The sequence below is a fragment of the Camellia sinensis genome, chromosome 6 (genome assembly GCF_055761805.1).
Source record: "Camellia sinensis isolate YWXY chromosome 6, ASM5576180v1, whole genome shotgun sequence".
In the NCBI taxonomy this organism is placed as follows: Eukaryota; Viridiplantae; Streptophyta; class Magnoliopsida; order Ericales; family Theaceae; genus Camellia; species Camellia sinensis.
The window spans coordinates 170,337,806-170,455,094 of record NC_138966.1 but is presented as its reverse complement, the minus strand read 5'-3'; the positions used below and the strand labels follow the sequence as shown (position 1 = coordinate 170,455,094).

Here is a 117,289-nt window from a genome sequence, read left to right as displayed (position 1 = left end):
TTCACCGAACATTTAAATAAATAAAAAACTAAATTAATAAAAATTAATTTATAAATCTTTGTGTTCATGGGCCTATATGAACCAAGTTTGATTGTATTTAAGTTAGGCTCGATTATTAAATTGAGCCTAGAAGTTTGGCTTAAGCACAGGTGTGGGATGTTGGGTTGGGCTGGATTGGGGTTTAAATAGTCACAAAAATACAAAATAGGTTTTTTAGTCTTAGGCTAAAATAATCAAAAAGTCAAAAAGTCAACACACGTCCCAAATGAAACCTAAGCTTATGTATTTAGTGAATGAACCGAACTGAAGCAAGCTTTAAAGGAGCCGGGCTTGCTACTGATGAGTAACTTTGTTCGTTGCAATCCTAGCCACATTCACGAGACCCCATGCATATAGCAGGATGGCCCAGGAGAATACCTTCTGCCATACAGGGTGCTTGAATTTCCACACCCCCAGAAAGTACATGTTCCCAAACTAATGATCCAAGTTGAAGCAATTGAGTAAAATTTCTGATAATTATTATTCCTTTTTTCCATTTATCACAAGATCCAATTGAAACCTTATAGCTCTTGAGGTCTCTGTCTGTCTTCTTTTTTGACATTCAAATCCATGTTATGGTGACTTGTATTAAATGTGCTAACAGTACACATGTTTGTACCAACCCTAACCCACTGAAAGCCATCAATGCCACAACCAAATGGTTGAACATTGAAGGTGGATTGAGAGTGACAACTCCAATTGGGTTCATGTTCAACACATACACACACAATACATGCAATATATTTGGTAATAATGAAAATGTACTCTGAATCTTATTCTGAAAATAAGTGTGGTGTAGATTTAAAATTAGTGGGATGTGAATCACACTTACAATGCTTATAGACCATTGACTCATTTTTCTTGATAATTTTTTGATTACTTTTTTTGAGTTTATAATATTGGTGATATATTTGTTGAGCTATACATGTGGTTATAGGGAAATGGGCATTGAAATGACCCTCACATTGTCTGAAATTGGAGAGGAATGCCTCACATGCATTAAGGGTCCCATTTTCCTCACATGCCATGTGAAAATTGTGGCTATGAAGTTGGCTGTGTCTTTGGTTAGCCATTTGGTGCTTTTATTTTTGAAAAAATGAACTTCATTAATTGATTCAGAACGTCAATTTCTTGATAGTTTCTAATGATATTTTCAAAGTTAAAAGAAAGGAGGAATTACGCAATTTTGTGGATAAAATAATTTATGGATAATTATACGAATCTATTCAGTTTGACAAACATGAGGTCATCTTGTGCGGTTTTTGAAAGGAAAATGATTCATTCCTACAAAAATTTCCCTCAAAAACACTTCTTTGATTCGTAAGAGTTTAGCGTTACAGAGTAAGTGAATAGGTTAGGGATGTAGCATGACTTTTTGAAATTATCCGCTACTTTTTTTTTTTAAAACAATATGCGCAAGTTTCCCCTTGTTATTTATCTGTTACAGGTGTTGATAGAAGAAATTCATAATTTCAGATGCCATTAAATACATCCCAAAAAAAAAAAAACATTTTGCTAGACTGATCCCTATGCTAGCTTTGGTTCTTAACGAACAAATCCTATAGATTGTATTTGGATATGGGATTTGATGATGAATTTGCAGAGGAAGATGAAATGGAAAGGAAAAAGATAAATTAATTTTTTGTCACATTCACTTTTCTTCTTTTCTTTTTTCTTTTTTCTTTTTTTTTGTCACAAATTTTCGATCCAAAATTGCCATAAAGGAAAGGTTTTAGAGAGAAGATTTTAAGGTGTATATAGAAACACATGCGGTTGATTTTACCATTTTAAGGGGTGACTCTATTTATACATCACCTTTCTTTTCAAGGTACACCATTAATTAATTTATTTTTTTATTACAATTTTAACCTTAGGTGAAATGACTATAATGGACAAGGTATGATACACACCATTTATATAATTACTATAAAGGACCGGACAAACTACTCTTGTTCGAAAGAAATGGATTGGACAAACTACTCTTGTTCGACAGAAATGAACCGGACAAACTATTCTTGTTCGAAAGTCAAGTGTCGAACTCTATATTGTTCGACAGAAATTGACCGAACATATGTTTGGGGAAATGTTTTAAAAATCGGACCGGTGAGTGAACCAGAAAAATGATCGGGTGGACGGGTCATCGGTTCAACCGTCGGGTTGAACCGGAATCGAACCGTGACATCATAAATATATTTAAATTATATTCAAATAAAAATATAAGTAATAAAATTATAAATTAAAAATTTTAATAATCTTAAATATTTTTCTTAATACTTTTTTTATTAAAAAATATAAAAATATATTTAAAAATATTATTCATTTTAATTTTGGAAGAAGAAATCAAATATTCAATATTTCCTCCATATGATTTTAATTCAAATAATTTGATTGAAAGAAGAGCAAAAAATTTGGAGGGATATCAAAATTTTAAGTTTCCCTCCAATAAATTTGATTAAATCCCACATAGATTTCTTGAATTTTTTTGGAAGAATTTTTTTCTTATAAATAGATAGAAGCTTTCACAATAATTTCAAGCTCTCAATGGGATTTCTCACAAGAGAAGACCCTTAAAAGAGAGTTTCCAATTAAATTTTTATTATATTATATATATATATATATATATATATATATATATATATAAAATAAGAAAGAAAGAAAGAAAGAATAAAAAAAATACAAAAAATTCATTTTTAAAACCCGGTGAACCGGAACCGGTTCGGCGGTTCAACCGCCGATTTTTCCTGTTCTCTCAAAATAGGCCGGTTTTCTACTACGATCGGTTTAGTGGGTGTACCCGGACCGGAACCTTGACCGGTCAGCGGTTCAACCGGTTGAACCTGTCGGTCCGATCCGATTTTTAAAACCATGGTTTGGGGTTCGAAATTCCAGTGTCGAACAGTTCGGAAACTCAATCATGCGCATACAAACTTCATGGCAATGAAAAAAACTACCTAAGACCCTAAAATCTGAGCCAAATGAGAACTCGCCTACTGTATCTCCAATGTGAGTTGTTTCCAACTGTGTTGAGCACCAACGATGACGTCTTTGATGAGGAAAAAAGTGTATTCAGCAAATGGGTCTTCACCGTTTGACCAGATAATGGAGGGAGAGATGGAATATCATGGGTGGGTAAGGTGTGTGAGTGAGGGTAGAGATGGAAGATTGTGGATAGATTTTGGGTGGGGTGTGTGAGTGAGTGAGTGAGTGAGGGTAAAGGTAGAAGGTTGTAGTGTGTATTGAGCAAAATATTAATTTATTAAATTATTATAGGTGTGCCTTGAGTAATGGTTTGCCTTGGAATAAAATGTGGTGTGTGAATAGAGACACTCCATTTTAAGGTTTTCAAATGTCAAAAATACCCTTTCAATAAGTGCAAAGACAAAATTACGAAATTACTCTTCCCTATACCCACAACCACCCAACCAAACACTTTGGTAGCGTTTGGTTTATTTTTTAAAATTCAATTCTATTTTTAAATTATGGTTTGGATAAAACATGTTAACTAAACATATTTTTAAAGTACAATTCAAAATTATTTTCAAAATTCTTCTCTTCTCTTTTTTTATTTTATTACTCCTTCCGTCTCAAAATAATAGTTCATTTTGTAAAATCTAATTTTTCTTGGTACTACAATTATTGCACTTTAAAAATATTAATTTTTCAAAATTATCCTTTGATTGTACATGTTTTTGGAAATATCAATTGTCATAATTATACTTTTTGTGTTGTTAATGAATTTTAAAGAAGGACAAAATAGGAAATTCATATTATTTTAGTCCTTGATTTTTGAAAATGGACTAATATTTTGGAACAATGAAAAATAGAATAAGAGCATCCACAATGGATGTATTATTGTATTTGTTAGTGTTAGCTGCCAATTTTTGGCCAGCTAAAAATAATGTATTGTGCTGTAATGGAATTGCTAAGGGGTGTATTAGTGTCAGTTGTTAATTTGTTTGCTAACAGTAGCGAGCCTACTAGCCAGTGCGCACGCCCGCGCGCGCGCAAGAGAGAAAGAGAGAGAGAGGGAGAGAGGAGGAGGACACTGGTCGTCTGATCGAACGTCCGGACCCTTGCTGTTCTACATTGGTTTGAAAGAGAGAGACGGAGCTCTAAATCTTGTTTGTGAGAGAGACGATCGCTGCAGTGTCAATTTGAGAAAGAAATACTAAGTGCGGAATCTCGTTTGAAAGAGACGAAACATGGTGAAACATGCTCGTTTTTAGCCTCTGAATGCATTTGTGAATACAGAGCTCTGTTTCTCAACATAGCTTGTGAATTGGGTTGTGAGAAATTGTTAAAACATGGTCATATATATATATATATATATATATATATATATATTCTTAACTGAGAAGAAGAGCTGTAGGTTTGAAAGCTATTTATTTATTTTATTTATTATATATATATACACTTAACACACATCTTAACACGCACCTTAACACATTCATTACACCATCACTCACTCTCTAAAATTAACAAACTCTTAACATATCTTAACACACATTTGTAGGCCTCACTTTTATCATTTTTTGTCATATAACACACTTTAAAAAATAATTTTAGCCATCCCATTGTGGATGCTCTAAAGGACTAATATTTTGGAACGGATAGAGTATTATTAATCGAATAAAGCTTGGGACCCCAGTGGGGGTGCTGGGGTCCTTTGTGATTGGTTGAAAAAACTGTTTTTTTTTTTTTTTTTTCCTTTGTTTTTGGCCATTGGCAGCCTCCCATGTGGCACTAGGGTGCTGGGGGTGCCAAAATGCTGGGGTCTCTAGCATTTCCGTTATTAATCGATCAATCAATCACTTTTTCTCTCTTATCTCTCCTCTCATATTCTCTCACATTCTATACATCAATTAATAAAAATAAATAAAAAAATTACAAATCATCTCAAAATTATTTTCAAAACTCATAACTAAATAAATTTTCTCTTTTTAAATCATAATTTAAAAAGGGAATTGACCCATAAATCCTAAAAGATGGGATTGTAATATAATCAGTCCCATATTTAATTTTGTACACCCAAAGGTCTCATTATTTGGAGCTGGACAATTTTGCCCATGGACTTACTATTTTGGATTTGGTGATATTATGTTTGAATGATGTGGGTGTATGTAACGTTTGGAAAAAGCTTACTATAGTTTTTTTATGATGTGGGTGTATGTAACGTTTGGAAAAACATTTATGATGTGGGTGTATGTAACATTTATGATGTGAGTGTATGTAATGTTTGGGAAAAGCTTACTATAGCTTTTTTATGACGTGGGTGCATATAACGTTTGGAAAAACATTTATAATGTGGGTGTATGTAATGTTTGGAAAAAGCTTATTATAGCTTTTTTATGATATGGGTGTATGTAACGTTTAGGAAAACATTTATGATATGGGTGTATGTAACGTTTAAAAAAAGTTTACTATAATTTTTTTATGATATGGGTGTATGTAATGTTTGGGAAAAGTACATTTATGATGTGGGTGTATGTAACGTTTGGAAAAAGCTTATTATAGCTTTTTTATGATGTGGGTGTATGTAACATTTGAAAAAAGTACATTTATGATGTGGATGTATGTAACGTTTGGGAAAAGCTTACTATAGTTTTTTCTGGGTTTAGTAGCGTATGTAGGGGTGCCCACGTTATTTATGACCCACACGTTTCAACCACAAAAAAAAAAGGTACATTAGTCAGAAAAACCATTCCATAATTACATAATGGGATCCTTTGGATCACATTACAAAAAAAAATAGGACTTGGACGTGTATTAATTTTAAAATGGGACTTGTAGACTACAACTCTCCAAAATGAAAGTTTTCAATAATTTTCCCATTTAAAAATTCAAAATTCAAAACTCAAAATACAATTTCATACTCAAATCATAATTTTAAAACTAAACCAAACGGCCCTTTCTTTTTCTTCGAACCATCCCTCCATCCCCAAACTCACTGTCATGTGCAACAAGTCACAACAACCAACCCCCATAAACAGGGTCACCTTCCAATTAAATTTGTGTAGTCCAAACAACACACAATCTCTAGACTCCATATCTCATTTCCTCTGCGGTCCCAAAATCCTCACCTGATTTGGGTACAAATACAACTTTCAACAATAATTTTCTACTTCATTTTCTTGCTATGTTGTTCTCTATGTGACTTTCTTATTTCTATCAGTACGTAATATGGTACCTCTGTTCCAAGGGATGGTACCCTTAAATTTTTTTCTTCTTCTTTCTATTCATTGTAGTGGAAGGACATGTATACCCCTCCTTTTATGCTTACCAGGATCTTCCATAGAAATAACATTCGACCTATCCCTACAGAGTAAATCTTCAATAATCGCAGTTACTTTACAAATCACGTTTATCAATTAAGACCAAACGCAATGCCATGAGTAGTTGAACTTAAAATGTCTGGTTGACGATTCATCCCCAACCCATTTTATCATTATGGTATGAAATGTGAAAATTAGTATCCTATGCTACTTCCAGATCTCACTCATCATTTTTGGAATTGGAAGATTGTAAAAGTTGAGACAATTCTCTAACTGGGAAAGTTTTCAAGCCATTTGCCCCTTTTGCATCATTTGGGTAGGCCCAAGGAAAACTAACACCCATCATTTGAGTAAATTTTTTATTTTTGGTTTTTGGTTTTGCACATGAGATAATAATTACAAAAGCGAAAGTAAAAAAATAAAACTGAGGGAGCATTTAGTAATAGATTCATAACATTTAGCCACATTGCACAACCAAGAGGACAAGTTTGCTTCCATTGACAATGACAAAGCCAAAAATAAAGGGGATTAAAAGTAAAAAAGGACCACACTGCTATGCATCATTCTGTATATATAACCAAAGTTTTTCATAACTCGAGTTTGACATTCACAATATATATCTTGTATATGACTCAACAAAGCTGAAAAGCACAAGAAGAAAAACAACTCTCAGAACCATCATTCAGTTCCTATAATAGATAACCCAAAACCCAACACAATATGATTATGTAGGACTAAAAGACTGATAGGGGCAGATGAGAAGACAAAAGAAGGTGGTTAGAAGGAGTTTGAGAGACTGACAAAACAAGGTAAAGGAAGAAAGAAAGAAGCCGACAACGCTTCCGCACCTGCTCCTAGAATGGCAATTGTTTCTTTCAATTGAAGCAGGCCGAGGTTGCGCAACAATGGCGAAAGGACAATGTGGAATGAGGGTAATTTTGCATGATAAATGATGACTCGTGTAAAAATGTACACTTGCCAAAATTAAGAAAACACATGGGACCTGGGAGAAACAATGGTGGAATATAGATAGATATATGGAGCAGAGCTGTGTAATAGTAAAATTGGAAGCCTAACCATAATTTTTTTTTCAATAAAAAGATTAAATTAAAAATAGACTCTTTTCCTTCTTTCGATATAATTTGACTGAGTGCTAGCACTGGTGGCCTCTGCGGCAGCCAAGAACACCGGCACCAGAAGTAATGGAGCCAACCATGGAGGAAGACTTGGCTCCAAGGCTTGAAGCTCTAGCATAGCTGGCTGAGGCACCGGCCCCGGATGGAGTGAAATAGGCCCCATTAAGCAACAAGTCACCCTCCGATCTCCAATTCCAACCCTTCCATTGACTTGCAGCAGTGTCCACCCTTTTTGTCACCTGCCCAAACCAACGAATCATCAACAATTAGAACAATCCAATATGTCAACTTCAATGGAAAGTGAATTTTTCACATTCATCCATGAGAGGTGAAAACAAATGGGGAACAAGAAAGACACAGCAAGTGAGGACTTAGGATGTTTGCTGAACAATACCTCCTTTGCAAATGGATTGGTTGGAGCAAGGTATCGGTTACCCTGGCTGTTGATAGTGGGTTCAGCACTTCCACCAATGGCATACATTTCCCAGTGGGTGTAGTCATTGTTCACCACATGAAAATACCCATGCCTACACCTGAATTTTTCCATAAACCATTTTCACCTCAGATGCAATGAAGACAAATCCAAAATAAAAGACCAAATTCTTCTATCTGTCAGCAAAACCTCACTTGAAAAGCTGAAATTTAGTCCCTGATTTTGCCATTGCTTTCATAAACTTACAGATTGTGAAAACGTAGTTCCATCACCTAATTTTTATGCCTGGATAAATTTGTATTTAAACAATGCCATAGAAAATGAAAAGTACAATTAATATATTACCTTGGCATTCTCTGGATAAGACCCTCTCCAAAGTGGTTGTAGGCAATAGTGACTTGCATCTGCTTGTCTCTTACATAGGAATCACTATGACCCAACAGCATAACCTTTTTTTATTACACAAAAAACAGATATTAGTGTTTCCAAGAAAAACAAAGAACCAAGTTAAACCAGAATTAAAGAGGGATTTTGCAGTGAACCCACCTCATTGTGGTGGGTGAAGTAGTTGTTGGAAATGGTAATGGCGGTTGAACCCATGACAGCATCAACAAGGCCATCAGCACAGTTAGAGAGTGAATTGTGATCAACCCATATATGGCTTGACCCAAAAATGGAGACAGCATCGCCATCAGCTATTGTCCTCCAACCAAAATGGCTCGGTGAGCTCCTCACCATGGCATTCCCTGTGGGCTTGCAGTCATGGATATGAAGACCATGAATTATGACATTGGTAATGAACTGGATTGTAATGCAAGCTCCATTGGCAATGTGGACATTGGCTCCACGGCCATCAATTGTCTTGAAGCTGTTCATGATGAGCTCTTGCTTCAGTTGTATCACCATGTCGCGCTTGAACACAATCCAGAGAGGTTCTTCTTGAATGACAGCGTGGCGCAAAGTGCCAGGTCGGGGGTTTACAGGGTCATCATCACCTGGGTCAGTGACAACATAGAAGCGGCCATCGCGACCCCCAATGGCATTCCGGCCAAAACCAATGCCACAGTCAGCAAGGCGCTTGCGGTTCTGCTGCCAGTTAGGGTCGCAACGCCAGCAGTCATCAATAGGATTGCCAGTTCCACATGAGAAATATCCCAAATTTCTCCTCTCGGTGCTGTTCTTAATGCTCCTGCTCAATCAAAAGGATTGTCAATAGAGTTTAACATCATTGTCACTTGCAGCTATTTTATGTCATAATACAAGCATACACTGGTTCACAATATGATAATTTTTGAGTGTCATAAAGTCCAAAATATATAGAATTGAATTGAACTATTCTTCCTATTTGTTTTCCTAGAACAAGTTGGGAAATTTTGTGGTGTGCATTCCTAAAAGACGAATGATGCAAAAATAAAGCTATAGTTCAACGTGACAATATAGTTTGGTTATGATGTGATTTGAAATTGTATCAAAATAGCAAAAATTACCAAGTCATAATCAAACCCTAATTCGTAAATATTAAAGATGCACATACTGACCCTAGCAAGTTATACATGGATAAGAATGAAAGACTATTTGCCATGGTGTGTCGGTGGAAGTAATTTTTCTCCCTCCCTCTGTCCTCTTAAATACCTGTCGCTTTCATTGTAAAATGTCAAAAACCCTGTTCTAGTGATCTGTGTGTGGATGGCACAACGGAATTGTGTGTTTTGTCATTTTGGAAGGGTAATTTGGTCATTTTCATGTTGGATTTTAGTTTTGGGATAGAGACAGGCAGAAGCAAGGTTGGGTTGGAGGTACTTTTTGCTACTTTAGCAACCACATGGGAGGAGCTGTCACTTGAAAAAGATAGGAAAGGTAAGCACACAACACCAAATACTTTAATTAGCATTGAATATGATCATATAATATCTTAGATTGCTCATACAAATCATACTGTTTAGGCAAGTCTGGTACTTTTTGTTACATGTGCACATGCATTAGACCTACATAAATACAGTAAAATGTAGACTTTACAGTTGCAATGTAAAATGCAAAGACCTATATGATAAACAAAGGCAATTTAGAATTGGACAACCCTGTTACTGCAAGCGCTGAATTACCAATCAGTTGAGATAGTTCAATTGATTAAAACCTTTGTAGTTTATTGAAAGGACAAAGATTCAAATCTTTATTTTTGACAAGCTTTCTCCACCTCAAAATACAACTTTTGATATGCTAAAAAAATCTATTGAATTATATCCCTATTCCCCAATTGGCAAGTGTCAAAACTTGTATATATGCCGTCAACCTAACATTAAACAATATGAATAGTTTTTTTTGGTCAAAAATCTTTGTACTTAATTAAAAAGTCAATGATATATAAACATCAACTTAATATTAAACACCAAAAATAATATATTTCGGCAAGAAACTTTATACTTTATTAAAAAATTAATGATTCAACCCTCCATTCATTCATTCGAATGTTTTTCCATCACATGACTATTTGTTGATCTTTATTTTAGAATAGATTTTCATTATATTTGTTTTTTATATCTTATTAAAAAATTTAAAAAAATAAAAACTACAAATATGGGTTAATAGGTTTTAAGACAGTGTCGGTTTGGTAGGGTCAAATATTCAAATATAGTAAGTCTTCGTTTGAGATATAGATTGGCTTTTTAACTTTTAAGCTTTTTAACTACTTTAGGGGTTGTTTGGGATAATGATCTAAATAAATGTAATTTTTGACTTTTTATGAAATATGAGTTGGGTATGGATTGGGTTTGAAGTGATGTGATAGAGAGGTGATGTGACTTAAATAAGATGATATGACTTAAATAGGATAGTAACTTTTTGACTTTTTGATTTTTTTTAGGTTATGACAAACAAGGCCTAAGTCTGGATTTTTTTAGGTTATGACAAACAAGGCCTAAGTCTGGAGCTAAAAAATCTCGTTTAAGATGGGCTTTTTGATTCTTTTTATTTTTATGAGAGAAAAATGAAATGATTATGCTTCGAATGTGACATTATTGTTTTATTAACTTTTTAGTCTATTTTGTCATTTTGTGACTAAAATAGCTAAAAAAAAATTATCCCAAACATAGCCTAAGACTTTGTTTGGAAAGAATTTTTTTAACTTAATTTTTTGATTTTTTGATTATTTTAATCTGACAAAAAAGTTCAATTTAGAATAAATTTTTAATTTTTTTTATAATTTTATGAAAAAAAAATAATTATAATTATAATTTAAATATAATATTATATCTTATTAACTTTTAATCTATTTTATTTGTAGTACACTAAACCATCTTATCAAACGAAGGATAAGCGAAAAGTACCAGACTAAAATCTACCATAACCATCAAAACTCCACCATTATCAATGTATACCATAGCTTTACAGTAATGTGTTCTGTAATCTAATTAACATAGATTAATTTGAGAGAGAGAGAGAGAGAGAGAGAGAGAGAGTGACCCACATCTCAACCATAGAGGCAACCTCCTCTGGGTTGTCCACTGCATGCTCATTCAAAGCTCCAACCTCTTCCAACCTAAAACAACAGGAACCCATTAAATTCACCACAACCAAAAATCAACCAGAACTGAACAAAAATCAATTGAACCCAGAATCAATAAACAGACTCTGACCATCAGAGCCGTTGATCAACCGACAACGCTAGTACGCTACACAATATTTGTACAATCAAGACCACTTTCTGCTGATTCCACAGTGTGAACCCATTATGGGTAAACACAAAAGAAACCTTCGCAGCAGGGTCATTACAGTAATTTACACCACATGAACCGACAATTATCCAATAAAGCTGCGAGTAGAGGAAATAAAGGTGGACTGGACACGAAGTACGCTGCAATGGCTACTGTGTAGAGAGAGAGAGAGAGATAGTACAGTGCTCAAGGTCTAGGGCACGCCAATCGTGCACCGTTAAAACCGTAGAAAGTGATTGGAGAGAGAGAAAATGGAAAAAGCAAATACGAAACCAACCGAAAACTGCTAATTCTAGAGAGAGAAAATTCTAGAGAGAGGGGGGCGGCGAATCGAATCGTCGGTGGGAAATTTCGCCAAATTGTACTCGCAGAGTGAATGACAGAACTAACCTCCTGTAAATTGTTTTGTTTATGAACAGTGGTCGAGTTATTAAGTTGCTTTTGCATGGTAATTATGGAAATTAAGAAGGAATAAACAAGATAACAGATTATACGGTGCTGATCGAAAGGAACATGGGATCTTAACGGCTGAGATTGTTCGGGGGGTTTTGGATGGTATGGTAACAACAGATCTAACAGTGGAAGATTCGTGGAGACACAGAAATGGACGGCTGTGAATTAAAGAAAATGTAAGGAAGCAATAACGTTAGAGAACAAGCTAAGGTGGTACAGAGTCTAGTGAGAGAGTAGCGGTGGTGGTACTGACCTTGTCGCCGCTATTGATGAGTCGTTCGAGCTCTGCAACTTCTCTGTTTCAACATTCCTGTAAATAGAATCAACAAATGTGTAGGTTTAAGGTCAATTCAACACCATTAAAATCTCCTTTTTCTCTCTCTACAATGCTCTAATTTCGTAGGGTTGGAGAAACAGAGTGGTCCTGAGTCTCAGAAAAACGAAAATGTACAGCGAACACTCAAAGCGGACTTTTAATGGAAGCGCCGATAAAAGTAAATGCAGAAAAGCGAATCTGTAATTCAAAATCGATTTCGCTCCAAAATCACCACAAATGCAGAGAGAATTCAAATTCAGAACCAAAATGTCACAAAAAATAATGAATTTCTAACTCAAAAAATCCCCGAAAACAGAGAGAGAAGGGGGTTTGATACTAAGAATTGTGTACATACACGGAGGCGGAGACGTCGTCGTTTGGTACTCTCGCCATAGCTCCGACGAAGAGCGCAAGAAGAAGCAACGAGCACAGAGAAACCCACTTGGTGGAGACCGCCATTGCCATTCCCATTCCCTCTCTCTCTCTCTAGGTTCTGTCTCTATGTCTCTCTCCTCAGTTTGTTTCTTTAAGTGGAGCTGAAAGAAAGAGGAAGAAGAAAAGCAGAGAATGACGAAGCTCCCTCGTAAACCCTTTATAGACGAATTAAAAAAGAGAACGTTAAGCGGGCCGTTAACTATAGACAAACGGTATGACCATGGTTAGGTTACAATTAACGAAAAAACATTTGACCCTGGTTAGGTTAACATTAGCTAAACCTTTTCACTAAAGTTAACCACCTCACTAACTGCCACTAACTGGTCTCACATTCTCTCTCTCTCTCTCTCTCTCTCTCTCTCTCTACGTTGCGACGTTGGGGTTGTATCACGTGCAAGGTTTTAGTATTGCCCCTATAAGTGTAAGAAATTACGGTAATGACACGCAACTAACTTTTAACCGAGGAAGGTTCATTAATTACTGGTGTGTACGACCAGAAGCGGAGGGAAGAGAGAGAGAGAGAGAGAGAGAGAGGAGGAGTACGGAAATTCCGAAGGAAACGAATTGTGGGTGGTGGGGATAAAAATATTCAAATGGGATTTGTAGATTCCGTGTAAAATGTTTTCCGGGGTCCCCGAAATTATCGGCGGTGCTTATTGAGGATTAGTGCCAACCAAACGGATTTTGAAACCCCAAAAAAAAAAATAAATAAATAAATAACATAGCATAGTTAAAATCTGCGTTCTACACGGCCAAATAATAAAATGTGATAAATAATATTAAATATATTAAAAATTAATTAAATATTATAATATTAATTTAGATAATTATTTAAATAATATATTTGAGTGATTACATTATTGGTGGTGTTTGTTTTGAAACGATTAAGCCATGTGATTAGATTAATAATTTATTTAGACTAATAGTCCATTGTTTGATTCAAAATTTTTACTTCAAACTATTAGTCTCAAATGTATTGCACTATTGTATCTCATGGGGGTAGGACACAAATGAGAGGATTTGAGATTAGGTAATGAAATGATCATTTTAACCCTCTACTATTTAAATATGTATTATATGTAGTAAAATTCAATAAAATTTAAATGTCTCAATTTAAAACTAAAATAATTTTATTTAATTTTTATTGATATTTTATTTATTTAATTTTTTAAAATAATTTTTTATAGATATTTTATTGATGTTTTATTTTAATTTTTTTTTATATTTTATATAATTTCATTACTTAAATTTTAATAGATGTGTTATTTAATTTCATTATTTAATTATTATTATTTTTTTAAGTAAATTTATTTAAAATTTTAATTAAAAAAATAACATATATTTTTATTGATATTTAATTTATTTAATTTTTAAAAAATAAATTATTTAATTGTGTAAAAAATAAAATAAAATAAAATTTTATTTAATCTAGCTAAAAATAATTAAAATATTAAATATATGTTTAATATTGCTATTACTTAATAAATAATTGAAAATGATATAATAGTCATTTGAGCCTTTATTATTCTCCATAATATTCCAAACAAATATAGAATTCATATCATATTTAACCAAATAGTCATTTCCTGATATCTAATCTCATAACTAAACAAATATGGAATACATATTCTATTCAATCAAATAGTCTCAGGACTATGAATCCTAGGATTACAATCCGATGAATTTCAATCCCCCTATCCAATCCGTCCAAACAAACAAATATGCAGGACTAATTAATTTTTTTTGAAATACACTCAATCAAATAAACACAATTGAAAAGGAAGTGTAAGAGTGGAATTCTATAAATATAAGATAAAGATTAAAAAAATAAAAATAAATAAAAATTAAGTTTAAATTTGAAGATGAATATAGAAAGAGAAATTAGATAAATTTTTGAAAAAAAAATAAACTCAACTGAAAATCAAGAGCAAGAGTGGATTCTGTAAATATAAGACAAAGATAAATAATAAAAAAAAAATCAAATTTAAATTTGAGGATGAATACAAGAATATAGAAAGAGAAAATTAAATAAATTCTAAAAAATTGAAGTAGAGAGAAATTCAATAAATATCAAATGAAAATTGAAAAAAAAAAAATAAGTTGAAATTTAAAAATTCAAAAATAAAATAAGATAAACTTGAAAAAAATATATAATATAACTATAATAATAGAATAACAGAAGACATTAATAGTTTAAAATTAGATAAGAGTGAAATGTCAACTTTTTAAAATTTATATTTAAAAAAAAAATAAAAAAAATTCAAAAATAAAAACTGAGGTGTAGTAAGTTAAAAATTAGATAAGAGTTAAATGGCAACTATAATTTTTTAAAATTTAAATTTTGCGTAGTTAAAAAATAAGCATTTATGATATCTTATTATACAAATTTTAATTTTATTTTGTGTCTACTATTAATAATTTTTAAATTTTTTTTTATTCTAAAGCTACTTAATTAAAAAAAAATCAAGGAATCACCTTTTTATTTCTTAATTTTGTTTTGTGTCAATAATCTATAAATTTCAACAATTTTTGTATTTTGAAGCAACTAAATAAATAAAAAAAATAGTATCACTTATCTTTTTAAAATTTTAGCTAGTTTCATTTTAATTTTGTTTGTGTCAATAACCTATAAATTTAGCAATTTTTGTATTCTAAAGGTACTAAATAAAAATAAAAAAACATCACTTTTCTTTTTAAAATCTTAGTTACTTTTATTTTTACTTTGTGTTAATAACTGGTAAAGTGGCATTGGTAGTGCTATGCATGAATATAAATAAATAATCAAAAATTAGATTTAAAATTAAATAATAATAATGATATAAAATTTATCAAAAATATGTAGTAAAAATGATTTATAATCAATTAAATTTTATTCATTTTTATCAAAGTTACACATAAATAACTTGTATATTATTTATGCCAACGTGACCTTCATCTAATCATTATATTGGTCTATGTCCAACTTATGAATCATTTGACCTATTTATTTATTAAATTGGTAAATAAATATCTATAAGTATTTTTTATTTTTTAAATAAGAAATATGAACATATTTTATGCATATCTATTAAAAAAATTTGAGCTTAGGTAAAAAATTATATATTTACTGTACGGGGAGGAAATAATTCTCCTCGTATAATCCTGTTGACCAAGTCCACGCTCCTCCGTACGACGTCGCTTTGTCACCTGAAAACACAAACGTGAGCTAGCCGGCGGGTGTGTGCCGGAAACCTCTCCGATGCCTAAGTCAGAAAACTTGACAAATAGACAAAGCTCTAAGTTCTCAGAAAGATTGTGTTCAATTACCTCCTCCAAGGTGGTGCTTGTAGGCTTTTATAAGTTTTCCGTGGCACAATCCTAGTAGGACTTGTACTTCTCCATACAGAGTCCTCCTAGGATTCATTCTCCTAAGGATAATGCTTATCCTTTTACACCCTCCCCCACTGCTTAAACCAAGTGGAATGGTTTTCTCCATGGCCGAATTACTATTTGACCGAAGTAACCTTGGCTATGCCGAGCCACAAAGTGGGCCATACTAACAGTAGTTTGGTTCTTCTTCATGCTACACCATATCTCGGTTCTCTCATACACGAACCGTGGTATGCTTGGACCGATCTACTGAGTAGCTACATTCCGACCGACCTACCCTGAATTCATCATGACCGGACTACCTTTCTTGGGACCGTACTAACTCAAGTTGTCCAAACCGAAGCAGCTTTATGATTCCTTAGCCGAAGTAACTTAATCTCTTTTGACCGTAGTAAGCCAACATCTCCTCAGAACCGGAGTAAATCTATCGTTCTTGAACCGGAGTAATTTTAATAGCTTGGGCCGGAGTAACTTTTATCTCTCCTGGGCCGGAATAACTTTTATCTCTCCTGGGCCGGAATAACCTTGCGGCCTTTTTACCAAGTCCTTCACGTTTTGGGCCTCAATGCCCAACTCGCAGCTCGGCCCAATTTTTCCCAAAAATTACCCTCTCATTTACGTTAAACACTATGAAATAAATAGTTACATATATTTATATATTAAAAAATTATCTAAGATAAAGCCGTCATAAATTATATATCATATTTTAATTTTAATCTTAGTAAAAATATTTGATAATAATAAATTTAAACATTATGTATAAATTATATAATAATTTACAGATTCATGATCAGTATGAGTTAGTTTGGGGGTTCTAATATTAGATTAAACATTCAATGGGCCAATGTTTGTGCCCCGTTTTGATGATTCGAACGTTCACATTTTAAGATTCGTCGGGTATATCCCTGCAAAAAAATCAAGTCGATCAGATAACAAAAATCACAGGTTTGGACCAATTTTGTATGAACCGTTCATTTTCTCACCATCTATTTTTTTCATACTATAGACATTCCATTTTTGACCGACCTTAAGACTCAGACGTTATCGATTGAGCACTCGGTGATAGTACATGTTGTGCTCGTTTCGAGTTTCGGAGTTTTGGCTAAGAGCTTTGCCTCCGGGTCTCCGAACTCTTTGTGTTTTGGCTCGGTTTGTAGACCGAACCTTGTTTTCTCTTCCCGGAGGGAGGGAGAGGTCTTGTAGACCATCTCTTTGTGGTCATAGACCACTTTTTCCCGTTTGGAGATCAGTTTTCGGTTTTCAAAGCCTTCGGGCGTGCGCCTTGTCTCGAGACCGCTTAACGTTCTCCATTTGGCGTGGTTTTTGAACCACACCTTGTTTCCTCTATCTAGAAGGGCACTGTGGTCCGGGAGACCACTTTTGTGGTCGTATACTACTTTGGTGCTCAACAGCTGGGTTTCAAGGCTCCCAGCTGTGTGCTTTGCCTCCCGAACTCTCGTTTTGCATCTGTATTGGTTTATTTTTGGTACAAACCTTGTTTTCCTTGCTTGGAAAGTGGTACGAGGGTGGGAGACCAGTTTTTCCCTTTGGATACCACTTTCCTTCCCGCCAACCGATTTTCTTGGTCTTTGGGCCACATTTTCTGGTCTCCCACCCCATCATTGGCTTACTTTCAGTGTGGAGACCACCAATTCTCCCTGCCGACCACTTTTTTTTCCCGGGAGACCACTTGAAATGGTCGGCCGACCACTGCAAGTAACAGACCGACCACTTTAAGTGGTCGGCAGCTCTCCCTCTGTTTTGGCAAACTGTGTGGATGCCAGCTGTGTCAGTTGGAGGGCACAGACTGTGTCCCCCATACACGTGTATGGAGGGATGACATCCAAGTTTTAGCTTCTCCAAGAAGCTTGAACCTTTGTTTTTCTATAAGAGAGGCTCTCCCTCTCCATGGCAGAGGTTTTAAAAAAATTTCCTAAGGCATAAGCATATATCTCTCTATATCTCTATATTTGGTACCTAAAGAGTGTGTTATTCTTCACTTTTGCACCACAACCCTTAACCATACACCTCCATCATTGAACTGAGATTCTTGGAGGACATTTTTGGAGGTTAAAAAAGTTGATTCTTGGCTGAGAAATCTGCTAGTTTTGCAGTGCTTCAAGGGTAATCTCTTTTCTCCCTTTTAAGCTTTATTTTGGTTGCTCTCTTGGTCTCATTTGCATGCTTATTTAGGCCTTTCTTTCAACTGGAAAAAGTTTTGTATTTGAGTGTTTTTATGTTTGTTTAAGGCCTCTCGGGTGTTAAGGGTCTTCTACTCTCTTGTATGCTTTGTTTGGCCTTGTTTTGTGCCATGGTTTAAGGCCTTTGAGCTAGTCCTTACTTGGCCTTCTATCCACTAAAATCCAGTGGATTTTCAGTAGTAGGCATCTGGTTTTGAGGCTTCAAATCAGAGGGGGGTGATCCCCTCTCTTCTTGTTTTATTTGCTTGCATTTTTGGCCTATCAAAGGAGCATGTATCTTCATACTTTCAAGGCTTGGTTTAGGCACTTTTTCATGGCTTTTAGGGCCTGCCTTAGCTCTGTCTATGGCTGGTTTGGTCACCTTGTGTTTGCTTTTTGTATGTGTAGTGTATTCCCATTTGTGGCTCATCAAAGTAGCATGTCTTTCTAGCATGTATTGGCTCCATTTCAGTAGATTTTTTGCCATCATTTGACATGTCGTGACTCTGATTTTAGCTGGTTTGGTAATCTCTCACATGCTCCATATGCTTGTAGTGTAAATCTTGTTTACTAGCTTTGTATGCATGATGTTTTGGCTCATTATCCTAGCATATTTTGGTTATGCTCTAGCATGATTTTGTTCTTATTTTGGGCTATCTTATCTCTGTTTTGAGGCTTCTTGGTTGGATAAGGCTTGTCATGCATGCTTGTAGTGTAATAGCCTTGACTAGCTTTGAGTTTTAAGGTCTCTTGCATGCTTAACTTGAGGTATTTGCATGTTTTAGCATCATTGAGAATGATATTTCAGAGCAAATAGGGCTGTTATACTTCCATATTTTCCGTTCTTTAAGTGCTCTTGAGGGTTGTGCTTTTGTGCCCTGTTTGTGAGCCATTGCATGAGCCTCATTTTCGTGCCTTTCAAGCCATCATCCCAACTCATTTTTGCTACTGTTTTGGCCTGCATAGGGTCTGTTTGGGGTTAGTTTGGCCATTTGAGCATTATCTTGCATGCCTCTAGTATAATACACTTCACTAGCTTTGACACTTAAGCCTTTCAACATGTATTACATGGGTTGTTGGCATCATTCTAAGTCTTTTTACATGCCATTTCAGTGCTGGAACATATGCCATTGTACCACATGTTTCATCCTTTCAATACTTTTGGAGAGTTGTGTTTTGAGCCTTAAGCTTGGGCCGATATAGATGCATGTTTGTATAGCATTTTGAGTTTCTATCTTAGCATGTATGGCCACTGATTTGGACATGGCTGAGGCCTATCCATTTTGGTTTAAGTCCATTGTGCATTGTGTATGCCATGTAGTTTATAGCATTGTGTATACTAGCATGTTAGTTGCATGTTTTCATGCTTGTCCCTTGCATTGTGTTCATATGCTTGTTTCATTGCATCGAATGTTTACATGCTTGAGCCGCATTGTGTATGCCATGCCATGTTGTTTGTTGCATTGTGTTTGGAATAGGAGTTAGTCCAAACACGAGAAATGATGGACGTTCATACTCGAAGTGATGAAACGTGCCTCAATTCTCGGTCGCCGACACTCTTGACTATACATGATGGAGTTTTAGGCTTTATGTGTTCATGTGTGCATTCATTTCATATTGAGTTGTGCAATTTGGCTCCTTGGCCATAATGTATCGAGATGCGTGATTGGTGGCCCGAGGGTCGAGAACCACATCCCTATGAGCTTATGTAATGAGAGGGAGTGTGGTTGTGTATACATGTGTTGCAAATACTTTGCCATGCCCCTTTCTTGCTCTCTATTGTAGCAAACTGAAGTCTGGCAGCAGAAACTGGTCGGCCGACCAGATAAAGTGGTTGGCCGACCACTCTTTCTGGTTTTCAGCACAAAAAGTGGTCTGCAGGTGGCCTCCAATGCCAACAACTGGTCGGCAGCCCTCCTACAGATTCCCATGATGGAGTTTCAACCTTCTGGAGCTTTTTTTGCAGTGTTCTGAGACCAGTTGCAAACAGAGGCAAATCGGGGCATCGCGATTGATTTTTGCACGAGGTGACCGGGCACGCATCCTTCGTCATCCAAGGCAGAGTTGAGGCAGCCTATTTCATATAGTTTACATGCTTATTCAATTGCTAACTTAGTTAATTTGTTAATTAGTTAGAGCTGTGTAATAATTAGTTGTAGCTTGTTATTCATTCTGTTGTGTAATACCTAATTTAACTAGATTAGCTCAGATTAGCTAGTTGGTTTTGTATTATTCATTCGGATTCTCCGTCGAGAGGGCACAACTGTTGTAAATAAGTGTGCGTATGTGTGATGCATGTCTTCCAACCCCCATTTCTTCCTCCCTTTTATTTACCAGCTTATAATGGTTAGTTTTAAGGGATGTTTCAATTAGCATCCTGATACTCGCATATTTGCATCAATTCATCTGTCTTGCATGCACTGGGCTCGGCGCATCAGACTAATTGCATTGTATTTCAATTCATGTTTGAATACATGTATCAAATTACATTTCACATGACATTTTAGAATAGCCGAGCCTATCTTAGTTGCATTTTGTATGTGATGCATTAGGCATTCTTGACATAGCTAGGATCATGCATTGATTTCTAACATAGCTTTTGTTTTGGCTCAGAGTACTCGGCAAGTGTTTTTGCTTTAGCATCCTTGCATGTGTGTGAGTGACTGCCATGATAGCATGCTTGCCATGAAGCTAACTGCTTATGTAATATAACTGCCTAAATGCGTGTGGGTGAAGGTTAGATTACTTGAATTGAAACAATTCATTGATTTCGAGTTTTAAGCCCACTTGAGAGTGGCAAATCACCATGTTTTCTAAGCCCACTTGAGGGTGGCAAAATTCGCATTTTAGCCTACTTGCGAGTAGTAAACCGCTTTAAAAAACAAACATGAGATGTTTTGTTCCAACTTAGGCAATCCAATCTATACTTGTATGTTGTGCGCATCACATAGTAATTCTAGGTTAATAACCGGAATAAGAGCACATGTGTTTTCAACAACAAGATATCATGTTAGTAAAGGCCGATCTTTGATCGGGCGAGCGGGGGTGCTCATTGCATGACTTTTCCCTTTCGTACCCAAGTTCCCAAGCTGAGGCAACTTTGGTGATGACGGACACGTGGCCTTAGGCACGAGTCAGGATTTCCTAAATTTCCCAAAAATAAAATATTTAGGTGGCGACTCTGTATCTGGCAAAACAGTCCATGTTTGGCACTTCTTTTTAAAAATCAATTTTTTAAAACGATTTGCCTAATTTGGATTCTTTGGTGATTTATCAATCTCGCATTGCACTTTGTAAGATCAGATTAAGAACCGTAACATTGAGTCCGAACTGTAGTAGCTATGAATCACGATTCGCACCCTCGTGCGCAGAGCGGAGTTCCGAGCGATCTTACACATACAAAACTAATACAAACACATGGTTTCCATTATTTGATCGACTTTATTTTTTACAGAGATGATATATTCGACGAATACTAAACTATGAATAATTTAAATTATCAAAATGGGGCCCAAAAGTATGCCCACAAGGCCCAACAGCATCTCTCCAGTCTAATAGAAGATTGGAGAGAGCTCATGTCATGTTAAAAAATCAAGCAATAATGTTTAAAATTTAAAGTAAAGAATTAACTATTTTCCATATGTGTATGTGTATATGTATATGTATAAATGTATCAAAATCATGCATTAATGCAATCTTAGGGAAGCAATTTTGAAAAAAAAATTGATATGGTAAACATAAATTAGAGAAATAATTTGAAATGGTAATTATGGTAGCATAATTTAAGGGTTTAATATAAGACTCCATGAATTTAATTATGAATTAATTAAAATGTAACCCACAATGACACTTAGTATTTTTATTATTAAAAAAAAAAATTGAGTTGAGAATTTGAATCTTAAAAGAAACCCTATTAACGTAACCCTATTCATGTTTACTGTGTATGAAAATAATGAGATTTGATATATACGTTAAGTAGTAATGGCCATGGTGAAAAAAAAATTAAAAAAAAAACTTGTTACAAAATTTTAATTATATAAATTATTTTACGATGAAATATTTTTAAGTGTGTGATTTATAATTTTTTTTAATTAGAAAACTCTTTTTTTGACTGTGTGATTTATTAATTAGTTTTTCTTAATTGGAAAACTCCTTCCTTATTTGATGGTATGGAAGGAATGATTTTAGGAATAAAAAATACATTCTTTGTTTAAAAAAGAAAGCGTTAGTGTGTGGTTTATTAATTATTTTTTTAAATTGAAAAATCAATAAATTTGGATTGAGCATTTAGAGTTCTCTTAGCCCTTCTCACTAAAAATCCCTTTTACTTACACGTGTGCTCTAAGTTTCTCATTAACTTTTAAAAAAAAAAAAAAAAAAAACAAACAAACAAACAAACAAACAAACAAAAAGAAGGTTATTACAAGTAGATTAAGTGATGTCTTAAGAAGTTGATAAAAATTAATTTTTTAGCTTTTTGTATTAAAAAAAGCTGACTTTTTTATGTAAAAAAATTAAAATGTCAAAAAGTTAAATTTTTTAGAAAGTTTCAAAAATACCCCCTAAATATGTGTTAATTTTATAATTATAGAATGGATAAGGTTGAAAATGAAAATATTTACCTAGTCTATGTTAGATGGCTGGCTACCATTCCACGTAAAGTTTTAAATTAGTTTTACGTTATGTTTGTTTGGGTAAAAAAATAATAATAATAATTTTTTTGAAAAAATATTATTCTATGTTTGACAGTAATGGTGGTGGAACGAAAATGAAGATGGAGGTAGAGATGGTGGCATGGTGATGGTAGTGGTAGTGGTCATAGTGATGGTCGTAGTGGAGTGGAGGTGAGAGTGGTAGTGGCAGTGTGTGGCAACATTGGTAAAATTTCAGTTCAAAAAATATTTTTTGTCTTTTAAAAGTGAATTTTTTTTTTTCTACCCATATAGATTTTTTTTTCTGTTAACCATGAAAAATATTTTTTGTTAATTTTCGTTTTCTATTATACCAAACATCAGAAATACAAAAAATATTTTTAAAAATATTTTTCGCCCAAACAAACGAAACGTTAGGGAGAAATATAACTTAACCATTTATATTATTAGGCCAAGTTTGGCATGTCCAGAAAAAGTTAAAAAGCCAAAAAATTACTCAAAAAGTTAAAAAGTTAACACTATTCACCAAAAGTCAACAATTACAGCTGCACAACTCTCAATCTTAATTTTCTCTTACAAATCAATTTTTACAATTTTTTATTACACATTTTTCCATAAAAAGTTAAAAAGTTAACCCAAACATCTATATTTTCATCCTCAATTTTTTAGTCTAAAAAGGTAAAAAGTGCATTTATTTAGGACACCCTAAATAATCCCTTAGTATTGTTGATGTGTTAAAATAACATGAAGTTACCAAAGAAATTTTCTTGCATTATTGATATTGGCCAATTAATTTATTATCCCTTTGTATCAACAAAAAAATATGTACCAGGCTTAAATCTTATAAACTAAAAAGGGAAATCATTTTTACAGAAAATATTTTCATTGAAACAAGTGGAACTTTAATATATAATATAATAAAAAGAATGTAAACTTTGAGTTCCAAGTAAGAAATAATAATAATAATAATAATAATAATAAATAATAATTAAATAGTTATGGGTTCACTTAGGTGTCCTTTAAGTTAAGGGTGAATTATAGTAATGGTCTGTATAGTTTAGGATTTGTATCATTTTAATTCTTTATCTTTTAATTGTGATACATTTGACCCTTAATTTTAAATTTTGTTTTAATAAGGACAATTAAAAATACTATTGCTCAATTTCAAGGACAAAGTTATCAATTTGATAAAATATAAATTAATTTGACAAAAATAAATAACAAAAAAAATATTTTTAAATTTTTAAAAATTATTTATACCCACCAAAAATAAAATTGATAAATCTTTTACATATTTATTTATTTATTTTTACCAAATTAATTTTTAGTATATATTTGGATAATGATCATGTAATGAGTGGTTATTTTTATTTTAGTTAAATTAATTTTTATTTTTTCAAAAGTCAAATATGGTGACACCTTTGATATCATTATTACACCAATCCATTAAGTTAAAAAATTCAAAATTAAAAAAATTTCATATATTAAACATATTGATTACACATTAAAAACCTAATAACCATCAATTATATGATAACTATCAAAAAATATCTATTAACAACAAATACAACCATCTATTATATGATAACCATGGAAAAGCATCAACAAAAACAATCACCTATTACATGATCATCATTAAAACACATACTAAAAATTAATTTGATAAAAAAAAAATGTGTAAAAGATTTATCAATTTTACATAATTTTATCTTTGGTGGGTAGAAATAATTTTTAAAAATTTTAAAATATGCTTTTGACATTCATTTTTGTTAAATTAGTTTATATTTTATCAAATTAATGGTTTTGCCCTTGAAATTAAGTAATGGTATCTTCAATTGTCCTTATTTGAAATAAGATTCAAAATTCATGGTCAAATGTATCATAATTGAAAATTAGAGACTAAAATGGCACGAATCCCAAATTACAGACGATTAGTGTAATTTGCCCTTAAGTTAATAATCTATGAATGTGAAAAAGAAATTCTCTAAGTGAGAGAAAAAATCTCAATTAATATATGGAGAATAAAACCTGTACGTAGATAGGAAGATTCAAGCTACTGATCTCTTAAATTCAAACCATTGACGTACTAACTTAATACATGTGTTTTGATCAATTAAGCTAAGCCTCACTGATTGTTGTGAATATATAACAATTTAGATTCCTAATTCTTATGAGTATTCAATGTGCCAATGCTTATTTAAGTTATATACAATTGGACTATTTCTTCATTTAAATGCAACACTGCAAATCCTAATATAGCAATTTAGCAAATTGAAGATTGAGATAAAGATCAAAAAGGCTTTTACAAATTGAACACCAATAAAGGAAAAGGGCCAAACGACTTGGTACAATCATTAGTCCCCAAATCAGAGGCACAGTTGAGTCAAAAGATCTTTTGGTAACTGCATCACTCATAATCTTTTTTACTTCTTTTTTTTAAATCTTATTCTTCTTCTTCTTTTTTTTCTTTTTTTTTTTTTTTGGTTTTTTTGGTTTTGGGTCCAAAGTCTCTTGACCGTAACAAAATGCATATATTAAGTGGTTAGAATGAATAAAGGTGAAACCCTATGCAGTAAAAAAGACAAGGCTGCCTGCCTCTTGTATTTTTTAATTTCTTCATGCAGTATAATACCATATTACGTAGGCTTTCTTTGACTGGTAAGGCTCCGTTTGTTTATTTTTCATTATTTGGGTGGTTAAAAAATAAATAAAATATTTTAGTTAAAAGACACACTACGCCAAAACAAGGCATTAACGGCGGTTTTTTTAACGGCGGTAACGAAAACCGTCGTTAAAGGTACTATTAACGGCGGTAACGAAAACCGTCGTTAAAGGTATCATTAACGGCGGTTTTGTTACCGCCGTTAAAAAAACCGCCGTTAATGCCCACTTTTAACGGCGGTAACAAAACCGCCGCTAATGCCCAATCATTACCGCCGTTAATGATGGCGGTCTTTGCCGACGAAACTCCGGCGAGCTCCGGCGAAACCATCTACAATAAAGTAAAAGTAATGTTTAAATATTTATTTAGGGAATATATTTCATGAAGAGTGGTTATGGTAGAGTGGTTAGTGTGGGTGGATGAGAGGTTGAGGGTTCAAGACTTGGGGAGTGCAAGAAGAAAGAATTACTTTTTGAAAAAAATGAACCTATTTACGGCGGTAAAAAACCGCCGTTTTTGGTCGACTTTTAACGACGGTAATTTACCTTTTTACGACGGTTGTACTTTTTCCGACATGCGCATAAACGGCGGTAACAAAACCGCCGTTAATATCGCCGTTAAAGGCTTTAACGGCGGTTTTACAGCCTTTAACGGCGGTAAAAAACCGCCGCTAAAGCCCAATTTTGGCGTAATGACAACATATTAATTGCGTTCTAAAGATCCGTAAGTTATTTTTTTTTTCTATGTTGATCAATGCTTCATCGCCTTCAATTGTTATCTTATTAAATTCTTTACATTTTTAATTTTTTTTTTTTATAATTTGTTCATTATTAATTTTTTTGCTGCTGAAAATATTTTGTTAACCAAACACAGGAAAATTAAGAAAAAATTGTTCTCGTACAAAATTATTTTATATGTATAAAATATTTTATATCAAAACAAAATGAAGCATTAGTTTAAAAAAGTAATTTATTGACTAAAACTAAGCATATAAAAAAATTAACACTAAAAAAAAAATATATATATATATATATATATATAAACAATTGCATTGGCATTACAATTGCATATTTGTATCCAATCCAATAAACAAGTTCGAATAACCAATCCAATAAACAAGTTCGAATAAATATATATATATATATATATATTTAAATGTGGGGCAATTATTTCATGTCATACAAGAGTGTTTTTTTGTCATAAGGTGTTTGGTGTATAGACCTTTCAAAGCATTTGTTTGTTTTTAGTCTATTGCAATGACTTCAAAAGATGTGAATCAATCTATAATAATTGTTTCTTTTGTCCTTCTTTCATTTTATAATTTTTTTGAGAATTTCTTGTCTTAAGAACTTTCATTTCTTATGGTAAAAATGGGTGTTTTCTTGTTTATCTTTACAGGTTTAATTAGAGTTTTTGCAAGGACTATTCAAAGAGGACTAGAAAAGTAAGGAGAGGACAATATTTGAGGGTATTTTCATTTAGGGGCAGACTTCTTTTAAGTTCGGAATTTGATTGCGCGTGTTATTGGGCTTTGTGGGCTCACAACGGAACCCACTTCGATAATCTGAGCCGTTTAATATGTAGAACTCGTCAGGTAATTTATCTTTGCAAAAAATTAAGTTGATCGGATATCGATAGGTGCTTGATTTGTTCAAATTTGTATCAATAGTAAGTAGGATTTTAAAAATAAATTGTTAATACAAATATGATCTGATCAAGTGGTTATTAATATCCGATAAACATGATTTTTTATAAAGATCATCAAGACGGATCCAAAATTGACTGAATTAGACCGTCTAATTAGAATAACTAACTGAAGAGACTCCACTCCCTTTCATCAAACTGCTCCTTTCTTTAACAGAGTTCATCTTATTAATTGACTAGAGACCCATGTAAATTATCTCATTTTAAGTGAGTTAGATGTATTTTTGTCAACAGACACGAGAGGTCCTCCTAATTGACCTATAATTTTATGTTAATATTTCTGAGGTTAAAGATTAAAATCTATACTCAGAATTGTTTAGCGTGTCCTAAATAAGTGTACTTTTTGTCTTTTTGGATTAAAAAATTGAGAAAAAAAATATGGATGTTTAGATTAACTTTTTGACTTTTTATGAAAAAATGTGTATTAAAAAATTGTATAAATTAGTGTGTAGGGAAAAATTATGATTGAAAGTTGTGCAGCCATAATTTTTCACTTTTGGTAAATAGTGATAACTTTTTAACTTTTTGAATAACTTTTTGACTTTTTAATTTTTTTCCAACTTGCCAAACTTGACATCAATAAGTAAACAAATCTATGCAATTTATTTTCATTTGTCAGACACCACTTGAAACTAAAAAAATTGTATTAACCACATTTCTTTTCTTTTCTTATTTTTTTGTGCTAACACTATTTTTTTTAATATGTAACAATTTTTTATTTTTTGGAGAGGGTTTTGACTTTTGGTGTAATTATTAATTTTCTTTACTTGGAGCCCTGCAATATTGCCCCTTTTGGGAACACGATTATGTCCCCATGGAACAACCCAAGTGGCTCCCATCATAACATGATTCCACGCCTCTAACTATGCAATTACCTCTTTCCAATTTTACCCCTCCTCTCTCTTCTCACCTATCACAAAAAGGTTCACAAAACAAAAGCATCATCAATCCATCATATTTATTACATAGATGTTTATTTTTATATATGTACTCATTGAATCAAGACCCTTGATTGCGTGGACCAATCTAGCATGATGTTAGTTATGATCTAAGAAATTACACTTAATTGTTGACTTTGCAACACAAATTTTTATAACTGCATCGATAAGGTTGGGCTGCATCAATAAGCATGGGCATTTGATGAATCATTTGATCCAACGCTCTACATTCACCAGTGATTGCGACGGACATGCATTTTGGATTATGATGTGGTTTTATTTTAAGGAGAAATTTAATAGTTAGCTATTTTGTTCTGAATCTCTATTTCTTAATAGGATTAGGAGAGAATAGGACTATGTTTAGAATCAACAATTAAATACCGAATCTCATAAAATAAATAACAATTGTAAAAAGTAACGTACATTGTACTCTCATGTTAGAAAAGAATGGGGTTGACTACCATTATCGTATGCCCGATTATTTTCTTCATAAAATTTTATTTTACCTCCTCATTATAACTAACTAATCCAAGTTTTTATCTTTTATCCAGCAACCAAACGTATATTTTGTCCATAATATACTCGTTATCTTGAAAGGATAGAGAAATTGCAAACAAAATGTCTCGTTTGGGAACAAGTTTTTTTAATAACTTTTTAACTTTTTGGCTAAAATGTGATATAAAAAAAAACTAGTATGTTTGGGATGACTTTTTGACTTTTTACGAAAAGATGTGCAAAAAGTAAAAAGAAAATGGAATCTTTGACTTTTTTGTATGGCTTGTTGGCTTTTTAATTTTTTTAGTAACTTTTCGACTAAAAAAAACACTTGCCAAATGAGGCGTTAGCCTTCCCTCTCTTCTACTTTTAACTAGTGTCATATTTGATTAACTTCCTTCATTGATCATTAGTAAGATTTTAGGTGGGGACTAAAAAAGATTATCAAGATTTAACCATTTTCATATCTTGACCCACAAGCAAGAAGAGAGAGATGTTTGGAAGATTGGTTTTGCTTTAATGCACTTTTTACTCAATTACATCTTCACAAATAGAAAAGGAAAAGCTAGCTTGATTTGTAGGCCATGTTTGTCACCAGAATTTGGGTGGGTATTTAAAGCTCAATTGTTTTTATTCTGTTTTTTAATCTCATTCGGGTATTAATCCTATTAGTGATCGGGTTAGTCCATAGCTTGAATTAGGCTAAAGAATAATGTTATTTTACAATTATTAGAATTTGAACTTTTTATTTTACACTTAAAAAATTATTAACAAATTAATATTTTACGAATTATTTTGGTCATATAGTTTTGCATCTAAAATATAAGTGAGGGTCAAGAATTTCAATGTTATTATCCAGAATTTTTATTTTTGAACAAAAATAAATTTTGAAAATTAAAAAAAATAGAAACATAATTTTTAAAAGTAATTTGCCAAAAAAATTATCATATGATTCCCCATTTTTAGCTATTATATTATTTTAAAAAATATTATGAGTCATTGAAATTGCATTATGTGATAATACAATTGCTCGTGATCAAAGAAATCACAATTAAGCGTAATGAACACCATATTAAAACATAACCAAACACAAGATATTTTAGTAATGAACACCATATTAAAAGTCTTCAATGGTTAGATAGGTAAATAGTATTAAAATGTTTTATTTTAGTAATGTTGCTTCAATGATATAATACAAGATATTTTTAATTTTTCTCACAAAAAATATCAAATCAAAATACTGTATATGGGTCTCAAGAGAAAAGATGTAAATAAAAAAAAATTACCTATAGATAAACCTTATGCTATATTTGGCAGAAGATTTATCTATAAGTGATATACCAATTGGCCCGAACACTTAATTATTCAAACAAAAAAATCATATAAATTACCATTAAAATAGCAAATTTGGAATTTCAAATATATATACAATAACAAGTCATATAATTCACTATTAAAAGATCTAATAAAATGTAGTCAGTTTTAATTTAACAATTTATTGGTCTGACTATCACAATCGCTCATAAGAAAATATGAAAATAACCCTTCTAAAAAATAGTTTTGTTCAACCAACTCTTGAACTATAGAAGTCAACATTTTGACATCGCACACTGTTTTGATACATAAGGGCTAGTTCGGTAATTACACTTTATTTGGAATATTTTTTAATTTATGTAAAAAAAGTAAAGAAGTAATATGGTATAAATAAAAACAATTTTTTTACTATTTTACGGTTTGTTTGGCAAGGAATCGACACGCCATAGGAACTAGATGTATTTCAAACTAGGCATCATTGTTAGCATCTAATCCTGACAAGAACAAAAAGTTCAAACAAATAGAATTTTTATATGGATAAATTACAAATACATCATTTGAAATTTACTTAAAATACGAATTGTTTCCAGTGATTTAGAAAATTATAAATATCTCACTGTCAAAATTTTTTATTTAACAGAATTAATTAAAAAGGCGAAATTTTTAACTGTTTACCTATATAATAATAAAATTATCTGAATTATTAATTGAAATAAAATTTTAATATTATTAAAAATCGTTAATTAATTTTATGATTTATTAATAAAATGATCTATTTGTTATGAAATTAGAAACCTTAGGAGAGGTAATGTAATTTCTAGAACCACAGGAATAATTTGTAATTTAAGTAAACCTTAGGAGGTGTGTTTGTAATTTACCCTTTTTTATATATACAAAAATTCATTTAAAAACGCAAAAAGCAAATTTTTTCTAACTTTCAGATAAATAATTTTTTAAAAATATTTATATAAGTTATTTATGCTTAATAAGTTATAAGCAAATATCATACCAAACAATTTAACATAAACATTCAAAATAAAAATTAAAAAAAAAAGATAAAAAAGTTTAAATAAATGGTATAAAACAGTGTCATTATATTACAAAATGCTATTTTGGTTCTGTTACTGATTCAATTTGTTAGCCAGTGATTCTAAATTTTATTAGCTTGTGTTCTAAAAGGGTATCAATAAGGCTAAGGCATGTGTCAATCTTAATTGTGTTGTTTAGTATATGCTTTCACTGTCAAGAAAGTGTTGCCAAAATTGCTGCAAAGCAAATTTGATGGCTGGATATATTAATACACATATACACCGAAGGTTGAAGGCACCTCATTTTGAACAACCAAAACTTCCTAAAAAGCTTTAATTAATGTAAAGTTCAAGCTACTTGGGTATTGTAGGCTGGCCTATGGAGAGAGAGTAAAAGTGTAGCTTCAAAAAGGGTCTGCACTAAACCGCCAAGAATTTTTTGTTTTTTAAAATAGTTGGTGTCTCAAATACACTCTTCACCGCCAGGGGTGGAGCTATGTTTATGATAGTGGTGTTAGTGGACGGTATTAGTGTATTTGGTTTAAGTTTTTTAAATTAAATTTTTTATAAATTGAATTTTTTAGTTTTTGTGTTTTTTTATTTTTAGTAAATATTTTTAAAATTTTAAATATTTTTTTTTTACTTTTTTAGATACACCTTACTTAGATATATCTAAAAAATAAAAAATTTGTAAAAAATATTTTTAAAAATTAATAAATACATAAAAATACAAAAAATGTACTAAATTCTCGTATTTTTTTATATTTTTGGTATTTAGTGAATTTTTAAACAGTTATTTTCAATTTTTTTTTTTACTTTTTAGGTATATGTATGTTAGGTATGTTTAAAAATTAAAAAAATTGCTCAAAATATTAAAAAAATTCAGTAAAAACAAAAAAATACGAAAAATAAAAAAGTAAAATTTTCTTAAAAGTATTTTTGAAAAATGATAACCAAACATAGTTATTGAGTTTCAAAAAAAATTTAGAGCACATGTAATTCCACAATGAGCCAGTGGGTCTAAAAAAAAAAAAAAAGTCATTCTGAAAATTTTACATATTAACCCTACTCTGGGCCAAAAAAATAAAAAATAAAAACTCACACTCAGTGTACATATACAAACAAAATCAGACTTTATTTAGAAAGTTTAGCACTCTACAAACAAACCCACCATTTTTTTATTCTTCTTGGTCTTAATCCCGATTCCAACGTCGATAATTATTTGGAACAACAATCACAATTCCTAGTCCTTTGGTCTTTGAATGTGGCACCACTGAGGTCATATTTCTTTTACTCAAGACATTTTTTCTGTGTATGATTCAATTGTGTTGATGAGTTTTTGTCAACATTTGGGATTTGATAAGAACAAAGACTGGGTTTTTGTGTGTGTTGTTTTCTGACCACACTGTCAAACAGGTACTCAGCTGGAGAACACTGGCAGAATAGATTGCGCCTGAACGATCTGCCACAGAAAGATGAGACTCCGACGGTGGTTCTTCCATCCAAGGGCACTCTGACGATCAAATCAATACCCAATTATCTTTCAAAGATAGCAAATAGTGCTTAACTCAGTTAGAATACGAAAAGCATACCTTAGACCCATGAGAGTGCCTTACTTTTATAGTCAGCACTAACTTGATCCCTGTAGAAGCCTAGCTTCTCTTGGACCCTGGCCCAATGCTCATCCTAGACTCTCCAATATATAAAGATAAACTCCCTAAGAGCTTTATCTTTATCCAGGCTGAGGTCTTCCCCCATTCTAGAACTCTTATAGCTTATCCGTTCATCTCGGATCCCGGTATCTTCGCAGGTAACCTCGGTCTAGCTGAGATCACCTCGGCACCAAGACCAGGATACGGGGCACCTCGGCTGGCATTTCAGTGCCACATTGGCCATGTGTTGTCATTTACAAAAATATGCCCCCACAACTGCCCCTTAAGTTCTATTATCTCAGCATCTTGAGGTGATGGAACCTATATCCTTTGTCAACATAGCACGTCGGCTAGAACCTGCTCCACCACTTATTACTGGGGTCATCACACGTCGGCTCCATATGACCAAGACTTCAGTGTATTTTGTCAATACCTTAGAACCAAGAACCAAGTTTGTCAAGTTCCTTAACTGAGATTGTTCCCCTAGCCAAGGTCTTTGTTTCATTAAATCAAGAACTCCAAGAGTTCCATATGCGCATGAGCTGTCACGCACGGTTTCTCAACCGTTTTCGCCACGCGTCTTTTCCTTATTGATCCGTACCTGACACGTGCCATCAAGTCGCATCGTTTCTGCGTGCGCCGCCTGACAGACATGTTGTCCTAGGTACACTAATTGTGATTTTGCCGCCTTTTCGTGTTTTTGATCAAAACATCCATCTCTCTCTGTCTTTTCATCTTTGCATCATCATTTTCACTCAAGTTTTCTCTCTCTAACACTTCTCTCCCAAATCCTCCATTTCTGTTTTCTCGAAGCTTTTTGCAACTGCTTTCATTTTTCCCCTCCGGCGAGGCATTCAACGTTCTACTACTCATACCACCATCGTTCAACTTCGGTGTACCTTACACCGGCGTCACTCCCCTTGGTAAGTCACTGCTTTCCCCTTTATCAATTTGTGATTTACTTAAAACTCCACTACATTGTTTGCTGCCATTACGAACCTGTTCATGTTCTTGAATATGTTACTTGTGCGTTGAATTCCATCGTTCATGTATTGAGCGCGTTTGTTTCATGATTTTGCTTCTGCTCAATCTTTTTCTGAGTATACATATACACACACCGTTCATACACTTGTTTATTTTGCCACTGTTCTTGGCCTTGCACTCCTACACACACTTCGTTATAGTGTTCTTTGAATTCTTGCTTGTCTTCTTGAGTCTGAATCATTATTGTTTTCTATTTTCTTGCTGCATTTGCCAGATTCTTGCCTTCAACTCCTGTTTTAGCAACTCTAGGATTGGGATTGACATAGAACTCCAATTCTTTAGGAAAAATTAAAACAAATTCCCCTTAGATCTTCAAAAACTCTTGCCCCAACACCTGCGTAGGTTTTAGCCAAGGTCCTTTAAACCTTCACAAACCACTTCCTTCTGAAATCCAACACCTTCCCCCTTTAGCCAACGTTATGAATATGTTCAAGTGGAGGGTAGACACCCCTACTAAGTTAGAATATTTCAGGCAGGAGTTTTCCATCCCTGCCGATGTCCACCTTAGGCTGGCCAGGGAGGAGGACTCCATCATGCCTGACGGAGACTCTATGCCCTTCCCCGTTATGGCCTTCATAGAGTGTGGTCTTAGGTTCCCTCTTAACATCCTTTTCCGCTAGGTCATTCACTTTTACAAACTTAACCTAATGCAACTAGCTATTAACTCTTACAGAGTTATCAACGGTATCATTGCTTTAGCTAGCGGAGAAAACGCTAAGATAACCCTAGCTGATATCCAATACTATTATACAATGTATGGCCTAAAGTCAGAAAAGGGGCTACATCTATTACCTTAAGCCGAGGTCCACAGAATACAAACTCATCGCCGACCTCCCAGACTCCAACAAGGGTGCTGGAGACGATTATTTCATTGTCTCGGGCAACTGGGAGTTCCCACCAGATGATGACCTTCACCTTTACCCCTTAAGCTGAACAGTGTTCAGAGAGGAAAATGGTAAGAGCCAAGTATCACTTTACTTGCTTTCAAGTCTTTATTATTTTGATACTTTTGTATATTCTAATATCTGTTTTTTTTACTTGCAATCCTTCCTTAGTCACCAAAGACTTTCACAAGACATTCTTCCCAGTAAAGACTTCAAAAGGCTGCTGGACTTGCCTGTTAATCAGCGTAAGGCTTCTCTACTGTTGAACTATATCCCAACTTACAAATCCATCCTTCCCGACGTCCCTAAGAAGAGCAAGTCCCCATCTTCTGCAACAACTCCCCCAACTACTTCATTGCCAAGGCCCGATCAGGCCTCAACATCTGACCCAACAGAGCAGCCATCCACTTCTACTCCACAACTGATTCCACCTTCCCAGCGCCAACACCGACGTCGAGCTCCACTGCTCGCACCTACAGGCAGAACTCGTAGCCGAAGACGCTGAAGTACTGAGGCGTCAGCTTATGATCCAGCCAACCCACCGATTGCATTTCCAGCGATCCACTTCGGCACTAAAGTCGCTGTTGCCATTGCTGCCGACGAGATGGGGCAAAAAAAGGCCGTTGCTGAAGACCTTTTAGCAGACATTCCCAATGTTGTCACAGTCCAATCTTCACATTCACAGTCCCAGCCCAAACCGAATCCAAAAAGGCTGAAGAAGGCCTAAGCAAAGCCAACGGTGACTCAGATCGATTCTGAGGATGCCTTGCCGATTTCAAAAATGGCCGAGGCAAAAAAAAGTTTCTCTGCTGCCGAGAAGAGGCCCGCCGAGACTGACCCCTCCAAATCCATTAAGTCAAAGAAGCCGAGGTCAGACTCAGCAGCCACCTCAGGTTCTCTTAAATCTGATGACCCCTAGGCTCCCTTCATCATGATTGAGGATAAGCCAGTCAGAGCCGGTGATAGCGCATTTGATATTGTGGTCGGTGTTGCCCGCTGCACTACGCTGTTCCTTCCCAATGACCTCAACCGTATGGCCGAGGTCAGCGAATATGAAAATTTTGCTTTGATGGTGCAACATTCTGTACTAGTAAATCCCTAACACTTGGTACTCTTCATTCTTTGTCTTTAAACTTAAAGTTTACTAACTTTCTTTATTTCGTTTTTTCTAGGCAATCCAGCACGCCCATTCCTTCGCGATGCAAGCCGAGGAAATGAAGAAAGAGTTAGTCCATAAGACCAAGGAAGCTACTGGCTTGCTTAAATCGTTAAATAGCGCCGAGGTCAAAATGAGAGTGCTGATAGATCAGGCCAAGGCAGCCAAGCAAGCTCAAGATGAGGCCATAGAAAGGATCGGGGTGCAAAGGTTATCGCTAAGGTCCTCAAGGCCGAGAAAAAATAGGCCGAAGCAAAAACAACCGAAGCCCAAGTCGAGCTTCGAGATGCATTGGCCACAAAAGCCCCCGAGATCAAAGTGGCAGTTGAGAAGTCTTATGCCGAGGGAGCAGTCGACGTTCGCGAGGAATACAAAAAACAAGTCAGACAAGCATGCAACAAGGGTTACACCCTTGGTTGGATGGCTGCTCTGAAGGAGTTAGCTGTCCCCGAGGACTCTCATCTCAAAGATAAAGGCCGACTTGTGCTGTCATTCCCTCCCGCTTCAAGCCAATCTGAGGCTAAGGCTGGGGGGAAAGAAGAAGAAGAAGAAGGAGAGAAAGTCGAGGACGAAGAGGCCGAGGTGGCAGCTGATGCTGAAGTTCCTGCTCCCCAACTCTGAATGAGCAAGTCCGAGACTTGACTCAAGATGAGAAGGGCGAGGTCTCAAAAGGTGCCTCTTCCAAGAAGACTATATCCGAGGTGCCTATCGCCGAGAAGAGCCTCGATCAGACTTTACAAGAGATCGACGCTGAGCTCGAGGCTGGGAAGGCTGCCGAGAAGACTTTGCAGTTGTCTTTTGGGGCCGAGACACAGTCTACCACCGACGCCGAGTAGTCTTGCTAGGAGCTTTTATTTTCTATGCATTGTAATTTTTGCTTCTTGAACGATGTATAGCTTTTATTTGATCGATGTTCCTCTTTACTCTTTATAATTGAACAAGTAATCTCCTATGTCAGGCCGAAGTGCCTTTTTGTATCTGAACAACTTCCTTATTTGAATGCAAGTCTTTACATTTTCTTCCAAGTGTTTGAATGTATGCCTTCTTTTCCTCTATGTGTCATTCCATACGTAGAATATTTTTGCACATTTTCAAAAGTGCACCTTATCTGTGCAATCTCCTCGGGTAAAAATACCTCGAACATAACTTCCAACTTGTTTATCTCAGCCTTGTCTTAACACTTAAAAAATATTGTAAAAATATTTTCACAAGTGTTTATCTAAAACTTGCCACTTTACTTACTGTCTTCTATTAAGACTTCAGTCTCCAATGCTTTCCAAGCTTGGCAACTAGGTAATCTTGGCAAGTAAGTAGATACTTCTTTCAATATTACCTCGGCTTGACTTTAACTTGTAACTTTTCCTGAAAATTTCAACAAGTGTTGTCCCAAGCATCGTTCTCCAGCTCTCTGCCTCCTAATGTGAACTTAAGTTTCACTTAGGTTCTCATTAAGCATGTGGCTATGACCTTGTTGCCGAAGTTATGTTCAAACAGAGACTAGCCGAGGTTCTCAACCTTGGTTCCTCTGTTAATCTTACTCAAATGTACTTAGTTTCAATCTGTATTTGACTCTGTCGATTTGGCAAGTCCAGGTTAATTCAACTTAGTTCAACTCCATTATATGCAAGTGTTATTCAACTCTGCCACATAATGAGTCTAAGTTCCTCGTCATATCATCGCCAACTTAGTTCAACTCTATTATATGCAAGTATAATTCAATTATGTCATATAATAAGTTTAAGTTATTCATCATGTTTCACTTAGAAACATCGCCAACTTAGTTCAACTTTGTTATATGCAAGTATAATTCAACTCTGTCATATAATAAGTCTAAGTTACTCATCATGTTTCACTTAGAAACATCGCTAAGTGACTGGTCAGTCGTACTACACAAGTTTGAAATTAAAAATCGAGCTAAAATTTTATTATTACTTCGGCTAATAACAAAAAATTTTAAAACAAAAAATCTAATGATAGAAAAACTTCAGGTTGCAAGTGTTCCAGGGTCTTGGCAACTCTTTGCCTTCGCTGTCTTTAAGCCTGTATGCTTTATTGCCGGCGACCGAGATGATTCTACAAGGTCCCTTCCAATTTGGACCAAGTTTTCCCTCTCTGGGATCCTTCTTGTTGCCAACGACCTTTCTCAGGACGAGGTCCTTGACTTGAGACTCTCGAGGGTTGACCTTCGTATTGTAAGACCTAGTAAGCTGTTGTTGGTATGCCCCCAGCTGAATTGATGTTTTCTCCATTCTTTGTTCTATTAGATCCAGATCTCGGGCCAAGAATGCCTCACTGGTCCTATTTTCTACTCCTTGGGTTTTGGTCCCTAGGATGCTGACCTCTAGTGGAATAACTACTTCTGTGCCATAAGCCATGGCGAATGGGGACTCCCCAGTTGATCTTTTCGGCGTAATCCGATATGCCCAGAGTACATTGCGCAACTCATCCACCCGTTTTCCTTTTACTGGTTCCAGCCTCTTCTTAATCCCATCCAAGATAACCTTATTGGATGTTTCTGCTTGACCATTACTCTGAGCGAAGCTTGGAGTAGAGTAATAATTCTTGATTTTGTACTTTACACAAAAGCTTTTGATCAGCTTGCTGTCAAATTGTGTTCCATTGTCTGCTATTATTGCCCTTGGGATCCCAAACCTAGTGATGATGTTCTTCTATATGAAGTTTTTTACATCAATGTCCCGAATCTTTGCAAGGGGTTCAGTTTCTACTCACTTGGTAAAGTAATCTGTTGCCACCAGCATGAACTTCCTTTGTCCAGTCACTTGAGGTAGTTGTCTAACAAAATCCATGCCCCGTTGGGCAAATGGCCAAGGGCTGGATACTGGATTTAAATCTGCTGCCGGTTGATGTATCAAAGGTACAAACCTCTGACACTTCTCACACTTTTTGACATAAGCTTCAACATCTTTTTGCATGTAAGGCCACCAGTACTCCTGAGTAATGGCCCTATGAGCCAGTGACCTGCCCCCTGCGTGGCTTCCGCATACTCCTTCGTGTATTTCGTACAGGAAGTCTTCAACTAGTGAAGGATGTACACACCTCAAAACGGGACTAGTAAAAGATCTTTTGTAGAGATGTCCTTCTGCAATTAGACTGAATCTTGATGACTTCAGTATGATCTTGTGTGCTTCTTTATGATCATCTGGCAGTTTCCAATCTTTAAAGAATACTATTATCGCATCCATCCAACTTGGTCCTATCTCCACACACATTGCCTCATACTCTATGTTTAGTGGTTCTATACTTGGACCAGACAAATAGTCAACCATTATTGTGCTTGCCTCTCCTGATTTCATTGCACTAGCCAGGTTGGCCAAAGCATCAGCATGACTGTTGTCATCTCGGCTAACTTGCTGTAGTCGGCAATTCTAGAATAAGGCTACTAGTCTGCCCACCTCCTTTACATAGGCCATCATCATTCCATCTCGGGCTACGTATTCGCCTGTTGCCTGGTTGACGATAAGCTGGGAGTTACAAAAGACCATCACCTCGTTAGCTTCCATTGTTACTGCCAACTTTAATCCTGCGATCAGTGTTTCATACTCTACTTCGTTGTTTGAGACCTTAAACCCCAAACGAATGGATTGTTCTAGCATCCGCCCATCTGGGGATACTAGCACTACTCCTACCCTCGCTCCTTGTCGGTTTGAACTCCCATCAATAAACAAGCGAAAGGAGTCGCCGATGTAAATACTGCAGGGCCTGAGTTTTTTTTCTTTCCTCTGTTCTGCTATCCCCAGCATTGGTTTCTCCTTGTTCACTTGGACATCGTATACCCTGACTCAACGGAGCTCGATGTGTAATGGCGCCTGGTGTGAACTCGGCCACGAAATTGGCCAAAACTTAGCCTTTGATTGCTGTTCTGGGTCTGAATTCTAAGTCATATTGGCCCAATATCACTGCCTATCTGGCTATCCTGCCTGTCAGATCTCCTTACTGCTACAGGGACTTCAAAGGATGCTCAGTTAATACCACAATCTTGTGGGCTTGAAAGTAATGATTCAGTTTCTTGGAAGCCATTACTAAGGCCAATGTCAGTTTTTCCAAGGGTAAGTATCTGGTCTCTGCATCTGCTAGGGTTTTACTCACATAGTAAACTGTCTTTTGTTCTCTATTTTCTTCTCTGATCACTACTGCACTCAATGTATGCTTTGAAACCTCTCCAGGTACTGGATTTAAAAGAACTGGAGCTATGGTCAAGTATTTTTTCAAGTTGGCCAAGGCGACTTCGTACTCTTTTGTCCATAAGAAGTCTGTGGCTTTTTTTACCAAACTAAATAAAGGTTTGCATTTTTCAGAACTTCTGTTTATGAACCTATTCAGGGTTGCAGCCCTTCCAATCAACATCTATACTTGTTTTGCCGATGTTGGGCTCTTCAATTCCAAGATGGCCTTGATCTAATCTGGGCTTGCCTCGATGCCCTTTCTGGTAACTAAGTATCCCAAGAACTTTCCTGACCTAACTCTAAATGAGCACTTTGACGCATTGAGTCGGAGCCGAAATGTCTTTAGGATATCAAAGATTGTCTCCAGGTCGGCCAAATGATCTTTAGGTTCCTTGGTCTTCACGACCATCTCATCAATGTATACCTTCACTGTTTTGCCTATTAGATGTCTGAACATTTTAGTCACCAATCTCTAGTAAGTTGCTTTTGTATTTTTCAACCTGAAAGGCATCACTCTGTAGCAATACAGCCCTTTTGGAGTGATAAATACAGTTTTCTTCTCATCTGGGGAGTACATGGCTATCTGATGGTACCCCCTGTAAGCGTCCAAAAAGTTCATCATTCCATGTCCTGAGGTGGCATCTATTAATTGGTCAATTTTGGGGAGTAGGAAATTGTCTTTGGGACAAGCCTTGTTCAAGCTGGTGAAGTCCACACAGACCCTCTACTTTCCATTCTTTTTCTTCACAACAACCGTGTTTGATAACCATATTGGGTAGTTTACCTCTCGAACGACTCTGGCCTCCAGAAGTTTATCCATTTCCTCTTCTACTGCCTCAACATGCATCAACGTAGGCCTCCTTGCTCGCTGGATGACAGGTTTGGCCGACCTGTCCACATTCAGTCTATGGCAAGTGACCTCGGGGTCAATGCCAGGTATCTCGTACGGTGTCCAGGCAAACACCTCAAGTTTTGCTCTCAAGAACGCCTCTAATTCCTTTTCCCCTTCATCAGCTAAGCCTGAGCCGAGAAGAAAGAAGTGCTCTTCATCCCCTTGCTAGACTATGATCTTCTTCAAGGCTTCCTCACTTTTCTCGGCTGGTTCTTTGCCGACGTCCTCAAGGACCTCCATGTCCTCATCCTTAATCTCTACTGTTTCTGCTTCTCGTATGTTGCAGGTGGATTTCATTGCTGCCATGGAGCAATTCTTTGCCTGTACCTGATCTGACCTCCTCAATTCCATATTCTGTTGAGAACCGCAACAGCTGGTGCAATGTTGAGGGAACAGCTCCCGTTGCATGCAACCATGGCCTTCCCAGGATAACATTGTAACGGGAGGGGGTGTCAATTATTGTGAACTCTGTTTTTACCTTCTTAGTGCCGGCCTACACCTGTAAACTTATTGCTCCCAGGGGCCACGTCAGCATTCCGTTGAACCCAACCATTGAACCATTGGATTGTTCCAAATCATCTTCGTGAAGGTCAAGCTCCTTGTAACACCTGACATACATGATGTCACAAGAGTTACCCTGGTCGATTATAATGCGCTTTACCTGGCACTCTCAAATCTGGAGGGATATTACCAAGGCATCGTTGTGTGGATGTTGCACCATCTCTAGGTCTTCTTCAGTAAAGGACACAATTGGTCCTTGGCACTCGTCTGCCCTAGGTCTCTTCTGCCGGACCTAATACATATGTTGTAAGTGTTTTACCTTCTGAGTTTCCCTATGTATCTCGTTCTCATTGACCTTCGAATGAATCACATTGATCACTCGAGATCCGCCTGCTTGCGGCTGTGGTGCTATAAGAGGTGGTGTTGCCGGTGCCTGAGGTAGTCTCGCTTGCTCTTCCCTTGTCCTGGCCTCATCTACCAGGTCCCTTAAATGACCTTGTCTTACCAGGTCTTCCAGATGTGCCTTTAGGGCTCTGCACCCTTGAGTCAGATGCCCATCCTCATTGTGGTAGGCACAGCGCTTATACAGACTTCTTCCTATAAATTCACCGAGAATCTTCTCTGGTGCTCTATAATAGGGCAGATTCTAGATTCTTTCTAAGACTTTGTAAACCGAAATTCGGAATACGGTAGTGACTGTCTGTGCAGCCCTCAGTCCTGTCTCTTGCTTGTTGTATCCAGTATTACCTCGGCCTCGCTTCGGCGAGCCGTTTTTCTTCTCTTGTTTTGACGCCTTTGTCCCTGGCGTGTCTTCCTCTACTCTCACATACTTCTCGATCCTAGCCATTAGTTCCTCCATACTTTTTGACAATGTCTTTACCAGTGATTTTCGAAGCAGACAATCATCGTTTAGGCCGTTTTTAAAAGACACGACCGCTACCTCTTGGTTGTATCCTGGTATTTGATTGAACACCTCATAATACCTTTTGGCATAGGCCCTAAGGCTTTCATCCTCGCCAATTCTCAGAGCCATTAGGGAGACCACCCTCAACAACTGTAGTTTGTTTGTCATAAACCTGGCCACAAACATCTCAGTCAGGCCTTCCCAACTCTTCATAGTTCCTTTCGACAACTTGTGAAACCAGTCTGATGTGATTTCCCCAAAGGATGAGGGAAACACCTTGTAAAGCAACGGCTTGTTCCCGGTGTACAGTGCCATTGAGTTCAGGTACAAGCCAACGTGAAAGATAGGGTCAGACTTTCCGTCGTATATCTCGAATCTCGGCATGTGGAACCTTTTTGAGGCCTCAAATTTGTCCAATTCTATCAAAAACGGTGTTCTCGGCTTGATCGGGGGGGTTACCTCGGCATCTTACCGTTTCCTCTGGAGGTAATCTCTTAAATCCTCCTTGGTCCGTCCAGGAGCTCGGCTGTCAACGGATTTCAGCCTTTTTGGTGCACTACTCCCAGTGTCGTTATGAGTCCTCTTGGACCTCCCTCCATTAGTCGTGTCGAAACAGAGCTCCTTCTCTTGAACATGGCGATGTTCTTTGGTGTTAGCTTCTTTGGTACGATGTGTCTTCCAAGACTCTCCCTTTATTGACTCTCCTCGCTTGACCTTCTGTGAAGGCCGGTGAGAGTGTTCCTTGGTCCTGGTGTGCTGGGAGACTGTAGGAACTGTTTTCTGCCCTCCTTTCCGGGCATCGTTCTTGGCTGCTGGAATTGGCGTGTCCTGTAACAGAAACGGTGGCTGCATGATGTTGTTCTGCATCATGAAATTGACGACCGATTACAGGTCCGCCTATTTGTTCGCCATTTCCTTCATCTCTCCGTCCCTCCGCAAGCATCTATCTTTCTACACCTGAAGGTCGTTCTCATTATAATACCTGCCTCAGTCTGCCTTTTTTGGTACGTCTCTCTTCTGGCCGACGTCTTCCTTCCTAGGATTCTTATTCCGAGGTTCTTCGTTGCAGTTATCTACCTCTACGTTAGGGTCAACGCGTTTAACACTCCCAGTAAGGATGTCATCCCCAATCTTCTCTTTTTGTCCGTCATTGGCCATCTATTCTCCTTTTTTTCCCATAGACGGCTCCAAATTGTGTGTGCTATTTTCTGACCACATTGCCAAACAGGTACTCAGTTGGAGAACACTGACAGAATAGATTGCGTCCGAATGACCTGTCACAGAAAGATGAGACTTCGGTGTTGGTTTTTTCACCTGGGGGCACTTCGACGATCAAGTCAATACTCAATTATTTCTCAAAGATAGCAAGTAGTGCTTAGCTCACTTAGTCAGAACACGAAAAGAGTACCTTAGACCCATGAGGATGCCTTATTTTTATAGTCAACACTAACCTGATCCCTGTAGAAGCCTAGCTTCTCTTTGACTCTGGCCCAATGCTCATCCTGGACTCTCTAATAGATAAAGATAAATTCCCTAAGAGTTTTATCCTTATCCATGCTGAGATTCTTTCTCATTCTAGCACTCTTATAGCTCATCCGTTTAGCTCAGATTCCGATATCTTCGCAGGTAACCTCGGCGCCAAGACTAGGACACGTGGCACCTCGGCTGGCACTTCGATACCACCTTAGCCATGTGTTGTCATTCACAAAAATATGCCCCCACAGTTTTTTTTTTTTTTTTTTTTTTTGGGCGAGGATTTATAAGTTTTGAGATTTTGAAATTTATAATTTTGTGATGTTCCTTTGTGCTGTGAAAAATGCATTTTACACTATTTTAAATTGACATTATTTTGAATTATTTTTGTCAATGTAATTGAGAATATATAAAATTTACAAAGTTCATATAATTGCTAATGTTGGTTGGTTGTGTGAAATTAAAAATATGATATAATGACATTGTTGATACTTTACTAAATGATTAGGATTCCTAACTATGTCACTGTTCACCGCATAGTATAATGAGAATTTTAAAATAACAATTATTCTTATTATATTAAGCGAAGGCTTGACTCGGTGCGAATTGTCACGATTTTTTTCTATTTTCAAATTACCACTTATAATTATCTTTATATACTAATAAAAGCAGTTATGATCAAACTAATAGAGAGAGAGAGATTAAAGTACTGCTTCATAATGCACACGTTTTAAGGGAAATTAGAATCCATTGGACTTGAGTTTTGGGACTGTGAATCCTCCGGACTATTTGGTTAGATTAGATATGTATCCTGTATTTGTTTTTTCATGGGATTAGATGTCTGGAAATGACTATTTTTAGTGAATCCAACGTTTGGTTGGACGGACTGAATACGATAAATGAACAAAAGACTATTTTACCATTTTTCAATTGTTTACTAAGTAATAGCAATATTAAACATATCTTTAATATTTTAATTATTTTTAGTTAGATTAAATAAAAATTTATTTTATTTTATTTTTTACACAATTAAATAAATTTATTTTTTAAAAAAAAATAAAATAAAATATCAATAAAAATATATATTATTTTTTTAATTAAAATTTTAAATAAATTTGTTTTTAAAAATAATAATAATCAAACAATGAAATTAAATAAAACATCTATTAAATTTAAATAATGAAATTAAATAAAATATAAACAAAATTTTAGAATAAAACATCAATAAAATATCTATAAAAAATTATTTTAAAAAATTAAATAAATAAAACATCAATAAAAAGTTAAATAAAATTATTTTATTTTTAAATTGAGACATTTAAATTTTATTGAATTTTATTAAATATAATACATAATTAAATAGTAGAGGGTCAAAATGGTCATTTTGACCGTCTAATTCCAACAGTGGATAGTTCTCCAAAAACTATCCCATACCCCCCAGGACACAATAGTCTCCCATATGGGGGATAAGGAGTCCGGTGGACAAAAAAAAATCAAACGGCGGATAAAGAGCACTATTTGGATTACAATTCAAATAGTGGATAGTCCCCCTAATCCGGCGAATCAAACACGCCCGTAATGTACTACTGTACTTACTTTCTAATATATATATGGGTAATGTTAGAGATATAAAATTTTCTACTAAATAAATGATTAAATGTCTCACAAAAGTGTTGAGTCTGCAATTTTATAGACTCCACACTTATATGTGACATTTAATTATTTATTTGGTAAAAAATTTAAGGACTATAACATTTTCCAATGTATATACATGTTGACACCACTATTGATCTGTAGCATTTTTTTAGGAAATTGATTAAAAGTTGTTTTTTTTTTTTTGTCTTTTTTTAATTTTTTTTAAAAGAAAAAAAAATAGAGAGGTAATGTAATTCAAAAAAAGTCAAAAAAGTAGCTTTTAACCAGGTTATCAAAATAAGAACAGCTCCATCTCAATTTGGTATACCATTGGATTGTCAAAAAATATACAGAAATAACTAGGAAGACAATTCAAGTAGAATTGCACAAGTAACCTAAATTTTCAAAATTATAGATCATAGTTCATAAGAAGAAATTAGACCATCTTCTATCACACTCTATTATTATTTTTTTTCAAGTTTTTTCTCTACTATAAGATCAAAACTGTAATAATAGAAAGAGAGCTTGAGACAGAAGAATAGAAAGATAGTAAATAAAAAATAAAAAGTGAGACCGAAGATTTTTAACCCACAAAGGGATATTAGTATTGGTATTTCCTACATCAAAGAGAATAGAGGAGTAATAATCAATTTTTCTTCTTCTTTTTTTTTTTTTTTTTTTTTGGTGTTGAAATTAAAAGAAGTGGTTCAGCAGTAATAGACTCCATGTCCCCTACCATGCAGATGGTGCACATGGAATTTAATTTGAACCGGCCAATTGATGCACCACTATAGACCAAATACGTGAATAAAACAATAATAATTCTATACCCCTAAATCCACTTTGACACGTAAGTTTGGATTAGATCTAATCTCATTAACTTGCACTACATAGATAGAGAGAGAAAGGCCAGTCTTGCAATGGTTTGGGCTGCTACTATATGAACATTGAGACCAAGCATGTGTTCACCATGTGCAATGTGGAACCATGGGGCTATCACCCATCAACATCATTCTTATATACATACATACAAATATATATATATATATATATATATATATAACTTACTATATACGTTATACTAAAAGTCGTAACATACATAATATGTGTACATAACGTATCAGATTAAGTAACTGAATCAATTACATAAATTAAAAAAGTTGAGTTTGACAATTACGTAATAGGTTTTTTTAATTTTATATGATGTACTTTAATCATTGGAAGGGAAATAAGAAAAAGTTGATGTACTATAGGTTTTTTTCTTAAACAAATAACTAGCAATTTGGAACTCAATCTGAACTTGCTTAAGAAATACTGAATAATGTGTGCACGTACATGCAGTGCCACTATTTGTTTATTTAAATTATGCATTCAATACATAAAGCCTAAATGTACAGCTCCCTCTCTCTCTCGGGTACAAAAGGTGTGTATGTAGGTTGTTTTGTATCATTGTTTATTTGGTTTTTTTATTTATTTAAACATTTGACACTAACTGGTTCCTAAATTCGGTCAAGCATCTTCTTTTCTAGGTTATTGTAATTTATTCCCAATCATAATATGTAAAAATTTTAAAATATGAAAATTTTAGAACATGAGCTATAATTAATAATGAATTAGAATAGAACGACATAAACATTTACGCTAAACTTGTTTTGGAAGAAAATATTTTTATTTTTATATTTTTTATAAAAAGATGAAAAATATTTTCCAAACTATAGTCTTACCAATACTATTATAAACTCACCACTACCACTACCACTACCACCATCACCAACTCCTGTACCATGCTTAAACCATCACTGAGCGTTTTCTTTTTTAATCAAAACAAACGAAACATTAAAAACAGAAGATTTCATGTGCTTGAAGTCTTCGCCATCTTAATTGGCATGGTGGGGAGTAAAATAATTTTTTTTAACAAAAAAAGGAAGATAACAACTAGGATAATCTACACGAAAATAGAAAACAACTTGGGATAAAACATAGGACTTTCTCATAAACATATTAATTAGTATTGAATGATATAGTTATTAGTTATACACGTGTTAGTTCTTTGAAAAATTGTCAGTTGTAATAGATAATCAAGTTACTTAAAGGATCAACGGTCTAATTAACATGAACCCCTAGTCACAAGGCTTATCAGCTTAAGATGCAAAATATTAGACGAAAAATTTTATTGGGCAAATTACAATTAATTTTGGATTTTAAACTGTATTTTAATATGCTTTTTATTGAAATATAAGCATGTTTTAAGAATATTAAAGCAAAACTATTATTGGGCAAATCACAACTTTCACCAGCTAAATTTCACTCAAATTTTATTTTTATTTCTCATATTTCAAATGTGTAAAATTTTAAACGATGTAGTACTATTAGAAGGATACATTTAAACGTGAATTGAAATATGAATATTTAATTATTGTAATTAGAAAATGATGCAGCAAAGTAAAATTTAAGTGAAAAGTATATGGTGAATAATATATTATCAAAAAAATTCACGTATAGAAAAAAAGAGTTAAAGAGACATAAATCACAATTATATATACACACATATACACATATGGTATGGATTACCAATGGATAAATGTACTGTATAGCGGGTCTAGAAGTGGTCCAAATCCGACCAGCTTTACCCAAGTGGGTCCGACCCAAAAAATTAGGGTCAAGTAGCAATCCTGTGAGGTAGGACCCACTATGCACCTATCACGGGCAACACGAATGAGCATTTCACATGGCCAATCACCGCTCATCAAGGAGAGGACCCTTCTTTTGGTTGGCTGACCTAATTCTCCTCCATTTTTATTTCACATACAATTATTTATTCATTTTTTATTATTATTGGTGTGACTGTATAACCACCTTATTTATTTTCTTTATTTTTTTATGAGTAATGTTGTATAAATATATACGAATTTTATAATTTTACTCACAAGTATAAGAGGAAGTTGCTTTTATCATGATATTAATTATTAGGGCATGATTAAAAAATAATTATTGTAGGTAGCTATTGGGACTATATACTAAATGACCAACCGATTGTCCTTCCAGACAATCTTTTCCTTACTTTAGACTTACAGTAAATTTACATTAACTGGTCGATCGGCTGGATATCCTCTTAGTTGTCCTCCCAGCCGAGCAGTGATTTCATGAAAAATGATAATTTTCCGTTAAAATGCTCGATGTGAGATGAATTACTCGAATTTAATTATAAAAAAAAAAAACAGAGTAAACATTGGAGATGCTTTAAGATACTCATCAACAAATTTTATGTATAAAATACAAATAGAGGAATACAAAATTTTTATTTTTGGATATATACAAAAAGAATATATATTTAGCAGCTGCATGTGATTGTACGGCCAGGTCAAGCCTAACGGAACAATCTGTAGAACAGGGAGCTCCTTTCTTCTTATCCACAATATATATATATATATATATATATATATGTATATAGATATAGAGAGAGAGAAAGAGATGGGGCATACATGTGTATATATATGTAGAGAGAGAGTGAGAAAGGGAGAGAGGGGGCCATGCCATGTGTATGCCCTTCCACAACAAATTTTTCTGTTAAATGGGTATCAAAGAATGAGAGAAGGGAATTTAATAACTAGAGAAGGCAAAAATGGTCCAATTTTGTGTGATTCACAAGCAAGGTTCCACACATTTAAGTTAAAAAAAAAAGACCCCACTTATTAATCTATTTGGAAGAAGGCATCTAGTTAGAGGTTGTGAAGGCATGTTAACCTTACTCGTCTCTAATTATGACCCAATTTAGCAGTTAGGTTGTTTGTGTCTTCACATATACTCCAAATTTATAAAACTTAATTGCAACTTTATGTTATTTTGTTCATATAAAAATGGTAATTCGAACATTTAGGTGTGATTAGGTGCAAATGTGTGTGTTATATTTTTCAATTCAAGGGTTTGGAGTTTTTTTATTTAAATTTTTTTTTTTTTGTTATTATATCTCCGTATATTCTCAATCATAAAATCATATAAGAATCACCAAGCATTGAAATATTGAAATATAATTGTATAACTGAAAGTGCATTATAAGGGGATTTAGAAGTTAGAAACTCGTATTCTATACAAATATTTTTTGAACTAGCTATGAATAATATACCGATCAACCTACAAAACTCGCATGTAAGTTCCACCACTTGGCATTGGCTCTATTAACCGGCTTGATTAAATCAACTCATAGGGGCTGCTTATGATTTTTCTTTTATTTTGAGAATCTATAAATATCATAGTGTTGGGCACATCTCGTCATATAGCAAAAATAATTTAATTGTGTTGACAAAAATTAATTATTATTAAAAAGTTAAGGAATTAATGCTTTTAATTTATATTTTTTTATTATCAATTTTCAATTTAAAGAAAAAAATTACAGCAAACAATCCTAAAATTGTGCTTAGTAAATTTATGGGCGAATTACACTACAAGTCTTTATAGTTTAGAACTTGTGTCATTTTGATCCCTATCTTTTCAATTTTGACACATTTGATCTTGAATTTTAAATCATATTTTCAATAAGGATAATTGAATATATTATTACTTAATTTCAAGAACAAAATCGTCAATTTGATAAAATTTAAACTAATTTGACAAAAACAAATGTCAAAAAAATATTTTTAAAATTTTAAAAATTATTTGTATCCACCAAAGATAAAATTATGTAAAATTGACAAATCTTTTACACATTTATTTATTTATTTTATCAAATTAATTTTTATTATATGTTTGGATGATGATCATGTAATGGGTGGTTGTTTTTATTTTCATTAAATTAATTCCTATTTTTTCAAAAGTCAAATATAGTGATAACTTTAATATCATGATTAAACCAATCCATTAAATCACAAAAATCTAAAACTAAAAACATTTAATATATTAAGCCTTTGTTTGGGAACTTGGTTTGGGGCTAAAATAGCCACAAAAAACAAAATAGGCTATTTTAGCCACAAAAAACAAAACATCAAATCCAACCCATAATCATTACAATCCTCTCTCACAAAAAAAGCCAAAAAAGTCAAAAAGCCAAAAAGCCCTTTCCAAACCAGGCTAAAATAGCCCAGGCTAAAATAGTCAAAAAGCCAAAAAGCCAAAAAGCCAACCCACTTCCCAAACGGATCCTAAATATATCAATTACACATTAAAAGTTTAACAACCACCAAATAAATTATCATCGTCCAAACAAACAATAAAAATTAATATAGTAAAATCAATAAATAAATGTGTAAAAAATTTATCAAGTTTACATAATTTTATTTTTTGGTGGGTAGAAATAATTTTTAAAAATTTTAAAATATTTTTTTGATATTTATTTTTATCAAATTAGTTTATATTTTATTAAATTGACAACTTGGCCCTTGAAATTGAGCAATGGTATCTTCAATTGTCTTTATTTGGAACAAGATTCAAAATTCAAGGTCAAATGTGTCACAAGAATTAAAATGACACGAGTTCCAAATTATAGAGACTGTTAATATAATTCATTCTAAATTTAATCCTACATTTGTTAATGTACGTAATCTTAGTATTCTCTTTCACGTCAAAGTGTAATAAATTTTGGTAACATTAATAAAGCATGTGTTTTAAGGCTGTTTAAGAAGACAAGTTTGATTTTAAGACATTTTAGGAACTAACTTGACTGCATAACTCGCAAACATTAAGGCCTAATTTGGGAATAAATTATTTTAATAATTTTTTGACTTTTTATAAAATATGTGAAGAAAAATAAAGAGAAATGACATAACAACTTATAATAACTTTTTAATTTTTTTAAATAAAATTGAAAGTTACCAAACGATACTTAATTATCATTATATATATCACCCATTGTTTTCATGACAATGAATTAACACAACAACTGCTCTATAACAACCCAATTTTAAACTGATTTTATTGCACATGCATTGTTACCTCCAAAAAAAGGGGGGACAGAGAAAGAGATTTGCAATGTTTTGTTTTATTTTGGATATAATTCAAATCTTTAATGCATTATTATGTGTTGCATACAAAGTTACGCTCAAGAAATAGACAATATAACGTAATTAATGAAAAAAGGTGAGTGCAACGGTCATCCTAAAGTCATTTTCCTATTATATCCAAATCAGGGAAAGGAACTTTTGAATGACTTCTAGCAAAAACAATCAAAAAATTCAAGTAAAACAAAATGTAATTTGAATACAAACAAAATTTATTATTACAAGTTGATTGTAGTAGTATTGTTGCATGTTGGCCTAAGGCTAAATTTTAATAGCAACTCTTTTTTATATTTAAATATTTATTATATAATATAATTTTTTAAGTAAAATATTGTTTTTGTCTTCAACAAAATTATGATTCTGATTTCTAACTGCTAGCCTAAATAAAACTTAGCAAATCAACAAAGGAACAATTAAGGGTTGTTTTGGGAAGATGGTAAAAAGTGATTTTTTGGCTTTTAACTAAACTTTTGACTTTTTTAGACAAATGATTTGGGAAGTTGGTAAAAAGTGACTTTTAACTTTTTTGATTAATATTTGTTTATGATATCAAATCATAATAAAATAACCAAACTACTCCCATTTATTTAAAATATTTATAATTTCACCTATGTAACACATTTTGACCCATGAGGGGTAAAATTGTAATTTCACCGTTGGCTAAAAACCAACTTCCCAAATGAAAAAAAAGCCAAAAAAGCCAACTTTTAGCTTTTGCTACTAACCAAAAAAAGTGACTAAAAACTATGTTGTCAAAATAAGCCTAAATATAATTCAACACAATTAAAAATATGGTCCACAAATTGATTAAAAAATGAATAGATAGGGATGAGATGGGCTTTTTTGGTGTAAATTTGTTGTAACGTCACCTTTTTCTAACTTTTTCTTTTGGGTGATATTGTGACGACATTTGTGTATTATCTGATGTAATAGCTTATATGATACTAATTACATTATTGGATGAGTAAAATTTATAAGATGATATAATTAGTTAATGTCATATAAACATCACATTAAACGAGATTTAAATATAGAATCCAAATATCATGGTCACAGTGTCCATTTTTTTGGGCCTTGAGAAAAACAAAAACAAAAACCAAAAAATAAAAATCAAACACACATCCCCCGAGTGAGATAATTATATATAATAATATAACATTAATCTTAACTTGATCTTAATAAATCAATTTGTCAAACTCTCTTCATTCTATACTATTCTATCTACATCCAACCAAACAAATAAATCCTACGAAATTGGTGAGAAAACCAAGCCGTGAAATCCGACACAAATTGTATGATTGCAACAACGCGTTCTTGAATATATATGAATCCTCTTCATCTTCTTCACTTTGCAGCTGTAACTCCAATCCAATGTTAGAATCAACTTTTTGATTGGACTTTTTGCGAACATTTCAACTTTAACGAGTTTTTGTCAAAAAAACCATTGTAAAGACACCACCAAGAAATGTTCTTCTCTCACCCATCATTATTTGCCCATGCTTTATTAATCATTTGCTTAATTAATTCCTTCACCTTTTCATGTTCTTAACTTGTCTGCCAGCTGCCTCTATAGTATATATATATATATATTTGAAAAAATCTATTATTTACGTTATTTTGTGATAAAAATTATCAATTTATAAAATAAACCAGTAAAGTGAAATTTTCTAATCATTATAGTTAAATTATATATAAATGATGTAGTGTAAATGTTTCTAACCATTTTTTTGTGACAAATATTATGACACGTTATGAAATATTATAATTTTTTATCTATGTATTTATAATTATACATTAAATTTTTTTAATAATTTTTTAATTGAAAATAGTGTAACAGTTTTGAATAATTTCATAAACAATAGTTATTGAATAAGGTAGTTATTCTTAAAAAATAAAAATAATGGCGACCACATAAAATAAAATGTAAACTTTACAAATTTTAATAAATGTGTTTTCTTTCAAAAGTGGGAATTAGGGGCCATAGGGGTCTACAACACTACCACGTGACCGCATGTGCACTACAATAATCTAACGGAGGAATAAAATCATATACGCTATAGGTGCCTTTGATTGTTTTATGCTAAAATGCGCGGTTGATTCCTGCTTTTAGACTTCGATCATTCTCATTCACTAACTTGCTTCCACGTGGTCCAATCCATCTAATGAGTTCTAGATGTTGATATCGTAAACACTGGATCCCACTGCAATCAAAATGCGTTTGCTTCCATATTAGTTTTTCAGCATAATAAAACACATAAATGCCCTTCATTATATGCATTTTTAATTACGTTGTTTTCGTTTTTAGTTATAATATTATTTTGAATTTTATAACTATATCTTATTTGTATTTGGTTAGAATTTTTTTTTATATTTTAAATTATAACTTAGAAAATATAAAATTACTATCGTATGCCCGTACCTGAAGGCACGGTGTAAATAATGTTAACATTAGAATACAATTGTAATCCTAACATTATTTAAATTTATTTTTTAATTTGATAAATTCACAAATTTATTATAAAATTCACTACAAAAAAAAGTGTTTTTTGCGACGGCAAAACGCCGTCGCAAATGGTCCGTGCGCCGTCTCTAATACTTTTTGCGACGGTAATTTGGCTTTTTGCGACGGTAAGTGGGGGTCGCGATAAAGGGGGTTGCAAAAGGGCTTTAGCGACGGCAAGTGTCGTCGCCATTGTTTTTTGCGACGGGAGACTGCTTTTTTTGCGACGGCAATGTTCTGTCGCCAATAATGGAAGAAAATCTGAGTTTTTGCGACGGCACAGTATTTCCGTCGCTAAAAAAGGTTTTTTGAGACGGCAAGAATGTCGTCGCTAAAAGTATCGTATCTGATACTATTGCCGACGGCAGCCTGAGCCGTCGCTAAAGGTTTTATTTTCAATTACATTGCGTAGCTTTTGCGACAGTATGGCTGCCGTCGCAAAAGCCTCGTAAAATTTTTTTGCGACGGGTTGTTATGCCGTCTCAAAAAAAAAAAAAACCTGTTGGTTTATTTTAAAAAAATTAAAATAAAAACCTGCTGTTAAAAAAAATAACCTGTATTAAATGAAAAATAACTATAAAAAAATCCAAAAATTACATAATAATATAAATACATACATAAACAAAAGTTGACAAATAATGAAAATTCATAATGTTGTTACATTCATAACAATACAGAAATAAAAATTCATAACAATAAAAATTATGCCACTACATAATGTCGCATACTACATACATAATGTTGTTCACAAATTTAAATAACATAAATCAAAATCAAAACCAAAAGTTATTGTCTTGATTCTTTCGTGGGTTACAAAAACAAAAGTTGGTCATAATCTTTATACGCCCGCATTCCACAAGAAGCAAACTGCTACTCAGGAAATATCTGAAAAAAACAAGATAAAAATAATTAATAACCATATAATGGTGTTAATATTTTAATTACAGAAAAATATAAAAAAAAAATTAACTACTATATAATTAGAAAGATAGTTTAGTAAATAATTTTGACTAGACCGAAATCCGACTATAACTCCCAAACCGGGAACCCGATTCGAGCCCCGTTTTCTCCCACAAGTCTCTCGTGCCTAGGCGGTCGTGTGTGCCAAGTTTCGTGTTAAACCGACGCCGTTTGGTGATTTTGGAGCATTAACGCCTCGAATTCAAGTTTCTTAAGGAACTAGTTTGCCTAAAGTGAAATCCGGCTCTAACTTCCAAACCGGGAACCCAATTCGAGCCCCGTCTTCTCCCACAGGTCTCTCGTGCCTAGGCGGTCGCGTGTGCCAAGTTTCGTGCTAAACCGACATTGTTTGGTGATTTTGGAGCATTAACGCCTCGAATTCAAGTTTCTTAAGGAAGTAGTTTACTTAAAGTGAAATCCGGCTCTAACTCCCAAACCGGGAACCCGATTCGAGCCCCGTCTTCTCCCACAAGTCTCTCGTGCCTAGGCGGTCGCGTGTGCCAAGTTTCGTGCTAAACCGACGCCGTTTGGTATTTTGGGGCGTTAATACCTCGAATTCAAGTTTCTTAAGGAAGTAGTTTACCTAAAGTGAAATCCGGCTCTAACTCCCAAACCGGGAACCCGATTCGAGCCCCGTCTTCTCCCACAAGTCTCTCGTGCTTAGGCGGTCGCGTGTGCCAAGTTTCGTGCTAAACCGACGTCGTTTGGTGATTTTGGAGCATTAACGCCTCGAATTCAAGTTTCTTAAGGAACTAGTTTGCCTAAAGTGAAATCCGGCTCTAACTCCCAAACCGGGAACCCGATTCGAGCCTCGTCTTCTCCCACAAGTCTCTCGTGCCTAGGCGGTCGCGTGTGCCAAGTTTCGCGCTCAACCAACGCCGTTTGGTGATTTTGGGGCATTAACACCTCGAATTCAAGTTTCTTAAGGAAGTAGTTTACCTAAAGTGAAATCTGGCTCTAACTCCCAAACCGGGAACTCGATTCGAGCCCCGCCTTCTCCCACAGGTCTCTCGTGCCTAGGCGGTCGCGTGTGCCAAGTTTCGTGCTAAACCAACGTCGTTTGGTGATTTTTGAGCATTAACGCCTCGAATTCAAGTTTCTTAAGGAACTAGTTTGCCTAAAGTGAAATCCGGCTCTAACTCCCAAACCGGGAACCCGATTCAAGCCCCGTCTTCTCCCACAAGTCTCTCGTACCTAAGCGGTCGCGTGTGCCAAGTTTCGTGCTAAACCGACGTCGTTTGGTGATTTTGGAGCATTAACGCCTCAAATTCAAGTTTCTTAAGGAACTAGTTGCCAAATGGTTAGGCAAAAAGGTGATGAAGATTAGCATTGCTTTCACAAGGTTGACAAGTTGCCAAATGGTTGGCAAAAAAGGTACTAAAAACAAAATGATGAAAAAGTTGGGATAAAAAGTATGTAGTTTTTAACCTCAAAGAATTAAAAAAGTGAACACCGCAATCCACACAGTTACATAACTCGTCACTGTCACACTTAACATCTATCTTTACCCAAAACCAAGGCTATTACGGCCCTTAAAACACCTTAAGTGCACATTTTGGTTCATACTTAAACCATAACCCGTGCTTTTTAAAGGTGACCCACCAACTGTATAGGATATAATTAGGGTAAAAAATGAGTGGATTCAAGTCAAATAATAAATTATTCAAGTTTTGTTTGATAACTTAATTAACTTAAAATTATGTGTAAGTTTATCTTGTTTACATAACTAGTTGATCACAAACAGGTTTTTAACGAGTTAAGCTCGAGTAGTTTGATTTTTTATAGTGCATATAATTTTTTGATCTGACTAGTAAGTCGTTTAAGCTAGGTTTAAAAACTTAATGAGTTTAAAATTGTGTCCAAGCTTTTGTTTATATAACGAACCGAAAAATTAAGTTTGAATAGATTGGTTCGTTTAATAACTCTAGATATCATTATAAGTAAGTTTAAGAACTCACAAATTTTTCACAAAAAAAAAAAAATTCATAATGCAAAGTTGACAAATGAATGGATTACTGACAACATTGCATAATGAAAATTCTTAGATTATGTTTTAATTTAAGATTTGAGGATGGATTTTTGAAAGGAGGGGGAGGGGGAGGGGGAAGAAATGAATGAAACATAAGTTAAATTTTTGTCACTTTTCTAATTATTATTATTTTTTTGTTGTGAATTTCTTCCAATCTTAAATTAAAAAATAATCTTGTAAAGAAAATTTCTCAATACGCGACAATGTAATTATTAGTTTCTTTTGTTTGCAGTAGAAACATTTTCTCACCGAACCGAGTTGGATTGAGCTCCCACTCCCACGGCTATCTCCCTTGGTGGTTGACAATTAAACCCTTATTGTAATTTGATGGTTTCTGGGCTTCTGTTGCCTGCTTAAACAATTAGGCAGATTTTGGTTTGGTATAGTAACATTGGAGATCTAAATTAGTTTTGGTAGCTGTCATGTTGGTAAAGAATCAAAACCCTAAGTTCTGAGATTGTGATTTGTGATTATGTCTAATTCCAATTACAAGCATATGGATGGCAACACAACAACAATACTCAACAAGCTAAGAGTAATTTTAATCAATTCACACAAGGAAAAAAATCGATTTAGATCTAAGCTTAGCAATCAATAATCTGGACATAAATGATTTTAACGTGAAAAGCAATTCCTAGATGGAATACTTCAATTGTGATTATCAAAAAACTATGAGCCAAGAGGCTAAAGCAAACATACATTCATCTATATATATATATATATACAAAGAGAGAGAGAAAGAGAGAGAGAGAGAGAGAGAGAGAGCATACGCAGAGAGAGCCGTTGTCGTCGCCGGACTAACCAGAGCCGTTGTCGTCGCCGCCGCACCGTCGCACCACCGCACCACCGCTACAGAGAGCTGTTCGCCTTCGTAGGTCGTTTGAGGAATTTGGGGGAAAAAAAATGCTTCGAAGAATTAGGGATTTGGCTAAAATCATCGAGCAGCAAGATGAAAGGGAAGGGCGGGGGTAATTTTTTTTTTTTTTACTTTTTGCGACGGTTCATTTTACACCGTCGCCAATGGTTTCTAATTACATCATAAAACGGCGCCGTTTTAATAAGCCCCTTTTTGCGACGGAAGTTTGCCGTCGCAAATGGCCACTGTTTGCGACAGCAAACATATGCCGTCTCAAAACTAATATTTTTTGCGACGGTAAAAAACGCCGTCGCAAATAATTCGGCATTTACTAACTATCCGCGTGGTTTTATTACCGACGGGACAAACGCCGTCGCTAACGCCTTTATTTGCGACGGTATAAGTTGCCGTCGCAAAAAACCATTTTTTGCGACGGGAGGCGCGCCGTCGCTATTGCTTTCGTGTTGTTTGACCCCTTTTCTTGTAGTGATTTTGTAATTCTTACAAGACTCCTCATGAAACACACAATATTCAACAACAATTGTCATTTGGTAACGCTTCCATTTCCTATCCTCTTTTCTGTTTTTTTGTTTTATATTTCAAATTCACGACATTTAATTGTTTAGTAACACAACCAGTTAGAGTATTAAGATGGTAAATAGTATAACAATCTACCTGTTGTCCCCTATGAAGTTAGTGAAGACCACATCGTCTTCGGTGAACCCCAAAATACCCTTGAGTTTGCCATCAGATTCCTTCTTGAAATTAACCAAGAGAGAATAAAAGACCTCATCACATGCTAATCAAGAGTTAGCAACCAAAGAAATTTCATACAACTATGCAAATCTCAATTTGCCAATCTAATATACTGCATAATGAGGTGAATTTGAAGGAAATCTGAATACTTACTTGATAGCATCTTTGACTTGCTGGTATGTAACTACCTTCTCAAGCCTCACAGTGAGGTCCACAACTGAAACATCCATAGTTGGAACTCGGAAGGCCACAAGACCACGAAACATATACTATTAGGAGTAAACTACAAACAAAATACAAAGTTCCCATCCAAGACAATGTCAAGGAATCAAACTGTATCAAATCAAATCAAATACAGACAACAATTTTACATCTATCAACATTATCGTTGCATAATTCAATAACTACCTTGGCAGCTCCAGTGCTACTGGGAATAATGTTAAAGGAAGCAGCTCTTCCACCTCTCCAGTCTTTGCTTGATGGCCCATCAACAGTCTTTTGAGTGGCTGCAAAACAATTCAACAGAAAACACATAAAGATCAACATCACAATTCATAATTCAGAGCAGAAACATAACCAATTAACCATGAAAACAACCAAACAGCCACCACTAACCGGTAATGGAGTGAAACACCATAACTGGGCCACATTAGAGCCAATGGAGACCAAAGTTATCATCCCAGTAATATGTAACCATGAAAACAACCAACAGCCACCACTAACCGGTAATGGAGTGAAACACCATAACTGGGCCACATTAGAGCCAATGGAGACCAAAGTTATCATCCCAGTAATATGTTCATACCTTAAGGCATCAAGTCCTCGTCCACAATCAAAATAACACAACGCATGCATTCAACCCAAAGGCACAACAAATCACTAAAAATAAAGGGGGATGTGCAGAAAGGCTAAATAAAATTACCCGTCTCTAAAACAATTAAGCCTTTAAATGAATTGGTCCCAAATAACTTCACATGGTATCATAGCAGACAACATTTAGTTTTAATTAATTAAATGTTATGATATACTACATTGATTAAATGTTTAATAATATCTCAATACCTAACATTTAATTTATAACACATGGGTCAAACTATAACGAATAATATTAATGGGTTAAAGCAAAATAACTTCATTACACAGATAATATCTCAGGCCATGGGACTCCATTATTGGCCTAAAGGACAATATCTCAACATATAATCTCTCATGTGTTTGGAAGTAGCTAGGGAGAGAGATAACTTCAATTAGATACTTAGTTATGATATACCATTATTCTGCCCGTTATCATAATTGAGACTCCATTATTCTGATATACCCATTACCGGACCAATAATATCATAGCTACTTAGTTGAGATATACCCATCCAGATAACGGGCAGAATATACTTTTTGATATATCAGAATATTATTTGTACAATATTACTTTGCATTATATCCAAATGCATCAACGTTATGTAGTATACTTTGTATCTCAATCAGTTATTCTCGATGCCATGGGTTATGATTTGCTTAGTCTCAATTATGGGTATAACCATCCATTATTACTTTGCATTATTCTGATAATTGAGTCTCAATTATCCAATAATGGGTACATCTATACTTAGTTACAATTATACTTTTTTTCAACATAATATATCCTACTCCAATATTCTAATATACCCATATTCTGATATACCCATTATTCTGATAATTGAGTCTCAATTATGGGTATAACCATCCATTATTACTTTGCATTATTCTGATAATGAAGTCTCAATTATCCAATAATGGGTATATCTATACTTAGTTACTTAGTTACAATTATACTTTTTTTCAACATAAGACTGTATATATTGGATATACCTTATTCTGATATACCCAATATATATAGTCTCTGCCCTACAATTATTACTTTGCATTATTCTGATAATTGAGTCTCAATTATCCATAATCAACATTGATTGATTGAAATTATATCAGAATATTCCACAGGAAAAGAGGCCAGAGAAGAATTTTTTAAAAAAACCCTAAAACTTTGGAAGAGAGATGAATATATATGCCTCCAGAACAAAGCCATCAAGAAATAGATCATCAGATGAAAATAAAAAAGGGAATTTTACCTTGCGATCAGAAAATACTGAAGAAGAAGAGGCCTGGAGAGCAGAGATATAAAAGAACATTTAATCAATTCAGTTTACAATTGAAAGCAATTGAAATCAGAAAATCAGAAAATACCAGAGTGATGCAAGAGAAAAGAAATCGGAGGAAATTGTGGGGCAAAAAAAGGCAAAAGGGATGTAAGGGAAAGGAAAGAGGAGCGTCGGTAGATACTAAAGGAGCGAGAAGGGAAGCAATACTGAAATCGAAACAATATTGAAGGCAAAAACGTTATGAAGAGGAGAATCAGAGAACTTACCTTGTGATGAAGAGAAGCGTCGATAGCAGAACTTGGCACACTGGAACAGAGAAGGGAGAGGGATAAAGATAGAAGGGATGGGAGACGTAGGCAAGCGGGAAGGTGAGAAGAGAGAGATAAAGATAAAATAGAGGAGAGACGTGGGGAAGTAGGAAGCTCACTCTTTGGGCGGGAATAAGTGTAGATATACATTGATATATATTGAAGGGGTAATCTCAGCTATCTATGTAAATAGACAAATGAATCATAACCATTGAAATGTCTTAATAAGACAATTGTTTGTAATATATTTTCAAAAACCTTCTTGCTTTATTATATAGATATTATTTTCTTTTATAATTATAGAGAAATTACAATAAAATTCCAGGATTTTACGTGTTTTTCAAATTAAACTCCATAGTTTTAATTTTGACAAAGTAAACCTTTTCTTCCATCTTTTAATGTGAACCCTCTGTCTATATCCGTTTGATTGAACTAATGGAATCGGGACAAAATTTTCAGATTCAAGCACACATATTCAAACACTTGTATCTTCCTCGTCGTAATTCCGTTTCACCTCATTTTTGTGTCGTTGGATTCACCTTATTGCCTAGTTTTCATTCCATCCCTCATACGCCTTGTTCTACCTTTTTTTGTGTGCCATTGGAACTCCGAAAGTTGGAAAAAAAAATATTTTTTTTTCTCTCTTAGGAAAATTTTCAAATTTAAACACACATATTCAAGCACTGGTATCTCTTTCGTCGTAACTCCGTTTTGCCTCATTTTTGCGTCTTTAGATTCACCTCATGCCCTAGTTTCGTTCCACCCCTCATAAGCCTCTTTCCACCCCTCATAAGCTTTATTCCACCTCTTTTTGCATACTATTGAAGCTCCGAAAGTTGGCCAAAAATAAGATTTTTCTTTCTTTAGGCAAAATTTTTATATTCAAACCCACATATTAAAGCACTTGTATCTCCCTCATCATAATTTCGTTTTGCCTCATTTTTGCTTTGTTGGATTCACCTCATGGCCTAATTTTCATTTCACCCATCATGCGCCTTATTCCACCTCTTTTTGTATGCCGTCAAAGCTCCAAAATTTGGCAAAATATAATTTTTTTTTCCCTCCTCTGTTTTCTATCTCCATGCTTCTTCCTTCCTACTTTCTTTCCACAATTATTCCCTTTTTTCCTTTTCCTTCATGGCCCTTCCATCGAGCTCGTGGGGCCCATTGAACCTCCGACAGTGGTGGTATCGTCGAGTATGAATGTATATGACTTACAAGAACGGAAAGACACATAAGAGTAGGGGAAGAGCCATGAAGGAAGAGGAAAAGAGAGAATAATTTTGGAAAGGAATGAGAAAGAAAGAAATATGGAGATATAAGATGGACAAAGAAAGAAAGGACAAAAAAAAAATCTTATTTTTGGCCAACTTCCGGAGCTCCGACAGTATGCAAAAAAAGATGGAACAAGGCTTATGAGAGGTGGACCAAAAACTAGGCTATGAGGTGAATCCAAAGACACAAAAATGAGGCAAAGCAGAGTTATGATGAAGGAGATACAAGTTTTTGAACATGTGTGTTTAAATCTGAAAATTTTCTTAAAAGAGAATTTTTTTTTTTTTCCAACTTTCGGAGTTCCAACGGCACACAAAAAAATGTGAAACAAGGCATATGAGGGATGGAATGAAAACTAGGCAATGAGGTGAATCCAACGACGTGAAAATGAGGCGAAACGGAATTACGACGAGAGAGATACAAGTATTTGAACATGTGTACTTGAATTTGAGAATTTCGCCCAAATTCCGTTAGTTCAATCAAACGGATATAGACGGAGGAGGGTTCACATTGAAACACGGAAGAAACTCCAGCGTTTAATTTGAAAAACATGTGAAATCCTGGGATTTTCTTTTTGTAATTTCCCCTATAATCATAAAGTACATATGATACACACTTTTTAAAAGGGGATACACCATAATCTTTCTCTAAGCTTATATATAAAAATTATATTCACCTCACTAAAAATTGTAAACTTCATTATTTTGCATTAGTTGAAATTAAAAGTGAACTAATTTAAAAACTAAACTGCTGCACTCAAAACAAATAACAAAAAATAGTTCGGTTCTGATTTAATGCTATGTTATATATAAATTATCTATTTCAACAAACATTAATTTTACGCATACAAGCATTTCAAAAAAATTGTCATCATACTTAAAATTTTAGAATATTATTCAAATTAATTTTTATAAACTGTGTAAAGACAAAATAAAATTTTCATAAGGGGGTGAAGACGAGCAAACCTAATTCGACATGGCTTGTGCTTTTCTAACGTTGGGATCTCAACATAAGAGAAGTTGAAGGATTTGTGGAGCTTACCATAGGTTATGTTTCGATAATCCGATCCATTCACTTTTTAAGATTCATTGAGTAGAATATTCATATAAAAAATTAAGATGATCGGATATCAGTAATTATATGTTTGAATTAAGTTTATATTACAATTATCGTCTATTTTTTAAAAACAAATATGATTTAAATATATAACTACCGATATCCACTTATCTTATTTTTTTCATAAACATTCTATTCAACAAGTCAAAAAAAGTGAACGGTTCAAATTATTGGAATCGATTCCAAAATAGGTCTACCAAGTTCAAATGTTCTCTAAAGTTGAGATGACAACTTGAAAGAACCCAAACCCATTCGATATTGGGCCTATATCTCAAACTTACTCACTTAACTTGATACGTATAAACTATTATAGTGTAAGATTTAGGATTCAACTACTATCCAAAGGAGTTTGATACCCATTTGTGGTGATGTGTAATTCTTTCCCATTATGTGGATTGCATGTAGTTATTACTGATTGTTAGGCTTGTGTTTGGTAATTGTTAACTTTCTAATTATTAGTAGTCTATTTAGTTTATTTTTGTGTTTATAATTATTTTCTTATCAATTAAAACAAATTATAATATTCACGTAACATTGCTGTGAAAACAGCTTCTAAGCGGCATTTTTTTATTGATTTTTTTTAAATACAAAAATTCATGATTTTCAATCTTATTTTGTCCAAAAAAATAATTAAATGAAAATATTATATATAAAAAATTCATTAAGGCTTCGTTTGATTAGAAAAGTAAAAATGATAGAGAGAAGTAAAAGAGAAGAAAAGGAAAATGAAATATATTTTCTTGTATGAATTTGATTAGGATGAGAATTTGGCAAGAAAATAGTAATTTTAATTATAACTAACTATTTTTATAACATATTTTAATTTTCTTTTGTATTTTCCTGTATTTTTTTGCAAGAAACTATAAACTTAGTAACAATGTTATTATGAGTTATATAAGAAAATTAACTTTTCGACCAATTTATGCTAAACACACTCGAAAAAAGAAAAAAAAAATTTATTTCTTTTGCTTTTTACTATTTTCATCGTAATCACACTGAACCTAAAGATGAAAGAAGCCGCTTATTTCTTGATACCGGCTACAAAATTTTCCTTTGAGTTGTTTTTTCTAAAAAAATAAGAAAAATTTAATTTTCTCTGGGCTGGGCTGAGCTGGGCTGTGCAAGGATGTAGGCCTTGGCAATGGCCGCACACTGTGGATCTAGTGACCACAAATCCTGTTGGGCTGGACCAACAAAATTTTCTGGACCCTTTATCCTCTGTCCATCCGTTTCTATGAAAGTCATTTTAAATAGAGTAGTACTATAAAACCTTGCAAGCATTACTCCACTCACAAAATTTGAGGGTCTTGTAGCTTTTTTTTGGTAGATGATCTTTGTTTTTTTCTTTGTTTTTTTTTTTTCCCCCCAAGCTTAGTCATGATGAAATGAAATTTCATTTTGTGATATTAAAAAAATGCATTAAGTGATAATTTCATTTTGAACTAATATGTAACCTGAAAATTAAAAACGTAGTGTTATTTCAATCCAAAAGTTATACTCACTTTTCAAATATAGTTGTGACGGCCTATCATAATATTTAAGACAGTTCTCTTATTAATTATCAGTCAATCATCTCTTTTGTATATTACTAAGTTAATAAAATTTAATGTAGAAAATTAACTTTAAGAAAATGATATACAAATTCATATTTTAGACTTGTTTATAATTAGATGATAATTGAGACATAGTATATGAGAGTGATTGATTGATTAATTATTAGATATGAAAATTTAATTTAGTTTTTAAGTTAAAATAATATTATTCAATAACTTTTTATATCATTTTCCAAACTGAAAAAGATATTCGAGATATTGTATAGGGAGAATATGGACAGGGTGGAAAGCATAGTAAAAGGAGGGTAGTGGATTTTGACGAGTCATTTCTTGGACTTAAAAGTCACCAAAATTAGACCACAACTCAATCTATGGACTCTGACTTTACAAGGATGATCCACTGTCGGAAGAAAAAGTTGGCCAATCCTTTTTCAAGATTTTGGAGTGCCCAAACTGAGGGAAATTATTCAATACTCTCACAGCATTAAGTGTTCAAACTGCAAATTAATCGCCAATTAATTAATCTCATGTTGTTCCTTCATCTCGAATATAAATTGTGGATCCTTGTGTTTCTCCACTAATTAAAACTTTATTGAGTACTATGTATCCATACTCTGAAAATACTGAATAATCACCCCAAACTGACGAGCGACGTGGTTAAGCAAATTGTTCTATCCGGTGCGTGACGTTGTGCCACCCATAGGAACAAAAGAAGAGCTTTGAAACATAATGGGTGTGTGTCATCTCTATAAGACCACCAAAAATATTAAAAATCTCAAAAAATTTATCAAATATTTTACATAAGTATAAGATTTATATTATGTGGGTCTCATGTCTCGTTTGGGAACATGTTAATTTAATAACTTTTTAGTTATTTAACTAAAATATGAGCTAAAAAAAACTAGTATGTTTAGGATGACTTTTTAACTTTTTACAAAAAAATGTGCAAAAAGTAGAGAGAAAAAAGAATTTTTGAATTTTTGGTATGAGTTGTTGGCTTTTTGATTTTTTTAGTAACTTTCTAATTTTTTGACTAAACCGATCGCTTCCCAAACGAGGCCTCATATCCGTATGAGATTTGATAAAAATATTGAAATCTCTAACATTATTCATAAGACCACATTACATAATTTCCATGCCACCATCTATTTTAAGTCTTTTTACATTATAAACGAAAAAATTATACAATGAAGTATATAAAATTTAAACTCAAGATTTTAAATTTCATTAAAAAGATTTTTATCATTTAAGTAACACATATATTATAATGTATTTGTTTTATTTTTTTTATTTTTACTTATTTAAATTACTCATATATCACATGTGTCATTTACAAATCTCTATAAAATGGGGATGTCAATAGATATGCATACAACTATACTTCTCAACACACTACACATTCTCTATAAATGTATTTAGAAATGCAAACCAGAGTGACTGTAGCAAAGTGGATTTGGGATTCAAGTGTCAATCTTGTAAAATAAAATGTGGACCAATTAGATGTGAAAAATGTATTGAGAAGAGAAAAAATAGATACACACTTATTTATAATATTTTTAAAATTTTAAAAGCGTAAATGGATGTGTACCTAGCAAAGTTACCATACGCCTAAGGTTAGTTTTGTCCTAGTTGTAAATGGATCTAGTTTGGAAGAAACTTATATAGGTAAAGGGAATTTCCCAGCGTAGTTATTAGGGGTGGATATAGGATTAATCGACCTGCACAAGCCGTCCGCTTCTACTCTACCCATACGTTTTTAGGCAATTTCGAGGGCTGCTAGGGTCAATTGCAAGTCTAAGTTTGGCATAATTTGCGGGTCATGAATAGGTTGCGGTTTTGCATTATCCACCCGCAAATTGCCCGCACTCTATGATTTATTTATTTTTTTTAAATCTCTACCGTTGGATGTTATTCATTACCCTAGATTAAATCTTTTTTCTTGTAAACCTAAGTAGCAAAACTAGAGTTTTGCAAACTTTTCTTTTTCTTTTTTGTTTTATTTTATTTCTTTTGAGTTTTGATTAAAGTTTATGAATAAGTTATTTTAGTACTTGTTATTATTATTATTATCGCATTTTGAATGAATGTAAAATTAATATAAAACTAGTTTTTAGTAAGTTTAGCAATTTGAATGGCTTTTAATTGTGTTGCATTGACATATTGAAGATTTTATGACTTTGGAAGAATAGGTTTTTAATACTTTAGTTGAAGCCATTAATTATATATTGATGTTTTGAACTATTAAGTTTGCATATTTTGGCCTATTAAAATTAATTAAATAATAGTAAACAAGTCAAAAAAAAAAAAAAAAGAGCCCAAAGACATAAGCCCAACAAGAAAATCACATAAAAAAACAAAAGTTTAACCCGCTCAACCGATCCGTACCCACTTGCAAAAATGAAAACCTACAATTAGGGCTTATGCGGGTCCATTTTCTTCAAAACCGAATCTCTGCGGGTCAGGTCATACCCACTTGCACTCGACTAAAATCAGCATGCGATCAGCCCTATTAGTTATAGATATAATAAGAATAATGTTACATGTATTACAAATCTAACTAAAAATATGTGTCAATATCATTAGATATTTATGTATTATTATTTTTTTAATAACCAATCATATTTAACCACTTGTATTTTTAGTAAAAATATTAATATTTATAGAATTATTAATATATTAAGTCTCACAAATTCGACATAATTACACCAACTTCTCATTTATTACGGTGTATAAACACGAGATAACAAAAATAAACATACATATCAATATATAAAAAAGATCACATTATCACTTTTCTATTCACTTGAGTACCTAATATTTGATGAAAAGAAAGCAAAACTGTATTAAATTAAAACCTTAATAAAGGTTTGTAATTATATTACGTTTGTAGAATTCAACATATATTTTTAAAATTTTAAAAGAGGCAAGTGTAATTTATTATATAAAAATCATAATCAAAAGTTATATTTGTTATAAAAAAAATTTCAAGAAAAATGAAATATAAATAAATAAATATATGGAAAAATTCTATTTTCACACACCTAGTTAGCTTAGAGTACACACTAAATAAAATATTAATTTAATGATAATTATATCTTAAATAAAAATGATCGTAATAAACATCTAACAACCTTCATAATATTATATAAAAAATTTCTCTGTATACATCTTTTAAGAACAAAAAAATCTTAATATACACCTTTTTGAGTTAAAAATAAATAAATTCTAGTTTTTTCATTATTGTCACATTGTTTATTACACACTTTATACTCCTCTATTACTTGCAAAACATTAATTTAGCTTTTTATTTTAAGGTTGAGCAACAACTGAATGGAGTTTTCCTCAATTTCTTTGGCTTTAATGGAACTACTAGTGTGTAGAGAATAAAGGCTTTGGCGGATTCAGATGGATGATTAGAGAGAACCACAGTTGAGAGGCTCATCTCCATGAATTGAAATTCATCTTCCTCAATTGGAAGAAACAAAGCCTATTGGCTCGTTGGAAGAAAGCAAAAGTGGATGGAAATTCATCTTCCTCAATTGGATTCGGGTGGTGTGTTTTGTTTTTTTGTTTTGTTTTGTTTTTTTTTTTTTTTTTGTGGCTATTTCTGTTCTTGCTCATGCAGATCAGCAATTCGAAGAAAGCAAAAGTGTGTGGAAAGGAGAGTAAAGTGGTGTATGTACAATGATTATAAGTGAATGATATAATTGTAACTTTAAGTATGTAGATTAAGAAAATTAATTAATAATCAAATTAATAGATGTGTGTATTGAGAAAAGATGTACACCGAGCTAATTATGTGTGTGGAAATAGAATTTCTCAAATATATGGGCTTCTTTTTGGGTAAACTATCAATATGTACTAATAGTTGGATTTAATTCTCATCCAGTCCTATTAAAAATAAAGTTAATTACCAAAAAGTCTTGTCTACATATTTGGTGGTAGCTTAGGTCCTGTCAAAAAGTTTTTGAACCAATAAGTCCTATTTATAGCTAAAAAGACGTTTTTCCCTTTAATCCAAAAACTGAGAATGTTCTCAATTTTAAAACTAAGAATATTCTCAATTTTCAAATAGAGAATGATTTCAGTATATAATTATCAAAATTAAAAATTTTCTGTTTGGCTTCTAAGAAAAGTATGGGATTGAAAAGAAAAATAATTCTATTCTAAGAAATTTATAATTATCAATTTTGAGAATTTTCTCAATTTTTTTATGATTAAAATTGAGGATATTAGAAACTGAGAAGGTTCTCAATTTTAAAATATAGAAGAGCCATCGAATTGCTTCTCTGACGAAGAAAACCTCCGGAATTCAGGCAATAAGATTTCAGAACTTAGACCTAATTGAACCAAGTGCTTACACGCAGCCATTAACTTCAGAAACTGAAAATTTTTGAGAAATTTAAGCTTGATGCTCCAGCTCTTACCACTGTGCCGCCGTAAACGGAGGCCGTAACCCCACCACCACTGTCACCACGGACGATGACGCACCACTCATTCCTCGGTTGTGCTACTAGATCTGGTCACTCCGACTAGATCTGATCAGCGACGTTGAGTTGGGGCTGAGAGCTAAGGTAGACCAGTGCCGACGATGATGACTCTGATTTTTCCAATTGTGACGACATCCTCGAAAAGCCGACAACGATTTCTACTAAATCTGAATCATCCGGCGACCTAATCACGATGATTCGAGCGATGGCATTTTGGAAGACGACGGCGTCATTGGGGACGGTGGCGACGAACTCAAGAAAAGAGAGAGAGAGAAGATTGATTGAAGTGAGGTTTGGATGTGTGTGGCTCTAAATTGAGCTTTCTTTGGAGAAATGGCCGATGGATTTGGTGGAGAGGGAAGGGGGTTTGGATGGGTAAATTGGTCTATTAAAAATTAATGGGACTTGAAGGAGTAAATAATTTTATTTAGGACCTAATGGAATATAAGTTCACAAAATGAGACTTGTATGTAAATATTCCTTAAAAATAAGTCCTACTAAAATTATCGCTAAAAATAATTTTTTGTATATATGCTAAAAATTGACAATTAGTGATTTTTTTTGCTATGATTTTTATAAATTGTCGCTAAAACTTACAATTAGTGACGTTTTTCTGTGATGAAATTTTTAAACTGTCGCTGGAAGTTAAAAATTAATGAGAATTTTTTGTGAAGATTTTTTTAAAACTGTTATTAAAACTTATAGTTAGTGATATTTTTTGTGATAATTTTCAAACTATCACTGAAAATTAATAATTAACGTTTATTAACAGTGTTTAATGAAAATGCTTTTAATTATTATGACTCATTGAACAATAAGCCTACCGATCTGGATTTACAAGTAATTTTTTTTTTTTTTTAGATAATAATAAATATGTGGGCTTGGTTTAGCATTCAACTCATAAATCCGACATTTCCCAGTTTATGCTGACCAAAGATGGAGCATATTCTAGAATCTTAAATTGTCAATTAGCTCAACTCAACCTCAATGTAACTGAAACGCCACTCTCCCAGTACCTACCATTAGGTCCCTCCCCATTTTTTTTAAAATTACAAACAAACACCTCCCCATAAATCTGAATCTGAAGAAGAACTAGTCACATATCCACCAACACTGATCAAGTCATGTTTCATCAAAACCATTTTCATCCAGAACAAGAACAAACATAAATTCCATGGAGTTCTGCAAAATGGGTATAGCTTCAATTGTTTTCTTCATCTTCTTAGACATGGTTGTCATTGCACAAACCATACCCACCACTTTACAAGGCCCATTTACGCCTGTGACTCACAGTATGGATCCATCATTGCGTCTCGGCAGTGATGACTTGCCTATGGATAATCCTAGGCTGAAGAGGAATGTGACTGCAATGTTTCCAGAGCAGATTGCTCTTGCTTTATCTTCGTCGTCTTCAATGTGGGTTTCTTGGGTTACTGGTACCGGTCTTAACTGTGTTTTTTTTTTTTTTTTTTTTGTTCAATTGACTGAATGGTGTGTTTGTTGAATTGGTTTTGTTTTGATTGGTTTGGTTTTCAGGGGATTCTCAGATTGGTCTTAATGTGACTGCCCTTGATCCATCAACTGTTGCTAGTGAGGTGTGGTATGGGAAAGAAACTGGGGATTATTCGATGAAGAGGAAGGGGGTTTCTACGGTTTACAGTCAATTGTATCCATATGAGGGTCTTTGGAATTACACCTCTGGCATCATTCATCATGTGAAAATTGATGGTAAAGAAGTAACACAACTCTTTTAATTGTTGCCTTTTTGATGCTTAATGTACTCAATTCAAACATAGCAGTTAAGAAAAGATATAAAGATAAAAACATCAAACAAAAAATTATCCCTTTACTTGATCCGATATAAAGGCACAGTGATAGGGAGTATTAGGACTGGTGATTTAGGCAATAATCATTTGGTTAATCATGGTAGTCCTTTAGTATGAACCTGCTCTGGCAATGCCCCAATTCTGCCATATGGCTGTTCAATATGAATTTTGGTGTTAATGAACACTGCATACTCCATACAGGAGTTAAAACAGATGACCCTTACATGGAAATAAGGATTGGTGTTGTTGATTAGAAAACTTAAGCTTCTGTACAACTAATTTCCAAAATAATCCATGTTTTTCAACAAGAAAATGGAGTGTGGATGTGAGTTATATAATAGTTCCTTCCCATTCTTAGCACTGAATTTCAGAATTGGATCAATTGTTGTGTATTCTTCACCTATTTATGCTAATCTAGTTAGGTCTTCCAATGTTTGAATGTATTCATATATTTATACTCAAGATAAATGTTTGAAACTAGTTCAAATCACTATACTATTTGCGAGATGGTATCATGCTGCAACTGTCATTGATGGAGAGTCCTCCGAGTGGTTTATAAGATTTTTATTTTTATTTTTTTATTTTCTTTTTTCTGATTTTGAGTACTTTGGGCTGATTCTTCCAAACTAACATTGAGGAGCTCTGGGTGTTATTGTAGGTCTTGAACCTGAGACAAAGTATTATTACAAGTGTGGTGATAGTTCTCTTCCAGCTATGAGCGATGAGCAAGTCTTTGAAACCTTACCATTGCCTGGACCCAATCGCTATCCTCGTCGAATTGCAGTTATTGGAGATTTGGGTCTCACAAGCAATTCAACAACGACCATTGATCATCTCATAGAAAATGATCCTTCAATAGTGTTAATGGTTGGTGACTTAACATATGCAAACCAATACCAGACAACTGGTGGTAAAGGAGCTTCGTGCTTTTCATGTGCATTCCCAAATGCGCCCATTAGAGAGACATATCAACCCCGTTGGGATGCGTGGGGAAGGTATCAAATTCTTTTGCTATAGTTACAGTTATATATGCCGCTTCTCTTATTTTTTTTCGTTGTGGTGAACTCTAACAGAAGATGTATAGTATGAATCATATTCCTAGTTCCAGTAAGTTTTTGTTCCTTGGCAATTTAATTATCAGAAATATCAAATTTAGGTTTGCAATGCAGTAGTGTTGATGAGGTCTTTTCATGATTTTGTCAATTTGTCTTTGTTCCTGAATGGATTGTTTATAGCCTTAACTTATCAAATTTGAATCTGAAACACTCCATTAAGCCTCTCTACAAATTGCATCCCAAATTTTGATATATGCTTCCTGCTATTCAGAGGGAAAGTAACCAGATAATTATTTATCCAAAAAAAAAAAGAAAAAAGTAACCAGATAATCATTTAATTTTTTTGGTGATAACATAGTTAGCAGTGATGAAAGTAGAATGTGTCCTCAACAAAGTTTTTGTTTATGCCCTTTGATTATCCTATTATATAGCCCTTGCAAGGTATTTAGGCCCCGTTTGATTCCAGAATAACAACATATGATTAGATTGTTAATCCTATCAAATTCATATTCCTGCTTTTGGATCACACAAATGGCATCTGGCTTATTAATACGTAGGACTCTTAATCCTACAAAATTGCAGTATATTGAATACCAAAGGAGGGTAGGTATTACCAATCCTACACATAATTATCTCATGAGATTATTAATCCCGTGAGATTGTTAATCACATCACTAATACTCCAACTAATCAAACAGGGCCTTAAGTCTCTAAAAGTCTTAATTGCTCACCAGTGAAAGAAGCTTAAATTACTTTTTGATAGGTTAGCCAACTATATTTGGCAATGCAAACAAGAAAGCAAGGAGTATGTTGAAAATGGAAGCTATCCTATGTGGATATGTACTTAGCCATCTATTACTTGATTTATGCATAAAAATGAAGCTAATTCTGGTTAGTTCAAACTGAGACTCTTAAAGTAATGGATGCATGATCTGTACAAAATATTAGAACTTTGGATCCAAATATACATTAAATTGGTTGAATCCACCCTAGTTCTTTTACTGACATAATTGAATTGCAAGTATAGGTTCATGGAACCCCTCACCTCAAGAGTTCCTATGATGGTTATAGAAGGCAACCATGAGATTGAGACTCAAGCTGCTGGAATTTCTTTCCAATCATATCTGACAAGATTTGCTGTTCCTTCAAATGAGTCTGGCTCTAACAGTAATTTCTACTACTCTTTTGATGCTGGAGGAGCACATTTCATCATGTTGGGAGCATATGTGGACTATAACAGTACCGGTGAAATATATTATCCTTTTGACTCATATATCAATGTGCATTTAAATTCATTTCTCTCTTTTATTCTTTATGCAATACCTTAATGCATATTTTATCTTATAGTACAAGTATTTTTGCAAATTGAACTTTGATTAGTCTTAGTGCTCATCAAGTTCTTTTTACAGGCACTCAGTATGCTTGGCTAAAGGAAGACCTAAGCAAAATTGACCGCAGTGTAACCCCTTGGCTGGTCGCTGCATGGCATTCTCCTTGGTATAACAGCTATTCGTCACACTATCAGGAATTTGAATGCATGAGGCAGCAAATGGAAGCACTTCTGTATCAATATGGGGTTGATATTGTCCTCTCTGGTCATGTAAGTTGGAACATATTTAGTACACAACAGTTTTTTCATGCAGATAACAGAATGTTTTATTTTGTGTCGTTTACTAAAATCAAGTTTTTGTTTATCTAGGATTATTGGGCATAACAATCGACTAGGGGTTGTTTGGGATGATCTAAATAAGTACACTTTTTGACTTTATATGAAATATGGGTTGGGTTTGGATTGGGTTTGAAGTGATGTGTTAGAGAAGTGATGTGACTTAAATAGGATATTGATTTTTTGACTTTTTCAAACATGCCAAACCAATGCTAACTCATGTCTATCAAATGTTTTCCAGTTTTTTGGGTTTTCCCTTGTGTTTCTTAATGCAGAAACTCCTACTACACTTCTTTCTATACAAATTTATGTCACAAAGTAACGTTACAATGAGACAGGTCTATATGAGCTTTTTGACAAAAGTAGCAGTAATGGAAATAAACATTACACAAATGCATATGCTCCTGAGTATTGACAGACAGATGACACATGCAAATTATTTACCTGTGACATGGTGATGAATTGCCATATATCTATTGCTGGATAGCTTGATATGCATTGTTAGGCCCATTCCCTAAGAGCTTAAGATTTTGGTAAAACTGGTGACTTAACATGGTATTAGAGTGGACAAGTACATGAAAGTCTCACCTGAGAAGCAGTTTGTTGACAATTTATTTTTTGTTTCAGAACACAAATAACTGTGTGAGTGTACATATATACGTAATCAACATCTTGACTAGGATGCTGATTATAGAATTCCTGCTTTTTAATATTTCACCGAAGTGTTCCAAGATGTATACACTCACATCCAAAATGCCATAAAGCAGGTGGAGATTGAACATGAAATAACCCTTCATGATCCTGTGAAAACAATATTCACATAATATATACTATACTAATATTATTCTTATTCTCACAGGTCCATTTCCCAAGCTCTTTTCTTTCTTTATTAAACAAAGTGATATATTATCTTCATTCCAGGTGCATGCTTATGAGCGGATGAATAGAGTCTACAATTATATGCTTGATCCATGCGGTCCTGTTTACATAACAGTTGGTGATGGTGGAAACATAGAGAAAGTCGATGTTGATCATGCAGATGATCCTGGGAAATGTCCTTCAGCTGGAGATAACATGCCAGAATTTGGAGGGGTATGCCATTTGAATTTCTCGTCTGGCCCTGCAAAAGGGAACTTTTGCTGGGACAAACAACCTGAGTGGAGCGCATATAGGGAGAGCAGTTTTGGACATGGAATACTTGAGGTAAGATAGCTATTAACACCATTTACTTAATTATTGGGCATTGTGGTAACTTGTAAGCATTCAAGCATTGCAAAAAATACTTGAAAAATGAGTTTATTTGTTTGTCTTTGCATTATCAACTAATCTTCTTCACCTCATAACGGTATCATTTCCCCCAACTAGTTTCTGCTGGCCTTTTATTGTTTTGGATAGAGAAATGGAAACGGTTCTTACTTGTATCATACACATTTAATAAAAATAATGGAAACAACAAAAAGAATTTGGAAATACATAAAAATGGTGGGAAATGTAAACTAAAACCTATAGATATGTATAAAGATTAATTGAATGTCTTTGAGGTTTATATATCACACAAAGGAATAAGTAAAGAATCCAAAATTTAGTATCATTGTGAACCAGAAGTCATTTATTAATCTCAGGTGAAACAATGCTAAGTTTATGCGATTTTAAAGATAATTTCCCATCAAATTAAGTCAAAAAATTTACCAAAATAATGGTTACCACAGTAATGGACTATGAAATAAGGACCTTTCCTTGACTACTATGAAGAAAAAAATCATTGATCAAACTTATACAAAGGCTTGAGCTGTTTGTACATCACATATACTTGCTAGTTTGAGCTGCAGAAAGGATTTGTCTCAGGATAATAAACTTTAGAGCATTAGGCTCACTCCAATATTGCCTCCATTGTAGGCTTGAAGCAGCAGTACAAGCATGTACAGGAATTGGTATATATATTTTCTTGTATTTGCATTTGTGCTAGCACAAGAATGTGATTTGTTCATGGGTGAATCTTGGCACCAAGGTGCACATCACATTTATGGATACTGAAATCCAAATGGTTACTCAAAATATTATTATATCTTCTTATTAGTGATTTGTTGCATGCTTTTTGTCTAATTTTAGTACTCAATTCCAGATAACACAAGCTCTTATAGCAACGTTTCTATTATGGCCTTTTCATGAGTTTATCCCTATAACTTGATTTTCATTGGATGGACTCATTTATTATTTCATTTTCAAATGCAGGTTGTGAACTCTACATATGCATTATGGACTTGGCACAGGAATCAAGATATCTATAAAGAAAACAGTAGCGGGGATCAAATATACATTGTGCGGCAGCCTCAATCGTGCTCTGTACCCTCAAAGGTAATTTCCAGTTGCATATTTCACCACAAAATGCTCAAATTTCTTCTGTTTCAATATTGTCTAATCATTGTTGTTATAATGTGATTATGTGATCATTAGGATCCATTGTTAGCACTGCTGTATGATGAACTTCATTTGCTTAGATTAAATGAAGCGTTTGATTAATATTAGTGCAATGATTTTGTATGTCCAAATATTTACTTGCCAAAATGAAAAACAGTTCACCAGTATTTATGTTTTGTGTGTAGTGTTGGGAAGGTTTATGTTTTTCATAGTAATTGTTTCTGGCTCATAATTTGGATATGCTTAAAACAATAACATGCACAGCAAGAAAACTGGAGCAGCCCATTTGTTGGTTATGTGTTGAGAAGCCATCCATCCCTATAGGTTGATGAATGATATATTTGGATATTATCTATCTATCTATACTATTATATAGGGAAGGCTTGAGATGGTGTTGATGCCCTTCTAGCCTATTTAAAATACAAAATTATACAGAGAGGAGGTTGGGACTTGAAACCAAGACCTTCGGTGTGGTAGACAAGACCCTTACCACTAGAGCAACCACACACGCTTGCAAACCAAAATAAAAAACAGCACATCACCACTAGTTATTTATTATGTATTTTATATGCTTACATACCTTTTGAAACTTTTTTTTTTTTTTTTAATTTTTGGTTTTTCAGAAACATGAAATCATTTCCTTGATGCTTTTTTATGACAAACACAAGATTTTTATTTTTATTTTGGGTGTGTGCACGTCTTGCGAGGGTGTTCTTTCAATATTTGCAGTAACAAAATTTCAGATTGTGGGATTTATAGTTGTGTTACCATTGTGGTGCAGAATAGTGAGATCACTTCATCACCACCAATGGATTCTGCTGCTCCATCACCGCCAGCAATGGATGCTGTTGCTGGATTCGGAGTTCATCTGTCTGGTGCCTTCATCACCTATTTCTTGTTCCTCATCTTTATGCCGCTTCATTGGTTGTGATTCTTGTGAATAGAGATATTACTCTGATTTTCCTTTTTTATCTGCAATGGTCATATTGTGGTGTGGTGTGGTGTGAATGTGAATGTTGTGTACATTAGTTACTCAAGTTGATTTTTTAATAGTATACAAACCATTGCCGCATGATTAGAGTTGTTCCTTACTGTGGGGCTCCATTGACCCAAGTTAATTTGTTCATATGTCTAGTGATATTTAGTAACGTTTAATGAAATTGATTTTTTTTGTATAATTCATCTTTCCTGCTGGGTCTACAAAATGAACAGTTCGGATCATTGTTCCACAACTTACATTACATTTGAATTGCATTTGATCCGATCTTGACACGTCTGTAATTACACTTAACTATTTATTATTTGTTCTCTCTGTATTTAAGACACATCAAACTTTTCATCAAATTTTTCTAAAATTATTTTAAAATCTTGTTTCTCAAACAAAATTTAAAGGCTAAAAGCGACCGGCTTACTCGCCAATACTCAGAGAGGGCCGGGCCAGCCGTGTGGTTTATGTAAGGTCAAAATGCTTTTCTTCTTTTATATGACTTTCCCTAATTTTTTGTTTGATAGTCTATGTTTGGGAACCAATGAACCTTTTCTTCTCCGAAGCATTGTGCGAAGGAGACAACGTTGTAAGACTGCTAAATATGATATGATGATGACTTGCTTCCCTAGTTTTTGTCTCTTTTAAGATCCAACTGGATCCTTCCAACAAAGCAATGTACAAATAGAAATGTTATTTTATTATTGTATTTATTTTATTTTTTATCTGTATTTATATAATATCAAAAAAAAAAAAAAAAAAAACTACATAAGAAGTGAAAAGTTTAGTGAAATAATTTAGTGATATATATTAACTCTCTTGTAATAAATACTTGATAATCATAAAATACAAATATAAATGCATCCATTTCATAGTTTTTGGATAATTAATTTTTCAAAACTTATTTAAGTTATTTATATCTCATAACTATAAGCAAACATTATATGGAGCATTCTAACACATATCAAAATAAATCAAAAAAAGAATTATTATTTTCAGATAAATATTGTGAAAAAATTATTAATCGCACTTACATATAATGTTATGAAATGAAGTCATATTTTCAAATTTTAACATTTTTAATAGTTTTACCCTTGATTGCAAATAACATATGCGACAATGCTACGTAGCTCAAATTTTGTGGCTCAAAAGTGGCTCAAATGGCCAAAACGACGTCGTTTTGAGTACAAAATAACATAAAAATGGCCAAAACGACGTCGTTTTGGCCATTTGAGCCACTTTTGAGCCACACAATTTGAGCTACGAGACATTTTCCTAACACATGTATATATTATTACATTTATTGTAGATTTAACCTTTTCTCTTAATTTTTTTTCTTCTTTTAATTATTATTTATTCTTGTAGAGATTTACGCAACAATTCTCTGGTTTGTTGGTTTATATGTTCTTGTATATGTCCGTATGTGGTTGTTGTTTTTATCGTTTTCTTGATGAAGAAAGTTTGGGACATCATAATGCTTTCCGAAGATAGCAACCGCATGAAAAAGATTCTAGTTGTATAGAAGGTACCAAATATATAATGTATAAAACTGACACATATTTGCATTTGTAGATGTAAATATTTTTTGTGTCACATTTGTGCATTAAGTGTTTGTAATATTCTGTGCACGTAACACAGCTGCAGCCGCATATATTTACCGTTTTCGTGTTCCACGCTATATATATTTGGTTGTTTGTAATGATATATGTAGGGATTGTTTGGTACAACTAATTGTAAGATAAAAATTGATAATCAGAAAGTAGAAATTAAAAGTATTTATCTCTTAGCTTTCAAATAATAAACTTTTTTTAAGGGTGCTTTTTCAGTAAATCCATTATCTAAGAGTGTTATTCCATAAGACCCATAGTGTTTTATAATATTCCATTAGGTCCATTTCATACTAAAAGACCAAAAAAACCCTCAAACAAACACACGCCTATCTCTCCTTGAATCTAATAACCGTCTCTCTTTCTCTCTCTTCTTGCGCAGGAAATCACGCACAGCATCTTTACCATTCCAGAAATCCAAAGCCGTATTCCATATCGTCTCAACGCCCAGAAGATTGTCTTTGTTCCATTGTCGCAACGTCTCACCATCTTCTTCGTCGTCCCTACGCCGTCGATCACCGAAATCGTGGAATCACCATTGTTGAACATCCGTAAGGTCTATCTTCGTCAAAATCGCCTTCGACGACTATTTGTGACAACGCTACCGTCGAAATGGGCAAAAAACGTAAGCAATCTACTCATTCGTGTATTTAAACCCTAAATCTCTTTTTCAACAAACAACATTGTGAACTTTCACAAATATCTCCTGTTTGTATTCATACAATATGTAGGAGTCCATATTGTTTATACCCTAACCTTTAATCTGAACCTCTCAATCGTAATCCCTAATTATATTGATTTTTTCAATCAAAAATATTACAGTTGCCATTTTGTTGTATTCCCAACTATGAACATTCAAATGGTTTGGAAAGATGTTGGCCAAACCAAATTGTTTCTATTGTTATTGTTGTTGAAAGCTGTGAACATTCACATGGATTGAAAATATTTGGATAATCAAATTATTTCAGATATTATTGTTGTTGTTGTTCAAAGCTGTGAACATTCACATGGATTGAAAATGTTTGGCTAATCATTATTTTGTAACATTGTAGATTTTTTCCCCCCTTTTGTGAATGTTTGCCTTGTTGGTATTGTTGATTATTAATGGTGATCCAATAAGTTGAACTTTCAATTCTTGATTATTTTACATGAAAGTGGCATGAAATACAATCCCCGCAAATATTGACATTATCCTTCCTCCCCTCTATCAAATTGTTGTTATTAACCGTAATGAACATTCACATTTAAAATTCCTTGTGTTAGATATTGTTGTGATATAAAATTATGTTGTGAATATTCATTACATGTGTAAATTAATTAGACACTTTGTGAATATTAACCACTGTCTTTAGAGGAAATATATCACTTTTGTTATCCCATGTTTCAAATTGTATTTCAATTTTGAGGTTGTTTTATAAGATTAGCATTGCATGATTGTAGTAAGAATGTGCATTGCCATACAAATTAGGATTGTAAATGTTCACAACATTCTCTTATATGTTTGTGTTAACATCCACATGTTCTTGAATGTTGTTCATGGTTGTATAAACATACATTGATTTTTACACAATCACACAATATACACATTGTGTTTGTGCTGACACAGTCAACATACACATTCATGTACAGATGTGGATATTCACATCCATACACAAATTGTGGTCATTCACACCCATGCACACAATTGTGAACGTTCACATCAGTGGCAATACTGTGAATGTTCACATCTGTTCCACTATGCTAATCACACGAGCCTTGACTTAATTTTTTTAAAATGCTCCATTTTGCAGATCTTGCACAGAAGAAAAGCTCAAAGAGAAAAAGAGATGAGTATCATATCAAGGAAGAAAGCCCACAAGCAAATACTAGCAGCAGTGTTGACATGCGGCGTGTCAACTTTAGATCTAACATGACTGGACTGGTGAAATTAATGAAAAGCACCAAATTCACACAAGCATATCTTGGCTGCCTGCAACAAACACCTTTTTGGCATCTATTAGATGCATTGAGAAACAATGAGATCGACCTTGACTGTCACGACCCAAACCCGGCCCTATGGGTTTAGCACCGTAACCGGCCAGTAATCCGAGATTACCGAAGGCCTGCTTAACAGTAATACAGTAAAACAGAGTACAGGGCCTGGCGGAAGCCAATACAGTAATTAAACAATGTCCAATGAGCTGTGACAGTCAGTATGCCAAAAAGATTTTTCATGCATTCATACATAAACAGTACAGAACAGTATGTACAATATTGATATCCATTCAAACTAGGGACTCAACCCTATATAACAGTACAGAAACATTCCGTCTGTACAAAACAGTACGGTCTATACAAAATTTACAGTCACACAGTACGGGGACCTAATCCCTTGATAGCAGTACGATAAACAGTCAGTCTATACAGTACAGTAATCCAAACAGTATGGAGACAGACGGGGGAAAACAAACAAAACACCCCCAAGCCATAGCATGGCAACTCGGAACCTCGCAGTGAGGCACAAAGGCTGGCTTGACAAAACTGGAGTTACCCTGACGCTCCTAGCTCCGATCTGGTGCCTGTACACCTACATATATATATGAGCAGTGAGCTAAAGCCCAGTGAATAACATAATGCGTAAAGGGGTTTAGAATGAATGTCCTTACAGTAATGAAAACAGTTCAATTCAATCAGTATTTCAGTTGTTCAGTACAGTAAACAGTCATATGTGGTACATCCATTAGTATAACAGTAACAGTAGGTCTTAAAAGACCGAACAGTAATGATGGCCATCAGTCAGTAAACAGTAGTGGTTCCACGAGGGAACCGACAGAGAATTCTGTCGCAGTAACAGTAACAGTAAACAGTAAGTACTAAGGATGCCACAGTACAGTTCAGAAATAAAGGACATACATTCATTCAGTAATACCAGTTCAGTAAACAGTTCAGTTCAGTATTCAAAAGATATCAGTTGAACATATCTTTACACAATTGTTACTCACAGAGTTCTGGGCTACAGTATGCTAGAGCGTGTCTCCCCAGTTGCCAACCCTACACAGTTCACAGGTTGAACACACACTAAGCTACACAGTTGGGAAATAGCATAACTTAATCCCTAATTCCTCGGTGTGTTCTACATCTATATCCTCAACAAGATGCCTCAAATTAGGCCTAAGAATGCCTAGAATGGGATGAGGATGCACAGATGTACATTTAAAAGCATGTTCAGGATTTTCAGAAAAACAGAGTCCCGCTCGAGCTCAGGTTTCCCCGCTCGAGCGTACAGGCAAACAAAGGTACACGCTCGAGCGCAAACTTTCCCGCTCGAGCGTACTGTAAAAGTACTGGATGGGTGAAATCTCCGCTCGACGCCCGCTCGAGCTTGAGACATGACTCCGCTCGAGCGCCCAATACTCCGCTCGAGCGGACTGCAAAACAGTGCAGAGAGATGCTGGTTGCTCGGATTCCACGCTCGAGCGTAAATTTCCCCGCTCGAGCGGAAGTGCGAAATCTGGAAAACCCAGATTGCACCTCCAAGCTCAAACTCAAGTTTAAATGCATCAAAACCGATCCTCTTGGGCTCATTTTCTGGAAAACTCTTATAAACACATGGAGTAACATGATTCAAAGCTCAATTCGAGAAATCAAAGCCCAAGGGTGTTTAATTCAAACCCAATTTCAAACCAATTTCAAATCATTTTCCAAGAACATTCTTCAAACATGACATGCATGATCTTAAATCATTTTCAAAGCTTTAATGCTGTTTCAAGAGAGCTCAAGCCTTCAAAAACAAGATGAACTCATGGAGTATGACCAAAAGATGGACATGCATGTGTGGTATGATGAACCACAACCTCAAAACTTCAATATATGTACATGCATGCAACACTTAAGCTTCAATTCACCATTAATGACCCAAATCATGACTTAGCTCTACAATCTAACATGGACCATGCAACAATCAACTCAAAACATGGACAAGAAGACAATGGAGCTACCTTTAGTCTTGTAGTTCAAGAAGGGAGCTCAAATATGCAAATACACTTCAATTCCAAGCAAGATCAAGCAAATCTCTCAAGAACAACTCAACTCTCTCTCACTCTCTAGCTTGGGTCGGTTGAGGCAAGAAGAGGAGAAGAAATGTTTAGTTTGATCACATACGTGGAGTGTAAAAGGCTCAAGTGTGTGTATATGAGATAGTGGCAAAATGGTAAATATGGCAAACTCTTTAATTGGCTTATTTTAATCTAATTTAATCATACCCAATCAATTTTCAGATAATTATACTATAAAATCACCTTAATTCTAAGGATCATAGAACACTAATCGGTTTCGGATTCGGCCGTCGGTAAGGCCTTCAATTAGCAGTTTAAACATATAAACATGAACAGATAATCAGACAATTAAACAGATAGAATGCAATTAACTAACATATACTCAGTCAATTCAGTTTCAATTTCAGTCAGTTATCAGTTCCATTTCGCAGTAATCAATGATTAACGGTAATCATTCAGTCATTAATCAGTAAACAGTATGAGGGTTGTTACAGTCTCCCCTCCTTATAAAGAGTTTAGTCCTCTAAACTCGAGTTACCTTCATTCTGGAAGAAAACAGGATTCAGTGGAAACAGTTCAGGATATCGTTTGGCCATGTCATCTTCCCTTTCCCAAGTGGCATACACACCACCATGGTTCTGCCAGTCAACTTTCACTAGCGGGATCTCTTTGTTCCTCAGTTTCTTGATCCGTCTGTTAACAATCTGTATAGGCCGTTCCTCGTAAGTGTAGTCATCACTCAACACTACACGAGTAGGCTCTATTACATGGAAAGGATCCCGAAGGTAGTCTCTCAACATAGAGATGTGGAAGATGTTATGCATATGCTCCATTTCAGGAGGGAGCGCAACTTGATACGCCACCGGATTGATTTTCTCAATGATCTCATATGGTCCGACGTATCTCGGTGCTAACTTGCCTTTGACTCCAAAACGAGTCTGGCCTTTCATCGGTGTCACTTTCACAAAAACGTGATCACCCACTTCATACTCTCTGTCCCGTCTTCTGACATCTGCATAACTTTTCTGTCTACTCTGTGCAGTTTTCAGTCTTTGCTGTATCAGTTTCACTTTTTCAGTTGTTTTATACACAATCTCGGGCCCAAGCAACGGCCCATCTCCAACTTCTGCCCAGCAAATCGGAGATCTACATTTTCTGCCATACAATGCCTCGAAAGGCGCCATACCAATACTCTAATGGTAGCTATTGTTGTAGGCGAATTCAGCCAATGGTAAATGACTTTCCCAGTCTCCCTGAAAATCAAGGACACACATTCTCAGTAAATCCTCCAGAGTTTGGATGGTCCTTTCTGATTGGCCATCTGTCTGAGGATGATAGGCACTACTCAGCCTCAATTCAGTACCCAATGCAGTCTGTAGGCTTTGCCAAAACCTCGATGTAAACTTCGAATCCCTGTCAGAAACAATAGACACAGGCACTCCATGCAGTCTAACAATTTCATCAATATAGATAACAGCCAATTTGTCCGCATTATAAATCGTCTTGACAGGTAAGAAGTGAGCAGATTTAGTCAGTCTATCAACAATAACCCAAATTGAATCCATACCTTTTCTGGAGCGAGGTAACCCAACGATAAAATCCATCGTGATATGCTCCCATTTCCACTCTGGTATGGGTAGGGGTTGCAATAGTCCGGCAGGTCGTTGATGTTCAGCTTTGACCTGTTGGCAATGAAGACATTTGGATACAAAATCAGCAATTTCTTTCTTCATTCCCGGCCACCAGAAATTCTGTTTCAGATCTTGGTACATTTTCGTATTCCCCGGGTGGATAGACAATTTCGAATTGTGGCCTTCTTGCAGAACTCTTCTTTTCAGTTCAGTATCATTTGGTACACACAGTCTTTCATGAAATTTCAGTACATTGTTCTCAAATTTGAATCCCGGTCTCGGTTTAGATTCTCTTCTTTCGATGATCTTCTTCAAGAAGTCATCCAGTTGCTGTTTCTCTTTAATCTCTTCAATCAGTGCCGGTTGAGCAGAAATAGCAGCTAAGGTTCCACCTTGTTCTCGTAAAACAATTTCAATTTCAGATTTTTCAAGGTCACAAAGCAACTCTTTCTGTCCGGTAAGCAAACAGGCTAAGTTTCCAATCGATTTCCGGCTCAATGCATCGGCAACGGTATTGGCTTTTCCCGGATGGTACAAAATTTGTAGGTCATAGTCTTTAATCAGTTCTAGCCATCTTCGCTGTCTCATATTCAGTTCTTTCTGTGTGAAGAAATACTTTAAACTCTTGTGGTCGGTGTATACTTCACATGTCACCCCGTACAGATAGTGACGCCAGATTTTCAGTGCAAACACCACTGCAGCAAGTTCCAGGTCATGGGTCGGGTAGTTCTTTTCATGTGGTCTCAGTTGTCGGGAAGCATAAGCAATAACTCTCCCATTCTGCATTAAAACACACCCTAGACCCTTATGAGAAGCATCACTAAATACAGTATAACCATCCGTACCTGAAGGTAAGGTAAGAACTGGTGCAGTCACTAATCGAGTTTTCAACTCCTGGAAGGCAGATTCCCTTTGGTCAGTCCAGTCAAATGATGTCCCCTTTTGTGTTAACTGTGTCAGTGGTAGGGCAATTTTGGAGAAATCTTTGACAAATCTTCTGTAATATCCAGCCAATCCCAAAAAGCTTCGGACTTCAGTCACATTTGTTGGTCTAGGCCAGTTCACTACAGCTTCAATTTTCTGCGGATCAACAGAAATTCCATCTTTGCTAACAACATGCCCCAAAAACATAACATGGTCAAGCCAAAATTCACATTTAGACAGTTTAGCATACAGTTTCTGTTCTCTTAAGGTTTGCAGGGCAAGTCTCAGATGATGTTCATGTTGTTCTACACTTTTGGAGTAAATCAATATGTCATCGATAAATACAACGATAAAGTCATCAAGGTATGGTTTAAAAATTCTGTTCATAAGGTCCATAAAGGCAGCAGGGGCATTCGTGACTCCAAAAGGCATAACCAAAAATTCGTAGTGTCCATACCTTGTTCTAAAAGCAGTTTTATCAATGTCTTCCGGTTTAACCTTCAACTGATGGTATCCGGATCTGAGATCAATCTTGGAAAATACTTTAGCACCCTGTAACTGATCAAACAGGTCATCAATACGCGGTAATGGGTATTTGTTCTTTACAGTTACCTTATTCAGTTCACGGTAGTCAATGCACAGTCTCAGTGAGCCATCTTTCTTCTTTACAAACAAAACTGGTGCACCCCATGGTGAGGTACTGGGTCTGATGAACTTTTTATCTAACAGTTCTTGCAGTTGCACTTTCAACTCCTTCAGTTCAGTTGGAGCCATTCGGTAAGGAGCTTTCGAAACTGGCTGTGTTCCGGGAATCACATCCACGGTGAATTTAATCTCCCTGTCAATCAAATCCCCTGGCAAATTCTCTGGAAAAACATCTGGAAATTCTCTGACTATAGGAATACAATTCACATCAGTTTTAATACTATCATCAGTAGACACAGTCAGTACAGAACACAGATATCCTTTACAGCCCTTTCTAATCAGTTTAACAGCCTTCACAGATGAAATCAAATACGGAGGAGGTACTACTCCACTCCCATTAAACACAAATTCAGGCAAACCAGGTGGACGGAAAACAACTTGCTTGGTCACACAGTCAATAGTGGCATGATATTTTTGTAACCAATCCATCCCCAATATTACGTCAAAATGATCAATGTTCAATGGCAGTAAATCAATAAACAGATGCATATCCCCAACAATGATTTCACATGCAGGGTACATATAAGCACATGTCATGGACCCTCCTACGGGTGATGATACGGCTAGCAGATAGTTCATAGGTTCTAAGGGTCTATTCAATTTCCGTGAGAAAGCATGCGATACATAAGAATGTGTAGACCCCGAATCAATCAGTACATATGCATTTTGAGTACAGATAGAGAGAATACCTGACACAACGGTCTCGGTATTCTGCACATCTCCCGGTACTAGTGCGAACACTCGGCCTTGCCTCACAGGCTCTTTCCCGGCAGCTTTAGGGTTAGGCTTTGGTGGAGCATTTGAAGCTGCGCCGCTGGCTGCAGCTTTGCTATTGCCTTGAGGAGCAGAAGGGCAATCTTTAACCATGTGGCCCACCTTGCCACACCTGTAACAGGCTCCAGATAATTTGTGACAAACCCCTTTGTGCTTGTTGCCACATACAGAGCAGGGTGGAATGAACCCACTCCCTTGACTGGGGCTAGTTGTTGTCCCCGTATTCTGTTTCTTGTTGGCTGGGTTGTGCTTGCCTTTCTTGAATTTGAAACCCTGCCTTTTTCCATGCCATTCAGTTGTTGGTGTTTCAGATTGTTTCACCGCTGCAATGTTCGACTCGGCCATCAATGCCCGATCGAGAACACCCACAAAAGTCGGTAACTTCAAAACATTTATCCGGTCAAGTATTGCCACATTAAGGCCACCTTCAAATTTTCTGGCCTTCTTATACTCAGTATCTACCATATGCGGTGCATAACGGGAAAGTTCAGTAAATTTGGTTTCATATTCTGCAACGGACATTGTGCCCTGCTTCAACTGTTCAAATTCAGTCACTTTCCTATCCCTAACACACTGAGGGAAATACTTTTCAAAGAAGGACTCCTTGAACTGAGCCCATGTCATAACAGTATTTGAGTCACGGATCAACATCCACCACCTTCTAGCTTCTTCTTGTAGGGTGAAGGTAGCTAGCAATACCTTATTCGCTTCCGAGCACGGAAACACTTCAAATAATTTCTCTGTTTCCAGAACCCAAGCTTCAGCTTTTAACGGTTCAAGGCCTCCCTGAAAGGATGGCGGTTTCATCTTGCTGAATTTATGGGTGAGAGCAATAATATCCCCATCATTCACATTCACATTAGGTTCCGGCTGAACCGGAGGAGGAGGAGGTGGGGGCGGTTGGTTCTGTTGTTGTTCAAGTCTAGCAGCTATCAGTTCGATCATTCTTTCCATTCTTTCCATTCTTGCCTCAGTAGATGAGGACTCAGGTTCATTTGCATTGTCCATTTCACTATAAGCAGTTATAATAGTTTTAAACATAAGCAGTCATTTGTTTACCAGTTTAACACATTAGCAGATCTTCAATCATAACATAACCACACACTTTTCAAGTTCATGAGATGCCCTAATAACTTTTCTAGGACACCCTATAGCTCATTTGGACACGTGTGTGCGGTATAACTCGTGATAAGTATCGCTCTGATACCACTCTGTCACGACCCAAACCCGGCCCTATGGGTTTAGCACCGTAACCGGCCAGTAATCCGAGATTACCGAAGGCCTGCTTAACAGTAATACAGTAAAACAGAGTACAGGGCCTGGCGGAAGCCAATACAGTAATTAAACAATGTCCAATGAGCTGTGACAGTCAGTATGCCAAAAAGATTTTTCATGCATTCATACATAAACAGTACAGAACAGTATGTACAATATTGACATCCATTCAAACTAGGGACTCAACCCTACATAACAGTACAGAAACATTCCGTCTGTACAAAACAGTACGGTCTATACAAAATTTACAGTCACACAGTACGGGGACCTAATCCCTTGATAACAGTACGATAAACAGTCAATCTATACAGTACAGTAATCCAAACAGTATGGAGACAGACGGGGGAAAACAAACAAAACACCCCCAAGCCATAGCATGGCAACTCGGAACCTCGCAGTGAGGCACAAAGGCTGGCTTGACAAAACTGGAGTTACCCTGACGCTCCTAGCTCCGATCTGGTGCCTGTACACCTACATATATATATGAGCAGTGAGCTAAAGCCCAGTGAATAACATAATGCGTAAAGGGGTTTAGAATGAATGTCCTTACAGTAATGAAAACAGTTCAATTCAATCAGTATTTCAGTTGTTCAGTACAGTAAACAGTCATATGTGGTACATCCATTAGTATAACAGTAACAGTAGGTCTTAAAAGACCGAACAGTAATGATGGCCATCAGTCAGTAAACAGTAGTGGTTCCACGAGGGAACCGACAGAGAATTCTGTCGCAGTAACAGTAACAGTAAACAGTAAGTACTAAGGATGCCACAGTACAGTTCAGAAATAAAGGACATACATTCATTCAGTAATACCAGTTCAGTAAACAGTTCAGTTCAGTATTCAAAAGATATCAGTTGAACATATCTTTACACAATTGTTACTCACAGAGTTCTGGGCTACAGTATGCTAGAGCGTGTCTCCCCAGTTGCCAACCCTACACAGTTCACAGGTTGAACACACACTAAGCTACACAGTTGGGAAATAGCATAACTTAATCCCTAATTCCTCGGTGTGTTCTACATCTATATCCTCAACAAGATGCCTCAAATTAGGCCTAAGAATGCCTAGAATGGGATGAGGATGCACAGATGTACATTTAAAAGCATGTTCAGGATTTTCAGAAAAACAGAGTCCCGCTCGAGCTCAGGTTTCCCCGCTCGAGCGTACAGGCAAACAAAGGTACACGCTCGAGCGCAAACTTTCCCGCTCGAGCGTACTGTAAAAGTACTGGATGGGTGAAATCTCCGCTCGACGCCCGCTCGAGCTTGAGACATGACTCCGCTCGAGCGCCCAATACTCCGCTCGAGCGGACTGCAAAACAGTTGTGACACCCCTGTTCCGTAGTATGTTAATTAGTCCTTAACATGATGTGATTACGTATTTTGATATGATTTTGTGTTCCACTATGTGAAAATATGTGGTTTGAAATTTTATCTGTTCATCGTAGGAATATCTGTTTGAGTAGTCTGTTTTGGAAATTTAATTGAGGGCCTTATCGGCCACGGAACCCGAAATTGATTACGCCATTGTGGTTGGCATAATTTTTAGGGCCTACGGTGAAATTTAATTGAAATTTGATTCTGGTCAATTTAAACTGATTAAATTGAGAAATTAAGTACCCCATTATTTTATATTAAAATATTTGTTAGTGGGGCTTGTTGTATATTTGTATTGCACTCTCCTTTAGCTCTCTTAAAACTCAAAATCTGAGTTAGACAATTGAGAGTGAGAGAGAGGCCGGCCATGGAGAGAAAAAGGGAGAGATTTGTGTAATTTGGGCTCAAGACTTGGGAATTTGAAGATCTAGCTCAAGATTTGGCTAGGGCTTGAGTGTTGAAGCTCTTAGGTAAGTGATTTCATGAAATCTTACTTGTAATTTGTAAGTTCAAGGGTTGTTTGTGATCAAGAACATGTAATGAGTTGATTTTTGTTGAGATTGAAGTCTTAGAACTCATGCATGTAAGAAATTACTTTGAATTTGCATGTTTGAGCTTGAAACACATGATTCATGTGGAGTTTTGGGTAAAGCTCATATTGTAGTCACCATTTGTACCATCTAAGTTGAGAATGATGAGCATCTCCCACATGCATGTACAAATCATGGGAGTATAAGTCTTGAATGTTGAATTTGAGCATGTTGATGATGGGTTTGAGACAATTTGGGACATGCATGTAGATAATTCATGTAATTGAGCTTCCTAATGTTGTAATCTGCATTAGTAGCATGTTAGCATGTGTAAATGTGTAATTTGAACCATTGCATGCAAGAAATGTAGATGGAAAACTGATTTGGAGCTCAAGAACACGATCTGGGAAACCCAGATTTTTGAGGTCCGCTCGAGCGGGGTAATGGCCGCTCGAGCGGGAAAATCGTGCTCCCAGCATTTTTGCAGAGTTGGATGCCCGCTCGAGCGGGACATTTCACGCTCGAGCGTGGATTTTTGTAGACGGACCTTCAGCTCGAGCGCATCTTTTGTGCAACCAGTACCTTGCAGGCCTTAAGGGTCCGCTCGAGCGGAGAATCTTACGCTCGAGCGGGGACCCTGTTTCCTGGAATTTTGTTCATGCATTTTGTGATTCGTTTTCCGTTCTCTTTCACTTGTAAGCACTCCTAGGCATGTGTTAAGCATTGTAAATGAGTTAATGAGATAAGAACAAAGCCTAAAGAGGAATATGTGAATTAAAGAACGGATTGAACTGTTAGTGACCCTTATGTATTCATGAAATGTGTAGGGTCAAGCTCCAGGGCGCATCCACAAGCCGATCACTGTGAGTAATATCAATATTTGAAAACTTGTCAATGTCCAATTGTTATTCCCCTATAAATATTATGAGTTGTCAATTGGAATTGTGGACAAAAGTTTGACATGAATGAATGGGCCAAAGGCCGTTTGACATGAATGAATGGGCCAAAGGCCGTTTGACATGAATGAATGGGCCAAAGGCCGTTTGACATGAATGAATGGGCCAAAGGCCGTTTGACATGAATGAATGGGCCAAAGGCCGTTTGACATGAATGAAAATGAATGGGCCAAAGGCCGTTTGACATGAATGAATGGGCCAAAGGCCGTTTGACATGAATGAATGGGCCAAAGGCCGTTTGACATGAACGAATGGGCCGAAGGCCGTTTTGCCATGAATGGAAACCCGGATGGGCCAAAGGCCAGAATGTTTGGAACTACAGTTACTTGACTTGCATTTCGTATAGTTATATATATATTTTGCTGTTAAACAGAAGTATGAATTGGGCCCAAGGCCGTTTGGAGCATGTTGATCTACATATTGTTATGTAACTGTTATATTTGATATTATTCACTGGGCTATCGCTCACGCTCATTCATGTATTTGTAGGTGAGCCAAGGGAAGTCCAAACCCAGCCCCAGTGAAGTCTGCTAGGAACAACAGGAGTTTTGGGAGAGTCAGCCTTGTGCCTCGCGCATGAGACCATCCTTGCCCTTTTACTATGTACCTATGTTTTGTCTTGTTGGCAAGGACCCAGTGCATGTCTGTACATAGTCTGTTATAGGTTGACTCGTTTTGGACGATCCTGTCTGTAATGAATTTTGTGAAGCTGTACTTTTGATGTGAGTTATTAACGTATCTGAGTATGGTTTGTTTGATGTGCATATAAGCACGGCTCTATGGACAAAGTTTTTAATTTTGCTTCCGTTTGGCCCCCATTAACTCTGTTAAAATACGTTTAGAACAGTTTGAGGCCGTAGGTAATCTCATGATTACTGGCCGGTTACGTCCTTAACCCACGGGGGCGGGTTCGGGTCGTGACAACAGTGCAGAGAGATGCTGGTTGCTCGGATTCCACGCTCGAGCGTAAATTTCCCCGCTCGAGCGGAAGTGCGAAATCTGGAAAACCCAGATTGCACCTCCAAGCTCAAACTCAAGTTTAAATGCATCAAAACCGATCCTCTTGGGCTCATTTTCTGGAAAACTCTTATAAACACATGGAGTAACATGATTCAAAGCTCAATTCGAGAAATCAAAGCCCAAGGGTGTTTAATTCAAACCCAATTTCAAACCAATTTCAAATCATTTTCCAAGAACATTCTTCAAACATGACATGCATGATCTTAAATCATTTTCAAAGCTTTAATGCTGTTTCAAGAGAGCTCAAGCCTTCAAAAACAAGATGAACTCATGGAGTATGACCAAAAGATGGACATGCATGTGAGGTATGATGAACCACAACCTCAAAACTTCAATATATGTACATGCATGCAACACTTAAGCTTCAATTCACCATTAATGACCCAAATCATGACTTAGCTCTACAATCTAACATGGACCATGCAACAATCAACTCAAAACATGGACAAGAAGACAATGGAGCTACCTTTAGTCTTGTAGTTCAAGAAGGGAGCTCAAATATGCAAATACACTTCAATTCCAAGCAAGATCAAGCAAATCTCTCAAGAACAACTCAACTCTCTCTCACTCTCTAGCTTGGGTCGGTTGAGGCAAGAAGAGGAGAAGAAATGTTTAGTTTGATCACATACGTGGAGTGTAAAAGGCTCAAGTGTGTGTATATGAGATAGTGGCAAAATGGTAAATATGGCAAACTCTTTAATTGGCTTATTTTAATCTAATTTAATCATACCCAATCAATTTTCAGATAATTATACTATAAAATCACCTTAATTCTAAGGATCATAGAACACTAATCGGTTTCGGATTCGGCCGTCGGTAAGGCCTTCAATTAGCAGTTTAAACATATAAACATGAACAGATAATCAGACAATTAAACAGATAGAATGCAATTAACTAACATATACTCAGTCAATTCAGTTTCAATTTCAGTCAGTTATCAGTTCCATTTCGCAGTAATCAATGATTAACGGTAATCATTCAGTCATTAATCAGTAAACAGTATGAGGGTTGTTACATTGACAAATGCATGAAGTACAATGATGTTGTTGTGCATGTCCTATAAATGTACAAAGCTTCAAAAGATGCCTTCTACATTGAGGAGAAGAAGATGAACATACACGACAACGACATCAAACTGATTTTTGGTGTGGACTGTGGCACCAAGCCAATGGACATATCATATGGTGCGAAACCAAAGACTGACATTATAAACAAAAGGTGCAAAAATGTCAGCCGGTTGACTTCAAAATGGATACGCACCTTTTTGACCGAGGCATTGAAAGGCAAAGAGAAAGATGACAACGAAGAAGTCGCCCGACTAGTCTGCATGTATGCTTGCCAAAAACTTTTTTCTTGACAAGCGGTGAGACAATAGGATGGGGCTGCTACGCACATATGGTCCTATTGGAAAGCATGCAAGAATATGATTGGGCCAAGCAAATTAGAACAACGTTGACATCCTTTATTTTCCAAAACGACAAAAAGCCGGCAAAAGTCACCGGCTGTGTCATGTTATTGATGGTAAGTACTCATGTTCTCAAATAATAACATTCACATGTCTTTCAGTGCTGTTCACTAAGCCAACTGTGAATATTCACATTAGTGTATCATGAGTGAATATGAACATTCACATCCACATCAATGGAACAGATATGAACATTCACATCTGTGGAAAATAATTGCATATGGACATTCACATCAGTGCCACTACTATTAATGTTCACATATGTTCATTACTATGCAAATGCTAAATAACATACGTCATTGTTGTTTTGTTGAAGTATTGGTTGTGTGAGCACACAACCCTCCTACAACCTCAGAAGCTCAATGCCATTCCTCGCTGTATCAAGTGGGATCTGACTACTTTACAAAAGAAGATGAAAACCACCTCTTTGGCTGATATTGGTTTTAATGAGGTATGGCCTTCAACTATTGATCAAAACATTTACATTATGACACCACCCAAATATATACGTTAAGTAACATAACTTTTTCATTTCAGGTTAATGCTGGCGAACTCTTTGCAACCCCAATAGAATTACAAAAGTTCAGGCGTACAACATTGAAGGTGGAGCCTGAAATTTATGAACCAGCCACCACATCTCCCAACCTCTCTAACATCAAGGAAGAACAACACAATGGCAGCAACTCCCAATTTTTTAGGGATGGAGTTGAGCTAAATGACAGTAATGAGGACATTGACATTCCGTTTAGCAGCCCACATGATAAGAGAGCTATTGTCATAGCAAACACAAGCCAACCTGATATCATTGATATGCTTGTCAAAAAAAATCGAAAGGCTTGGGGCATCATAAGGTAATAGGAAGCAAAGTATAAACACCTCCAATTCTCATGGGAGTTAAGGGCAAGAGTCATAGCTGATCTTGAATATAAATTGTTCAACCAGTCAAGCCCACCCAACATGAATACCGAAATAAAAAAGTGCATAGAGTAGAAGGATGAAGAAATTAAGCACTTAACGCAGCTGGTCATTGACTTAGAATGCGAGAAAACAATTCTGCAGGACCTTTATGATGACCAGTCAGTCCACATTGTCACACAGGCTGAGGCGCAGAAGCAACTCCCTGGCCCAATGCAACACAATCTCAGCCCACCTTCTAAGGTGAAGCGTATAAAGGAGGAAGATCGAAAAGAGAATCGCTTGCCTGACTTCCAGTACCCAGACTTACTTGGCCAAAAACAGCCCCATACAGTCGAAATGGTTGAAGATATGGACAAACACCCACTAGCGAAGCACCCAAAAAAATTAACCTTGACCAACAAGTTCAAAGTCTGGAGCAAGATGTCCAAACAAGACAAGCAAAAGGTCCAGGCTTTACAAAAGAGTGGAGGCAATGAGTAAGTGACTGTACAAACACCTAATGTTAACATTCACATTCCGTAATTGTCAATATTCACCACTGTGCTTATTTATTTGATTCGTTCAAAACTGTGCAATGTTAATATTCACATTGGTTTGTTTAAAATGCACAGGCTGCTTGTGTGGAAACGAGACTCGAAGTCTACACATATGTATTTTGATGACATTGTGAACCTTATCAATGAGGAATCGATACACATCAATGTATGCCATTACGAAGATGATTCACTCTTCATGCATATACACACAGAGACACACACACACCCACAGCCACAGACACACATTGTTCACCCACCACAAATAATATAATACGACCCTATGTTTGTGCAGCTCATAGATGCATATGCCGAACTATTGCATGAACAACAAGAGGTGGTCAACCCAACTTCAGATGAAGCGCCATTCATCTTCACGAGCATGTGTTTGGTAAAATCTATCATTCTATTTTTGCTAATGTGAATTTGAAACTTCATAGTTCATTAATTATTTGTCCAATGTGTACAGAAAGTGATACGAGAGTACCATTCTCGCAAAAGAAGTAAACACATTGATGCACATGTGGAAAACTACCAGGGAGAGAGATACCTACTATTCCCATTGCACCATGACTTCCATTGGACGATAGTTGTGTATGATGCTAAAGACAATTTGTGGAGGCATTACAACTCATTGCGCCCAAGGACAGGCATACATGACCCGCATATTGACCAAGCACAGGAAGTTGTAAGTGGCTTTTTTTGTACACAAATATGACTTGTTGTCATGTGTTAAATTCCAAAAATGAATGTACATACACATATGTTCGTTGGTGCCTAATGTGAAATTCCCTACACAGAGGAAGTACATCGAGAACATTGTGCGCGTTATTGGCGAGTCATCACAGCTATGCACTAAGTTAGCAGGCCAATATCTGTCATAACTAATCATATCAGTTGATGTCTATCCTTGGCAGGGCGACGACTCGTAAGTCTCACTACATTTTTTACAAATCCTCCATAACCATTATGCAAACATACATGTCAACTACTAATCAAAACTATTTTACATTTACAGAGTGGACTGCGGACCTGCAGTATGTTACATCATGCGGGCGCACATATATCATGAAGAAATTGTTGGCAGCCTCACTAGTTCTGAATGGTGTTGACTACGAGACTTGTTAATACATAGTTTTTTAAATCATAAGAAATCAGAGCGTCATTAAAACCTATAGGTGGAGGGGTGTCCACCTACAAACTAACCAACACTCGATATCAATGTTAATATCGAGTGCTTTGACATTTTAACACAACAACTGATTGTAAATCAGTGATACAACATCTATTAATGGAAAAAAGTCACTTGTGAATTTTGATCTACCTTTGGTGTTGTTATGTTTTACAGATGTGAATGTTCACAGTTGCACCACTGATATGAATGTTCATATTCACTTATGATATTCATACTGCTGTGTTGTGATGAGTATAATTTATGCGATTGTTTGAACCCGATTGTTCTATAATACACATATTTTGGACAGGAATGTACACATTGTCTACATGACATCATTACGGATCACATACACGTGTGAATATTCACATTTGTTCTTATTCATAACAGTTGTAAATGTTATTCTTCTCTGTCAAATGTGAACATTCACTTATGATATTCATATGCACTAATGTTTTACAGATGTGGATGTTCACAATTGTACCACTGATGTGAATGTTCATATTCACTTATGATATTCATACTGCTGTGTTGTGATGAGCCTAATTTATGCGATTGTTTGAACCCGATTGTTCTATAGTACACATATTTTCTGTAGGAATGTCTATATGACATCATTACGGATAACATACACATGTGTGAATATTCATATTTGTTCTTATTCATAACAGTTGTGAATGTTATTCTTCTCTGCCAAATGTGAATATTCACTTATGATATTTATATGCACTAATGTTTTACAGATGTGAATGTTCATATTCACTTATGATATTCATACTGTTGTGTTGTGATGAGCATAATTTATGCGATTTTTTGAACCCGATTGTTCTATAATACACATATTTGTGTAGGAATGTACACATTGTCTACATGACATCATTACGGATAACATACACATGTGTGAATATTCACATTTGTTCTTATTCATAACAATTGTGAATGTTCACACAATGTCAATCTCTATGCATGTGAAAGTTCACATCACAGTTTATATTCATGTCAACATTGACAACAATAATGTAAAAAAGTTAAACCCATGTGCGAGTTTTCACATAATATGATTCTTTTACGCAAGTGTGAATGTCCACATCATGTATGCATCATTAAAACTTTAACAAAATATCAGTTTGGTACCCAAAAAGAAAAAGAAAAAGAAAAAACACAAATCAAATACTAAGGTGCCGTTTGGTAACACTTACGTTTTCAGTTTTCTGTTTATATTTATAAAAATTTAAAAAACTCAAATAAAAACTTGTTTGGTAAATTTTTGATTTGTAAATCAGTTGTCTCAATTTATAAATTTGGCCAAAAAATGTAAACTCAAAAAAGGTGTTTCCGTTTTGAGTTTTCAGTTTTTTTTTTACCACCCAACACAAATCATCACCTGCCACCATTTTTCACCACTGTCTTTCGCCACCACCACCCACCACATACCCCCCACCACCACCACTCACCAGCCACCTGCCACCACCAGCCACCAGCCACCAGCCACCACCCGCCACCACCCACCTGCCACACACTCGCCACCATCACCACCACCACTACCACCCACCCCTCGTTACCACCCACCTGGCATCCACCCGCCACCATCACCCGCCACCTACGTACCACCACCACTCACTACCCACCTGCCACCACCATCCACCACCCGCCACCACCAGCCACCCGCCACCACCAGCCACCCACTCATCAACACCACCACCACCACCACCCACCACCCGCTACCACCCATCACCAGCCATAGTCACCCACCCACCCACCCACCACCATCACCACCCACCCACCTACCACCACCACCTACCACCCGCCACCACCACCACCACCACCCACTCGCTACCACCCACCACCTGCCACCGTCACCCACCTACCCACCATCACCACCCGCCACCCACCACCCGTCACCACTGCCACCACTCACTCGCTACCATACACCACCCGCCATCGTCACCCACTCACCCACCACCACCACCCTCCACCTACCCGCCACCACCCGCCATCCACCCGCCGCCGCCACCACCACCACCACCTACCCGCCACCACCCGCTACCCACTACCCACCGTCACCACTTTCCACCACCGTCTTCCGCCGCCACTTGTCATTTCTCACTCTTTTTTATATTTTTAAATTTTTTTAAACATTTTGTCAATTACCAAACGCGTTTGTAGTTTATGTTTTTCTAAAAATAAACAAAAAATAAACAAAAACCAGTTTATAAAATTTTTGTAAATATAAACTGAAAACGTAAACGTTACCAAACAGACCCTAAGTTTGTCAAACCATTATTATGCTTGCCAACACAATGTAATCTTATTGCAACACAATGTTTGCCAACACAACACAATCTTATTTCAAAAATCAATACAAGAATCCCATGTAAAATACAATGTTGAAATGAAAAATGTACATCCTATATCGGCTCCTTGCATGATTTCCGATTATGACTTCCCAACTTATCACATCTCCCACACCTTATTTGCTTCAGTTTCTCACCCTTTGATGGGATTCTATTCTTTTTCGGCCTTCCGGGTGGTCTTTTCACAGTTGGTGGGTATATAGTGAAGTCTATGGGATCAAAAGACGGCTTTTTCACCGATGGTATAGGGAAAATGGCACTCGAATATGCTGCACAATATGTCTCTACATGAAAGTAATGTTCCACACAATCATTGAGATTGTAGCGGCCCTTCTGAATAGCAATCACAGCATGGTCACATGGGAATCCGTTAATTTGCCATTTGAAGCAAGAACATGTACGCCTTGCAATATCAACTGTAACAGATGGTATCAAATGAACTTCAAACACATCCTCATTGGCTTTGCTAACTTGCCAAGACCTGCTGTCGTTGAACGAATCCATAAGTATTGTTTCAAATGTAGGACAAATAAGCTCATTCCATTTGTTCGCTTGGTCACGCCGTGCAGACATTTACCGCATCAACTGAGTACGAATTGTGTCCACCATTTGAGTGATAGGAAGATTGCGTGCTTTTTTAATCCAATTATTAAATGACTCCACCGCATTAGATGTCATCTCCTCATAACGCATGCCCCTGCACAACATCACAAACATTGTACAATATGGAATTTAATTTCTTCAAAACTGAATATGAAATTTCACATTGCCACAAAACATAACTGAAAATTCATATCGCTACCATTCTAAACTTGACAAATGGAATACATTAGGAAACTACTATTACCTGAAGTATGAATTTGCCCAGTGCTCAGGTGCCAAGTTCTTGAAAAAATTATGTACTCGTTGCTTACCTTCCTCTTTTAATTTCGCAAGCTTTTTATGGGACCCTACCACAGTTGGCTAGTAAGCACAGTCACCCAAACTACTAACTAGGTGATCCCTAAAACCATTATCAATTCCTTTCATCCAGTCTCTTAAATTGCTCTTCAAATGTTGCAAGTAATAATCGTGGTGAGCTGATTAAGGCCGAAATGTACATCATTGAGGCCGTTAATTAGAATCTCTTAACTTCACTTGTTGGTCAAACTGTGTATTTTATGTGTGTTGAATGTCAATCAGGTTGTACATCGTCGGAGCATAAAATGAGCAAAAAGACAGAATTTGGGCAGAGTTGACTTTCCCGCACGTGCGTTGACTTTTTCCGCACGTGCGTTGACTTTTTCTGGGAAAGTCAAACCGACGTTTTAAACCTGTTTGGACGAGATTGGAAGCATAAAAAGGCAAGTAAAAGGCTGGATTAGGGTTCTGAAATTGTTTTGACCTAAAGAGGGAGGCTAGGGTTTGCAAAAGAGGAACAAACAAGAAGCTTCAAAGATGTCTTCCATGGTTGTTCCTTCTCTCTCTACCTCCTTCCACTCCTCCATGAGTGGCTAGTCTTCTTTTCTAGGGTTTTGATAAAACCCTAACCATGTAATTATGTAGTTTTCTTTTTTGATTTTATATTATGTAAAGGTTTGAACCATTGTATGGTGTTTTAGAAATTCTTTATATATAATTTTCATTATCTTTTCAAATATTTGACTTTCTGTGATTGTTGAATATTATCCATACATGAGTTTTCTATTCCTTCACATTCAAGGTATGGGACGAACCATGCTACGAGGAACGAGTCGTATCACCACCCTAGTTTAGAGTGAACGATTCGTATTACTTGAGATGGTTCGTGCTCGTACATTGAATGTGATGATCTTCTTGTTAAATGCTTTGAGCTTGTAGTTGTGAAGCATTAATTCGTTCAAACCATAGCATAATTAATTTCAATTGGAAACCCTAATTATGTGGTTAGTGGTGAATTCTCTACCCTAGGATTTTTCCCCAATTTAGTAAACCTAAATTCAATTGTTCTTGATAATTTAATTCATTAGTTTAATTTATTCGTTATTAGATTAGGTTATAAACAACCAATCTTTTTATCAAAATTAATTTAGGAATTTGACAATTAAATTAGTTTAATTTCACAATAGTCCCTGTGGATCAATACCTGGACTTGCCATTATTCTGATGGAATTTGGTATAGTTTAGTATTTAATTTTGGTGTGTTCAACGACCCATCAAATTTTGGCGCCGTTGCCGGGGACTTCTGGCGAAATTAGTTAATTTAAAGTTACATTCTTATTTTAATTTTTAGTTTAGGATTTTATGCTTTTGGTGTTGCTAAGTGTGCAGAGCGTTTGAAATTGGAGCTATCACTGAAGTGCAAGCGGAGCGCAGCCGAGCTTCAAAAAAAAAAAAAAAAAACCACAGCGCTAAAGTGAGTAAACAGAAGCAAACACTCACAAGCAAAGCACCAAAGTGCTAAAACGAAAGTCAAAGCTCAAACAGAGGTTAGAGACAACGTCTACACGTCAAGCATCCGTAAGACGAGTAAAGCGTTTTCGTTAAACCGCTGTGAGTATTTCTTCCTTTGGTATTTTGCTTTCATACTTAGTGCACAAAGTCGGAACTTGTTGTGTGTGTTTGGGTAGTGTATGCACGGGCGTCGTTCTTGTCGCCCTGAATTGTGGAGTTTGGACCTTGAACTAGAAAGGACCCTTAGGAGACTTAGGACCTCTGCCCGTATTCCTAGGCTTGAATATTCATACATTGAGCCATTAGAGATGGCAGATCCTAATATCCCGAATGAGCCTAACCGGACACTTAAGGATTATTTTACACCCACTGCATATACATCACCATCATGCATCCAATTGCCCAACACCACTGCTGCTCATTATGAGATTAAGTCCAGCACCATACAAATGCTCCCATCATTCCATGGACTAACTCATGATGACCCTTATAAGCATTTGAATGAATTTCTGGAAATTTGCTCGACAGTAAGGATCCAGAATTTCACAAATGAGGCCTTAATGTTGCGATTGTTTCCATTCTCGTTAAAGGATAAAGCCAAACACTGGCTAAATTCTTTACCTGCTAATTCAATCACAACTTGGGACCAATTACAGCAACGGTTCTTGGAGAAGTATTTTCCCATAGGTAAAACCAACCAACTTAGGCGAGCCATCACAAACTTTGCTCAAATGGATGATGAGCAATTCCATGAGACTTGGGAAAAACTTCGAGACCTTCTCCAACAGTGTCCCCACCACCAAGTGCCTAATTGGCAACTTGTTCAAACATTTTATTATGGCTTAACTGAGCCACACCGCCAAATGGTGGATTCGTCCTGTGGTGGGACATTTATGTCTAAAAATGATGCCGAGGCATGGCAATTGTTTGAGAACCTAAGTGATAATTCCCTTCACCATGCCTCCGCAGCCCGGCAAGTCCGGCAACCCATAGTTGGAGCCCTGAAAAGAGGGGGCATTTATGAGGTCGGGCAAAACCTAGAGTTAGCCCAACAAGTAGAGGCATTGTCCCACAAGATGGACCAATTATTAGCTACGGGACATGCTCCTACCCAACATGATCAGCCTCAATTTCACAAGGAATGTGTTATTTGTGCGAGCCCTGCTCATGACTTGAGTGAGTGCCCTTCGGCATCACAATTTTCGGAGTTAGTCCAAGAGCATGTGAATGCGGCTCAAGGATTCTCCAACTCGGGTGATAACCCATACTCCAACACATATAATCCGGGATGGAGAAATCACCCTAATTTCTCATAGAGGCCCCCTTCACAAGGCACTTCTTATAATCCTCCACCACCAAGGCAGAATTTCAATAATTTTGCCAACCAATCATCTTACCAACCACCGCAATCGTATAGACCCCCATAACCATACCGTCAACCACAACCCCCGCCTGTTCCTCAGGGCAACTCTGCCTTTGAGACTCAGGTGTTGGAAGTTCTTTCAGAACTTAAGAGGTTAGCACCGATAGTTCACTCCCACACTCACTCTATTGCCAAGATAGAGACCCAATTGGGTCAAATGGCTAACAACATGAATCGGAGAGAAGAGGGAAAATTACCAAGTCAAACTGTGGCCAACCCTAAGGGACAATACGGGGCAGAGTGTTCGGGTGGGAATGGTAAGCAACATGAGCAAGTGTAGGCGGTGGTTGCTCTAAGAAGTGGTAGGGAGTTAGAGCCTCAATCAGTTGCGTCTGATGTAACTAGAGTTAGGAAGGGTGACCACGATGGTTCACCAAGTGAGAGCAAGGGTGAGGGGGAAACACTTAAGAGGGATGAGTTAGTCCCTAGCACTCCATATGTGCCTAAGGCACCCTTTCCCCAGTGCCTTGATACACCGTCCCCTTTTAATAAGAAGGCGGCATCTATGGAGGCAATGATGGAGGTCTTTAAACAGGTAAAAATTAACCTTCCCCTGTTGGAGGCGATTAAGCAAGTATCATCATATGCCAAATTTCTGAAGGACCTTTGTACGCAAAAGCGTAAATCTAGGACACATGTGTCCCAAAAGGTCCTACTCACGGAGCAAGTAAGCTCCATCTTGTTGAATGACACACCTCCTAAGCTTAAGGACCCAGGTGGCCCAACCATTGCATGCATTATAGGGGACCACTTCATTGATAGGGCCTTATTGGATTTAGGGGCTAGTGTTAATTTGTTGTCGTACTCTGTGTACGAGGAATTTGGGCTTGGCGAGTTGAAGCCCACTACTGTTACTCTTCAGTTGGCCGACCGGTCCCTCAAAGTGCCACGTGGCATGATTGAGGATGTGCTAGTTAAGGTTGATAGGTTCTACTTCCCTGTTGACTTTTTGGTATTAGATATGGAACCGGTAGCCAGTTCGAGGAAACAAATCTCGGTGATTTTGGGTCGACCTTTCTTGGCTACGGCCAATGCATGCATTAATTGTCGGACTGGGGTTATGGAAGTTTCATTTGGTAACATGCAAGTGAAACTTAATGTTTTCCAAGCATCACAACAACCTCATGAGAGAGAGAAGTGCTTATTAGTGGATGTTGTGGATGAGATTGTTGAGGAGGCTTTGCCCTCCATTCTTGTAGAGGACCCTTTGGAGGCTTGTCTAGCTCATTTTGGGTTTGAAAATTTTGATATAGATGGGTCAATTGAGGAGGTGAATGTCTTGCTTAATTCTTCTTCTACACCGGATTTTCCTCCATGGAAAGCCCGGTTTGAGTCACTTTCTCCTCTGTCGAGAGAGCCTGCCACACCTTCTTTGGTCACACCACCTACACTTGAGTTGAAGCCACTTCCGGCCACACTCAAGTATGCATTTTTAGGGCCCCAAGATACTTTACCGGTCATCATTGCATCTGACTTGACTGCAGCACAGGAGAGTCAGTTAATGAGTGTTCTCGTGGCACATCGGAGTGCTATAGGGTGGTCAGTGGCTGATTTGAAAGGGATAGATCCCTCCATGTGCATGCATTATATACACCTAGAGGAGGACACCAAACCTTCTCGCGAAATGCAACGGAGACTGAATCCTAACATGAAAGAGGTGGTGAAGAAGGAGGTTTTGAAATTGTTAGATGCGGGTATCATATACCCCATCTCAGATAGCAAGTGGGTGAGTCCCACGCAAGTAGTGCCCAAGAAATCGGGCATCACTGTTGTTGAGAATGAAGGAGGAGAGTTAGTCCCCACACGGACCACTACCGGGTGGCGAGTGTGCATTGATTATAGGAGACTAAATTCCTCGACTAGGAAGGACCATTTTCCCTTACCTTTCATTGACCAAATCCTAGAGCGGTTAGCGGGGCAGGGTTTCTATTGTTTTCTTGATGGCTATTCGGGGTATAATCAGGTCCCGGTGTACCCCGCTGACCAGGAAAAGACCACATTCACATGCCCTTTTGGCACTTTTGCTTACAGGCGCATGCCCTTTGGGCTGTGTAATGCACCGGCGACCTTTCAACGATGTATGATGGCTATTTTCTCCGACATGGTGGAGAAATTCTTAGAGGTTTTTATGGATGATTTTTCGGTGTTTGGACCGTCTTTTGAGGAATGCCTTAGGAACTTGACTAGAGTGTTAGAACGATGTACTGAGGCAAACCTAATCTTGAGTTGGGAAAAGAGCCATTTTATGGTTCGTGAGGGTATAGTGTTGGGACACATTGTGTCCCCTCGAGGTATAGAAGTTGACAAGGCTAAGGTCGACCTCATTGCAGGCCTTCCTCCACCCAATTCCGTGCGTCAAATTAGGTCTTTCCTAGGGCACGCAGGTTTTTACCGTAGGTTCATCAAAGACTTTAGTAAGATATCATGTCCTTTGTGTAGTTTACTAGTTAAGGACGTGCCTTTTGTCTTTGATGACGCATGCTTAAAGGCATTCGAAACACTAAGAATGGCCTTGACTACCGCCCTAATCATGAAATCACCAGATTGGTCTCTTCCCTTTGAAATCATGTGTGATGCCTCCGATTATGCTGTCGAGGCTGTGTTGGGCCAAAGGGTCAATAAGGCACCATTTGCTATATATTATGCTAGTCGCACTCTCTCGGATGCTCAATTGAACTACACTACTACCGAGAAAGAGTTGCTAGCTGTGGTCTTTGCCTTAGACAAATTCCGGTCTTATCTCCTAGGTTCTAAGGTCATAGTCTTCACTGATCATGCCGCTTTGCGGTATTTACTATCTAAGAAGGAGACCAAACCTAGGTTGATTAGATGGATTTTGTTGCTTCAGGAATTTGATTTAGAGATCCGTGATAAGAAAGGATCTGAGAATGTGGTGGCGGATCATCTCTCCCGAATCCTCGTTGAGTATAATAGCGACCCTCTTATTTTGCATGATTCGTTTCCGGACGAACAACTTTTTGAGCTGTCACAAGCGAGCCCCCCGTGGTTTGCACATATTGTGAATTACTTGGCCATTGCGCAAACTCCGCAGAATTGGTCTAAGCAAGACAAAGACCGATTCTTTTCACAGGTCAGGTATTACTTTTGGGAGGATCCGGAGTTGTTTAAATATTGCTCCGACCAAATGATTCGACGGTGTGTGCCAGAGAGTGAGGTGCATAGCATTCTTACATTTTGTCATTCTTCTGCATGTGGCGGTCATTTTAGTGGGCATAAAACAGCCGCCAAGATTTTACAAAGCGGGTTTTATTGGCCCACAATTTTTAAAGATGCCCATCAATTTTGTAGAACTTGTTTGGGCTGTCAGCAAATGGGTTCGATGTCTCGGCGTGACATGATGCCAATGTCCCCTATTCTTGTTGTAGAAATATTTGATGTTTGGGGAATTGATTTTATGGGCCCTTTCCCGTCGTCGTTCGGGTTTGAGTACATTCTCTTGGCAGTAGATTATGTGTCTAAGTGGGTGGAGGCAATAGCTACCCGAACAAACGATCATAGAGTGGTAATCAAATTTTTGCATGAAAATATCTTTAGTCGTTTTGGGTTTCCTAGAGCCATAATAAGTGATCAGGGTACACATTTTTGTAACCAGTTCTTTGAGTCGGTAGTTAAGAAATACTCTATCACCCATAAAGTTGGCACTCCATACCACCCTCAAACTAGTGGCCAAGTAGAAGTCTCGAATAGGGAGGTAATGCACATAATTGAGAAAACGGTGAGACCGGATAGGAAAGATTGGTCACAACGGTTAATTGATGCATTATGGGCTTACCGCACTGCTTATAAGACACCCATTGGGATGTCACCATATAGGGCAGTGTTTGGCAAAGCTTGTCATCTCCCAGTTGAACTTGAGCATCGAGCATTGTGGGCTATAAAGAAATTTAACTTCGATATGGTCGCGGCTGGGCTCAACCGGAAATTGCAACTCAATGAGCTGGAGGAAATCCAGAATGATGCATATGAGAGTTCGAGAGTTTTTAAAGCTCGGACTAAGGAATTCCATGACAAGCACATTAATAGAAAATCTTTTGAACCCGACCAAAAAGTGTGGCTTTTTAATTCAAAATTGAGACTCTTTCCAGGTAAGCTAAGATCAAGATGGGATGGCCCCTTTGAGGTTGTTGAGGCATTTAGTCATGGCGCCGTTGAGGTGCGAGATCCAAAAACTGGCCACACTTTTAAAGTGAATGGCCAAAGATTGAAACCATATATAGAGGGGATTGGGAATGGGGATGTGATTGAGTCCATTGCTTTGATGGACCCATTTTACTACGATTGATAAATTGATTTCTTGTTCTCTTTTCTTTCCCTTCTATGCTATTTTGTTTTTCTTTGTTCTCGATATGTTTTACTTGCGTCTAGGAGACTTTAAATCCTCTAAAGGTGTAATTCCTTTGGTGTTTGCCGTGCCCGAACGGCATCTGACGGTCTGGTATAGCCACCTAATCGTGTTTGTAATGAGTTCCTAGGAGACCAACTGAGACGGTGGAAACTAGAGTTCGAATGGCAAAGCCTAGAATACAAAGGTTTGGGATTTCCGAGACTAAAGTCTGGTTTAAATACCTAGGGGTGTGGAGATTGCTTCAAAACTACCTCGGCTTGAACTCTGTATGGCAGCCCCATAGATTGAGGTAGCTTTATGCGCCTCGATTCTGGATACCAAATCAACCTAGTCTATCACCCTGTTGGAGAATAGGGAAAGTTACAAATACAGTTAGGGAGAAAAGTAGTACGCGTAATTTTCACGTGAAGATTATACCGTTAATGGGCATTCCGTATGTTCTTTTGTGCTATATTTATTCCGGATAAAAACTTTGAGAATCTTGGCTGCAACAGGTTAGTTTTTCTGTATACGTTGGGTGTTATTATGAGTTATACTGGGCTATTATAGTGGATAGTTAACTAATATGGAGATTGCACTTTACACCGAGGGTACTCATGACTTGTCTACTAGCATGCACAAGTATAGGGAACTTTACTTTTGTATTAACTGAATTGTGGTTTTGACTCAATAGGTTCCTTCATGCTTGTCCACTGTGCCTTTAATGACTCACGATGTCTAAATATCACACTGTAGTGGCACATAAGTTGATTGTTAGATGGAGTAGTGTGGTCATTTGTTGTTGAGTATATATGAATATGTTAATGTTTGTGGGTATCATTTCTGGAAACCCTCACGAGACTTTACTCGTCCACCTGGCGTCACCTTATGGTTTAAAGGCTTGTTGCATATGCTAAATGCAACCGTTTTCCCACGAAAGAGGAAATAGATAGATTTTGTTTAATTTTATTTTATTTTACTTGCTTGAGGACTAGCAAGTAGTAAGTTGGGGGATGTGATTAAGGCCGATATGTACATCATTGAGGCCGTTAATTAGAATCTCTTAACTTCACTTGTTGGTCAAACTGTATATTTTATGTGTGTTGAGTGTCAATCAGGTTGTACATCGTCGGAGCATAAAATGAGCAAAAAGACAGAATTTGGGCAGAGTTGACTTTCCCGCACGTGCGTTGACTTTTTCTGCACGTGCGTTGACTTTCCCGCACGTGCGTTGACTTTCCTGCACGTGCGTTGAGTCAAACCGACGTTTTAAATTTGTTTGGACGAGATTGGAAGCATAAAAAGGCAAGTAAAAGGCTGGATTAGGGTTCTGAAATTGTTTTGACCTAAAGAGGGAGGCTAGGGTTTGCAAAAGAGGAAGAAACAAGAAGCTTCAAAGATGTCTCCCATGGTTGTTCCTTCTCTCTCTACCTCCTTCCACTCCTCCATGAGTGGCTAGTCTTCTTTTCTGGGGTTTTGATGAAACCCTAGCCATGTAATTATGTAGTTTTCTTTTTTGATTTTATATTATGTAAAGGTTTGAACCATTGTATGGTGTTTTAGAAATTCTTTATATATAATTTTCATTATCTTTTCAAATATTTGACTTTCTGTGATTGTTGAATATTATCCATACATGAGTTTTCTATTCCTTCACATTCAAGGTATGGGACGAACCATGCTACGAGGAACGAGTCGTATCACCACCCTAGTTTAGAGTGAACGATTCGTATTACTTGAGATGGTTCGTGCTCGTACATTGAATGTGATGATCTTCTTGTTAAATGCTTTGAGCTTGTAGTTGTGAAGCATTAATTCGTTCAAACCATAGCATAATTAATTTCAATTGGAAACCCTAATTATGTGGTTAGTGGTGAATTCTCTACCCTAGGATTTTTTCCCAATTTAGTAAACCTAAATTCAATTGTTCTTGATAATTTAATTCATTAGTTTAATTTATTCGTTATTAAATTAGGTTATAAACAACCAATCTTTTTATCAAAATTAATTTAGGAATTTGACAATTAAATTAGTTTAATTTCACAATAGTCCCTGTGGATTGATACCTGGACTTGCCATTATTCTGATGGAATTTGGTATAGTTTAGTATTTAATTTTGATGTGTTCAACGACCCATCATGAGCCGATGGCCTTTGGCATAGCTTCTAATAGACCAAGATTACGATCCGAAATAAAAGCAATCTGGCACTTACCATCAACAACCTTCCGAAGTTCGTGCAAAAACCACGACTAATTGGTCGTGGTCTCTGAATCAGCAATCGCAAATACAACAGGAAATAGACCTACAACACAACACCATTAAACAACTATTTACAATATTCCAAAGTGAATAGAAAACAATATAAAAGAAACAGGTCATGTGAATGTTTATATCTATATTGCCCTGTTACTATTGTTATTTTTGGACTTGGGTTCGTAAGCATCAATGATGTAAACATTCACATTAATGTCCATTAATGGATAAACTCACATTAGTAGACACTGGTGTGAACATTCACATTAGTGTATACTAATGTGAATTTTCACATTACTGTTAATTTCTCAATCAGTCATATTATGTTGTTGTTCACATCAATGTGTATTGATGTAAACATTGAAACCAGTGTAAATGTGGAACACACTGTTGTAGCTTGACTTTCTTCGCGCCCCCTTTCACAGAGCTCGAATTGGTCTTTCAGTTTGGACTCCTGTCACGATATGTGAAACTGATAAACACCAAAAAGTCCAATCCGGCAAATCATATTGAAAAATTAGATTTTAAATCAAATGATGCCAAAACTGGACTGCTTTGCCAGATTACAGAGTCGCCACCTAAATATTTTGTTTTTGGAAAATTTAGAAAACCCTGACTTGTGCCAAAGGCCACGTGTCCGTTATTACCAAAGTTACCTCGGCTCGGGAACTTGGGCACGAGAGGGGAAGGTCCTGAAATGAGCATCCCTGCTCGCCCGATCAAAGGATCAGCCTCTACTAAGCATGATATGTTGTTTTATAGACACATGTGTTCTTGTTCCGGTTATTAGCTAACTTTACTATGTGACGCGCGTGCAAGCAAGTATAGACTAAATCGCAAGAATTTGAACGAATTCAACTCATGTTTGTTTTCGAAAATGGTTTGAAGTTGCCACCCTCAAGTGGGCTAAAACGCAGATTTGCCATCTCAAGTGGGCTTAAAACATGATTTGCTACTTCGCAAAGTGGGCTTAAAACTCACATTTACTGAATTGTTCCAATTCAAACAACAAAGCCTTCATTCACAGGCATTCATGCAATTTAGCAAATAAGCACATAGCCTCATGGCAAGCATGCGAGTCGTGACAATATGGCAATTACACTCATGCAATATGCTAAAGCGTAAAAGCTTACTGAGTACTCCAAGTCAAAACAAAAGCTAGTTAGAAACAATGCATGATCTAACTATTTTAAGATGCCTAATGCAACACATGCAATATGAAATTAATAGGCTCGGCTACTAATATGACATATGATTTGATTCAATTTGATAACATGCTTTGAAACATGTATTCAAAGAAGTATATTTGAAATTGCAATGCAATTTGAATGATGCGCCGAGCCTCGGTGCATGCAAGACAAATGAATGATGCAAACATGCAAGCATAAGGTATGTTAATCAAAACGTGTCCCTAATCTAACCATCGAAAGCGGATAAATAAAAGGGAGAAAGACGTGGGGTTGGAAGACATGCACACACACACACACGTACACTTATTACAACATTGCGCCCTCGCGAAGGAGGGTCCGAATGAATAAGCTACACTACACTAAGCTAAGCTAATTATTACAAAACGAACTAATTAACTATTCTAGCTAATTAATAACAACAATTGAAATAAATTAACTAACTATTCTAAGCTAGATAAAATATTACAAACCAAATTAAATTAATTACAACACTTGAATTGAACAATTAGCTACGCTAACTAAGTAGAGCAATTTAAATAAAGCAAGTAAATGGTCTCGAAAGAGAGGGAGACATGCATGCTCGGTTGGCTTCCTCTAAAAAATCCATCACCTTGCCATCGGTTGCCTCTGTTTGCACTTGCTGTGATCTCTGAATATCGTACCAACTTCTAGAATGCCTCTGCTCCAACACAAGAACACATTTGCACAAAAAATGACTGGTGGCCGGTCAGCCACAAAAGTGGCTGTCAGCCACAAAAAGTGGCTGTCGGCCACCTTAACTGGCCGGTCGGCTAGTTTAAGTGGCCGGTCGGCCACCCCTTTTTCCAGACTTCTATTTTTACTACAACAGAGGCAAAGCAATGCATTTTTCAAGGGATGTGTGTACTGCTACCCTCCTTCTCATTTCTCAAGCTCAAAAGAGTATATCACTTGGCTCTCAAGCCACCAACCAAGCATTTTCAATGCATGATGGCTAGAAAACCAAGCTTGTACAAGCTTAATGAATGCACAAATAAGACTCGAAGGACCTCCACTCTATCATGCATGATCAAGGGTGTCGATGACCAAGAAAAGTGGCACGTTTCATCACTTTGTGTATGAAACGTCCCATTTTTCTTGTATTTGGATTAATGTCCGATCCAAACACATGCAATACAACACAACATGTTTATCTTGCTCAAGTTTTACTTGTCATGTTTTGTTTATACATTTTACATTACTGATTAGTCCTTTAACCGATTAAGTTCAAAGTGAAAGTCCTCTAATTGGAAAGAGGGCTTAAGCCACAAGTGCCTTGAGCATTAAAGAGGCCTCATGCTGTTGGTTAGTAAAAACCCTCAAAGGAGGATTAAAACCATTAGGCATGAGAGCCTCAATTCCACACTCAAGCCAACAAGGGACTCAAGGCTATTAGAGATTGCAGACATTTCAATGCTGATATATCATGCAAAAAAACACTAAATCATGCAAGCAATACATGCAAGTGATGCTTAAGAGCCTAAAGCACCAAACTAGTGAAGATCACAACACTATAAGCATGCAACACAAAGCTCAATTGACCAAACCAGCTCTGGACAGAGTTAAAACATGCCAAAACAGTGGCTAAAACATACTGAGATTAAAGCATAAAAGGCTAGAAAAACATGCTCATATGTTAGCTTGTAAACAAGACTCAAGACACAAGACTCAAGACACAACTCTCAAAAGCAATGAAAGAGTGAAATAAGTGAGAGTGTGACAGAGCTATATACACTGAAATCACATGTGAAATGATACTACAATATGCAATCATCTCAAGCAAAACATGTTTAGAGGACTAAAACACTAAACTAATGAAGGCGTTTGCATTATAACTATACAAAACATGGTTCATATGATCAAAGCAGCCCAAAATGGAGCTAAATCATGCCAAATCAAAGCCTAAAACATGCCTAAATTAAGCAAGGTTAAGCCATAAAAACATGCTACCATAGGATGCTAACTAGGCATGGAAGTAAGACACAAGGAAGGGAGGCTACCCCCTCCATTTTTGGACTTCAAAACACACTTTTTACCAATGAAATAACCCTGAATTTCAATGGTTTAAAGGGCCAAAAGGTTTGATTTGAATATGCTAAAAGATTATGCAAGAAGCTTCACAATTAGGCAACAAGAAGGGTAGACAACCTCTCTGCACAAAATGATCTCAAACCAACATGTTAAGACATAAAAATTAGAGTTTTTTGTAATTGAAAACCAGGCCAAAAATATTGTAAAAAGCAATTCAAGCAACTAAAACAAAGCTTACAAGGTAACTCTTGTACCTCTTGAAGCACAACACTAAACAAGTCCAAATTCCAGCTTAAACTAACCTTAAGAGCTCAAACTAGGCCTTAAAGAACCTCAGCTCCAAGATGAGGATGTTTGGTTAAGGGTCTCTTTGCAAAAGTGTAGAGAATTCCCACTTTCAAGCACAAAATAGGGAGAGGGAGAGAGAGAGAGAGAGAGAGAGAGAGAGAGAGCGAATTCTAGAGAAAGAAAGAGAGGAAATTTGCTCACAAACTATCCAACCTCCTCAAATGGGGGAGAGACCCCCCATTATATAGAAATTCAAGCCAAAGGCTTGCATTCATCCCTCTATACACGTGTATGGAGATGGCATTCAGTGATCAACAGCTGGCACAGCTGGCACAGCTAGCAAAGAAAATATTTGAAAAATGAGAAAAATGGCCGTCGGCCACCTCACCTAGCTGACCGACCACTTCAAGTGGTCAACAAAGAGGAAATGGTCGACAAGGCCCCTCCTCCTTCCAGGCAAAAGGCACCAAGGTTTGGTCCAAAAACAAGCACAAAACAAAGAGGGTTTAGAGGCTCAAAGACAAGGCGTTCTGCTGAGAACTTCGAGCACTCAAAATGAGCACAAACAAGCACAATCATCGAGTGCACAAACGATGACACCTAAGTCTTGAGGTTGGTCAAAAATGGGATGTCTATAACTGTGTAATCGTCTGTCATATGTCCACATTATGCCGCTCAATGTGAATATTTACATGAATAGAGAGCTAAAAAAATACTAACCATTGTTTTCATTTTTCGCTGTTGCCGCAAGTAGCTGACCTTTGTACTTTCCTTTGAAGAATGTTCCATCAAAGAATAATAAAGGCTGACAAGAATTGAACCTAGAAATACAAGCAGCGAATGATACAAAGAAATAACAAAACTGTTGACTACTCGCATCATAGTCAATATTGACATAACTCCTCGGATTGTAATGCATCACAGCATCCGAATACCACCGCAGCTGGTCAAATGATAATGAGTGATCTCCATGAATAACAACCTTTGTTTTCTCCGCGCCCAACCATACCACGTGGTAACTCACATCTAGCCTATAATCCCTCTTCAAAATAGTCACCACCTTACACGGCCGAGTCAACGGCTTGTCCCTCACAATTTCAGATATGGTACTTGACACCAAATCAGAACTAACTCACGGATTCTTCGATGTTTGGACATCCGTACCACAACTGTGCACATCACTAAACCTCTTGATGTAGAAAAAATCATTTGCTTGTTGTGCTCTACAATGTATAGCCCACAAGTAGCCTCTCTCCTCGCGTATCGCACACACAGCAGTAACCCTTGTTGTCTCGTTCTTGACATATGTAAACTGAAACCCACATTGGATGGCATACTTACATAAAACATCACGAAATTCTTGTGCACCTCCAACAAACCGTTGTCCCGCATGCGTAATACCATTTGCCCAAGGGGCTGACAACAACACCTTCTCCTTATGGTGGCAAAATCTTCGTAGTGCATCAATTTCTTCCTCACCCCCCACACGCAGCGACCCAGAGCTACTCGACTGACTAATATCACTTTTCAACTCAACGACAACTTCTACATGTTGTACCCCCATTGATTTGGCAAGCAATAACATGTTCTGAAATTCTTCCTCATTGCCCAAATCACACCTATTAATCCCAGGTAGTCGACAGAACAATGAAATAGAACCAGCAGACAACTCACCCCATTTTTCACACAAGCACTCCACAAATGCGAATAACACAATGCGCAGGCAACACTTATTACAATTGTACTGCAACCATATGTGCATACCAACATCATAAAGGTATCTATCTTCTGTAAAAACACAATAATACAACAATCAACAATAATCCAAAACGATATGAAAATTCACATTGTGCAAAATTAGATGCTTATGTGTACAGTTCAAGTGCTAAATCCATAATGAAAACTATCACCACCATCTTTACACAACATAAAATATTTTACAATATCAAAATGAAACCACCACATTAAGGTGACAGTACACAATATGCAAACAACCTTCCATAACTTCACATTAACAAGATGTGAACATTCACATTGATACATATACTCTGAATTATATCACCCACACAGAGCTTCATTAAGCAAACATCAAAGTAAAATGAGAACATCCACATTCTTCACATAATATTAACAAGATGTGCATATTCACATTGATGCATATACTCTGAATTATATCACCCACACAGAGCCTCATTACGCAAACATCAAAGTAGAATGAGAACATTCACATTCTGGACATAATCTAAATGACCTCCTCTCCACAGGACCACATAAAATGCATATAATTGAACAAACAGAGCATCCGATCCATATCAATAAAAAAACAGTGCATTTGATCCATCATACAAATCAAAACATAAATTGAACATGTATTCATAACCAAAATGATACTAACCTTAATCATGCAATCCTATAATCGTCCTGTAACTCAAAAACAACTAATTTAAATTAATTATACTCCAGAAAATGTGACAATCGAACACCGTCCAATTCGTCGTCTTCACTCAAAAATCACCGAACCATACTACAACAGAAACAATGAAACCCTAGCACATCAAAGCCTTCGAACAAGCATGCAAAATAGAAACGTATCCATTTGAATTAGAATGATGATCAAAAGCGTGAAGATAGAAACTACCAAAACTGAATCAACGAAAAAAGAGAGAACGTGTTATGTGTATTAACACAATATATATATATATATATATATATATAAGGGCACAATAGTCCAGGTACAAATATAAAATTAGTAAAATGGACCTTATAGAATAAAAAGAAAAGTATATGGGACTAATCAGATTATAATATTTCTTTGTGGATCTAATGGGCTATAACAATTCTAAAATGGATTTATCAATAAAAATTCCTTTTTTTAACTTATTAAATTATATTTTTTTTTTTACTAATAAGCCATAAGCAAAAATTACATCAAACTCTCAAAATAAATAAAAAAATTATTAATAGCTCATATAAGGCACACCAAATAACACGTAATAACGGGAATTATATAAGGAGGGAGATGAGGTATGAAACCTCTATTTTTTTGGAAGACACAAATCATATACATAAATTTTATATGTAAACTTTTGTAAGTATTGTTTGATCCACTTGAATAAGGATATAATGAAACGATCATTTATTAGAATGTTCATTATTATGTTTGATTTATTCAAAGAAATAAAAAATAAAACAATCATTTATTACTGTAAGTGAATGATCGTTTTATAATTCAATTTCAAATTTATTTTAATGAATCAAATACTATTTAAAAGTGTGCCACACTTTTTAGTCTTTAACTCTAGGGTAAATTATATTGACACCCCATTTGTAATTTTAAAATATCAATACACCTCTCTATTCCTTGAAATCACATCGACACCCTAACAATAGTATAATGAGAAAATACCAATAATATACCTTGTTTGGGATTTTAATTTCCATCCGGTGAAAAGAATGCACAGAAGTGATAACAACTCGGCAATGATGGGAACATAAATATTTCACAAATGGCTAGTTCTACACGCGTATTCCATTTAGTTCATTATGCGCTTAATTGTGTATGCATTTAAACTTTCTAGTAAGCAAACACAGTGGACGACATGCAAGAGGAACTTTAATAGTGACTTTCGTTTGGGAAGTGGGTTGACTTTTTGATTTTTTAATTTTTTTGGTTAATTTAGCCTGAGCTAAAAAGTTTGGTTTGGGAATGATTTTTTGACTTTTTAGTTTTTTTGACTTTTTTTGTGAGAGAATGGTGTAATGATTATCAATTGGATGTAATGTTTTGTTTTTTGTGGCTAAAATAACCTATTTTGTCTTTTGTGGTTAAAATAGCCCAAATAGCTCTTCCCAAACGAAAATGATTTGGTATTTCTAATAAAATAATTTCCCATAATAAATGAAAACTTTCAAGGAAAACCATATCCAACAACAGGTACCTAGAGGCCTGGTTTGGCATCTCGTGAAAAAGAAAAAAAATTTAAAAGTTACTTAAAAAGTTATTACTATTCACATATATATATATATATATATAAATTTACACATAAAAAAATACAACTCAACTTTTTGCTGAAGTGATGGGCTATCCGAGTACTGTATTGGTCTAGAAATGATTGCCTCCTTTGCGGGCAACCATTTAGACTGTGTTGTTCGGCTTGTGGGGGCCACCATGGGTCACATTTTGATAATATGAACCGTTCAATATGTAGAACTCGTTGAGTACTATATGTCTATAAAAAATCATGTTGATCGGATATCGCTAACTATATGATCAAATCAGTTTTGTATAAAAAAAATGGATGGTGTTATAGTTAATTGGTGAACAAAAACTAACCCGATAAATGTGATTTCGATATCCGATCAATGTGATTTTTCACAAGAATATAGTACTCAACGAGTTCTACATATTAAACGGTTCAGATTATCAAAATAGGACTCGTAGTGGCCCCACGGGCCGAACAACACAGTCCAAACGGTTGCCCGTGAAGGAGACAATCATTTCCTTATCTCCTACACTCTGTCCAAAAAAGGTGTTGTACAGCCTATTACACTTTACTTTTTCTACACACTTATTTATACAATTTTTTATTATACATTTTTTCATAAAATAACAAAAAGTTAACCCATACATCCATCTTTTTTTTCCTCAATTTTTTAATCCAAAAAGACAAAAAAT

At 35.8% G+C, this 117,289-nt stretch overlaps 4 protein-coding genes across 4 annotated transcripts; 2 read left to right on the top strand and 2 right to left on the bottom strand.

Moving 5' to 3' along the window:
• Window positions 1-6,746: 6,746 nt before the first annotated feature.
• LOC114301210 (putative pectate lyase 8) lies at window positions 6,747-13,001 on the bottom strand. The gene is made up of 7 exons (XM_028246140.2): window positions 12,715-13,001; window positions 12,297-12,353; window positions 11,344-11,415; window positions 8,427-9,069; window positions 8,226-8,329; window positions 7,842-7,980; window positions 6,747-7,686 (listed from the first exon to the last, which is right to left on the bottom strand). Exons 1-7 carry the CDS (start codon window positions 12,828-12,830, stop codon window positions 7,465-7,467), a joined length of 1,353 nt encoding a protein of 450 aa, XP_028101941.2. The 5' UTR covers window positions 12,831-13,001; the 3' UTR covers window positions 6,747-7,464.
• Window positions 13,002-70,318: 57,317 nt separating this feature from the next.
• PAP23 (purple acid phosphatase 23) lies at window positions 70,319-77,463 on the top strand. Its single transcript, XM_028246148.2, has 8 exons — window positions 70,319-70,862; window positions 70,963-71,154; window positions 71,911-72,247; window positions 73,335-73,552; window positions 73,717-73,907; window positions 74,895-75,176; window positions 76,206-76,328; window positions 77,173-77,463. Exons 1-8 carry the CDS (start codon window positions 70,601-70,603, stop codon window positions 77,320-77,322), a joined length of 1,755 nt encoding a protein of 584 aa, XP_028101949.1. The 5' UTR covers window positions 70,319-70,600; the 3' UTR covers window positions 77,323-77,463.
• A 16,132-nt stretch (window positions 77,464-93,595) lies between these two features.
• LOC145792462 (uncharacterized) lies at window positions 93,596-96,448 on the top strand. Its single transcript, XM_082873151.1, has 8 exons — window positions 93,596-93,730; window positions 93,991-94,125; window positions 94,212-95,068; window positions 95,204-95,294; window positions 95,421-95,516; window positions 95,595-95,813; window positions 95,926-96,053; window positions 96,144-96,448. Exons 3-7 carry the CDS (start codon window positions 94,803-94,805, stop codon window positions 96,007-96,009), a joined length of 756 nt encoding a protein of 251 aa, XP_082729277.1. The 5' UTR covers window positions 93,596-93,730; window positions 93,991-94,125; window positions 94,212-94,802; the 3' UTR covers window positions 96,010-96,053; window positions 96,144-96,448.
• Window positions 96,449-98,707: 2,259 nt separating this feature from the next.
• Window positions 98,708-99,226, bottom strand: LOC145793804 (uncharacterized). The gene has a single exon (XM_082876675.1). The coding sequence runs from the start codon at window positions 99,224-99,226 to the stop codon at window positions 98,708-98,710; it is 519 nt and encodes a 172-aa protein (XP_082732801.1).
• Between the last annotated feature and the right edge of the window lie 18,063 nt (window positions 99,227-117,289).

Excerpts from the sequence above, each read along its gene's own strand:
- PAP23 (XM_028246148.2), top strand. The coding sequence starts at position 70,601 with ATGGAGTTCTGCAAAATGGGTATAGCTTCAATTGTTTTCTTCATCTTC. Across the intron at positions 75,177-76,205 it reads TTGGACATGGAATACTTGAG|GTTGTGAACTCTACATATGC; the intron begins GTAAGATAGCTA and ends TTTCAAATGCAG. Across the intron at positions 76,329-77,172 it reads CGTGCTCTGTACCCTCAAAG|AATAGTGAGATCACTTCATC; the intron begins GTAATTTCCAGT and ends ATTGTGGTGCAG.
- LOC145792462 (XM_082873151.1), top strand. The coding sequence starts at position 94,803 with ATGCAACACAATCTCAGCCCACCTTCTAAGGTGAAGCGTATAAAGGAG. Across the intron at positions 95,069-95,203 it reads CAAAAGAGTGGAGGCAATGA|GCTGCTTGTGTGGAAACGAG; the intron begins GTAAGTGACTGT and ends TAAAATGCACAG. Across the intron at positions 95,814-95,925 it reads TTGACCAAGCACAGGAAGTT|AGGAAGTACATCGAGAACAT; the intron begins GTAAGTGGCTTT and ends TTCCCTACACAG.
- LOC145793804 (XM_082876675.1), bottom strand. The coding sequence starts at position 99,226 with ATGTCTGCACGGCGTGACCAAGCGAACAAATGGAATGAGCTTATTTGT.
- LOC114301210 (XM_028246140.2), bottom strand. The coding sequence starts at position 12,830 with ATGGGAATGGCAATGGCGGTCTCCACCAAGTGGGTTTCTCTGTGCTCG. Across the intron at positions 12,354-12,714 it reads GACGACGTCTCCGCCTCCGT|GAATGTTGAAACAGAGAAGT; the intron begins GTATGTACACAA and ends TTCTATTTACAG. Across the intron at positions 7,981-8,225 it reads CTTATCCAGAGAATGCCAAG|GTGTAGGCATGGGTATTTTC; the intron begins GTAATATATTAA and ends GGAAAAATTCAG.